Genomic DNA, 144,179 nt, shown 5'->3' on the forward strand with positions numbered 1-144,179 from the left:
CCAAGCAAATTGAATTTTTCCACTGCAAAATGCCTCCCTATCACAAGCATATATCCTCTGTTCTCCTTCACAAATGAGGACAAATACACAAATACTAAAAACCAACCATCCTCCCTGGCATATGCTTAACAAATTTATGCATGAATAATTATCAGAAAAAAATCAGCAATATTGTGACCATCTGTGCAAATAACAAGCTTCTGAATAAACCAATATCTATACACATAAAAAATCCTTTATCTGCAAGTGCTAGTACTGGAAAATGCTACACTTTCTCTGGAGTTGAAGATATACTCAGTATTAATTATTTACAATTTCTTTTTCCAGAAAAATGCAGACTGAACTATCATTACTGTAATATACCAACCACTGCTAAGCCACAAAGACCCTAAGAATCTCCAAATTTGACTAGACAACCAACTTCAGATGGAAAAAAAATACATAACAATTGATCCATTCAAGCGAAGAAATAAGCAATGAAAGGAAAATAACTTCAATATACTCAACACCAAGGAAAAACGTGTATGGTGGAATATTTAACACAGCAATATCAGTAAACATTATCTCAAAATTTCCTGTAGAAATTTTAAACATGTTGTGAACACTTTAATAAATTGAAACTTAAACCCATACTCTGTTATTTTTACGTTCATCAAACCAAACCATTCCCCTGGAGTTAGAAACAGGAAATTCCCAGAGCATCCAAGTCCAGGGCCATATAGCACAGTGCTTCTGCCAATCCACCTGCTGCCTCCTGAGTCACCTGAGAATGTCACCCAAAACCTCCTTCCCCTATCAACTCCAGCCTGAACATTTTGAATTTAATTTTCCACTTGGCATTACGGGTCTCAAAACAAAAGGAACTAGAGAATCACCTGGTTGTTGTTTTTTTTTTTGGTTTGTTTGGTTTTTGTTTTTTTTTTTTTTTCCCTCATTCCCATGATACTCAAAACCAATAAAGGTGACAGAATCTGGATGTATCTTTCTTCTTTTATTTCTCTCCACAAAATTTAGTTTGTTTCACCATACTTAAAGGATCCAGAAGTGGTGGATATAATAAATATCCTGCACATAAATATTGGAGGGGGGGGGGAATGTGAGGTGGGTTACTTAGGGGCTTCTAGGAAACCTCTGATTTTTATTTTTTTTTTAATACTGAAACATCCTCAAGGAAAAAAGCTTATCTTCCCACTGCATTTCACAAAAATTTCCCTTAATTGCACAAATCATGTTTTTCTACATTTTCTCTCAAGTCTCTTTGTGGAACTCCTCCTTTGATTCAGAGTACTGTAAGTAGCCTATTACTTGAACAATACCTTCCTTCAATAACATGTAAAATACAGGCAATTCCATCAATCTGAGGTATTTCTTCCTAATCTTTTAGATAGAAGAAAATGACGCTATTTTAGATGAAAAAACCAAACATGCCAATCCGAGCAGCAACAATCCAATGTTGCAGCAATGCAGTCAGTTTATTTCTGTATTTCTCAATCTTTGAGTATTTCAACAAAAAAGCAACTTGATTTTTTTAACTCACCAGATTCACCATGGAAGGGTTGCTTATAATAGCAGCCATTCTCATGCAGCACATAAGACAGGATACTCCTAAAATCTAGAAGGAAGGCAAACCAGCTCTTCCTAATGATCTGTTTGTGAATGAAATCGACTGTTTTTCTAGTATGTCTGATAGCAGACAGGGGAACAATTTAGGGATCCAAAAAAGACAGTTTTGGTTTAACATGTCTCTGTTTTGTAGAAACACATCCAAAGTTTATTTTCAGGGAGCCAAAACAATTGAAAACAAAATAAAAACGGCATCTTCATAATGCAATTATCCTAATTAATATTGACAATCAAAGTATGATTTTATTAGAAAGCTGCAATTGGAATCAACCACCAACATCCTTTAGAAACTTGTCTTGCTGTTCTTCAGTCTCAATTTTTTCTCTTCTTGTAAATATTTAATGGCTTTCATTTTTGCAAATGAATAGAATTGCATTTGGCTCATAAGAAAATAGTTTTGTAACCCTGTTACAGAGTATGCAATCTCAGCACTTGCCACAAATGTAAATCTTCTCCAGAATATTAATTTATTCAAGAAAAAATAATCTTCGTTTCAGAAGCAACAGAATTTTTAAAAACCCTCTTATTTGGTAATTGAAACTTTTGGAAAAGTTGCATCTTTCAGATAAAGAAATCCTAAAGAGCTATATATTTTCCATCATAAAAGAGCAGAATATTTAGAAGGTTCTAAGAAAAAAAAAATAAACACCCAAACCAGAAATTACAATGTTATTTTACAATGTTGAGTCAGTTTTGAAATAACATTTTGGCACATTTTAACTATCAAGTATAGGAAGTCTCACAGCACAAAATCCTCAGCATTCCTACACAAATCAAGCAAAGGAGTGACTTACATAGGATTACCACTGGATCACTCTAAATGTAAACATACTCTTTCAAACAGAACATTATCTACTGGTGCACAACTAAAGGGTCCTCAAAACTTCTCCTAAATTCTAGTTAATTTTATCATGGGTCTCTATTATAAAACATTTTTTCTCCCTCTTTGGTGTTAAAACTCAAAAACAAATTCTAAGGAACTTTTAGAAGCCCTAAACAGACATAAAATTTCAAATCACCAACAAAATCTCTGAAAGAAAACTCCTTCCATTTTAATTTTTAGAATAGGTAGAATTACAAACATTTCACTGATATGGTCAAGTCCATGACCTTCCTCTTTTTAATTTCAGTTAAAACAGTTTTACCATTGTCAGCCTCAGTCACGAGACAGATGCTCACAGGTAAGAGCCAGAAACGGTGGGAAACAGTGGGAAAAGCCTAATGCAGGATGTTTTCTTTGCTAGCACAAGGAAAACAAGGAGTAAAACCTCTGAAGCTCTTGGTGGAATCAAGGATGAAGGAGAAAAATAAACAAAACCAAATAAAACATGGCCTGCTCAAGGCTTACAGGAAAGAAGGTCACCAGCCAGCACAGCTTGGGATGAGATTCCAATGTCTGCACTTTCTAAATAGTCTTATATTTAGAGATTCTATTCTAAATATTCTATAATTCCTCCCAAAAAAGGAATAAGGAAGCTGTGCAAGAAGAGCAGATGGGGAAAATCTACCAATATGAACATAATGTAGAGCAGAGAGGTCATGTGTTCTAGGAGCAAAGTTGCAGAAGCTTGAAGAGAACTGTTGTATAAACAGCCTCTAAAGAAAGCAAGGATGACCTCACCAAAACACTTCCTAAATGACGTGGTTCCAAGATAAAGCACACTCTCACTGTGATAAAATGTATCAGTAGAATAAAAAAAGTTTCTAAAATTAACAAGCAACACTGAATAATCCTCAGCCATGCTGTCAGTAATAAGTAAAAATCTTAGCCAGTAAAAAAAATTGCATGGGAAAAATTTAATAAATTTTGTAAAATTGAATTCCATAATTAAAGTTATAAATGTAATTGAAAAATGATAATATACCAAAAACTAAACCTTGTTTCAGCATAATAACAAACATTTCCTTTCTTATTTTAGAATTGTCATGCACATGCAATTTATTTTGCCATACAGGACAACATAGACCTGAGTCCCAGGCAAGTATTGTTTTCATGTTTTTACCTTTCCTTTTTATGAAGGAATAAATTCTGCTCCTGGATTACTTATATTAGCTAAATGACACACAGCATCAACACACAGAGGGTTTGGTTCTCCTCCTTCTTTTCAGCAAGTTCTCTCAGTACACTTCTCTCCCTCACATATTTGTAGGGTCTTTGATAGGTTAGATGCAAGTCAGAACATCCTAGGATAACAGCTGACTGAACCCAAGAATCAGAGCATTAAAATGAAAAAGTAAAACAGCATTCTCACGTGAATTAGCAAGGTGTCCAGTCCCATGGCTGTGAAAAAGCTTTGAAGACAAATAAGATTAAGTAGAAAAATACTGCTTGCATTTTAAACATTTGAGATAGTCATAATTAAGCTTCTGGTTTTGTTTGCTTTTACATGCAGTAAGTGAAGACTGTGGAGAAGCAAGGCTTTGTTCTGTAGCATGTTTTTTCATAAACTTTGTGGAAAATCTCATTTGCTGTAGGAAGCAGCAGATGCTCATTTCTGATACAGCCTATGTCCTTTACCCTATGTCCTTGCACAGGGTACAGTCCCTGTATAGAGAGAGATCACATACAAGTTATACATTACCTCCTACATTGCAGGAGCTGAATTATAGATGGAATCACCTCACTATCTCCAAGCTACTTGGTAGACAATTCAAAAAAAAGCAATATATTCTTATAGACCAAATGCTCTTCTCATGGACTCTTCAGTCTGTCACTGCAAGCACCTTAGAATTTTATTTTAATTGCTAACTTCATCAGCAGGAAATTATAGGCTTTAAGAACAGAATGCAGGAAAGCTTCAGCTAGTAATAATCCATGACTAAATACAATCCTAAAAGCTGAAGGAATACATGCTTAAAGAGTTTTGTTTAAATCCATTGCGTGAACAGTTCTAATTCTGTAACCTGCATGATTTACTGCATAATGACTACCAATGTATTTTTAATGTTTATGGCACTATAATTGTTATTCAATATATGGAAAAGAACAAAAAAGAATAAAAAAATGTATTCATTTGATAAAGCGTATTTAGTAGCTTTTCTATAATAAAAGCATTCTGCAGAATTGATTGGAATTTAGAGGTATAGTTCATGAATTACTGAACATACTGGCATTTTTAATATATTTCCAGTGAATATTCACTTCAATTAATTTGAAGATTTCTCATAGTATAAACAAGTCAGCTTGTTTTAAAATACAGAATGCAAACATATCCACTGTGTTTTATATTCTACCTTTCAGCAACATGTGATTAAATCTTTTAGTTGTTAAAATTTCTTCTTCGCTTGCAACACAATCATATTCTATTAAATGCTATAGCTTAGGGCAGTATTCCATGACACATTTATAGGCCTGTAACCATACAAACAGAAATAGCTTGAGGGGTAGGAAGAAAGATGGATATAATCTGTAGTTAATTCTACCTCTTCACCTCTTGTAGTCATGCAGCCTGACTCCTCCTGTAGGTAACAAAACAGCAACATCTGCTGCGTGACTCATTTTGTAGGCTTCGGCCTAAAATAAATCCAGGATTTAGCATAAATTAATAAATATATAATATTACTATTTTTTTCTTATATCATTACTAAAAGAAGAGAACAAATGTTTATTCTTAGCTAAAGGGAAAGCAATGTACAAGGAGTTCTTGAAAGATCACAAGATCACACAAACATATGAACAAACAGCTCTAGATTAAAACCAGAGGTTGACCTCAAATGTGAGAAATATCTCATTTAAAGCAGAACAATCTTCAACATGAATACAATTTGGTCAGCTATAGTAATCTTCCTTCTCCTTGTCTTCTTCCTGGGCACAAGCATGTGTGTAGATGTCAGTGTGTGAAAATGACAAACATGGGGAAAGGCAGTGAGATTTCATGTTATTTTCTGGTATTGCTGCACAGATTACGCACATCAGTACGTGGACCACAGCAGGTTGTGTTTCTTACTGAGCACCTCCTGAGCTGGGCCAACACACAGCAGCAGAATGGGAAAATGCAGGAAATACTGGGATGTCCCATTTGGCAGAGGCTTTAGAGAGTGCGTGTGAAATCCTTCTGGGCAGAACTCTCTCTGGCAGTCAGGGAGGGTGGGTGTATTCCTGGATCTGAGGACCTCTTACCAGACAAGATAAAGGACAAGCTAAGGATGAAGAGGGACATGGGCACAATTGCACTCATTGGCATCTGCTCCTAACCACCAGAGCGACACCGGGGGACACAAATATCCCCTTTGGGATATTGTGCTGAGGTTTCCAGCTATATATCCTAGCTGTAGACCATTGTGTGACAAGTGGGAAATTGATTTTTCACCAGCCTCAGTGGAGGGGTGCACAAACCTTTGTCCTTTTGCTGTGTGAGGGAGCATTCAGCAGGGCCAGGGGTTAACAAGTTCCTGCCTTCAGAGGTGAACACGACTTTCATACAGCACAGCAGGAAGCTCCAAAAACACCCTAACAGTGACACTGAGCTGTGAGGGCCACCAGCTACTTCTCTGATCAACTCCCAGCTTCTAAAAATTCTTCAGACAGAACAAACCATTCTTTATGAGGAAGGTACAGCTTTATATACTACCACAGGACTAGTAACTCACACCCTCCTAAGAAATCAAAAACCTCCTTTCTATGGCTTCTGCTCTCTTGCTCTAATTTGTAGAGCTCCAAAATTCTTTCCTAGAAGGAAGTAGCCATGGGAAGACAGAGTAAGACAATTTTACATCAGCTTTACATTCATTGGTCTGTTGGATGCTGCTGCGAGCATAAAATATTTAAAAAACCAAACCAAAAAACAAACAACCAAAACCAAACTCAAACAGTAGTATTGCTTAATATATACTAATATAGTTTGCTTCAGATGGTCTGTTACTCACTTCAACTGAATAAAAAAGAATACTAGATAAAAGAATTGGTGAATACAGACAAATACCTAAATCCATTTTTCTGATAAGTAAGAGTTTAAGTCATCTACTGTTATTGAATTAATGAGACTGGCTATCCTGAGGATGAGCTTTATATTATTTTAATGTAGAGATTTCTAATATCAATAAAGTGTGTTTTTCTGAAAGAACTATTCAGTGACCATTTAAAAAAAAAAATAACATTTAAAAATACAAAACAGGCATCAAGGAAAATAATTTTTTTTGTGTTTGAAATGTGTTTCAAAACGTATTTTAAATATGTTTCAAAAATATCATTGTATAAATGCAGATCTTAGTTAGAAAAGGGCATGCATTTTAAGTATTTTACCTGCGTTTCATCAGCAGATAATAATGACTTAAATATTTTTTTCCAGTATACCTTCCATCAATTAAAAAATATTCTTTAGTTATTTAGTTTGGAGAATAAGGCATCGTAGGCATCTTAATATAATTATCAGAAAGTAAATTAAAGAAATTAAAGATTACTACGAAATTACATCCTTGTTGAAGGCTGAGAACAGTGGAATCAATATCTGAAAGGTTACAGGTCTTTGGTACCATTAGGCAAAACAAAAGAAAATATATTACACTCTGTTCAGTTATTCCATAATTATGGTAAAATTCTACTTTTTCCTTTTGAAATATTACCTCAACATTCAGCCTAAAAGCCAACTGCATGTTAGCATAAACCTGTACTTAACTTTTATTCTGTAGGCCTCTAATGCAAAAGCCTGACTCAGCACATAAGTTCAGGAAAATAGACTTTGTAAACATTACAACAGGAAACCACAGATTTCAGAAGAATATTACATAATTTTTGTGAAAGTGAAAAACTTTAATTTGCCTAAGTTGAGACCACTAATATAAACACATTCTAAAATATTAGCATGTAATAGCTAAACACATATGAATTGTATACACAGAGAGAATTGTCTACAAAGAAAAATAATAGTTTAGAATTCCTGTGTTTACAGTTCGTTAACATATTTTAGAACCAAAAAGAGAAGCTTTTTTTTTATGCCAGTATAAATCCAGGTGACAGTAGTAGTCTTGATATACCTGATGGCACAACAGTTCTCTGCTGGTTTAACACTGAGAAGATCTTTTCAGTCTAATAAGTTGTCTTTGGCTATCCCAAGCCTAATAATAATGTAATCCCTACCCTAATATTAGAGTCATCAGATGAACTCGTAGGATTGTTAGATGATGGGGAAGAGCTGCATGGAAGGCTACAGGAAAAATCATTTCTCAAATATAGGTGGGTAGAGTGGCAGCAGACATATATTCACAGATGCAAATAGGTCTCTGACAAGCACAGAACACTGGATGTTTAAAAGTTTCTTATTTTGAAGTTTACTCACAAACCATTCTACTGAAGAAGTGGCAGAGAGCTAATTTTTAAAAATCTTTCCCAGCTGTCAGCTTTACTAGAACCTAAACTTTTAGTAAATTTAAGGATTGGATGCAATCAACTTGATTATTGTTCAGGTACTCAGAATCCCCATTGAAGAAAAGAAAAGAAACTTACACCATTGAGAGATTTTTCTTTCAATGTATGCTGAGACAGGGTGAAAGTGAGAGAATTAGAGAAACAGTGATTTAGAATACAGGAATAAAGCCACAAATTACATTGGGCACTGAACTACGGTTTAGATGACAGAGCACTCCCATGGGTCTGGAAACTTTTGATCAGCTGGTGCCTATTCCTAAAGCGGCAGTACCTTTTAAAAGCTGGTGCACCTACACACTGATCCCAGTGACTTGCTCTGTCATAACCAGCATGGTTCAGGCTCATTGTGAATCAATTTCATCTGGATCAGAGACAGAGCTGCCAGGTCTAAGCATGCAAACTCCGTAAACAAAGTCCCTGCCTTTGCCAGGCAATATGCAGAGCTTTAATTTCAGCTTTTGCTCCATTTTGTCACAGTTTCACAGCATATGCAGTTACCAAAGTAATTCAGGCACTTACAGAGCAAAATATCAGCAGAGAACCAAAACTAGTAGATCCAAGCCTACTCCTGAAGGCCAGGCCTTGCTTTTCTTCAAAGTGGACTTGAACAACTTCTTCCCATCAGCTGTAACTCTGAAAGTTGCCCTGATTAAGTAAGAAATTTTTTTACACTTTTTTTCTTCAGGACACCTAAATTTTAGAGCAGAGTTGCAATATACGAATGGAGAAACCCTTCTACATAATCAGAATGAAGGTTTACTTAACCTGTTACCTGACCCCCAACAACAAGTTACTTACAGGAAAAGAGCACAAATGTGACAGGCAATATGTGCCAGGAAAAAGACCCCTCCCTCCTACACCATACAGGCATCTGACAATCCATTTTAGGGAAGATGTATTTTAGTCACTAATGGACACTGGATTTTTCTCTATTTTTTTTCTTATTCTCTTGGACTCCCTACCTCTAAAAAGCCTAAGTTTGAAAGACTAACCTCTCCTCAAGGGGGAAGAGTGATATTATTTTTCCACTTTAGAACTGCCACTTGAATAATGGCATTGGGCACCTTTTAGAACCAGCATTGTCAGAAACAGTGAGCAATCACTCCCCATTCACCTTTTCTATACTCTCATGATTTCTTAAATCTCCATCATATTTCACCTCACCAGTTTTTTGTCATTTGAAGACTCAGTTTCATCTTTCTTTCAAGAACTTCCCCTCTTCCACACCTCTGTTCTTTCCCACTCTGGGCCTTATCTGGTTTTTGAATGTAATTCCAAGCTGTCTTTCCTAACTGCTGGAAACTGAATTAGAGCCCAGCATTGCACATACATCAGTGAAGCTGTTTTAGCTGGTCCTTAAGTGCATTCATTGCTTTGAATTTATGAACAGTGTAGTTCTGCATGACTTTAGTGGCATCATACGAGCGTTCTTCACAAAGTCAAACAAAAGCAGTGTTTGCAGTCACCACCTTTTATTCCCTTGAAATCAGGGCTGATTTAGTGCAAGGTCATGCTACACAACTGTTTGCTCAGTCACTTAATTTCTTAGTTTCCCAAGGACTCTAAGGTAATACTATGCTAACTTGAGATTTGCTACAGTTCATTTTCTTGTTTTATTCTCAAATTCTTGCTGTTGGCACTGCAGTTTGAGACTGTTGCAAGGGCTTCTCAGTGAAAAAGGAAAAGCCTTGCTTTAGTGTGTTTCTAAAACACAAGGACTGCAGCAAACAGTGGCTTTACCTGTTTGCTACTGCCACACCTTCTGTCAGCTGCTTCTTTCACCTCAGTTCTCTCCTGCTCTTGTGTTAGCCAGTCCCACCGTTTTACCAGCATGCTTCACCATCTGACAATTTAATAGAGGCTTCTGATCTACCACACATCATCTGAAATCCAGTTCCACCACTGGTCCCTTCTAATGCTGCGGCAGAGCTCAAAAGGAAAGCACATGTACCTCATTAGGAGAGGATATTAGTTCACTAAACTGTTATTCTCCTCCTTTCAAAATCAAGGACAAAATTCTTCATCATCAGGTTTCTTTAGACAAACAACCCACAGAATTAAGAGTTTCTACAGCTTCCTGAAGTCTTGATGGTGATTTCAGGGGAGTATACCCAGCATCAGGAGTGTGGAAGATCAAGCCGTTCATTTTCATTTGGATATATTCTATTCTTACAAGAAAAAGGGCTGAAGCTTCTAGTCAGGAAACAAAACAAACAAAAAAAAAGTTACATTTTAAATTTCCACCTAAATAACATGAAGTGGCAGGAACTTCAGTTAAGAAGAAAGTCTGGCTTGGGTTTATTTTTCCAAAACTGGAAATAGTTTAGATGCATATCTTTTGAGGTTCAAGATGACTCTTCCCACTCTGTGGGGCAGTAACCACCAGGTTTAAAGTAGAAATACGTGAGGACCCACAAGTTCTCAGTCTCGTCTGTTCCAGCTGGCATGTCTAATACTCAAATGGAGTTCTGAAGTTTATGCAGCAACAACTATTCCCTTTGAAACCATCAGAAACACAGCATGAGTTCAAGGGAAGCTGATGGGATCGCTTTTGGAGCAGGATACTTGACAGCTGAAGCACTGCTGTCACAATCTGGCTTTTGCAAAATACTTTCAAAGCAGAGTCAAGCTACTGCCACATAAAAACACCTGCTTCTCTGATACCATAAAATAAACTTTGCAGATGTTATTTTTAGCCGAATCTACTTTTTGTTTGTTTGTTTAATTAAATACCCATCTCTTCTTCTACTGATTGCAGGGCATCTGTTCATTTGCATGATCCTAACTCATGTCTTCAGTCCTATATTTGCTTCTCTATCCCATAAATTCATTTGTATCTATACTACTGTTACAGCAAAGATTTTCTGATCTGCTCTATGCTTTTCCTCCTTCTGCCAGGGTCCCTTCATCTAAACAGAGCTAAGGTTATGAAATATGAATTAATAATTCTTCCAAGTCAATAGAAACCTTCACCAGTATATAAAAATTGTGTAATTACTGCAATGTGTTGGGCAAATAAAAACCTACAAAAGAGATTAACAAGAGTTTCTGGAGTTTAAATATTTAAATCATATTCCGCTGATGCAAGGACATAGCTCTGATGACTTCAGTGGAATTACCAAAATGTCTTATAACCACTAGCATTAAAAAGCCCAAGTCAAACATAACCGAATTTCCAGACACCTTATTCTAAAGAAATAAAATAATAAAGTCCAAAGAAAGGCTGCTCATCTGTCTAAGGCAGGTGCAGGGAAGTGCTGCCATCTGTCTTATGATTCTCTTTGCAGTATCCCTAAGACTACTTCACACTTCTCTGTGTGGTTCTGTCTGCCCATCCCTCAAAGTACTGAGAGAGGAAGTGCAAGTATTTAGCAGATGTTCTTTTTTAATACTAAATCTACCTCTGCCTTTTTATTTTTTTCCCCCCACATTTCAATGTAGCAGAAAAGTTTCGTTTTTGCTGTTCAACTATTCAACAGTCAATATCATTTTAAGCTAGGAATGTACACCATTCTCTTCTAAACTCACAATGTTTTTAAACTTCATACTTGTACAATATTTAATAGATACTAACTAGATGAGTTAAGTAAAAGGCTGTTTTTCTTTTAAAAACAAATTTTTTTTTTCTTGGTCTTCTCCCAGTGAGTGGAGAAACTTCTCTATTTTAATTTAATTCCTGGTGGTAAAGTAATATCAAATGAATTTCCACTAGTAATTTTACAAGTTAATGTAAAAATACCACTTGAAAATCACATATGATGTCAAAGAATCCATATCATTTAATTTACCCCTTTGTCATCTTGCCAACAAGATGACAGTAAGGGTAGCAAATGACATCTGAACATCAGTTGTAGACATGTATTATACAAACATAACCACGACATATGTACTTCTATTCCAGGAGGAAATAGTCTCAGGTTTTTATAGAACCTCCAGCTGGGAACATAATATCAGAGCTGGGCTTGGGACTTTGAGAGCAAATGGTCCACCAGATTTAAAAAGAAAAAAAAAATAAACCTTTGCAAAAAAATTCCCAGCAACATAAGAAAGCCATAATCAATGCCCAGGATCCCAAGTCACAAATCAATCTTACTTATGTATTTATCTGCTTTGCTTAATCTACATTTTTCTTTTTCTACCCTTATTTCTATTTTTGCTTATTTCACCTTCTCATTTTTAACTGGAAATCTATGTTCTCTCACTGTTGACTTTGCTTAAAAGTAGGGTCTGCAGTTTACTTTCACATAAGCGTGTGGTGAAAGAGCTATCAAAACCATTCACACAGCCTGCCCTCTTCTCAGGGACAAAAGAGAACATCAAAGTGCTTTGTACTTATTGTAAACGTGTGACCCTCCTTCCCAGACTGCCAAGATGCAAATACATAGCTGCATTCAATTTTGATGAAATTCTCACAGCACAGTAATGCAACTTGAGCTTTGTGTTTCAGAAAGGAAAGCAGCACAAATTGAATACAGATGCAATAAACTCTGAAAATAATGTTCTTGCAACACAAACCTTTTTACAGCACTGAAGGAAAACATACATTGTTAACTGTTTTGAATTAACCAGAATTTTTTTTATACCTTTCATTTCCTGTTTTCATCATTCAAATAAGAAAGCATTCAGAATTCTAAACAAAAATCACTCTTGACCTTTTCTGTAAGGGGAAGTACAATGAGACTTGACTTGTACTTACAATACTCCTAAATCATATTACCTGACCCTAACGCCTTCAATTTTCAACTTTATTACTTACGATTTCTTTATGATCTTTCAAGATAATTAAAGATACTGCATCATTCTTTAAAGAAATAGTCCATAAGCTGAAGATAAAACTGCATACAAACTTACCTACCTCTTTTCCTAATGGCTTAAACCTTGTATTTTAGCTTTCAGCAAAGGAGGACCCTTTCCTACAGTATCCCAATGGAGAAAAAAGAGAGAAAAAAAATAAATCATTTTAGCCAGTGAGAAACAAAAAAATATGGGTTTCAATATGTCAAGGTTTTGTTCCGTCTGGGAGTGTGAAAGAATACGTAATTTTAAATTATGCAATTTAAAGTATCCAAAACATGTTCCATGTAGTCGTTTACATCTTGGAGCACTATTTTATTAAACAGTGAAATACTTATATGTTCTGGCTCTAATCAAAATGTTTTCTCAAAATTATCTTGCTTATTTCAAATGAAGACTTAAAATGTGAAAACAGAAAATCCAGTAAATATTTGAAAAGGAATAATCTATGAATATTCACTCATAAATGGCAGAGTGAAAGAACACATGAAAGCTACTCTGAACATAATCTTCTCCATACCATCAAAGTATAACAAGATCTAACCCATGTGGTTACAGTGGCTTGTAACTGTCTTGAAAATGCTTTGATTTTGAATAAAGGACTGGAAAAAAATCCCAAGATAGGGAATTTTAGACAGTAGAATTCAGAATTTTAGAACAGCAGTAACTGTTACAATAGTTATAGACCATTTTCTCCTCCCATTTTCAAAAGCAACGCACTAATGGAACTGTTCAGCTGGTTCTTTAAACAGAAAAACAGCAAAGCTAGATGAAAGTACAAGTTAAAAACTGAACCGCTAGATTCAAACTGGTCCTGCACACATGGGAGAACATTCCTGTCTCCTAAAACAGAGGCACATCTGCCTGCTTGTGCTCAGCCACCGTCAGTCTGCACTTTTCCATAGGTGGAAAGAGTCCTCTCTTATCCTCTCATCACTTTGCACTAGAAAACTCTCTTCCGTTCTGCCTTTTCCCTTCAAGTTGAAAACTTCAATAAATCTTTAGCCAGAAAAATGGCTCCCAGGATTTTCAGTCTCAGGGGAAGGATGCTCACTTATTTTAACCAAAGAGCAGGATACACCAGCATCAGCAGGGCTGTGTTACCTGGCTGCTTTCCTAAACTGGTTTTCCATGGTTTAACTCATCTGCAAACGGACTAGCGCAAGGAGGACTGTGCAAAGAAAGGAAAAGAGAGAGGACCAGAAAACTGCTGTCACGGCATTACTCATGTTCACAGAAGTTTACAGAATTTTTAGGTTGGAAGAGACCTCCAAGCTCATTGAGTCCCACCCATGCCCTAAAACCACCTCAACTAAACCATGGCACTGAGTGCCACATCCAGTCATTTTTTAAAGACATCCAGGGATTGTGAGTCCACCACCTCCCCGGGCAGACCATTACAGTACTTTATCACTCTATCCATTAAAGACTTTTTCCTAATATCCAACCTATATTTCCCTTGGTGCAGCTTGAGACTGTGTCCTCTCTCTGTCCTAACAGCAGCTACAAGAAGACCAAACTCCTCCATGTGGACATCGGCGTTCCATCTGTGGATGCCCAAGATGGAAGTTGGTGATTCCTGTGCCAAGCCCCAGAATGATAGCTTCTAGCATCTCCATAACTGAGTGCTCTTTGCTTTATTTGGAAATGGATTTGTACTAAGATGACTAAATAATTACACACCATTTATCACGTGCATCAAGAGCTCACTGCCTTTGGCTGTCCAACTGATTTCAGATAAAGTCAGCTTGGGTTTGTGTAAGCACAGGGACTAAATATTTACTAGAGGTAATGGCATTCTTCAAAAGAAATTATTACATTGCTAATGCAGGCAATGCAGTAAAAATGACTCCTCTTTAATATTTTATTTATAGTAATTATTTTGAGTCTTGGTGTTTTTCTTTTTTAAAAAAGAAACTGGGGGAAAATGCTAATTTTTAATGTGTTATTTTAACGACTTATTTAAAATGCTGGAGGCATTTTATTTGGCATTTCTAAACAGCACCATTTTCATTTCCTTCTGAAAAAGAAATAGAAGTGATTGCCATCAGTCTTATTACATTCTTTTTTTATATTTTCAGTAGCAGCTTTTTTTGTTTGTTTGGAGTTGTGGGGTTTGTTGCTGATTTTTTAGAAATAGGGTTATAGATGAACCTGTGGTGGGTTAGTTCCTGGCTGTCAGTCAGCCACCCTCACTGCCCTTCTCAGCAGGACAGGGGAACAGTGTAAGGTGAAAACAAAACAAAACAAAACAAAAACACCAAAAAAAACAACAACAACAAAAAAAAAAAACCCCAACAACAACAACAAAAAAAACAACAACAAAAAAACCCAACCAACCAAACAAAAAAAAAACCACCTCCAGGGTGTAGGTAAGGACAATGAGCTCCCTCACCAGTAAGCAAAAACCCCAAAAAGTAAACCCACCTTCCTGCCTTCTTCTGAGGCTCAACTTCACTCCTGAGTCTTCTGCCTCCTACTCCCCCTGGGGAGCTGAGTGCTGCCCTGAGGGTCCCTCAGGGCCCCTGGAAGTGGTGGAACCCCTGGAAGTGGTGGAGCTGGCCCCACCTCACAGAGCAGTGCTGGGGTTCAGCTGGGGACCCAAATGCTGCTGACAGAAATATCCATTAAAAATCCTGCCCAATCCTCCAGTGACAGACAAGGATAAAAGAAAAAAACTTCTGAAAATATACAGGACTGAAAGCAAGTCTTTTAGCCTTGGTCCCTAAGTTTTGGGCTTATTTTCTTCTGTGACAATGACAGGAAAAAAAAAAAAAAAAGATCTCTCTGAAATATTAGGGAATTAGTCAACAATATATTTTAGGCTTTGAAATATTAGAATGAGAACTCCTTGGTATGCATCTTTTCAGATCAAGAGAATGTAAAGGCAAACACCATTAGTGATAGTGAAGGAAGGGGGCTTGGATCTAAGAACACAGTTCAAATGAATTTATGAGATACAAATCACTAAGGGTCATGTAGAATTCATGGGAAAAATCAGAACAGTCAGAAGGTCTGCACTTGGAAATAGGCACAATCAAAAAAAATCAAACTAAACCAGTTTGAATTTGATAATTTTTTACAAAAAGATAGAAGTTCAGTGCACATGATGTAATAAGAGTTCTGAAATTAGCTACACAGAAACTATATTCCTTTTAATACATGTTATGTGAGTATTTGGTTTCAAAATTGCATCATTTTTTTACTCTTTATTCCCTACTAAATACAAATCAATGACTCTTGTGCAATAACAGTAAAACTGGGTCTTTCGCCAGACTTTGTGGCCTCACACAGGGAATTTATGGAAACAACTTATACAAAGCATGGACTTAGCTCAATCTTCAGATTCTGGGTTAAATTATTTTTCAAAAAACATAAGAAAGGAGGAAAAAAATAATAGAATGGAAATGTATAGAACACATTTGATAAACTCAAAGTTACCTTTAATTCTCCAACTTCTACAAAGTTCAGCTAAATACAAAGATCCTCAATTTTGCAAGTGTGTCTTAAATACTGCAAGAATTCTTGCAAGCTAAACACAGTGTTATTCTATTACCATGATTTACACACATTATTACCTTTTCATTCTACTATAAAGGAAAAGAAAATACTTCAGACTACAATGCAGTTCTCTGTCTTCTTTTTAAATGGTTGAGACTGTTCTGGGCTGTTTCAATGCACACTCTGGAAACTCATTCCAGCAGTAAGATAATGGTTACTCTGTGCTAAAGTAAAATGTAAAACCCATCATTACTTGAGGAGATGATCTTTAAATGTATAAATCCTGACTGGCAGCCAGTTAGTTATCACCTTTACCACTTGCCCACACATTTGTTTTGGTTAATGTTTTTGAACTCCTTTTTCCTAAAGACCTAGTAGAACTTTATGAAATACAGTGACACAGAACTCTGACACAGTCCTTGTTACAAAACATGCCTCAGATGGCAATTACTCAAAAGATGCCATGAGCTCAACAAAACCTTCAATAAATACTAGAGAACTGAACATCTGCAGCTATTGTTTCAGCTGTAAATCTTGTGAATGCTTTTTACTGTAGCAACAAACTGCTAATAAATCAAACTTTCATTGCCAGAAACATATAAAGGACAGGATACACTTCATGATGTTTTCTCAGTGTCCTCCCTGAGCCCATGCACTCAGGCATATTGTTTCCAGATATATTTTATAGCTAGCAGTGATACACTGTCCCCTCTACCCTTTCCCTTGACTGATGAGACAGGGAACATTGACTGAATGCCATTACCTGGCACTACCTCCCTCTTGCTCAACAGAAATGGGAGGCTTTATGCTTACAATTCATATTAGATTTAGCAGCAACCATCAGCATTAATTGCACATGTATCATTTAACAAACACACTTCTTAAAAAAAAATCCCCATGAAGCAATTGAAGTGCTGTTCCTGCTACTGTGCAAAAGCAACAGTTTCCTGGCCTGCTTTTAATATGTTTATTAAATACGTAGGACTGACAGGTCAGCAGCAGAGAAGGACACTCAGTAAAGTCTCAGATTTTCAAAGTACTTTAAACGCTAATTCAATAAAATAGCACAAAAGCTAGACACTCTCAACATTAGTTTCCATATGTAAAAAAAAAAAAAACAAACAGAAATTATTCCTACAGTAAGATTTACAGAAGCATTCATATCACATATAGCTTTAATCCCTACTAACTACAAAGGTCACTTGGCTTGTTTTTCCTTTCACCTCCTGTTGCCACACTTTGCTCTGAACAGGGACACAATAGAGCCAAAGAGAAAAAGAGAAAGACCGATATTGCTTGACATCAACAGAAAAGCCGAACTAAACGAAAGATCACCAACCCTTATACATGAAGTCTAAAACTTCTCTGTTGGTGTTAAGTGGGTTTAAATTCAGGCTGAGGGGGGTTGAAGGTGCATGGCTTGTCAGCAAGCATGCAGCAGTGAGGGGCCAAAGCATTTGGGCAAAGCTGCCAGGCAGGTGTTTGCTCTTCACGTGCCCTACTGTGCTCTTGATCTCCTTACTCAACTTTCTCTTTGCTTCCTCATTTCTAGAAGGTTTGAAACCCACCATGCATCTGCAGCCTTCAGAAATGTAAAACTGGTGGACTAATGTGTAAATTATCAAAGGTTTCTTTGTCTCCACATCCTCTTTTTTTTTAACCAACACTGAAAAGGAAAGAGAAAAAAACTGTTCCACAGATAACTAACTTGTTGCCGTCTACCTCAAAGGTAAAGATGACATTATAACAATTTCTGTGATAAAGTTCAGCATAGGCTGTTGAGTCAGGGAAGACTGCAAATTCAAAGTTTATCCAAGAGATGTATAATTTGTTTTCTGGGATCTCAGCCTTTTGCTGGTGTTCCTCCTTAGCAAGTTCTATGTAGCTCTGCTGTTGTGATTTCATAGCTGGCCATCTGCCTTCTAGAAGCAGAGCCATCTAAAACTAAAGGAAAGAAACATCTCAGTAGACTCTCTACTAAAGACAGAGAAAAATATTTCAGTGCTAAAGATAGAGGAAAAGATTTGAGTACCAAAGACAGGAAAAAGATTTCAGTACAGAGAAGGGGGAAGAGGAACTGGAGAAAGAGATGACAATCTCATATAAAATTCTTTTTAAAACATAATTTGTTTTCTCAAAGTTTTAGACAATACATTCTATTGAAACACTTGTCATCACAAAGAGTATGAGATGTTAGAGGTCAACAGGTTTAGGAAACATGAAGGATTGGCCATGGTCACTAAATATAATAATAATAAACAGAAAATACTCATATGTCAGGAAGTGACTTAGTGCATAAAACTATTTTCACAGTTAAGAAGAGCTACATTCCAGAAAATACACTTTTGTGTAAACCATATTTCAGTTGAACATTTATTCCATTAAGTTCAAAAATAGCCAAAAGCACTTTCTATTGCCAGGAGATACATTAGTATCAATACATGACATGGGTTTCCAGACAACTTTTTAGTAGCTTTTCTTTGATTAAAGACACAGGTACAATGTTCTGAAGAAACTGTAAACAGCTGCATTACAGCAATAGATATGACTTCACACGGGGTTGATTATCTTCTACTGAGAGACTGAGTAAGTGACTGTAAGAAGATACCATTTTTAGGGAGTGCTGCCACTGATGTGTTGTTTGTTGGCATTTACTAAACAGACCAAAACAGGTGTATGTCTGGTTCAGGGCAGTTTAAGGGAAAGCTGCTTATTCTTTTACAAACTAATCCCTCTTCCCTTGTGTTCAGTCACATAATAGTCTGCAGTTCACAAGTACCAAATACTAGCTAGCATTGTAAAGATGGAATCAATAGCATAATCCTATTAAATTCCGCAATGCAGGCTACTTTTCAGATATATAGTGGAATCCTCTTAAATCGATTTTTTTTTTTTTTAATAAAAGGTAAGGTTATGTGAGGCTCTAGCTAGAAACCTAAAATATATTGTCTACATAATGCTCTTAAGATAGAAGTTCAGTCTGTTTTCCTCTGTACATTTTCAGTGTGTTGGCTGGATTGTAGCTGCAGTGATTTACTAGATGAACTTCCAAAACAAAACCAACACTTCCTTAGTTATTGCAACCATAGAACAACGAAAGAATTGATAACTTTTCTCACATAAGTCTTCAATGAGAAGTGACACATCCAAGTGCATGTAAGGTATTGTGATTTCATCCCAGCCCAAAACAGCTGCTCGCTTGCTCCCTCACCAGCTGGATCCTGGAGAGAGAATGGGAAGGGTAAAAGCCAGAAAACTTGTGGGTTGAGATAAAGTCAGTTTAACAGGGAAAAGCCACACACACAAGCAAAGCAAAACAAGGCATTAATTCACCACTTCACATGGGCAGACAGCTGTTCCACCATCTCCAGGGCAGCAGGGTCCCATCACAGGTAACTGACTTGGGAAGACAAAACCATCACTTCAAATGTCCCTGCCTTCCTCCACTCTATATTCTGAGCATGGTGTCACATGGTCTGGAATATCCCTTTGGTCAGTTGGGGTCACCTGTCCTGGCTGTGTCCCCTCCCACCCTCTCAGGCACCCCCAGCTTCCTCCACTGTGGCAGCACAAAAAGCAGAAAAGGCCTTGGCTCCATGTGATCCCTGCTCAGCAATGACAAAAACATCTCTGTGTTATCAACCCTGTGTTCAGCACAAATCCTAAACACAGCCTTACACCAGCCACTGGGAAAGAAATCAACTCTACCCCAGCCAAAACCAGCACGTTCCACCCCTATCTCATACTATTTACGTCGTACTAAGATCCCACACTATGCAATACAACTTCATTGCCTATCATCCCCCTTTCACTTCTTTACTATAATACACAAATATCGTTCACTTCATCTATGGAGCACTCCTGCAAAATATCCACAAAATGTCTATTGAATTCATTTAGTCCATGACTTTGGGCTGCTTCTGTAGTGATGGTCACTTGATGCCTTAAGTTTTAGTTTTCATGTTTTCCAGATTCTGTGCTGCCTAGGTGTGTAGTTCTGAGCCTCATATAAAGTGTTAGTAAGCTCTCTTCACAGGGTAGGTAGACAAAACAATCCTTTTCCAGCTTTAGACCAAGGACAATGATTACAATCTTCAGGGCCAAAAAGCATTAACAATGGAGAACTGAAGAGAGCAAACTGGGAAAATGGGACTTAATAATCTGAAGCTGTAATTGGACAATTAAACCCCAATAATGCAAAGGGACCAAAACTTATAAAAGTGTGAAACCTCGTGACCGGTCGTCCATTTTGTGACCGTCTTGGGTGTGGACTTGGCCAGGCTCTTGTCCTGCCCAAGAAGAGTACATCCATTAAGGCATTTTAATAAATACCTACTTTATTCTTCAACTCTGTCTAGTCTCTGTTCTAGGTCAGCCTCTATAGGCATCACACTCAGGACAGGAGAGGTGGTGTGTCACATGGAGATACTGGGCACCAGCTCAGGTCAGGTCACTATTGCACTGCAGCTATATCTTGTAAGGCTTATCCTCCACAGGTTTACTAATTCCTATAACTCACAACTCAAATCATGGCTTGCAACAATGTAAAGGTACATTCATTGCAATCTTCACCCCTGATCCTTGTGGGCCATGTTAATCTGGTTTAATGCAGCCATGAACTCCTCTTTTCCCCAGCCTGGCTGCAACAAAGGGTCCCTGCTATAGTCCCAGTATAGTCCATATCATAGTCTTCCATGGGCTGCAGGGGGACAGCTGCTTCACCATGGTCTTTACCACAGGCTGGAAGGGAATCCTTGCTTCCCCTGCTCCACTGGAGGAGAATCACTCCCAGCCCTTGGCACAGGAACCTCTGGATGCAGGACAATGCAGCTGCAGCTCCTGCAGTGATCTCCTAAAGCTGGAACATGCCAATGCCTACAGACTCTGTGAGTACATTCTCTGACTCTCTCTTGTGTAGAGCAGGCAGGGGTGCCCAGGGCTGCCCTGCAGAGCAAGGTCCTGCAGCCCAGGGTTATGTGCTGGGGCAGGGACTCTGCTGCCTGCCAGGGACAGCTCTCAGGCAGCCCTGGGGGCTTCTCACAGCACTGGGGGACAAGATCTGGGTGGAAGGAGACAGCTGGAAAGGCTTGGAAGTGTTCTCCTTGTGTGGTGAGGATGCTGCATTGCTCAGGTCTGCTCCCAGCATGACATTTAACTGCAGAACATTTCCAAGTAGATTATCCAGGGAGCACAGTGAGGAAGGGGTTGCATAAAAGGGAAAATCCTGTTTTATTAGTCTACTACTCTGTGTTTCCTGGATGGGAAATTGTACATAGATATTCATCTCTCAGTTCAGGTTTAGAAAAATAACCTTAATAAACCAGGCAGTGGCAGAAATCAGCACAGGGTCCCTTGCAGGCAGCTTCAGTGTCACTTTTCCAGCCTCCTCAGGGTTGCTCTGATGTTGCCATCAGAGCCTGCAGAGCCAGAGCGGCCCCTGGGCAGTGCCTGAGCTGGGAGGGGTCTGCAGGGCAGAGCTGAGCCCCCAAGGCTGGGCTGGGCTCTGGCAGCACTGGCAGGGCCCAGCCCTGGGCACAGGGAAGCAGCTGCAGGCAGGGACAGCTCCAGGCAGCAGAGCCCTGGGCAGGCAGTGCGGGGGGAAGTGCCACCAAGCTGTGCTGGGATATTGAAAGTCCTCTCCTAACTGAACTATTCCATGATTTCATTTTTTTACAGGATCTCCATGCCAAGACACCACAAATGTACCCAGCTCCCTCTGCCCTGGGCAGCTCTGGGCAAGGCAAGCTGGAGGCTGGGAATGAGCCGACTCTCCTCTAGCAGTGCCATGGACAGGACCCCTGGTGTGTCCTGGGGATGCCATCCAAGCTGTGAGCTGCCTCCAGGGGACACTGGGGCACAGGAGTGTCCTTGGTCAGGAGTAGGGCTGACACTCTGAGAAAGGCTGAGCCAGTTTGCTCTGCTGTGGCTCCCTCTGCTCTCAGCTGTGTCAGGCTGATTTTCAAGGGATCACAGTGACTGCCCTCGACCTCAGAAAGGGCAGCTGGGGACAGATGGAGTGACAGAGCAGCTCCCCTCACCCTTCACTGAGTTACAGCCAATGCTCTTGCACTGCACAGCTCTCTCTGATCTCCCTGGGCACAGCAGGAAACCCTCTCAAAATGCCTTTGGCCATCACCATTCCTTAGCCCTAGGACAGGAGATACTGCCAAGCTCCTCTGCCTCAGGAGCAGTTTGGGCTGATGAAGTCCAACCCCAGGACTGGCCCCTGTCCCTGTTCCCATGACCACACTGCTGCAGAGCTGAGCTGAGCCCTCAGTGTCCATGGGCAGAGCCCCTGCTTGTCACAGCCACGGGGCCAGATCCCAGCAGAGCTCCAGGCACAGGGCTGAAGGAAGGGCTCTGAGAAAAGGAAAACTGGGGGGCACAGAGCAGCAGGGGCAGGGCTGGAAGAAAGGGCTTGGACATTGCTCAGCAAAGTCTCCCCTGATTTGACACAGTGTCCTCTTTCAACAGGACTCCATGGCCAGAGTAAAGAAATGTCCAACAGCAGTTCCATCAGCCACTTCCTCCTGCTGGCATTGGCAGACAGGCGGCAGCTGCAGCTCCTGCACTTCTGCCTCTTCCTGGGCATCTCCCTGGATGCCCTCCTGGGCCATGGCCTCGTCACCAGCGCCGTAGCCTGCGGCCACCACCTGCACAGCCCCATGTTCTTCATCCTGCTCAACCTGGGCTCCATCTGCACCACTGTCCCAAAGTCATGCACAATTCCCTCTGGGACATCAGGACCATTTTCTACACGGGAGGTGCTGCACAGCTCTTTTTCTTTCTCTTCTTCATCTCAGCAGAGTATTTCCTCCTGACCATCATGTGCTACGACCACTATGTGTTCATCTGCAAACCCCTGCACTACAGGACCTTCCTGGGCAGCAGAGCTTGTGCCCACATGGCAGCACCTGCCTGGGCCAGTGCCTTTCTCTACTCGCTGCTGCACACAGCCAATACATTTTCCCTGCCCCTGTGCCAGGGCAATACCCTTGGCCAGTTCTGTGAAATCCCACACATCCTCAAGCTCCCCTGCTTACACTCCTACTTTAGTGAATTGAGGCTTCTTGCAGTTCGTGCCTATTTAGCACTTTGCTGTTTTGTGTTCATTGTTTTCTCCTATGTGCAGATCTTCAGGGCCATGCTGAGGATCCTCTCTGAGCAGGGACAGCACACAGCCTTTTCCACCTGCCTCCCTCACCTGGCCGTGCTCTCCCTGTTTTTCAGCACTGGCATGTTTTCCTACCTGAAACCCCCCTCCATGTCCTCTCCATTCCTGGATCTGACTGTATCAGTTCTGTACTCGGTGGTGCCTCCAGCCCTGAACCTCCTTATCCACAGTCTGAGAAACCAGGAGCTCAAGGATGCCCTGAGGAAAATGATGCCCAGATCTTTTCAGAAGCAATAAACTCCTCTCCTGCTCCAGATCCTTCAGAATGTAACTCTATACAATTTCAGACTGTTTTTCCTATTTGTCCATTTTCTTGTTGGTACCTTTCCTTATTCTTTTATAATGTGTTACTACTTTGTTATGTCAAAACTGACTTTCTAATGTCACAGACACCTCCTGTGAAGTTACAGCTAGCTCTGTGTTGTCACAACCCATTCAGTGATGTCACACAACCCCCTCAGTAATGTCACACAGTCACCCTGTAATGTCACAGCACACTCTATGACCTCACAGACAACTCTATGATATCATAAAGCCACAGCATGATGTCACAGCCTGCTCTGCAATGTCACACACTCCTCTCTATGATGCTGTAGCTGCTCGATGACCTCACACAACAAACTCTGTGACGACATAGCCCAATCTGTGGCCTCACACAACCTACTCTGTGCTTTCACACAGGCCCTTTCTGACATCACAGCTGCTTTGTGCTGCTGTGACACAGCCCCCTCTGGGACAGCACACAGCCCCTGCCAGTGCTGAGCCCCTGTGAGCTCTGTCTGTGCCCTGCTCGTGCCCCTGAGATGCCCTGGCAGTTCCTCAGTCCTGCTGGGCTGTGCACAGGAGCTGCTTCTGGGCAGAGCTGTCTCTGGGCAGAGCTGTCTCTCTGCAGAGCTGCCCTTTCCAGGAGCTGCCTCTGTGCCAGGAGCCCGGCCCAGCTCAGCAGCACAGACACAGCACAAGGACTTCAATGGCCCTCTTGGGGATTTGGTGCTGTTTGCATCAGACTCAATCTCTCAGAGTGTGCTCAAAAAACTTCTCAGGAATTCAAAGTGAAATTGAAACACTGAAGTTTCTTGTAGTTTAAGTGAGTTTCACTGATGACAGGACTGAAAAAGTGTCCCCGGGTTCCAGTTAGAGCAGAATACTGAAGGCACTAATGACAGGTGAGGACAGACACAGGAAAGGTGTCTCTGGTGCCGAGCAAACCTGGATGTGTTTCATAAATCCAATGGGCCAAGGCCTGAGCCCCAGCCCATGGCAAGGCAGATTCTGTCCCTCCCTCCTTGCTCAGGGCTGTTCCCAGGCAACTGGGATGTGGGGATGGGCAATGCCAAAGGCAGCACCATGGGGCAGCCCCTGCCAGGCTGCTGAGCAGGGACAAGGAGGCAATGAGGCCCCATGCCTGCAAGGGTCATTTGTCCCCTGCTGGCCTCAGGCCCAGGGCCAGCAGCCATGGCCAAAGTGCTGCAGGAGCTGGCTCTGTCAGGGCCTTGCAGCTGCTGCCCATCCCTGTGCCCTGTGCAGCCCAGGCTGGCCCACAGTGTCCCTGCCCTGCACCTCTGTCCCTGAAGGCTGTTGTCACCCCCCAGCCGCCCCAGCTGGCTGGCCCCTTCCTTTGCTGACAGCTCTGCATCCTGCCTGCATCTGCCTGGGCACACAGAGCCTTGGGCTTGATACCAAAAGTGTTAATTAAATTTTTTCGGTGCCTGTGAACGTTCAGCAGAGAAATAAGGAATTTAGGGGCTGCTTTCCGAGCAGGGAACAGTGGCAAGAGAAGAAGACAACATCTGACTCAAGAGTGCAGTGATAAAAAAAGCAAGGACTGAAACTGGGAACTTGGGGTAGGTTTTATGAAAATGGCTAAATTGTAATACACACTTAGCAAAAATATATAAGCAACACACTCTTAGAATCATGCATCTACATAAGGTTTGGTGTTATCCCCTGCTGGATCTCAGCCCTGAAGAATTGATGCCCTCTTTAACACCATTTTAGTATTAAGGAGTCTTAGTCTGATATTATGGAAATTTGGTAACAGCGTGGCCTCATGGACCCAAGGAGTCAACTGTGACACTGTGGAACCTCATGGAACAAAGGATCCATGGTGACACCGCAGAACCAAGGAGGCCGTTGTTGACAACATGGCCGCTCATGGAACCAGAAGTCCATTGTGACACAGCAAGGCCTCAGGGAACCAAGGGTCCATTGTGACACTCTGCAGCCTCATGGAACCATAAGCTGTCTTGGGTTTTGTAACAAAAAAGAAAAAAAAAAAAAAATTCTATTCCATCTGTTGAAATCCACTTGGGGAGGTGTTGTTTTTTTTTTTTTTTTATCTGTTGTAACTCCAGGAGGGAGGGTGCAATCGCCTTTCTGAAAACAAGCCAGCTGTTAAAACCAAGTGGGGTATTGTTTCTTAACTCTGCTCACCCTCCCATTCCCTCTGTGGGGATATCTTTTGTTAATGGGCCATTAAAGCTCACCAATGACATGACACATTACATCATCCCATGGTGAGATGCTCTACCCAGGGAGGGCGAGCCAAAACATTTTCATCTACATGAAAGGGAGCCACAAGTGTCACCAGTCATCCCAGTGTTCCAATGGGACTTCCAAAAGAAGACTGGACCCATCTCTGGACCCTTGGCTCCACAGCACCATCTCTGCTTCCAACAGGACCACATCTGCCACTCCAGGAGGACTTACCTTTGGACTGCTTCCAACACCCTGACCAACAGGGTGTCAGGTTGTATTTCTGACTCTGTCAGGGTTTTCTGGGATTTCTTGTTTGTTTGCTTGCTTCTTGTTGTGTACTAGATTTGTATTTTTAATATCCCTAGTAAAGAACTGCTATACCTATTCCCAAAATCTTTGCTTGACAGCCTTTTAATTGCAAATTTATAATGATCTGGAAAGGGGGAAGGCCCTTACATTCCAAGAGACACTCCAGTCTTCCCTGGCAGATACCTGTCTATCTAAACCAAGACACAAGCCCTTGTGACACAGCAGGGCCACCTGGAGCCAAGGGGCCATGGTGACACTGCAGATCCAAGGAGACCTTTGTGACCCTGAGGAACCTCATGGAACAAAGGGTCCATTGTTACACTAGGGGACCCTGTGGAACCATGGGGACCATTCTGATACTGTGGTGCTCCATGAAAAAAAGGGGCCATTCTGATAGTACCAAGAGGACAATTTTATTACAGTGGGGCTTCATGGAACCAAAGGTCCATTGTGACATTGCAGGGCCTCACAGAACAATGGAGACCATTATGACACTTTGGGACCCACTGGATCCAAGGGGACCACAGTGACACTGCAGAGCTCCATAAGAAGGGTCCTCTCTGACACCGTGAGAAAGGAGTGACATTGTGACACTACAGGGCATCATGGACCTTAGGAGGCCATTTTGAAGCAGTGCAGCCTCATGGAACCATGAAGACCATGATGTCACTTTGAGGCCTCATCTAACCTAAGGACCACTGTGACACAGCAGGGCCTCATGGAGAGTTGTCCCCAGTAGACTGAAGTGTGATCGCACTTGCTCCCTTTCAACACCAGCATGAGCACAGTAACCTCCAGTATGATCCTTGTCACATGCCAGCACTCCCAGAATGGTCCCAGGATAATCCCAGTTACCTCTGAACCCTATCAGTATGGTCCCAGCTGCCTCCAGCTAGATCAACCCCATCAGTCCAAGTATGATGCCATTTGTTTCCCATGTGCTCCCAGTTTCTCCCCGTCACCCCCAGTATGGGGAATGATGTGCAGGGTACGTTCCCAGTCACTCTCAGGTAGCCCCAGTATCAGTCCCATCACTCCCAATATGACCCAAAGATGAGCCCAGTGTGGTCCCAGTCACTACCAGTTTGAACCAGTTGCACCCCACATGGTTCCAGTTGCTCCCTTTCACCCTCACTTTTGTTTCAGTCAGTGCCAGTCTCACCCAGTGTACCCCAGTTCCTCCCAGCATCCTCCCATTTGCTCACAACCACTCTCAATCAACCTCAGTGTAGTCACACTCACTGCCAGTATGATCCCAGTCACCCCCAGCATGCACCTAGTCACTCCCAGTTGCTCCCAACTGGCTCTTGGTCACCCTCAGCATGATCCCAGTCACTCCCAGTATATCCCAATTTCCCCCAACATGGCACAATTGCCCCCTGCAGGCTCCTCACTCCCAGTATGAACACAGTATTGACGCCTTAAGATTTAGTTTTCATATTTGCAGATTTGCATTCTGTACTGCCTATGGATGTAGTTCCAAGCCTCATATTAAGTGCCAGTAAGCTCTTTTCACAGAGTAGGTTGACAAAACAAATCCTTTTTCTGCTGAGACCCAAGGATACCTTTCAGGTCCAAAAGCATGAACAACAGTGGACTGAAGGGAGGAATAAGGAGGATGAGACCTCATATCTTGAAGCTTTAATTGGACAATTAAACCCCAATATGCAATGGATCAAAACTTATAAAAGTGTAAGATCTCATGACTGGGCAGCCACTTTTTGTGACTATTCGTGTTCCACCCGGGGTGCAGCCTTGGTCAGGCCCTGTCCTGCCCAGGGTGGATCCTGGAGGCCTTTCAATAAATACCTACTTTATTCTCCAGCTCTGTCCAGTCTCTGTTTCAGGTCAGCCTTCCAAGGCATCAGTATGATCCCAGTCTCCCTCAGTGTGATCGCAGTACCCCCAGCATGGGCCCAGCTGCTCCCAGCCTGATGTCAGTACAAACCCAGTACAATTCCAGTCACTGTATGATCCCAGTACAAACCAGTAACTCCCAGTGATGCCATTTCTAGAGAACCTCCTCCCGCTGCATTCTGACCTGTCCCAGCTCTATCCCCGCTCCTCTCATGAGTTGTGAGATGTCCAGGGAACAGGGGAAGGAGGATGAGGAGGAGCAGCGAGGGAGGAAGAGGTCAAGAGGCAGCAAGAAGCGGGGGGAAGAAGAGGAGAGGAGGGACCGGGTGGCTCCAGCACTCCCTGAACCCGCAGCCCCCAGGACCATCGGCCCCAATCCCACAGGTTCCCAGGGAGGGAGAGCTCGCCCCAAATATCCCAGGGGGAGTCCCTGGGTTTGAGTTTTTTGGGGGGCATGGTTGGAGCTTGCAGGGCTTCAAAGCTGAGCCGCAGATGCCCCTCGGAGGGACATGGGGGTCCCCAGGAGGTGTTTTTGGGGGTTGCTTGTTCCCACACAAGTGCTTGGAGCATGGGAAGAGCTTCAGCCGGAGCAACACCCTGATCCGTCACCAGATGATCCACACTGGGGAATGGCCCTACAAGTGTGGGCAATGTGGAAAGGTCTTCAGCTGCAGCTCCACCCTCGTCACCCACCAAGGCATCCACACTGGGGAGAAGCCCTACGAGTGTCCAGACTGTAGGAAGAGGTTTCAGACCAGATCAGATCTCCTCGTGCACCAGCAGATTCACAGAGAGGAGAGGCCTTTCTGCTGCCCCGACTGCAGGAAGGCTTTCAAGGACAACTCTACCCTCATCACCCACCGGCACATCCACACTGGGGAGAGGCCCTACGAGTGGGGGGAATGTGGAATGAGCTTCAGCCAGAGCACCCACCTGATCCGCCACCAGAGGATCCAAACCAGGGAATGGCCCAACGAGTTTCCTGCTTGTGGGAAGAGCTTGTCCAGGAGCTCTCACTTTAACAGACACCAATAGAGCCACCGGTAAGGGAAGCCCTTTGAGTGCCCCGATTGTGGGAAGAGTTTCATGCCCTGCTCCAACTTCATCCCCCATCAGAGGACTCAAATTGGGCAGAACCCTGGTGACCCACATTCACTGTGATCTGCACCGGGGAGACTCTGGGCGGCTGGTCTTTTTGTTTGCTGGTCCCTAATATTCTTTTGATTCATCTTAAAACAGAGAAAATTGGAGTAAAAACAATAAATTCATCAAAGGCATCTAAAGCCTCACTTTTTACTAGTTTTTCAAGGGAATATGGAATTTATAGGGATACTTGGAAGGATTTGGGGTTTTGGGGATAGTTGGTGTGGTTCTCTCCATGTCTTAGCAGTCAAGACAAGAGGGTTTGATATATCATCTCAAAACCACTCAATGCCACTGAAAAATCCTCAATCCCACCCCAAAATTACCCAATTCCACAGTCCCTCAGGGTGGGATGGGGTTGGAAGGGGATGGGGCAAAGTGGGATGCAAATCAGGAGGGGTGACATGGGCATTGGGTGAGGCAGAACGGGTGGGATGGAGACTGGGAGGTGTGAAATGGGGGAAATATAGCTTGGAAAACGGCTTTTGATGTCCAGGAGGGGTGGGATGGGTTGCGGTTGGAACTGGGGAGGTGGGGTGGGGTCTGGAATGAGACAGCCAAAGGTTGGGGATGATAAGAGAGGAGGAGCCCATTACTAAGTGAGCTTTTAGATATTCCCTGTTCCTGAAGAAATTTTGGAATATCCCACATTTCGGAGGCAGTTTTGGGGCAGTCCCCAACTCTTGGGGGGTTTCCTGAGAGCAGCTCTATATGCAGCCCCATTGCCAGGGGTGGTTGCCTCGGGCACCAGCTCAGAGCTGTAGCCAGAGTCTGTTGCCTCGGTGCTGGAGAGCAGAGAAATTATGAATGGCCCCAAACATCTCCAGGGTGTGTTTAGGGGCCAGGGAAAATTCTGCCTAGGTGGGGCAGTCACTGCCCCAGCCACTGCAGCATCTGGTCCAGCCCCAAAGTGGCTGCCAAGCCCCTGGCACCCCAAAAACCCCACCTGTGAGAGGGACCAGAGTAGGTGAGGCTGTGACACGGATGTGACACTGACACGTCCCACGGTCCTGGAGCTCCCAGCAGCTGAGATGGTGCTGGATCCAAGGGAGACTATGGATCTCTCTATCCCTCTCTCTCTTCTCCTGTTTTCCTCTTCTCAAAACCTGGAGGACTGGAAGTTGGGCAGGTTAGAGCGTGCTCAGTCAGTGTTTTGTGAAATGATTCACTGTAATTCCATGTTGCTTTAAGATTTCCCTAGTACCTCATTCTCGGAAGTTTGCATACAAAGTTTTTTCTCCACCCTCCTGAGAAGTTGTTTTCTCCCATGTGCTGCCCGAGGGGATCGAGGTACCTTAAGGACCTTTCCAACAGCGGCCGAGCCAGCTTGGGGCACAGCAGCAGGAACTGCAATGCTGAGCAAGGCCTGGCTTGGCTGGAGGGAACAGAAAGCCAGCAGAAAGCCCAGGCCTGGCACAGCAGGGCCTGTCCCTCCCGGCGGGCTCGGGGCTGCTTGTGGGGCAGGGTGATGGCAGGGGCAGCCAGGACAAATGGCATCAACCTGCGAGCCCTGCCAGCCTCCGCAGGGAGGGGCCAGGGAGGAGCAAAGTGCAGGCCCTGAAAGGAAAGTTCCTTCTGTGGGGCCTGTACCGGCGCTGCCAGAGCCCAGGGGACAAAGGGCTGGGTGCCTGTGGCCCTGGCAGCCCTGCCCAGCCCTTGGCCATGCGTCCTGCAGGCTGTGTGTGTGCCCCTGTGCGTGCTGCTGTTGTGCCCTGGCCGGCTGCACATGCCCACCTCGCTGTCCCCCCCAGCATTTCTCAGCCCAGCATTTCTGTGCCCTCCCTGGGCTCCCTGCACCCAGCGCTGCCGGCTCCTGGCACATGGCCCAGCCTCACGCTGGTACACCTCCTGCTCCAACGTGGATCCTTCCCACAGGCTGCAATTCTTCACAAACTGCTCCAGTATGTGGTTCCCTGTGAAGTCACGAGTCCTGCCAGCAAACCTGCTCCATTCACAGTCATCTCATGGGGTCACATCCTCCTTCAAGCACCCACCTTCCCTGGCAGGGAGTTTCCATGGGCTGCAGGTGGATCTCCTCCACTCAATCACAAGTCACAATCTCTTCAACACAAGTTCAGACCTAAGTCCCAGCCTGTCCAGCACAGCAACTCAGACAGCAGCCATGCCCCAGCCACCTGCCAGCCCAGGCACATCCATGGCTGTTATCAAAACACCCCAGCCACAATACAGTGAGGTGATAAGAAGTACAGCACCACAGCAAGGAGTGAAAGCCACTAACAAGCACTGGACTCTAATAGACAGTCGTGGAAAGAAGCCCCATGGCAAGCACAGGAGCCTGCTCATTACTGGCTAAACAGCACTAGCACGCATAAATTCAGTTTGCTACATCCCATCAGACCTGTCATTTCAAACCCTTTGAGCCTATCACTGGGCACCAAATCAGGCTGTTGGGGTTTTGGAGCAATATTCCCCAGTTCAGTGTCCCCACTGTGAATCTCCCCACACCACCGTCCCCCTCCACTGTGACAGGATGGAGAGATCTGGAAGCGCAAAAGCAAAGAAAATGGGTTGAGAAAAGAGCACTTTGCTGGAAATAGCTATGGGATAAGAAAAAGAAAACAGTCACAGTAACACTACTAATGACAGGGTAAAAGACACAATCCACACATAAAAAAACCCTGATAATAGATGTACCAATGGCTCTCTTCATTGCATTTTCTTGACCAGAAGGAACCCTTTCTTCCCAGAAAATAGTCCTTTTTCCCTGCCAAAAATGTAAGGGGTATAGAATGACCTCTGGGTCCTAGCCATGTCCCCTCCCAGCTACTGCAAAAGAATTAACCCTGTCTTGGCCAGAACTAATGCCTTGGGAAGGCTGACCTGAAACAGAGACTGGACAGAGCTAGAGAATAAAGTAAGTATTTATTGAAAGGTCTTTAGGATACACCTTGGGCAGTACAAGAGCCTGGACAGGGCTACATCCAAGGTGGACTTAAAATGGTCACAAAATGGACAATGGGTCACAAGGTCTCACACTTTTATAAGTTTAGATCCATTTGCGTATTGGGGTTTAATTGTCCAATTATAGCTTTGGGTTGTGAGGTTCCATCTTTCTTGTTCCTCGCTTCAGTCCACCCTTGTTTGGGCTTTTGGGCCTGAAAGTTGTCCTTGGTCTTCAGCAGGAAAAGGATTTGTTTCGTCTCCCTACTCTGTGAATAGGGCTGATTAACATTTAACATGAGACTCACAACTATACCCTTACGCAGCACAGAATCTGAAAAACATGAAAGCTAAAACTTATGGCATCAGAATCAGGACAGTTATTGACACCTATTGCCAAAATTCCTTTACTAACATGTTGGGGAAGATGAATCAGGGAAACCTTATAAATATGATTGTTTAGCAAAAGATTCTGAAAATATGAAACCTATAATCGAAATACAAATAGAAGCTTACTTTGAGTTGTAGGATACCGAGTCTTAGTTACTATATAACCTGAAAACAATAGCCTAGCCAGCTGAAGAAGAATCCCTTTTGATTGAACAATACCTTTCTGCTGGCTAAGGAACCAAAGGTCAATGTAGCAAAACAGGAAAGTCTAAAGAGTAGTTTTTAGAGTTTAAAATATAACATAGTATGGTAATGTAGTAGTTCTTATAGGCTATATGTAGATTCTATAGGATTTTGTGTCTTGTATTGGTTGGTCACTGTAAATTAGAATATTCATCACAAAAGAAGATATAATGCATTGTAACAAGGACCTCACTCTCTATTCCCTGCTCTCTTACTTCAACCTCTCTTTTCCTAGCTCTTACTTCTACATCTTTTAGCTCTTGCTTCTTTCCCTGCTCTCTTGCCTCTTTTCCCTGCTCTCTGACCCCTGCCACCTGGCTCCCTTCTCTCTTAACTCATACCCCCCTTGCTCTTCATCTCGCTCTCTCTGGGACTTCCCTTCAGCCGAGGCTGGTGGCTGAAGGCAAGGCCCTTTTCTCCCACGACCCATGCAATAAAACCACATATTCTAGAATATCTCAGGTCAGCAGAATTCCTTCTCCCTGCCATCCGCGGATGTTCCTATACCAACACAATCAGATTGTTACTTCTTTTGAAAATTAGTGCTAGAATATACTTAAACATCTTTCTGGATATCTCTCTTACAGTTTACTCGATTGCAAACTTTGTCTGCTCATATTTGAAGACTGGAGGATCTCTAAATCTCTTTTGAAAAAAAAAAAAAATCATGTTTGAACCAATAGGAAGATTTAGAGCCTTTCCCTGCAGGAATATAGTAGGGGTGTAAATACCACCTGTGACACTAGCTACCTGATTCTTGAACCAACAAAAACAAATATCATCTACTGCCTAGTACCCAGTCCACTGCAGGGTGTGTTATGGTGATAGTTGCTGCTGGGCAGACTGAGATTTCCAGCTGTATCAGCAGAAGATGATTTATCTAGCAAGTCATGTCATAGTTCACACATATTCCAGGAGACCCAGATATTTGTCTTGTGTCTTTCAGGACAAAGAAAGTACACAGAGCAACTTAAGAAATTCTTTCTCTATTTTCAGGGAGAAGATCTGTAAATGTTCTGCTTCCTACCATTCTCTGTACCACAAACACTTCTCAGTTGTGCATCTGTTGCAGATCCTGATGCTATCAGCAGTTGTACCAAAAAATTAGGGCCTTTACAGTACCTTGACTACCTTGAGAATCACAAAAATCTATAGCTACAATTTGCAAGTCAGAAAATCATAGCAAGTCTTATAATCAGGATGATAAACCAACATTGCCAAAGAGATGACAGATTTCTCATTTCTCCAGCCGATAAGTGTACATACTCAATGTTTTCTAGACTAATTTGATGCATTTTGTAGATTCATTTTTATCGCTAACTTTATACAATATCAGAACTCCTGTATTCACAAGTCATCAGCAGCATCCCTCACATGTGCAGTACTATCTAGACATCTTCTCTGAAATGGAATCCTGGGAACAGACAGGAGCTGAGGGTCAGGCAATGCCTCTGCTTGACCTTCTGGTGCAACAGGGCCACAAAGGAGCCGGAGAGAGCACCCAGAACCCTGCCTTTGACCCATCCATCTTCCACTTTTTACACGAACCTCTCAATAGATCCCAACATGTTACAAAGGTTCAGGACTGACAGGAGGAGGGGGAAAAAAAAGCGCAAGTGTAGCAGCCTCATTAGGATTCTGCTCTCAAAGGCTCCACACAGCTTTGTCTTTTGAAGAGAGAAAGCAGCTTAACAAGTCAGCAATAGCTTGGTCCTCCTCAGAACAGCTATGGTAACAGTCTTCAGCGCACAAGCACGTTTCTTGAACTACTTTCCCAAGTCCCTGCTAATGCAAACCTGTGGAGTGAAATAAATGCAAGACAGCTCTTTTGTCTCCCTGGGGTTTTTTAAACACTCCACACGACAAGTATATCACTCCTGCTTCCTGTCTTTTGCCTTTGGTTAAAAATTATTCATTAAAATACACATTTCTGAGATTAGGGATGAATAGTTCATGCAACTAAATCCACAGAATCAGTTGCACAACTGCAGTCAAAGTTAACCAAAGATTTCAGAGACTTTGTTCTCGGGAAGCCAGTTGGCAATGCATTTTGACATGTACTTGTTCAAGCCCTTGAACCAACTTTTTATAGTTAACAGCAATGGCTCTGGGGTGGTTACACAATTATGCTAATCAGGGGCCATAACAAAATCAATTTACCCACCCCCCCAAAAAAAAGAATTGTAGCTCTTCTCATTTTTAGAGACTGGCAGGCAGAAGTGTTGATTTTCCCCTTCACTCCCATTTTCTCTGAAAATCAGGATAGGAACCTCTCCCAGCACTTAGCTGTCCTTACTCCTTACTGAGTAAGGATACCCCTTTTCCTTACTGGAGTACCTGCAGGGAAGTGCTCTCACTGGGACTGGGCAGCCAGTGATGTTGCTTCAGCAACGTCATTGCTACTGCATCAAGGCAAAAAAAAATTAACAGCAAAAAAAGCACAACCAGAGAAACAAAATGACTTAAGCACTGTCATATCCATGTTTCATACTAAAACTGGATGGACTGCTGCTTCTTTTGCCTTGCCTAGCCTGAAGGAAAAGATATGATTCTGTATAAGCAAGGGGCAGGCTACCTCAGGCAGGTCTGACAGGTTATGTAATCCTCCACAGGAATTTGATCCCTTCTGTACAGTTTTCAGCTACTGAGCTTCAGGGTTCTATTACAAAAATCACTAAGACATTAAACATTTGCTTTAAAACCTTTCTGCTGTACTGAGCCCTGGCCATAAAGGGTAGGAATCATAAACTTATTTATAAAATGTCAAAAAAACCAGATGCATTTCTGATTAATAAATCACAATAGAAGTGCTATTCTTGAGAGTAAGTTATTGAAAACCACAAAGAAAACATCAGTTTTTGAGATTTCTGCTGGTAAAACCTGTATGAAATTGTACTAGGATATTGATTTGTCCCAATCCTTATACATACCCAAGTTTCTACAGTGTGGAATCAGGGTTGAAAAGAAAGTACTTACAAATTAATACACATTTGCTTCATACACAATTCTAAACACGAGGCAAATCCAGCCTTTTCTGAAGGGCTGATAATGCCAGTATTGTTTCCCTTCTCCCTGCTCCATCCCTTTGCCCCTGTGAGAGATTTGAAATAAAGAAGCAGAAACCATACTAACCTCCCAAAAGCACACCACTGACCTAGCCAGCATAGCTTCGCATATGTAAAATCACACGTTTTATTTATAAAGCATAGGAAGTCCTAAGCATTTTAGAAAGTCTCAAAATGACAAAAGCCAAATAAATATACATGCTTAGGGTAGCACATGCAGTGTTCATTTGAAAGATGCTCATGGACTCAACACTTCAAGAAATCCATGAATTTCTAAAACACATCATTCTTGCCCTTTGAACAGAGACAGAGAGACAAACTCAGAGCAGAAAGTCTTTCAACACCCCTGGAAGGCAGAGGACCATTTAGAAACAGGGGCTGGAAAGCCCCCAGCGCAGGACACAGCAGTAGCACCAATTTCTCTGAACAGCAAAGAGCTCTTTGGAAAGGAACTAGAGGATTAGCAAGTCTGATTTCTCATGATTTGAACACTATCTACTTAAGTTTAGTAAAAGTAGATAGAGGCCTACACACCCCAGGTATAGGAACAAATTACAGCATAAAAACCTTCACTCTGGATGACTTGAAGGTCAGCATAATTAACAAAAAGTATTTTGATTTCTTTCTTCCCTCATCTTTACTTTATAAGCAGAATAAATTTTAAAAAATCCCTAACCTGGAACAGCGATATGTTTTCTATCAGACACTGACAAATTGATAGGGAAGGGAGAACAGCCACATTTCTGAGATCACTTTGTGTTATTTTTACATGTACAAGAGAAACGTCCATGATCTAAAAGTATTATACAGAATATGACTGATTTAACTGGTGCTACTGAGACAAAGAAAATAAATCACCTTGCATACTCAGTGAGTTGTTCTAGATACAAATCATTGGGAGATGTTAAGAACTAGGTGTGGCAATCAAAGAGAGCTCTCAAGCAGGACACAATTATGTGGGTAAAAAGAACAGGAGGTCCCAGTGTTCCCCCACCGCCTGATGGGACAAGGGCTTTGCAGTGCTTTGGTCAAGTGTCATTACAGAAAGCATTTTCAGTGGAACAGTTCTGATATTTAAAAGGAAAAGGGGGAAGGTGTTCTTGTAAAGACCCATTTTGCAAGTACTGCTGTTTTATGTTGCCCTTTAAGAGTAGGCAGAGAAGGGGAGAAGAAAATTGATGATTCAGATATGAGTCTGAATCATTTTTTTTCCCTGGAACTACACCTAGAGAACAGCATTGAGCCTGCTGTATTAAGGGTTAACATCACAATATAACTCCTACACATAAATATTTCTAATTTGTCACCTAAATTCTCTAATTCAAACATTTATAGTGCCTTTAATCCAAATTATTAATTATCACCATAACAATCTAGTGGGGAATCTGATCTGCAAACCAGCATGGTTCTAGAAATACCCATGAAAGCCTATGTGTGTGTGTGTGTATACATGCACACATATGCAGCTCCACCTGACCCAGCACATTTTGCTTTTTGATGATTCATTAACACAAACCTAATCAAAAGCATATTTTGCTCTCAATTATACACACTTATATTTATTTTTTTAAAATATTTAAACCCAGATTTTTTTCCACACTTACAACATCTAACACATTTTTTTCCTCTTCACTCTATGGAAGAAAAATACTTATATCTATAAAAATGTGTATGTCTTTAGTAATCAGAACATTTTCAGCTAATTGGCAAATACAGAGTCTGTTATTCAGAATTTATTAAGCCCAAATTAATAGGCATGAGAGGGGAGATTTGGCTTTATAGGGACCAGGCTCACATTCCACTGAACAGAAAGTGGTTTGCCTGAGTCATGGACTTCAGAATTTAGCCTTTGAGTAGCACAGTGAAAGAGCTATGAACAACTATTGTGTCAAAATTTTGTTTGGAGAAAGCCCAGAAGGTTCTTTTTGTGTAATTCGTGTAAGTCTTGAACTTCTGACATTCATCAACACAGTGCCTACATACCCTACAAAACAAAATCTTATGTCATGCATCATTAGATGATTTCACACTGCTCCAGTCTGGCTCACTGATGTTAAACACTGTCTTGGAAAATCTCTTTGTACCATTTGGTAGTCTCAATATCACTCACTTGTACAATGAGTCAAAGATAACTTACACTGTAGTCCAAATAATTCTTAAACTATACTTTTTTTTTTCTCCATTTGTTTTCTGTACTTAATTTACAATTATTTTGTAAAGAGTCACAGACTGTCACCTAAGCGTAGGAGAGGTTATGTCCCCTGCTGACTTATTGAACCAAAAAGGTCAAGCAGGCTCAACCAAACTTTATGTAAGTCCAAAAGTCAGGGTATTTGGCTGGTTTCTTCCTCAAGCCATCAGAATCCTAATCCAAAACCAGCTCACACTTAAGGAGGGATATTCTTGATAAACCACTGGCTGCTCAAGACTCCATAAGAGTGAAAGGCAACCTACTGAGGGAAGGGAGACAAAGTTTTCATTCTAAACAATTTGATTTTAAAAAGCATTAATTATTTTCACTAACTCAAAAGTATAGCCATGATTGTTACCTTCTTTGGAGTTTTATTCTGCCTACAGCTGCCATGCTATCAGAGATGGGAGGAAAATCTCTAGAGGAAGGACAGGACAACAGGTGACTCACCCTGACTCCCTGTCAACACAGTGGCCTGTTCCTACTGATAGGAAAATCTTCTATAATACAAATTACTCCAGGAGTTTGCGTTCCTCAACAGATAGTGCAGCAATGCAACTAAAGCTGAGTAGACAGAGAACAGAAGAAGTTATTTTAGAACCACAAGAAATCATGTCATTTTAAATTTTGCTATATTTCTGCAGAAGGCTTTACATCACGTCTAGTGTAACTCACAGCTTGACTCTCCCTATTTCAACTGTCCTACTTTATAAAATATTCAAATTCAGGGAGACAAATTATTTTAAGAGCTTGGCTAGAATGAAGGAATGCTCAGAAAATCACAGAAACAATGAAATTAATAATTTCCTTAATTCAACTTTACTAACACAGAAGGAATGATTTCCTTTTTTTTTTCCTAGGTTTAGTGCACAACATTCCTAGGCTTGAATTGTCGTGGAGTTTTGTTTTTCTCCTTTGTAAGGGAACACAAAGTGACAGCATCTCTCATGGCATATGTGATCAAGTATAAGTTGCTCTCCCATATCCCTACCTGCTCTTCATTATGACCAGAGCACAGATTTTTGACCCTGCTCCAGAGGATTTTTGTCTTCAGTAATGAAACTAGTTAATAAGCAGGTCCCTCATTGGGTAATGTATAATGGGTGAACACAGCTCACTACACTCTCTTAAATTACATATTCAGTTGACTACATTTGGATGCATTCGATTTTTTTCTTGCATCTTTCATTCTTGTTTCAGCTCAGAATTAAAACTGAGTCCATACACATTTCCTAAATGCTTTAATGAGGGTGGGTAGCCAGTGGACTATCAAAAGGTTACAGAAACTGTTCTTGGCTCAGTTTTATCCCTCACACTCACATTTGTGTCCAACCAAAGGCCAAGGTCTCTCTAGTACAAGGATTTGTCACTGATCCACAACCTTCACATCACACATTTGTGCCAAGAGTGTCCCTGCTTCTTCCATCCATGCAAAGAAAAATTAAAAGAAAGAAACACAGTTGCCTACTGGGAGACCAAAAGAACCTTACACATCCTCATTAGGGTTCTCTCTACTTCAAGAATTGACAATAACCCCCATAAGTTCTGGCTCTTCCCTAGTCCTTCTTTAGGAAGCACTGCAGCTAGAAGATCTCTTTTTTTTTTTTTTTACACTGACTAATGATTTGCAGAGGTTCGACTTTTTTTTTTTTTCTTTTTGAGCTAATCTGAGACAATTTAAGATGAATTAACCCAAAGAAGAATTATTTCTTTGACAGCAATTTGAAGAAGCTCTCCAAACACTGAAACATAAATTTGCTGCTGGTCAACTACAACAATTTAAAACAATATATTTTGTTTTGTTGCTCAGTTTAAATTATTCCACAGGGTACAGTTTATCAACCTTAAAATTCTTTAAAGCAAAATCAATATTATCACTACAGCCCAGCAACATATTTTATCATCTGTGGTAGACTCTTCAAAGAAACAACAGTCACTAGACGTTAAGACTGGAGGAGGAGACAGTCCCTCCTGGAACATGTTTTAAATTTTATCTGAAAAGATGCATAGAACTGTTGATGTATTCAAACTGAATTGCTCTGCTGAAAACTAAGGTATTCATATAGTTCACAGTTTGTTATTCTTCTTTCCTTTTTTTAAGCTTCTTTTTTCTTAAGTCTTCTGTCTTTTCTTTAGCTCCTGTCATCTTCCTAGGCCCCTCCAGTTACACACTTGAGAGTTAGCAAGTGTGTAGAAAAGCTTAAACACCCCTTAGCTTCCATGGCATTAATGCATTAGGCACACTAATTTCTCTCTATTGGTTTACTTCTGTACTTCTGACAGAAAGAAAACCTCTCTTGGCTCTTTACAGAGGTCCCTCTGTGTTGTCAGAGTGACTATGCCAACCTAGACTGGCACTTTTCTGCCAGTTCCAACCTATGAAGAGACTGTGCTGCTGGTGAAATGTTATTTTTCACTGACAGTTCAGAGGGCTGTTATATGTCAAATCAAATGCAGCACAGCTAAATTTGAAATTGTTCCACAGGTATTGTTCTCCTGCTATACATGCCATTCATTTCTCTTTACAGAACACATTGCTCAGCAAACAATGAACATTGGTCCATTTTTTGAGAAGTGCAGCATCATTAAGGAAAACTTAATGGTCTCAGGGTGGTGGATATTATGAGGAGGGAAATAAGAGCAGACCACACATACTTGGAACAAATATGTTATTGGGTAGATGTTTATTCCCAAGCCCGAACAAAGTAGAAGAAATATTTTCAGACTTCATCAAGGAAAGGGGAATCAACTTCCACTAAAATCAGGCAAGATACTCAAACATCTTGAGCAATAGCACTAATAATTCATGAAGATGCAGCTTTCAGCAGCATCCGGTGCCCATGAAGCTACAGCATTCTCACAAACTGCTCAAATGTGGCTTCCAATATTTATACAAACATTTTAGACAAATAAATGTATTACTTCATCCAGTAGTCATGACACTCTAGTTTTAAAGGTCAAGTATGGTGTGTCTAAGCAATTCAGGTTTTGAAGCACACTAAGAAGAAATTAAAATTTAGGGAAGAAGCAAGGGTGCATGAACTTCCTTTGAACTCAGTCATGTGGAATTCAGTGATTAGAACCAAGTTAATAAACTGAAGAATAAATTAAACTTATTTGCAAGTAGTTCAAATGATGTGCATCTCCATCCTAAAATAATTTTCAGTTATATTTGCAGGCTTCTTTGCATTAAAGGAAATGTATAGTAAAAATAGAATCCCAAGCAAAAGCACTGCTACTTTTCCAATCCCCAACATGCCTCCATGCTAACATCAAATTATTTTTCCTGCAAATTCTTCATATCTATTCTTTTCCAACATGTACTTCTAGCTAAGATAGAAGAGTGCACTGTTTAAGGACTAGAGGATCAAGGACATACTTCAAGTTGACTAGCAGTTGCTAAAATAGGAACAGTTATAACAGAAAATAATCTTTTTTTCAAGTGTTTCCAGTATAGCACCTGCATTCCAAAACACGTGGTTCATGTATAGATAATTGCTTGATTGCTTGCTTTCATGTCCTTGCCAGGAAACACTGGGAATTTATCTCTAACATGATAGAAAAGTAAAGCTTTGTTGGTATTAGCGATTTTTCTACTTAGTCTTGTTAGAAGACATTCTTAACCTACTAGTGGGGGAAAAAAAAAAACCCTCATCGAAACTCATTAATTAAATTACAAGCAAGGTAAGACTACATTGCATGACTTTATTCCACAATATTTCCAAGTTATTAACACTTCAATGCTGCTACTCAATGTCAAACATCTACTCATTTTTAAGTGAGGTCTCGGGCAAAATTGCCATCTTGTTGTTTTTGGGGAAACATATTGTCCCTTAGAGACTGACTCTCTCTTTCCAAACCTGGCATCCTCAAATTCACAAACCACAGCTACATCTCGTCCCAACCAAGAGCTAGTAGCAATCCCATTCTGTTAATATCATCGAGATGACATCATTTAGAACATCCCTGCATGTTCATCAATGCACTCATGGATACAGGCATTGACTAAAGTGCTAAGTGGGGGTAGGCAGGCCAGAAGATGCTCTTCACTGATTTGACTGCTGGCCGTGGCCTCTGGGCTGCTGTGACAGTGTTTGCATCTCCAAAAGTAGCACACTAGTCTCTCATTTGTCAGGGCTTTGAAGCATCTCTCACTTCCATAAAATCAGCAAGCCCTGGAGGAAGGGAGAATTTAAATTGAACCCAAGGAAGCCTTCAAGTGAGTTTCTGAAGCAGTTTAGAATTTACCAATAGGAAATTTTCTCTAGAAAATGCACTCTGGTCAGAGAGGCAGCTCAGGAGACCAGAGGAATGCAGGTACAGAGATTAGTCTTCCCAATTTTCTGTGTAGAAATATTTTTCTTATTTCTCCACTAAAGTCTAAAACCATTAGCACCCATATTATCTATTTTTAACACTGCGAGTAGTTCTGTTTGTATTTTCACCTAATCCATTTTGAATGAAAGGTAATTTCCAGGTGAAAATCTAATTGCTTACCAAAGGATGAGGTATCTGCCTTTTAGAGATATCCCACATGCAGCATTTCAGTGGACAAATGGATAATAAGATGTGGTTCAACAAAAGTAGTGCTTAATTCTGAGAATTAGCATGACTAAACTTTGAAGAGAAGGAAGCATCTTCCAAGAAAAAATGAAGTCTCTTTCCCTGTTGTCAGGGAAAAGGCCTTGAGGGGTTTTGGTTGGGTTAGATCCAAAGGAGCTGATATCAGCTTCCTTTAAGGAAAAGGCTACTGGGCTCATCTAGTTCCACTTAAAGCAGTTTTGGCCTTCACAGTGCTGGCTGCAGCATGCCCAGTCAAACCTCTGACGAGAAGATGGAAATTGGCTTCAAGCAAATGGACAACACAGAGCTAATCCTCAGATCAATCTCACGCTGCCCAAGTATTACGGTGCATCAAAGGGCAGCCACAAACTTCCAGCATCACACACTGCAACACACAAAGTCAGGCCACCGGCATCCCTTTGATTCATCGCCTGAACAAGGTTCAAGAAGCCACATAAAAAAAAAAAAATCCGTGCAGAAAAATTGAGTTACTTCCAGCCTCCACTGAAATAAATAAAAACTCTTACACAAAATCCCTAATTGGTCTACCTATAGGTATTGTCATAATTTTATGTTTTATGGAATTGATTAAAACTTCAATAGAAGAAAATTACTCTTGTCCTTAGAAATAAGGGCCACTTGAAAATAGTAGGAGAATTTGGAAGTTTAATAGATGCATTTTGTCATGACAACCCTTCAGTAAACAAGCTGTAACGTTAAAATTAAGGGCTTTCATTTTAAAAAAGGTACCAATTTTCGACTAGCAAGATGATTAATTAACAGAACAGACTGAAAGAGTTATCCATATTCAGTAACCAAGGCATATACTTTGATTGAGTCAAACATGTTACTCTGATCAACCCACACACATTCTGCATCTGTAGAGAAATTGATAATATTAAAGATTATTCACTATGGACTTAATTAATGAATTTATGTCTTACTGGATTTAAAGTAATATTTTACTAAAGGTTATGTAAGTGGCTTCACTGCAGAAACAGAAGACAAGATTTGTTTCTTTGGCTGCCTCAGGAGTTCAGGTCACCATCCTGCTCACTGAGGGACAAGGCTCTTTAACATGTTAGCTAAAACGGCAGGAAAAAAAATATATATACTACCACTTCACAGTTCACAGACTGTTCCTGTCACCATTAGTATTTTTACAGTCAGTGAAGCTACTGGTACAGCAGGCTTCATAATTATCCAGCTTATAGTATTAGAAACATGCCCTTCTATTCTCTAGAAAATACTTTAGCCAACAAGAAAGGGGGAATGACCTTGTTCTAGGACAGCAGAAGGCTTAATTTCCTTCATTTATAGGAGGTTTTTCTAAGTTCCAGCCATGGCTGAGGAATGACAGAAATTTTTGAAATGAGAAACTGGGTGTGTCTGGTGGGTCAACATCAGATACATAAAGCATATCAACAGAGGATGCTCTATTCTCTTTCCTTGACCATGTTGATGATCTTCAGAAAAAAGTGCATGTTTATCAGGCACCAGTTTCAACTGGATTAAATCTGATAGAAGACTCAACTACTCTGCCTTACTCATCTACACTTTCTCCAAAGGTAATAGGATTTTTGGTACCATTTGGGTAGTAACTTAATAGTTAATTTTTTTTGTTGTTGTTGTTTTTTTAAAGGTAAGCTACCTGTTAACTGTCTTTTGCAGATAGATTAAACAGGCTCATTTAACACAAATATACTTTGTTAGGCTACTACGAATAATATCACACTAAAAATTACAGGATGATGTAGTTACATCAGAGTTCAAACAAACATTGGCATCTCCTAAGGGAACTGACTGTGATTGCCAGCATGCAAAGAGAATCACAGAATATTCTGAGTTGAAAGGGACCCACAAGAGTCATCGTGTCAGCTCAAGTGAATGGCCCATATGGGGATCAAACCCACCACCTCTACCTTATTAACACCATGCTCCACCCAACTGAGCTTTTGTTTTATCTACTACATGTATTCATCCTCCAGACTTGCAAAGAAATCAGTGTTAATACATGAATCATTAATTCTTCTGGCTACACAACAGTACCTTAATCTTTCATCAGCATTCATGCTGTTGCAATTACATTCAAAACATTTTTGCTCATGACTAATGTCTAAGAATACTCTAATGATCAGAAGATTGTATCCTAAAAATATACCAGATCTCTTCTTTCATTTTGGAGAGATAGATCTCTATAGTCTTTTCAGATAATTATTTAACCATTATGTAACATATTTTCAAAGCAGTTCACCTCTATGAAGAAAACTATTTTGATTTAGTTTTTCTTAATTATGTTTTTTTGGACCAAGACACATCTTAGAACTTAATAAGATTTCAGTCAAGCAAGTGAACTACCTTGAGATCAACCTGAATGTTTTTCTTGCTCAAAAGGAAGTCCATGAATATAATAAGGATTATACATACTCCTAATGGAAAAATATTTATGTGATTTTCTACATTCTCTTTCTGAAGACTGGTAACACTATTGAAAGTTTTCTTCTAAAGCTTATTTTATCTTCTTCAAATACACAAGATTTTTTTAGATAAACTTGACCAGAGGAAGCAATATTTGCACCAATTGTCATGAACTGATGCTTTTAACAGTTATAGACAGTTATGGCCTTTAGCATCAACCCCTGCTGGTTTGCAGAATTGAATGATGCCCTTCAATATTTCCCTGCTCTCTTTTGTGACAGTAAGAAACTTACCAAATAGTAAAAAGCATCTTCCCTCATGTGAACAACCAATGACAACTGCAAAATCATTTTGACATTTGGAGAGTTGTTAACATGCTCACACTCTCTTTAGCATCTTGAACATGCTAATTAAAAATTTCAATACTGAAGGAAAGAAGAAAGCAACAGCAAGTTCAATGCTTGAAATTCTTTTTCCTGCACAATCACATTAGAATGATGAATTTGGGATAAAATAATGTGCTGGCTTATGCCTCTTAAGAGCACAACCCTGTTTAGGAAATTCGATTGTTATGAAAAAATTAAGGCAGTGAGACAAAGTCAGTGATGTTCACATAGGAAATGGCAGGACAGTTCCCTGATGCCAGAGCTGACACACATCCTTCACCAACCACATGCTGAAACCCACCATGCCTCAAGAGAAGCGTGATGAGGACTCCTGTACACCCCAGCCTTCCACTCAAAAAGCCTTTAGGCAGAAGCATAGACCTGAGTCTGGAATTCCCAGTGTGCTCTGGCTCTGCTGCCAAGGATGAATCCTCTGTCTGGAAGAGTGTTGAATTTCACCACATTCTACCAGAAGCTCCTTAAGCAGGGTCCATTTTCCCCTGGACATCTGCCCTTAAAATGGCAAAACTAAGTGACACATGACTAACTCTTCAGTTCAGAGCTCATGACATTTCTTTTTGCAAACCTGTCAAAGGGCACATTACATTACAACATATGAAACTGCCAACCTTACCACATGCTACTAAAATTATCTCCAGGACAGACATTTACGAAAGGTCCCATACAAAATATATTTACCTCCTATGCATGAATATGAGCTGTGTATTTATACAAAGCTGACTTCTGTTCTGGCACATAAACATTTGATGAAAACATCTTTCCTAGACTAAAACCATTTTAGAAAGCTATAATACAATCAAGCTTTTTAAGCAAGAGACAGACATGCACAGAAATGTGCTGCTCCCACCGAGTCATGAATGTCCAGGTGAGGCAGAGTGTAGAGAAAACAGGGCAGAATCAGCTAAAGTTGCTCAATAATCAAGATTTCACGCACAGAAGCTGCTCTTTGGGTCTGAAACTGAAAGATCCTGCTAAAAAAAAGCAATCAAGCTCATCTCCAGGAATAGGAAGTTGGTGTTATTCTTGCTACTCTCGGCCTGAGGAAAAGCTTGCATGGATCTGGTGCACATAACTCCCAAACTCCTTTCATTGAGAGCAGTCCTTTAAAGAACATGTAAACAAATGTCCCTGGATCTTCACTTGGGCAGGTAGCACTGTAACCCCAACAAGGTCAAGCATAAACCAATAATCAGAGCCCTATCAGAAACACAGGTATATATACATATATATATATATATACACACAGATTCAAGGCCTTTTCCTCTCCTTATCTCACCAGTGAGTAAGCTAGAGGTGTTCAAGGAGTATGTAGGTGACATCTGATCCCAGCTGAGCAAAGGAATGTTCCATATGATCATCCAGATGGATAGACTAGAAAACCAGGTCACTATTACATGTAACGAAGCCCTGCTTTCCCAGGATGGCCAGGCCCTTGCCTGGCCCTGTGTTGGGGGTTAGGTTTTTTCCTTCTTTCTCTAAAGAATTTTTTTCCCCATAATTTACCAAGGAGACCAAGCGTTGGATACTTGAGAGTACTTAACCGAAACAAAGAGGTGGACAAAGTTAGAACAAGGAGATAACGCAGGTAAAGGACAGAGCTTGAGGCAGCTGCAGGCTATACTTTTTTCGGCGTTCGGGGAGAGAGAACAGCTGGCCTGTTGCTGGCTAGAGGAGTTTCACTGTGGCCAAAGGGATCCAGTCCTGGGAAATCTACTATCACCAGTTTGGCCTGACTCCTGAGCTTTCTCTGCCACCCGTGGGAGCTGGGCCAGCCCTGCCTCGCCTTCGGCTTCTTCGGCGCTGCTCCTCTTGCTACAGTGTGACCCTGCACTCTCTTTGCTGCCGGGACACCCTGCCATCCCAGCTACCAGCCCGGGACTTTCCAGTGTTTCAGCTTGGTGCTCTGAGGATCCTGCAGGGGCACCGAAACCAAACTGCCCTGGGTTTTGTGAAACAAAGCCCTCAAGGTTCTTGGTACTGTTTTCATTTGTTATTAATGCTGTAGTTGTTTGGTGGTTTTGTTTGTTCGCTTTGTAATACATACTAGTAAAGAACTGCTATTCCTATTTCCCAAATCTTTGTTTGAGAGCCTCTGATTGTAAATTTATAACTGAAAAAAAAAATCGGGGGGGGGAACTCTCCATTTCAAAGGAAACTCCAGCTTTTACCTGGCAGATACCTATCTTCCCAAACCAAGACACCCTGGGAAGGAATGAATTCATTCCTCGTTTTGCTTTCCTTGTATGCACAGATTTTGGTTTACCTGTTAAGTTACTTTCATCTCAAGCCACCAGTTTTCTCCCTTTTACTCTTTCCTCCTCAAAGAGAGTGAGCCAGCAGTAATGGGACTGAGTTATTGTTGGGGTTAAACTACAACATGTCATGAAATTGTGCCCCGCAAATCAGCTTCTCTGCTGCTGCACTCCAACACAGAAGGACTGAATCATGAGCTGCAAGGGGAAATTCTGTGCTCCCTTTGGTTCTAAAATCCAGCTTTACAACATAACTAGTATATAGAGCTGGTTGTTATTTCTTCTCATCTGCTAATTGCCACAGATCGTGATGATCTATTTATATCTTCAAAACTGCTCCTAAAATGCACTGCAAAATAGTTTCCTGAGGATTCCAAGGCCAAAAGTGATCAATCATTTGGCACATATTTTATTTTTCTGTGCAATCAAATTATATTTGTTTCTCATTTTAAAAAATCACTACAGTTCACAGAGAGAAAAAAAAAAAGGAACTATATGAGGAAATTTCTGATTTTAAATCCAATATAAAAGAGAACAGTAACCAGCCTGCAGATTTTTAGTTGTCCCCCCCGAACGTGGGAGGTATGCCCGTTTTTCCTCCTAACCCCTATCCTGGTCACTGTGAGAATGCTTAAGACAAGGAAAGTATTTGTTACACAGATGGGATCACTTCTTGATTGCTACACCGTGCAAGCCTGAGCAAGTTTATAGTTTATGAAAAAGAAGCAAACAAAAAAAACCCACCCAAATTTGCCACTGTGACCATTTCTTTGGGTGTTTTTTTCTTCGTTTCTCCTTTCCAACAACCTGCTTGTTGTCTTATTGTTTCCATCACTTTTAACTGAGGCTGTCAAATTTCTCCACTCAGAGAAATGGCAAACACCTGACTTTGATTAAAAACATCAGGTTTGTAAGTGTAGTAGCACTAGTATCTACTTAACTGACAACAGCAGAATCTGCTCAGCTGTATTACCAAGGAGCAGGCCTGGTGATCTGCTTTATGTATTTTCCTGTTCCCATTTTTAGCAGCTGTAAGGTTACAACAGGCATTTTTGGAGCTTTTCAATGAGAGAAAAAGCAAGGCCTGAAAACAGGTCAGCAGTTCACAAACACAAATTATCTGCATGTTTTGCTTTTGGTGATAGACTGCCATTGTTTCTGAAGTAGTCTGGTTCTTACTCTGGAGAAAACAGGATGTGTAAAAGGCAGAAAATCACAACTCAAATGAGAGTGAAGACAACTGTTTTAAGGATGCAAAAGACACAGAATATTGATGCATTTTTACTGCTGAAGCATTAATTAAAACTCTATTTTCATACCACAGGGCTGAAGAACTACCTGATGACTTTACAGCCTCAAAACCAGTCTTAGAAGCTTAACTGCAAAAAAGTGGACATTGGGACTTTCAAGAAATCTGTGTCTTAACTTCATAATAAAAATGCTAACACAAAATATGCCTCTCTACTAATAGCTGTTCAAAATTTAAGGTTGATTAATGCTGTCACATTTTATGTTAGTGTTGTCAAGATTCTACTGTACAGATTCTGAAAAAACAAATTATATCTAAAAATGTCTGTTATTTATTCTGAAAGCCAAGAGACTTTGCAAGTAACAGGATGAAATCCTTACCCAGGAGCTAGTTTTGATATCAGGAATCAGTCCTCCTCATTTCTTGTTCAGCACTCATTAGCACGGTCAAAAATGGTTGCAGATGAAAAGCCGTATTATTCTGTTCCTCCTTCTTTGGCAGACCAGCAAATCTTAAGGTTTACTGACACAATCCATCCTTCAAATCTAGTAAATTCTCTTGTGCTTAGTAAAACTGGGGGGGATGGAGTCGGGCCTTACAGCTTTATTGTGTCCACTACACTGTAATTCTATTCACCTCTCCTCCACGATTCAGCACTTTCTAGCATGTTCTGACTACATAGGAAGAAAAAGGTGCCTTGTTAAATCTATACAAGATTTGTTTATCTTTAATTAACTTGGACAGAGTTTCCTATCCATACTGGATCTGGCTGGAACAGAATTAACTTTCTTCACAGCAACCCAGTTTGGTGCTTTTTTGAGTTTGTGGCTAAAACTGTGCAGATAACACAACATTATTGTGGCTGTTTATGAAAAATGAAGTGGACACAAAGATGAGGGGAAAAAAAAGGCATTTGATGAAGCACTGAAGCACCAAGTCTTTCTCAGTTTCCCACTCTCTCCCCCTCCTCTCCCCAACAAGTAAGCTGGGAGTAAGAAAGAAGCTGAGCAAGGACACAGAAAGGATGGGTGAGTTGAGTTGGCCAGAGTGATGTTCCACCCCATCCAATGCTATGCTCAGAGCTCACTGCCCTCTCCCACTGCTCCCAGTTAGAAACCACAGAGAGCAAGAGAAAAATCAAGTGTCTTGGATCAAGACCAAGATAGTTTAAGAACTGAAGGAAAATGGGAGAATGGAGGGGAAGGACAGACAAATTGCTCAGCCAATCCCAGAAGCCAAACCCTCTCACCTTCTTAGCTGACAAAAATCAAGAATACAAAATCGTCTCCAGTCAAAACTGAGATGATTGAGAATTATGCAGGTTATTGGTTCTCTGTGGCACAGATTCTGTTTTTGAATGCACATGCTTACTATTTACCAAGCTCTAGTTTTTACATGGTACGAACTTTGTGAAGGACACTACAATGCATCTTACCACACTAGGGATTTTTGAAGGATAAGGTATGAGGGGAAAAAAGCATTTGATTCAGAAAGAAATAAATTTGAATATTCTTGTCCATGTGATGAGATGGCAAAGTCAGCCATCATGTTGTCAGGCTCTTCATAACAACACCAAGGTCATTTGGAAGGAAATAATGCTATTTGAATTTGATCTGAACAATCCCAAACACAATTAAAAACCATTTTAAAACTGCATCAAGACCAACAGCAAAGCTACTAACAGCATAGAAAAACTTGTTCCCAGCCATCTGCCTAGTGTGTAGTTTGATAGATTCTTGGGGATAGTTAAGGAGAAAGCTCCCTAGGTACTACAGCATTGATCTGTTAAGCTCTAAACCAACTTACAGAATTTCTCAAAAATTGAATTGGAAGTCCACACAATATATAAATTCATTCAATTAATTCAACTAAGCAAGCTAATTCGGCCCTCCATTCACATGTTTTTGTTGCTTGTTTCTTTTTTCCTTTATGACCTCAAGCAAACCACAATAATTTGCCTGAAAAAATCATTTATTCAATTCAACTTAAAAACATTAGCTCCCTCCTTCTCATTTGGGCTTTCTCACATCTGGCTGCTGCCAGATGTTACAGGTAGAGGCAGACAGAACATGCCATCTGCACTACTGAATGTCTCAGACACGTCCTAACAAGCTATTGGCTTCATCTGAACATTAATGGCTGATGGCAGCACAGCAGGTGCACTGGAGGACCAGTGGGAAATGTGTTGAGAAGCCCAGAATGGGCTCAGTATTTAAGTGCTAGATGAAAGTTGGGAGTTGTAAAAAAAAACCTCCAGACTATTCAGTACAGATTAAAAGACATTGAGAACACAGTTTCAATTGTGACTTTCATTTCCAAATAATCCTACACTGTGTTTTTAAACCAGAAAGTCTTAGTCTATTGTATTTCACAGATGTAGGAAATCAGAAACATACTTACCAGGATGTTTATAAACTGAAGTGCTTTTTAATAGCTTGCTTGGTGTGCTGGAAAAAGGTCCAACAGCATCAACTGGGACATAGCAGGAGACAAATATGACTATATACAAACTTGTACAAAGATAGACATTCCATAGCTGGTTTTAAAACACAAAGCTACTAGAGATAAAGGGCATTACACTTCTGTGCTATATCTAAGCAAACATTTCAGGTGCAAGTGCATAACACCCAACATAAAACAAACAGCATAACAGCATAAAATCAAAACTTGGGAGGTTTTTAATCACAGTGTATGAACAAATCTCTTCTACAAGGTTGTAACTAAAGTCAATGAGCATGGCAAGAACAACTCACTTTATTATTGATGCATCAATGTAATTTTTTATTACTGCTATCCTTCAGTCCCCTGTGTAACTAGTATCACTTGTTACTTTGGTTTGCAATAATTAACCTCCCCCCCAGGATTCACACCGAATTCTCACCACAATATGTTAGCAAAAGAGTTAAAAACTTCAGTTCTTCTAAAAAATCAAATATATTCCCTAGGTCTCAGGAGAAATATATAGGTGCAAGCTTTTCCCTGAGAGTTTTCCAGTGTAAGTAGTCCAGTACATATAGCAGATCACATCTGAACTGTGCTGACGTATCACCAAAGCCTCTTGTCAGTGTACCTGCATCTACTGTGAATGAAATGTCTTTAGAGAATGAATAAATGAATAAAACTAGTCCCTCTTATTAATCTCTTAAATGTCTGAGATTAACACAGAGACTGTGAACCATGTGGAAAAATCCTGACTGTTATCTGATATGCAATGTTTTCATTCCTTTACCAGCAACTGAACCAAGACCTACTCATTTCACAGAGAAAACGGTTTGTTTTTAAAGATCACTGCAAAGAGTTCCCTTAAAAGGCTGAAGTTGCCATAACTCACTGTTCTCTGACCTTACCAACTACCCAGCACAGCTATAAGAAAATAAGTTCACATCGGACCCATAATTCTAAAGGTCTTTGTATGCCTACAAATCTTATTCAGAGAATGGGAAAAACATAGGTGTAAAAAAAAAAAAAAAAGACCAGACACAAATATGATGAACAAAGTGATGTGGCTGATCATTTCTGCTCATTAAAAATTTAATGACTCTCCACCGTCGCCTCTCACTCCCTAAATTAATTTCAAGTTTCTCTCAAATACACCAGACAAAATCTAACTCAGGCTACAAACTTTGTGCTGCTCTCCCAAAAAAAGGTAAAGTGACAGAGCACCCAGAGATCCCTCTCCACTGCCACCACACAGGGTCAGGGGTCAGCAACAAATGCCACCCCTGGGCACACTGCCAGCAGGGTCTCACCTGATGGACAGCTGCACATACACGCATGCACACACTCCAGCTGCTCCCACTAGCAACTTCAGACCAATGCGATGTGTTACTGGTGGACTAATGAAATTACCTGGTTTGGTTTGCTGAAGATCACGCCGAGCTCCATCTGTTCTGTATCACCCAAGTGCTTTGTCAGCCAACATGGCACCAAAACGCTGGAGGACTTCGTTAAGTCAAATCCAGTACTCTGAACAAGGGGGAAATAGATAATAAGACTTCATCACAACACCTGAAAGGTTTTGAAGCAATTGCTTGCTTTCCCCATTTAGTATTTATTTTATTAAACCTTAACTAATACCTTAAGTTCTGCTCCGTACTCCCTTGAACAGCTAAAGTACATAAGGACTTCCATTAGACAAACAAAGAGGATTAATTTCCCAGTGACAGAACACCCCAGGTGTTCTCCAAGTGCAACAGAAAAAAACTTGTAGTTTGTGTTTTGTGTTGGCTTGTCTTTTTTTTTTTTTAAAGTTTAAATTCCCTAAATCTTCCATCTGCTTTAAAATATCTCGTTCAGTAACCTAAAGCTTTGGCTGCCTGTATGCCTATCCATTTCTCAACTTTTAATTGAGCAGCACACAAACTGAGAGGACAGACTGCTAATTCTTTAAATCACAGTTAGATTTACTAATGCCAATAGCTCCATTAGAGTCAATTGAAAGCGTTTTTTGGAGGGTAGTTCATGGGTTTTGTTTACTTTTCTTTTAGACAGATAAGGGTGAAACAAAGAGAATCATTAAAAATAGCTCCACAGGGTGTCAGGGATATGAAGTAGAGCCATTGTTTAACATTACATTTTCTGACTCTTGCCTCTATTATCCTTTGAATAATTAATAAAACCCTTGAAAGCCTGCCCCATTAAACAACTAACTTTCACATTGTTAGTTGCTTGGATAACTGAAAGGCCAAACATAATATGAGCTACAGGTAGTTTTGAAAAAATGCTAATTTATGTTCACAGTCACAAACCCCGTCAGCAGAGATCTATGCAGCCTGTATTACTGAAATACAGTATTAATAGTTTGAGTTCAGCAGCAAAATACCACTGCTATTAATCGTAACCTGATACTGAATTAAAGGAGATTAATATCTTAAAATTTAAGATTTTTGTGTCAATTATATTTACGGTATTTCTTTCCACAAGTTCAAGTTAGAGGATACTTTTAATTTTGCACAAATACAGATTATATTTCCTTCCAATTGAATCAATCTTAAGGCAGGTATCAGTTATCTTTAGAGAAAGCTTGAGCCAGAATGAACAAAGGCAAAACAGGACCTGATTCCTACCAAGGAACAGGATCAAACAGGAAGAGTATTATTCCTTCTTCCTTAGAAAATCTTACAGTCTATATATCATCATTAGTGAAGTAGAGAAAAAAAAAAGGTACCAAAATATCATCCCACACTTTCTTTAATCATATAAAAAAGTCATCACATAAGCATTATTCATTCAAAAACTGTCTCATTTTTAACAGCCTGGGGCTAAAGGGAGATACAGATGGAAGAAAGTTAACAGAACAATCTACAGAGAGGAACTCATCATGCAAAGTACTGTTTCAAAGGAAATAAAGGATATGGAAGAGCATTCTGCACTTGATCCACTGCTAAATATAGGCTGGAAGATGGCCAGTTAAATGCATTTATTCCTACTTATATGCACATATATGCCAATTACTTCTGTAAATTTGTTTCCAAATCAAGCAGCTTTGTAGGATTGTACTTGCACTAAAAATGTGAGAAGGTTAAAGAAGTTTCCAGTGTGGCATTTTCTTTCCCCTAGTGATTTATTTAAACAGCCCAAGATACTGGATCTCTTTTTAAGTGTTAGTTATGAACATTCTTCAGCATAATTATCTTTATGGCTTCATGAACTGAACTGTTGCAACATCTTTGAATATTTAACCAGGAGCAAAGATCTGGCTTTTGAGAACACAGCTGTGTGACATCTCCACTGTCATAGCAGCAATATGCATAGTACCAAATCATGACACTCTTCCAAGTTCTGTGTGTCCAAACATAGCCTGGGAATAACCTAAACTGAAGAACTCAGTGTTCAAAAGGAATGTTGCTGAGCAAAACATTTCATATGTAATATACATTTCACTATTAGAAGTGAGATATAAATCCCCTATTGCTGTCGAAGACTATCACAAAATCATTGCCAATGCCTATTGAAAAGTCTGTGGTGCTACCAGCTCAGAACTCAACATCCCATATCTTCTTTCATATCAAATGTGACATTGTTGGAATAAAACTCCTATGCTTGAGAGCAAGGTCAGTCTACAAAGCACAAGAACATAGAGGTGGCATAATCTTCAATTATCTAGCCAGTTTCAAAATTCAGCCCTTTCTTTTAGAGAGGGTACTGATCTAACTGGCAAGAACAATGTTTCAGGCAGTACAATTACATATCCTAAAAACTAAAGTTAGACAAGCCCCTGTAAATGAGGAACACTTCATAATGAACACTGTTTAAAGAACAACCATAACCACAGTAGGAGTTCCCTTTTCAAATATTAGTCAATTCCCCTAAAAGCTACACCCAAAAACCAAAGCTGTGATCCTACTGGGGAGATCCTACTTCAGAAATCTTTATCCAAATCAGACATGAACTCATCAGTTGCCATTCTTCTTGGGTTCTGACCTCAAATTGCTAGTTGTTCTCAGAGAGCTCTTCCAATATAATTTCACTGATTCTAATAATTAAGTTAAATAGACTGCAATATAGTCTGAAATAATAGTAAAACAAACTTATGATGTTCATAGTTAGGTGCACAGGAAAAAAACTAAGCCTCTATTGTGGCTTTTTTTACTCCTGCTCTGCATATCACAGAAGGACTGCTGGCATTAGAGGCCTGATGATGAAACCTAAAGCCTCCAGCAGCTTTCACTGTGCTCAACATTTTTGAGTAAACCTATAGCAAGAAGATTCCTCACACAGTTCTCTTCTTTTTTTGACCCCATAAATTAGCTGTGATGTCATTTTCCTAATGCTAATCTGTTCTTACCACATGCTATGTTACAAAAAAATCTCTCTCAGGCCAAACTGCTTCATGAGTGTATCTTTTTAGGTGTGACTGGCTGATTTGAATGCAAATTTGAAACACAAGCATACACCTCAGGAGTCCATACTTTGACACAGACAGCATCCCCCACACACACTTTTCACGTCATCCTCACAGGACAACACTTCCAGCTGCTTGGAAGAGGCTGAGCTGAACAATGTGTGTTAGAGCCAAGCAAAGAGCAGCTCAGCATGGTCTGCCTGAGCTATACCCCAGATTCTGCCAGCTGGAAAAATCAGAAACCTGCTGCCATCTGAATTTAAAGATTATATCTTGCGGCTAAGCTCCCCTTGATTGACCAGGGCAGCTACAGGATACAGAGTGCCTTCAGGGCTAAATTCTTTCAAAAAAATAAGGCTTTTTACTCTTTTTTTTTTTTCCTTTTTGCCAATGGACAATATGGCAACTTCAAGCATATCACCCATTTGAATAGCACAGCACCAAGCAGCACAATATAGCATTCCCTTGCTGTGGCACTAAAATAAATTTGCTGAAGAAGGAAATAGCAGGAGATGAAATGCATGCTCCAGTTTCCAAGGAAAACATGTTAATACCTAATACGGGGCAGGGGGGGAATAGTAAGTAAAATAAGGGGGAAAATTAAAAAAGTATCCATTAGAAAGATCTTGTTCAAGTGGTGTCAGGGGAAGATCAGCAGGACCTGTTGTGATCTGCTGAGTAAATGCAGATCATGCAAGCTGAAACTGCCAAGGAGCAGCTTTCAGTGACATATCCAATTTCAGCGTTTACAATGCATGAACTATTAAAATACAACCAATATGACTCTCTATGGCAGCCTTTTTCAGAGGTATGTGCTGACTAACACTTTAATACAGAGGAGTATTTTGTTCGCTTTTTGGTGTGCATTTCTCAGGCAAAAGCACAAGGATGTAGTACAGATTGATTGATATCCTAATGACAGCAAGAAAATATCCAAACCCAAACTCTGTTTGTATCAGGATTCCTATTCACCAGCTATCTGCCCACCAACATGACTCCTCTTTGTGGTATTTTCTTCAACACACAGGGTATAATTTAAAACTAGTAAATTAAGATTGGCAGGCATTTTTGTCACTTGTGTCAACCATATGAAGTGAATTCCTGTGGAAACAATGGTATAAGCACAACAGATTTCACCAAGGTCCTGGTTTCTCTCTTGGAAGAAATGGAGTGCATGAGCAGAAGCCAAGGGTCTGTAGAAAGTAATTTGTAGTTCTAGACATGCTGTGTTTGAGATGGCTTTTTTTTAGCAGTATTGGTACTGTCATTTATTGGTTAACATATTAAGTGTGGTTTACTCAAAGGGTCAAATTGATTTAAATTTGGGTTCTGAGGGACAGTCTGCCTACTCACTTCTTTGGATGGAATTTTTTTCAATGATATCAGTGCCTTATCCAAGTTACCAGCCAAATATACAAAAAATTTGGGGCACCTTAGGAATGCAAGTATGGGAAAGCACAGTTTTGGGTAGGACTCCATGAGAGAGGGTCCCTTCCAGACTTTAAAGATGTTTCTAATATTCTTACCATCCAAAATTTTATTTCAATGTTGGACACATGTATTTAAGTCCAAATATGGACTAGAAAGGTCATTGTCCTTGAATCTGTTCAGCTGTGGTGCTGAGTACTCCAAAATGCCCATAAAAGTCAGAGTTGTCCCAGTCTCATTCAGACAGCACATCTGTGAAGATGCCCCTTTATGTGGCACTCTATATGAAGAAATGCTTAGCAAAGCAATTTTTTAAATTGACTGTTCAGTGACTGGTGTCAGGCCAAATTAGGTTTTAACTTTTAGAAGGAGGAAAATTAATTGCCATGACCTGTGGATTGGGAAGAGCTATCAGGATCAGTACAAAACCACCTCTTTCCACAGCACTGCTCCAGGCTAATGGAATGCCATGCACCTCTTCCTAATCTTTGCTTTGGGAAATTCAGCAATTCTGCTACAGAATTGTGGGACCAGGTATTTTCCCCAAGCATCTCACACCATACCATTTTGTACTTGTCAATACTGGAAAAGCTTTTTTATATCATCTTCTGACTTAAATAAAACATCATCATGCAGGGAATACCCCAGGTCCTTTCAGAACAGACGTGGTGGGTTTCCCACCTCTGCTTCCCCTCTCCAGTGGGGTCAGGTTATTACCAGCAACAATTTTTTTTTTGCCACTTTGCAGTATGTGACCTATTGAACAAAGTTGTTAAACAATATTGTTTGCTATGACACTAAGTGTGACAGAAGGCCAGCACCTAGAGCCCATCATCATCTAATCTAGCAGATTGATTTCTTTCTACTTCTTATCTAACTATGGAAACCTTTAATTTAAAGACTTTAGAAGCTGTTTCTTTTTCCCAATTAATGTATGAGAAATTCAGATTTTATAGTGTTTACTCTCATTGTGCCTCAGCTTGAATAAATACTCAATTGAATTATTTCGGTTTTTAGGATAAGACCAGAATTTTTTTTTTAATTTCTTCAGAGTCCTAATGCAGAATAAGTTTGAATGAGTTCTATTAAATACAAGCATCAACTGCCACTCTTCCACATGGGGACAGAGTAGAATTTAAGATTCAACCCATGGCCAAAAGGACAGCAAGAAAAAAAACCAGCAATAAGTTATTAAAAAAGACCTATTCCATCAGATTGAAAAATCTCCAGGCAAGCTTGATCAAGAACTTAAGCAGCAGCAGGAGAACCTCCAAAGCTGAGAGGGCAAAATCAGGTGCTTCAATGAAAGCAAATGTTACCAGAGCTTCAAAGGAATCTGAGGCCAGTCTCTAAAAAAAGAGAGCTAACTTGGCAGACTGCTGGATTCCTTCTTCACACTGGAAACATTGAGTGTTCTCTCCAATTCTACACAAGTAGAAAGTCCATCCTTCCCTGTCTCAAGACATGGGTAGCAACAGTTAGATAAAGAAAGTAAAATAATTCTAATCCATCCAAGAAACTGTTCTATGCCACTCATTCTCTGCCATGCAAGCAGAGCAACACCAGCCCTTACTTGAAAGGGTATTTTGGTACATGCTGAGCCCCTTGGAGTAACAACATTAGAACATGGCTACCATATTTAAAGTTGCCCGTTTCAGACCCATTCATAAATGCAAGGCAATTGTTTCACCAGCTGCAATTTTCCTATAAAATATAGGAGAGCACAAACAGGGAATGCCTGGAGAAACTGACGCTCATACAAGTAAGACAACCTAATACATTAAAAAATAGTTAGTATCATTCATACTGTACCGAAAAAAACTAATGTTGCTCAGGTTGGTTGTTTTGGGGTTTTTTTACATTCTCTGAAAACAACTATTTGAACACAGCACCCAGACAATGGTAAAATACATTAGTAGCATGCAGAAATTCTTCTCTTTCACCCCAGTCTGTTAGGCACACAAGCTACACAAAATAAAAATAATTAAAAAAAAAAAGTTGGGCTGTCTCTACTAAGATCTTCACTCTTTAAAACTTTCAGAAAGTGTTACCAGTGAGCAAGCCCTGTCAAACCTGCTGACACTGAGAAAAGTGACATCAGTTTGTACAACAGCAATTTAAAATTCCTTGAAGAGTCTTGTATGACTAAGTAGAATGCTCTAGCACTTTTGGCATTTGTCTGCATAGACTGAAATGTTCATGCAGATGGTCTTGACAGAGAAAGGGCACGCTGAAGTATGTTGGAGATACTTGGACGTTGGTGCAGTGATCAGGCAGCAGACAAAGTCAACTAAAAGTGTTAAAATGATGCCACTTCATCCAGTGGTACAGATGGAGATTCACACCATCACCACTTTAGGTGGGTGTGCACTCACCCTAATGCAAGAACAAACAAATCACTCAGAGCCCGTAATGCCTCTTGCTCAGCGCAGCAACAGTTTGACACTCCCTGCTTCCTTTATGGGTGCAGGATAATCACATTTTGTGCAGAACTGCTGGTGGTGTTGCTAAGGAGGCTGCCTGTACTTAGCTTACAAACGTTGGAATTAGAGAAAAGAGTTGAGAACAGCACCCGCAACAGAACATGGAATTCACCCCACGTTTTTATATTAAATCCATGCATGCAAATAGCTGAATATATTAAAAGAAAAATAGCCTGAGTGCAGTAAAATATTCACATTTTTCCAAGTAAATTTGGTATTAAAAGTTTTTGTTTTATTACAAACGTTTGCTCTACACCTGGAATTTATGGGCTTGAAAAAACTAAACCACAAAATCTATGCTTTTTAGTGCACTTACAATTGGACCGCAACAACAAATTAAACTTTAACCACTTCTGAAAGGTGTTACTTATTTCTCCCATGGGCTGCACATTGGCCTGTCCTCTGATTTGTACAATGAAAACAATAGGATATTTCCTTTGTCCTATTGAAAAATGCTCTCTCTGATCATACTGCTGATGAAATAGGAGAATGAAAATTACAGTGTGGCTTCATTTATACCACCTGCATAAACTCAAGAGACCCTAAAGCTGATTATAATTGCAGAGGGAGAAAGAACTGAGGCTTTTTTCCCATGCTTTTTAATAGGAATATGTCTTGGGTTCAGAGATGAGGGGAGTGGAGTTTTCAGTGCTATCTATTCAATTCTTAATTTACTTCAAATATACATTCACTTAGGACAGCTACAGGACATGCCTACCAAATGAAAAAAGAAATTCTTTACTGTATGTGAAAGGTAAACTTTTTCTTTGATTCACAGCAACAATGAAAACTACCGTGAAATTTCATTAAAAGTGAAACTAACTTGTTTTTAAGAGCTGGAACACACAAGAAGAAATGCTTTCACAGTGGAAGCTAAAGATCAGCCATATAAGTCTTAGAGGAAATTCTAAAGAACCATGATTTTGAACACTCAACTCCACACTAAATCAAAATGCCAACCCACAAAAAGAAGCAAATTCTTGTTTTTCTTCCCTGACATAAACATTTATTTCTCAAAATGCTTCTGATAGGCATATCCCTCCTTTAAAATATTTACCCATGTCTTCAAGCACTGGTAACAGAACAGAACTGTTTTGTTTCTTGAGACTTCTCTGCTGTGTGTTTAGCATATTTTGGCTGAATGAGCTTTTTTGTCTATATTCACTTGTCTTTAATTTAAAAATATACACACCTTTTATGTATTATTTCCCCTAAAAGGATCTCAGCCAGTCTGGATCCAGCTCTGCTCCTGCTGATTCAGAAGCATGGATATTCACACCAAAGGCTAAAACAATTAGAGACGAACCAGACGAAATAACAGCACTTTCCATTTTCCATAAATGATGCTGAAGTGTTTTCATATCTTTGTGTGTTTATAAGTACAGGTGCCCTAAACCTTAGCCCTCATGTTCCCCTCTGCCACTGACTTGTTACCATGAACACAAGGAACAGATTATAACCTCAATAGTCTAAATATCTCGGTTTTGTTTCACTGTGCTACTCTAATCTTACCGGTGATGTCTTTATGCCAACAAAGGGATGCATTTCAGCTAAACTGCCTAAACATTAGTTGTTCTAGAGAGGAGAGAGCTCCCAAGCAGAGTGTAAGGAAGACAAATTATCAGACACTTACCAACACCATGCCACGGGTAATGAAGGAACAGCATGCACACAGACCATACAAAATACACATTATTTACACAGCCATGGGTTAGTTGAACTTCCTCAGTAAGTGTAGCTGTTCTTTCCAACTTTGAGTACAGCTGAAAAAATGGCCCCAAATTCTATTCATGCAAAATTCAGTGATGAGGCAAAAAATACACCAGGTTTGCAAAAGCTACATCAGAAACAGAAAGAAGATACTCTCTGATGACAACAGAAGGCAAATTGAGGATACTGTGTCTAGAAGTTGAGGAACTCTTAGCAAGGTCAGTTGGTTTCCATCACAAACGCATGGAAAGGATTTTAGTTTCTTAAAAGCCCAGGTGAGGGAGATGGATGTGCTCATGTCAAAAGAGTTAAGGATGAGAAGTCAAGTCTGTGTTCAAACACAGAAATTTGGTTTTCACTTGCTAAGCTATTATTTTATGAGCATACCAAGTACTTTACTTCTTCAATGCCATTTGTAAAGGAAGGTTGCTGAGGAGACAAACACACGAAGCAGATGTAAGGCAGAGTACATGCCATGGATCCTTCAGCTTTATCTTGGGAAATTATTTACTTATCCATTTCTCCCTGGAAAAAGATTTATTCATCCATTTCTGTCCTGGAAGCAGTGCATTTTATTTTCTAGTCAAATAGCAGGGGATTGTGTGGTGGGTTTCTTGGTGCATGAAATACCGACTTGAAAAGGAAAATAGTAATACTGCCAAGGAGTACATCAATATCAAGCAGCGTCCAAGAAAAGAAAAAGCTTTAGGAAATTAATTAATCTAGCATTGTTCCTTTTCTTGTCTGCAGCGGTTACAAAGAGGTGACAGAAGAGAAACAGAAACAAATTATTTATAGTTAAATTAAGTATGAAGACACAAATGAAGAGGCATATAAAGATATTCAGAATTATATTTTAAAAGCTGCATCAACCATTTTAAGTATTTTGGAAATGGTGTGTCTACAGAAGGAAATGAAAAGTTACAGAAGGCATACCTGGAGAGCATCCTGGCTGGACAAGCAGGAATATTATCCTAGGGATTCTTAGGAGCAACTCTTACATGCACTTCAATTAGAAGACTAAAAGGTACCATATCTTTTATCAAAGATATGAAGAGCGTAAGACCAAAGGCTACAGAATGGTGCCCAGTCTGCTGAAATAAGAAAAACAGAAGTGAGCTTGCCAGAGTGAGCTGGCAGGTGTCTTATGTTGATATATGGAGGTATCACATAAACCTACAGAGACAAGAGAAGAATTTGGAGACTCTTATTTTGACTTTTTTTCAAATGGGGAAAAAAAAAACGTTTCTTTGAGAAGACACTTAGACCAAGAGAGAAACAGACCAGGAAAACAATGAAAGCAAGTAGTTGAGTACTGGGTGTACAGGTGAAGAATGGGTATATCCATTCGTATTTTTTTAAGTCTAAATTCATTAAAAAAAATAAATCTTCCCTAAAACCACTCAATAATATGTCCAGATGCCAAGTCAAAAGAAAAAGCCACTGTATCTGTCCAAGTTTGAAATAATATATATTTGACATATTGGGCAGTGTAGGTGAGGTAAATCATATGACAACACTATTGAATCATTTGATAATATTTATTATTAAGAGAAGGACTGAGGGAACAGAAGGGAATGAAGAGTGGAATAGATGCTTTGTGAAGCCCAACCTGAAAGAAAGCAGAACTTCATTTTGGATCACTGATGACTCAGGAAAAGGAGCTAAAATAAAAACATCTACAGATCAAGGTATTTTAAATCTAGTGGCATGTTTTGAGAAATGATCACAATCTCAGGTAGGAGACATGATTTATATAATTTACATATATGATTTTTTATTTTAAAATATTTTGAGAGTTGTTATACAAGATAAATTTCATTATTTACAAGGGAATTTTCCAGCTGTACTAGAAAGAAGATGTGCTAGGATATATTAAAAAAAAAAAATTTGGCATTCTTTAGCCCACATCAGATTGGTTACAGCTAGGTCATAAAACCAAAGCTCAGTCCCAGAAAGCAAAAGTCAGCAACATTTCCAGTATCAGCAATTTCTAGGCTGCAGAAAGAAACCATACTGCAAGAGATTCAGATAGCAGCAGAAGAAAACCTTACTCAGAGCCAGCAGGATTCTTTAAGTCACTGAAGGCTCAAACCTCTTCCAAGGGCTAGTTTTGTGTTTTTCTTAACAATTCTTTAACAAAAACATGCATGTTAAATGAAAGTGAGTTCTTGATTTTCTTTTCTGAAAACAAAGAGTCGTGACTTTTTAAACAGCAAAATGAATCAAAGCATAAACTTGAATATTTAAATTTGCATATGAAAAAATTATATTAAAGAAAAATACAGTAATTAATCTTCATATCTTGTAATGAAAAAAAGAAGTAGGGGCTTTAGAATGAGGTCAGCAGTTTGTTATTTATAGAGCAGGAGGAGGACACAAGGATGCAACATTGGTGGGCACACAGAAGTGAAAATAAATCCAAGCTCTCCTGAACTCCTGATGGAACTCTTGTAGGTGCCCCACCATGCTCTGAAAAACAAGAAAAATCAGAAAGTCTGAAGGAGGAAGAAGCTTCCAAACCTCATTAAAAAATAAAATCCTTTTATGCAGCCTTTTTTCTTAAGCTCAGACACCAGAGAAGGAAGCAAGAAATTAAAGAAATCCCACATTTCCTAGCTCTTCCTACAAAACAATCTCTGCCCACAGGCAGAGTGACAAACTGAGATATTAATTCAAGAAGAAAATCTTCCAAGTACCTGAATCACTAGTGTAATACAAGAGGAATTCATCTGAGCTTGGTTACTCTTCAGTCTCCTGGAAGAGCAACCAGCACTTCACTCACAACATTTTTGACTGGCAGGAAAAGTTCTCGTGCAACTGGAACACTAAAACGCTATTAAAACATTCAAGACAGCTTTGCATGAGACATGCAAAGCTTATAGCATATAGCAGTGATTTATTTGAAAAAAAAAAAAAATCAAACCCCCATTGCTGTGAAAAGTTCTAACTTCATCCGAACTAAGGCAACTTTCTTAGGTAGCACCACCTTGATCAGCTATCCACATGGAAAAAATACACTCTGACTCAGTCTCAAGAGAAACCGACTGCATTTGGTTCTCTGAGAAACTGAATCAAACATGTAAAAGATATGCTAATCTGAAGTATTAACATTTTTCAGCAATAACCTATTTCTATGCTTCTGGAGCTTACATACCACTTCCTAATTCCCCCTCCCCCTGCTTCTGCACTTCACTATTTTCCTTACAGCCACTAATTAACACACCAAAGTGCAGCAAAATTGACAGGTAAATTATCCTTTAAGAGCATTAAAATATTTTCCAGATAAACAGTCATATCAAAACATGTTTAAGTGATAGTTTTTTTTCTGTATTAAGTCATGAAAAGTATTGCTAAACATCTACATTGCAAATTTGCATCCCACCCTGAGTTTTGTTTTTTCTTGTTTGTTTTTTTTTTTTTTTTTACTTTCCTTCACATAATGTATCTTTTAGAGTAACAGAAAGCTTCTTTTCCTTCTTCGTGTACTGCCTTTAAACCCAACAGGACCAAATACCAGCCCCTGCCCATACCTGACAGGAACAGCTGAACCTCTATCAGCTGATTCTCTCTCATGTTCTTTTTGGTGATTATTCATCCCTCTCTCCTCCTTATCTGGCACCAAAGGGAAACCCGCATGAAGTGCGAAGAGCCTTCTTTTCATAGTCAGGCTTTCACCTCTGTCCAACTCATTTATGTTTGTGCTAAATAGCATACTTGTAGAGAATGCACACCAGTTTTTGTTTTGAATACAAGATAAAAATAGTAAACGCATATTTTTATGTTGTTAGATCTCCCAAGCTAAAAACCATCATATTTCCACAAGAAGGTGGTAACAGTGGACCAGTTTTTCTTTTAAACCTCTAAAATATGACAGTCTGCACAGAATTTTTTTCCAATACTAAACTGTTTAAAGTATAGCATGTTTAAAGCCAGTTTTGTTATTTCTATATTGCACTATACCTCAAAAAGGCAAGTAAGGCCAAGTTTTACCAAGATCTAAACAAAGCATGCTGGTTAGAAGAATTACTGAATAAAGTTGCTATTAAATTGAGAGAGCAATTCCAAGTGCCTTTGACTTCAGACATCCAATTTAAAATTAAATCTGAAAATAAATAGGAAAAAAAAGGTAACTTCCACACATCATGGGCCCCTAAATTCCCTCAAAACAGGACAGAAAAAATGCTTATATCTAAAAACCAGAAGAACATCATTAAGCCATAGCCTCAGAGGCACTCTCTTAATCTTCATAGCTGGAACTGCTATGTCAGACAAACCTAAAATCGTAATAAACACACATTTGCCCATTGAGGGACATTCATAAACCCTGCTGGACAATAAGACACGTCACACAGCCTTGCCAAGCACATCTCAAGGGAATTCTAGTAACCAAACATCTGTTAAGATCATGTCTTTCCAGTATTATTTTGTATGCTGCCTCTGATCTGCCCACAAAAGAGCACACAAACCAGTCAGTAGAAAGCCTGCAACACAGTAAGAGGCCTTTTTTTTTTTTTTGGTTTTGTTACACCACACAAAAAGCAAGTTTAATTGAAAAGATTTGTTAAAGTGGTATAATTAATTATAGGACCATTACAGAGAACAGTAATTGTTACTGATAATAAAAGATTGCTACATGTACTGAGCTAGGAGCCAAGCCACATACCAAGGAGAAAATACCAAATGTGAGTCTCAAACTTGGCTTTTGAAGCTTCTTCCCTTTCTAAATATTGAAACAAAGAATAATGTGGAAAAAAAAATGGACTTCCAGGTTTAACAGTCAAAGCCCACAGACAAAACCACCTCACAATGAAAAGTGCTTTAGGATGTGTCCAATAATATTCCAAGAGAAGCCTCAAACCATTCTCACCTCTGCCATCTCAAAGGAATCCAGATTTCATTTGGAGCACAATAGCTCCAGAGCATGAACCTCACAGCAGTCACAGGCAAAATTCTCCTGAGAGGTGGTGGTTTGACTGGCCTCAGGTAAAGAGAGCTGAGCCCAACATTGCCACAGCTCCAGTATGTGCTTTAACAAACCAGTTACTGAGTGAAAAAAAGAACTGCTGCAGTTATGACTCCAGGCTGCTACACTTACATCTTGCAATGTGCAAAAAGAGTTATTAAAAATTTCAATTCCTCCCCTTCGAGGGTTTATTTGCATGCAAGTATTTCCCCACAGCATAAGTTAGTGCCTTGCCATCTAGAGCACTGGGTTGCACTGCAGACCATTGGCTGGGGTAAAAAGCCTTCAGCAGGCTTCTCCACTGGCACAGCAAACATACAGGTGCCTCACTTAGAGGACTGAGAAATCTCAGCTATTTAAACACAAGGTTGTGTTTAAAGAAAGGCAATATCCCGTGTCACAATATCCATGTCACCCTCTCCAGATCTGATTCCTGACATTTACACTGAGTCCCATCTTCTTTGGGAAAGAATTTAGAACACACAAGGATTAATCATTTCTGCTGTTCTCAAATCCCTCTCTGTGATCCAATACACACAACAGCTTTGCTGCTCTGGCATGTATAACTGAGAGCAACTAAAAACCCTCTGGCTCATAAATACACTGGACAACTGACCAAAACCTGTTCCCAGCTCCCTTCTTTCACAGTCTATTCCACACAACCATACTCAAAAATTGCTCTGTGTTGGGCCCCGACATGAGAACAGCATTTTGCAATTCAGGCTGCAGCAACTCATGGCACCTGGCCCGCCTCTCAGCAAGGTGAAAGACATCACAACCTATCTCTTGGGTTAAAACATGCCTTAGCCTAGCTCTCTTAATAGGAGAGAAAACAAACCAGCCCCAAAAAGTTACCCAAAGCCTTGACATGACTTTTCCTCCCCTAGGAAGCATGCCATACATCAAACTGCCGTTCTGCTCTGGACAGAAGTATTCTCCGTTGTTACGTTCTCTTTGTTCAAGACTTGTTACTCTTCAAAATCTTGTTCAATTATTAAAATTCCAACTGCAAATATGGAGTAATCAGTGCAGACACTTACCTTGGTAAAGCAGCAATTGAAGAATAAAGGATATAAGACATGCCATGCAGATCTAGTTATAAAATTATTTCCAGCATAAGCAAACACACAATTTAATGTATACAGATTGTAGGTTTAATCAACATTGTGCTTTTGTCTTTCAGAGCCTGAAGCAGTCTCAGATGGATAAGATTATATTGAGATTGGGCCCTGAATAATGCCTAGGAAGGCTGGAGAAGATATTGCCAGAAGCAGTCTACGTTTCAGTAAGTATTTTTTATACTTTTCCATGCCCTCCACCACCAGAAGAGGTAATTTCAGTCTAAGGGTTAGAAAAGAAAGTAACATGCAATAACAAGAGGTTCCAAAGTTAAAAAAAAAAACTTATTTAATAAATGAACCAATAGTCTTTGAAAGCATAAAAACCACCCAGAGTACTATTAAATCACAAGAAATTCACGACTAGAAAATGTTTGAATTATGCTGTTTTCAAACTATAAAGATGCTTTAAAACAAATGTTTAGAAAATTCTAAACATGGAGAGTTGTGCTGTTTTATACCATCCAGACAAGCTCTCTGGAAGACCAGAGTGCCCATAGAGTTACTGCTTCATTTTTTTGGCATTCTACACTTATGGTATATTAGAGACCAAATATGGACTACCTCCATAGTGAAAAACAATCACTTGCATTTGTTGCTAACATCTTTTGCTAGCATCACTGTTCGGAGAGCCATAAAATAAAACCAGTTTCAAAGTAAGTTGTTAACAGGACAACCAGATTTTTTCTTTTCCATCTGCACATAGGCCAGGTGGTGTGTGTGTGTGTGTCAGGAACTATTATCAGGTCCCCAAAATCCTGACTGTATCCAGCATTCATTCGTGCTTAGATACAAGTTTGGATTAGATGCCAGTTTGCATATATTAAAGCCCTTAATGAACTATAAGAACCCTGCCTCAGCTATTTATTTTTTTCAGATAAATTGCTTTAGTAATGGAAAATATGTTGCAAGATTGTAACAACTTATATAAAAACAACACACAGCCTCCCCAGCTACTGACCCAGCCAGGAGGGCACCGCGGTACCCCCACATCTTGGTAGAAACACAACTCTTGTATTTACTCATTAAAAAAAAAAAAAAATCACCCACAATCACTTCAGTTTTACTGAGAAATGGAAAGGGGGGACATAAATCACTGTCATAAGTAATACACTGAGAAGCCAGGTGAGATAAAAGCTTTTGCCCACACACTCATCCAGTTCTGACCACTAGGCATTTGGGGGTCACACCTCCAATTGTGCTACAGGCATGGGGAAAACCCACACACTACCCAGGATTTTCACTTGCTTCCTACAAGCACTGTTTGGGATTCTGCAAGGGTGTTAGGTATGGAAAATTAACTCAGTTTTCAGTAAATCCTAACACAGATTTTAAAGAGGCAACAACTTTTAACATCTGCATGAAGCTTATATCCATCTCATCACAGAGTTCTTACATCAAATAAGCATATTTTTACATGCAGCAGTACACAGCGACTTTAAACCCCCTCAGGAATTTGGGTTCATTCCTTCAGGTAATCTCTCTTGCGCAAGCCCTCACAGCCACATGAGTTTGCTGATTGTTGCCCCAGCAGCTCAGGCACCAGCAGGAACAAGCATGCCATGTGCCAGCACGTTCAGCAGTCATCCCACAAGACCACAGGGAGCTCAGAGGCAAACCCTGATCTTAGTCCCCTATCTTACCATTACCAAACTGGAATTCCCACATACTCCCCCCCCCGCTGCCTATCTACCAGATAGGGGAGAAAAATGAAAATCATCACTCCAGATTGCAGCATTCTCACACGAAGCCACTTTAATTGATAATTTAAGATAAACCTCCGTCGTTTGCAATGCAGTACATACATTTCTCCATTATGCCTTGGAGAGTAGGTTATCAACAGGAATAAAGTGGGAATAAGAATGTTAACCACTCATGCAGGATTCTCCAGGGCTCATCAGTTAGCAACTATGGACAGAATTACTTATTTTAGTCAAAAGGAAAAATACTGTTGTGATTAATGGGGCATTTTAACATCCAAGATAGATTTTCTTTTAGTTTAAAATAAAAACAAAACCAAGAATAGGATTAGTGCATGCAAAAAAGTAAGCCACATCTCCAGAGACCTGAGTGTAGATAAGCATTCCTATAAAGGAGACACAGGAAAGGCTTTGGTAAGCATACTTCCCAACCTGGTAAAATAATATCCTTCCTCTTGATGTCCTTAAATTAAGCAAAGGATATTTTCTCTACCTTCCCCAGATCATGGCAAAGCAAATCAGGATTTAAATGACTAAAGAAAGTTATATAAATTTGTGGTTTCAACATTCAGTCCTGCTCATCACTGGAACAACCTGAAACGCAAAAAGTAAGTTTAATGCAGTCAAATTCCAATTCAGTTGCATGTGGCTTCTTTTCCCCATGGGTTCAGAATACCTGGGTCATGCATTTTGCCACAAAGAAATCTGACCTGGAAACATGGCATCCAAGGCCTCAAAACTTTTATCTACAACAGAGCCAAACCTGTGCAATCTCAGACTTATTCACTAGACATAGCCCAGACATGGGCCTCAGGAACTCAAGTGCAGCATCATGCTACACTGATATATCCTGTTGTCTTATAAGATGATCTTGGAGATCAGAAAAAAGCTAACAAGATCTTAACAAAAGATATTTTTAGCTCCTTCATGGACTGCCCATTCCAAAACCAAAGAATCAAACTTTCAGAAGCCCTGGGATTGACTTCAGATGAGCCATGTGTAAAGTACGATTTAGGAGGGAATGTGTTTCACCTTGGATTAACTTTTAACAACCCAGACTTTGATTTAATACCTGCAAAAACATGATACAGGTCTACCTTGTCGCATCTGCAATACTTCATAGGGAGTAAGGGAGCGTTTGAAGACATGACAAGTGTGACACTAAGTTACTGGCAGCAGCTCTTGTTCAAGGATGAAAACTATGAAGTCACTGACAAAAACTTTGGGTAAAGCAGTTAAACTGTGTGTGTCCACCTCTGGGTTTGTGGGTGGACTTGAGTTTGCGATTTTTGTTAAAACTTCACAATGCTTGAAAAGTCTGAATGGCTCTCTACATCTTTAGAACTCATCTTGATTAACACTGTTAGAATTGACCACAAATAATTTCTACCAGCTCAAGAAGAGGCACCTGCCAGCTGAGCTGTAGTATCCTACTGTTAAAAGCATTTGCTCCCTTTCCCATTGGACACCCCCACCTCAAGTCCAAAGGAAGCTTCAAGCATCAGAAGCTCATTCCTGCAGAGAGATCCTCACAGACATGTGGATCCAGCAATGGAGGCTGACAAATTTATTTATGTACTTGCTCTTCCATGGAGCTCTTGCCAGTCATCACAGCTGTGCACATCAGGACTTGGCAAGCTTTAGGCCCACAAAACCTAAATTCTGACTGCTGTTCCTACCTGAAAAGTGCAAAGTCGCTTACCAAGGCCCTGTGCAAGGGAGAATTTTAAATTAAGTTTTGCCTATGCAAATCACATCCTTCATAGTCAGAATCTGACACTGAGCAAACACCGTAGGATGTAATAGCACTGAGTGAAGTACTTCATGGGGAGACTTGAATCAGGAGCCAGATAATGAAACAACTGCTGTCATAAGGCAGCTGATGATCTCTTTTGCAGTATTCCATGTATCTCTCAGCATGCAGAAAAATGTTTAAGGCAAGCTTATCCTTGTAGCAATAAATTAAAACATTTAGGGAATCTTGTTTTCCAAGCAATTTCAATAAACGATGACAGTTCTTTGATAGAAGTCAGTTTAACCTGAATCCCACCTGCTATTTTGCAAATAGTGACAATTAAAGAGGTTAAGCTTAGTAATAGATTTGACAGCCTTGATTCAAAACTAATTTTAGTCAAACTAAATTTCAGGAAAACAACTATTCCTTGCTCCTGCCAAGTCCAGCTGTGAGAGATTGGAGGAGATTTCTGTCTCAAAACATTTCAGGTGCATTTGTGGGGAAAAGGGCCAAGTCAGGTGTTGCTCTATATCCCAGCCCTGCAGTGGCTGTCCATCCCTGGCACAGCACAGGCAGTGCTCCACACCCACCTCTGGAACCCAAATTCACCCCAACAGCAGCCAGTGACTCAAAATCCCACTGGGGGAAAGGGCCCAGCAAGGCCAAAGAGTACTTTACCCAGGACACAAGGCAAGCACATGTCTTGACCCTACCTTCCCTTGGATTTTATATCAGCTGAACACTGCTGGAACTCAGAAGTGGGAGCTATATTTGTTCTTTTCCATATATTTCCTGTCTTTCTTCTTCTAATTCCCTCTTCTCAGAGTTTTGAGCAACTCAAAATTGGAAAGGCTTGGAATTTGCTAAATTGAATGGGCTAAAGTTAACGCTTCCTGAAGTGTTTCATGTTGATTAAATACTGCTCTAAACCTTTGTCAAGCTCTCTGATTTTCTCAAGTTTGCCAGCAAAGTTTTTTGTTGCTTTTGTTTAGTCAGTATTTCTCTTGTGTGCCTAACACAGTACATGGAAAGCTGTAAGCCCTTTTAAGAGTCTTGTCAAGTGAGTTTTTGAGGGCCTTACACCAACATAATTAAAGTAATTTCCAACAAATGTAATAAGAACTGTTTCATTAGCCTACTTTTCCATTATTCTCCATAATATCTCCTCTTTTGGCAAGATCAGACTGTCTTTTATTAATAAAGTGTTAAACTGATAATGATGTGAGAAGTCAGGAAGAGGGGAGGAGCTGTCTACACAGGAAAAATTGTATCATACATTATTTACCCTATTTCACTCAAACTCCAAAGAAAAGGGAAAGACAGAATAAGTGACTTAATGTGAATTTCTGGATTAGACATGCAGATGAGTTATAAGGATTAAGGTCAAAGGATAGATAAAGGGCATAAATCTGCTCAACATTCATTAAGATGCAGATGTTTTATTTAAAGACATTCCTAATTCAGACCAACATTAATAGAAAAAAAAAAAAAAACTGTTAAGACCAGCACTGTCAGATATCTACTAAAACAAGTTATTTCTGAATCTTTGCATGTGACTTAAGCTAATGACATAAAAATGCAATTAGATAATTAGATAGACTTCCTTTTTGATGAAGGGCCTAAATCCCATTTCAAGGTACCATGGAAGTGTGGAAAACACTGCATACTATTACGAGTACTATGTCAATCCTTTGTAGCTAAAATTGCTTTTTTCCAAGAAAATCTCCTTTCCTGATATAACTTGACAGCTAATTAGTAAATATCCACATCCACATATCCAATTAAAGGTCTGAGTGCACTGCACAAGCAATATTGTGTACTGTTCTGAGGCTGACTGTGTTTGGAAAACAACAACACCACATGGAACTCAACCACTTTTTCCAGTGGTTATAAGAACTGGTTATGCCAAGAGGCCTTTGTGGCAATTAGGTATTAAAAGGCGCTTTTTTTTAAAATCTTGCACAAAAAACTCTGCTTGCATTTCTGCTATTTAAAATGCTGCACATGTCTCTAGAAGCCATGAAGTACAGTGTATTTTATTTTATAAAATCTTTTCACATATTGACTTGTGCAGGGTTTTAATGCGCAATGATCAGCATGCATTCTTTTGGAGTTTTTTTTGGTTTTGTTCTGTTTATTTCATGTAATCTTCTACATCAGCACTTCTGAATGCACCCCATTCCTTTTTATTGCCATTCCAAAAAAAGTCACCATCAACTTACCTAAATTTGTGCTGGACCTCTAGTTTTGAAGAGGTCAATCTCATTTTATGGGTCGGACATGTTTAGCAATATTTTATTTTTACTGTGTCATCAAATAAATACAGAACAGAGAATTAAGAAAGCATAAAGACCTCTAAAGGCAGGAATTGGGACAAAACGGTGAGAAATTTTCACACTCTGTACTTGTTTAAACAAGAAACACTCAAAGATAAAACAATATGTATGAGTGGCACCTCAAACACATGCTATAGATTTAAATGCCTGTTCAAATTTCCATAGTAAATCCTGCTTTGTGCAACTAAAGGCTTGTCAAAGTTAATTTCCATCAATATGAAGTTTGGCACAACAGTCTGTAATTTATGTGCAATCTCCTCTTTTCTAATTTTGAAGAACAGTTGATGTAAATTGTTCCAGACCTTTTCATTATGATGAGAAATTCATAACTTTACCAAAGAAGAAACCCCAAGTAACAAAGAACTAATGTAACCAGTTGAATTGTTCTCTTTTTATTTTTTAGGAGTAAAAAGAGTCTCTTAGAGCTACACTACAAAAACTTCTTTACAAAGGCCTACAGAGGTTATATTCCAAAACTACAGTATCAAATATGTAGAACCAAAAGGACACAGCATTTAACACAACTTATAAATAAAATCATATACATGTCCACTATGACATTTCTTGCTTGGGCAAATCTGCTTTTAATTTCAGCCTAGACAGTTGCAATATTAAGTCCATGATCACTTCATATTAATAGCAGCTTTGTAGAGGACAATTCCTCTTACAGGGAGCCAGTTTTTATTGGTCTTTAGGTAAGGTCTTTAACAAGACTTCAGTCTCAGCTTTGTGAAAAAATCCTCACCTCACTCTGGGTGCTTGTAACAGGGGAAAGCAGAGAGTCTGAGTCATCCTTTGACACACACCAGAAGAACAGGTCCATGAAGAAACACAGTTACTGAAAAATTCCTCAAAGCTCCTCCACAGTCACAGAACACTTGGAGTTGGAAGGGACCCAGAGGGCTCCTTTAACTCTCAAGTGAATGTCCTAGACAGGGATCAATCCCAAAATCTCAGCATCATTAGCACCATTCTCTAACCAACTGAGCTAACCTCAGGGTCAATCTGTCCTGCCTTGCCAAAGACTGAGGCAGACATTAAACAGTATCTGTCAGAACACCTGGTGCTTCAACATTTAGGGATTTAGCAGATTGGAAACCTGCTTTAAAAAGCTTTCAAACATACATATTTACTGTGCTTCAGTTTGCAGAGTGGGGCAGACACTAGGTTCCTTTTGGGGTAAGCTAAATCCACGCACTCCTTATAACTCCTGTCAAGAAGTATAAGTAAGCCAGCCCATAGAATCAGATTAAAATCAAACCAAAATAAACAAAAAAGGACAAAAGGTGCATCGTTATGCTTCAAGCATGCACATAAAGTCCTCAGCTCTTCCCAGTCCTCTCTGTACATCTATCCCTGTTGGTTCACATCACTTCACACAGTCAGAGCAGACAGTGACAGTTCAGCCAAACAGCCAAGAGGAGAAAACCCTGCCCTGTGTAGCAAACCTCATTCATTTTCTGTACAGTCCCCATTTAAATCTAGCCAAAGCTTTACAAGACTGTCTGTATTTTATTATACACGCAGGAAGAGACTCTGTGAACCACAGCAACCATGCTGTTGCAGCACAGCCCTCAGAACCATTCATGCCCAGCCTCGCTACATTGCCAACACTGTTACTTCACAGCTGAATCTGAACACCTGACCCAGTTATCAGCAGAAAACATCTTAGAACAAATTCACAAAACATACATAAAAGACAAATGACAGACAGCCACTCAGCTGTTCATTCAAATGGTCCTAAGGGGATCTGAATACAGCGATGCTGAATGACTGCATCCTGTAACTTGTCACCTGCAGAGCACATACAGAAGAGGAGTTGTGTCTGTTTGCCATGTAACAATCTTTAAAACTGGTTTCAAGAGAACAGTAAATTTTAATCCATGCCTTGGGTGCAAAGCAAAAAGAAAAACCCATTAAAAAAAGAATATTAGCAGACATGAACACAAACTAAGGAAAGAAAACTGATTTGTTTAGGATGAGAAATCACTTCTCAGTTTGAGCTGAAGCCCTTCAAAGGGGTCATGGAACACAGGGATAATCTTGTCAATAAAGTACACTCATGTTTCTTAGAAGCTTTTGTCACAAAACTTCATTAAAGGCTCCTAAAGAAACTTAGTTATAATTAGATGAGAGAAGATCCCACCCTTCGTTTCCTTTTTACTTTTGTTCATTAATAAGTGATCTTTTGATCACTTATTAATGAACAAAAGTAAATTGCCCTTTCAAAGCAGTTGCTAAGTTAGTCCTTGAAGTATATATGGTTCTTCACTGCTCAATGCAGTCAAGTGATCAAGGAGGGGCAGAGAGAAGATGATGCACAAGGAGAAAGGACAATAGGTATAGAGTTTATAGTTTAAGAGCTGAGGATTACTGTGACAGGTTGGAGAGTTCCTTAAGCAGATGAATGAAGATGAAAATGAATGCAAAGATGTACATTGAGGGGGGGGGGAATGATTTCTGCCTCATAAAATCAAATTAAGGAGGAACTTACCACTAAAGAAAAATACTAGAATTAACTCACTATTCAAAAGCAGACAAATGGAAGGTTTGAGATTATTAGCAAAGGAGCAAGAAACCAAGAAAGCATCAAGCTATTTCTCCTAAAGACCATACAGACATTTATGATCCCATACTGCATACAATTCTATTAATCCCATTTCAGAAAGACCAAAAAAGTAGAAAATATGCAGAATGTTGCAAGGATAATCAAAGATATGGGAAAATCTTCTTTGGAAGAGGTTTAAGTAGATTAGTTTTCTATCTGAAAACTAGGGAGGAGAGAGAGTGAGTGGCAACCTACAAAACTGCACATAGCATAAAGGAGCTGAAAGGGAGATTTACTCTGTTCTAGCAGGGTAAGAACTAGGCATCCCCCAGCAGAGCCATCATGAGCCAGGTGTGGCCACATGGCCAAGGAAGTCCTGTTTTGTATCAAAAATGGTCTGGCCAGCAGAACCAAGGCAGTGACTGTCCCTCTGTACCCAGTTCTGGAGGTGTGGTCTCACCAGCGACATGTCCAGTTCTGGGCTCCTCACATCAAGGCAGGCTTTGAGGGGCTGGAGCTAGTCCGGAAGAGAGCAACAGAGCTGGTGAAGGATGAGGAGGGTGATTCCTGAGAGGAGCAGCTGAGTTTAATGAGTGGTTTAGCCCGGAGAAAAGGAGGTTCAGGGGAGAGCTTAGTGCTCCCTACAGCTCCCTGAGAGGAGGTTGTTGTAAAGTGGGGTCAGCCTCTTCTCCTTGACAACAAGGAACAGGACAAGAGGAAATGGCCTCCAGCTGCACCAGGGGAGGTTCAGGTTGGACATCAGGAGGAATTTCTTCCTGGAAAGGGTGCTTAAGCCCTGGAACGGGCTGCTCAGAGAGTAAAGTCACCATCCCTGGAAGAGTTCAAGAAACAGCTGGATGTCACATTTAATGCTGTGGTTCAGCTGACAAGGTGGTGTTTGATCAAAGTCTGGAGGTCTTTTGATCAATGATCTTGGAGGTCTTTTCCTACCCTAATGGTTCTAAAAGCTGGCCTAGAAACACTTTCACTTGGCCAGTTTTATGTAACATGGAATTCCTTACCCTGCATACTGTCCCAAGAGGGTTGGTGGAAGAGTTATTTTTCCTACTCAATTCAAACTTTCCATAAAACATTCACTAAAACTAATGTTAGCATAAGACTTATTTGATTACTGCAAATGTTAAAGTTTCAGAAAAAAACCCCAAAACTGGTCATTGCAAGATATTTCATTATCTGCACTTAGAAAATAGTTTTGTATTTTCTACACATTGTAGACTTTGTGTTCAAAACTACTGTCAGTCCCTGTCTGCTGCTCTCATGAGAGGCAGAAGGAAAGGCAGAAGTGTCAACTTTAGTATCTCTCACCCACAGTTCCCCATCCCTGTGTATCAAGTCCACTCTCCAGAGAGCTACTCAACTTCCATAGAAGCCACCAAAACAAATACTTTGATATCTAGATGTATATGCATCTTCTTCCTGTGCAATGAAAAATTTCACCTCCTTTTAATCCTATGCCAGATAAAAAGGGTAGATGAAAATAGCCTAACAAAATTCAGAAAGTGCTCTGCCCACCTCTATCATCAACCTCAATGCTGAAACTAGTTAAAGCCACCTGAAGTAAGCCTGAAATTTAATATAAATTCTGGACTATGGCATGCAAATAAAAAAAAAATGTAATAATAGAAACAACCAAGATAAAAAAAAAAAAAACCCAAACAAAAAGCCCACCTCCAAATAAAACCACAAAAACCATCACAAGCAAAAAAAAGGCAAAAAACCCCACATGACACCAAACCAATAACCTGTCAGAGAATCAGCAACTGCTAGACAGCCTTCCTAGTAAAGGCCTAGACATGGACTTCCTTGGAGTAGCTAGAAATCAGTGTGCCACAAACAGTTGGCTAATCAGGAGGCTGTACACCCATTAATCTGTAGATTACTATAGTAAAATTGCTGAGGTTTATTCCGGAATTCATGGGCACAGTAGTTTGTCTTTCTTCCCATCAAAAACCAAAGATTAGTTGGTGCAACTTTGAGCAATTACTTTGAAGTAATGCATCAATTTATATAAAACATTGATCTCTTTCACAATTTTTTTTCCACACTAACAGGAAGATACTGAAAAGATCAAGGACCATCCATTTAGTACAAAAGGACTCCCTCTTCAAAATCATTTTGACAAGGATTAAGAAAACATGAAAGCATTCCACACACTATTCTTCTTAAACTGAACTCCTCCTACAGCTCCATAAGAAAGCAGAATAGAGAGGCATACCTTTCATCACAGGAAAAGATAATATATGAAGTCCAAGCTCCAGCTTGACCTTTATCTTCCTAAGTGATAACTCTCAAAAGTGACCAAAAGGTTAACTAAACTCTAAAAAGGTCATCTGTCTTTAATCTGGCTATATAGATCCTTTTCTGATGTTCAATAATACACAGCTACTGTTCATTAAATATCACCCGTCCATTCTGTGTTTTCACCTTCTGTTTTCAGCAGCAGCTACAGTTTTGTTCTGTCATATTAAATAACTGGAAACATTTTTAATTCCAGCACATTTACTGGGATAGGGAGTGGTTTGTAGTTATGTAAATAAATTCCCAGCAGTTCTCCTTCTATAACAATTCTGTAGTGTCAGATATATACATATTTGTTCTGAGCACATTAGTGCCTTCTTTGTGCCACTACGCCTCTTTCATACTTTTGAGATATAAGTCATCTGTTTTTTTCCTCACAAGTGATGCAGCTCAAATCATGATCAACTAAGTCTTATTTCAAAGCAATTAGATAATCCAAAGTTATACCAGAAATTAAACATTGACTTTCAAACTCAATATACAAAATAACATTATACAGGATCAGGTTCTTCAGATGTCTAGAGAGTTCAGAATGAACTGTGAATAAGACTCTTTTTCTTAAAAAATTGTTTTGTTAAATACAATATCTTATTGAATAGCATGGGTTATTCTTGTTGCCTTCTTTCTTGTTTGCTATTTTGCAAGTACTGCTTAGTTACAGTCTAGGGTCAAAACTGCAGGGAATGAAGATCCCCATTTTTTTCATCCTTTCAAGAACAGCAGCATTCTGAAGGTCTAGTCCCATCCACCCTCCATTAATCATAAGCTAGTTGATAAAATATCAGAAAAAGTAGTGTTATTTCCTAATTTTTCATCAGGTGTCTAATGAAACCCATGAGAAAGACTCTAGCACCCCTCTGGTTAGCTTTCATGTTTTCTGCACATTTCCCTTAAATCTGGAACATTCACAGTGAGGAATTTTCTCTTTTAAAAAGTTTTATATATTTCATCTTTGTAAACAGAATTTAGGAAAAAATACCCCAAACAACCACCTATTTTAAAAACTAACTCTTCAAACCACCACCATTAACCTAAGCAGAAGCAATGAATGCATCAAGTCACTCAAAAACATGTTGTTGCTGAATGGGCTTCTCCAGTCCTCCTTGCTCCTGGAATTAAACAATGTAAGTGACTGACAGGCAGATACTATTTACTCTCCTCACTCACAGCAATAAAGGCAAAAGCAGAATATACTTCCCCATCTACACTAAATATTTTCTTCCAGCTCTCTCCTAGCTATAATATAATAAATATCATATCAATCATATCATTGTTATAGTTAACACTAATATATTGATATAATATTAATATATTAATGTAAGCAATATAATCAGTCCTGTTTTTATTATCCTCTCCTGGCTGGCAGTGCTAAGGTTGACAAGAAGGGCACCAGGGTAATTTAAAAAGTCCTTCAAGGCTCTGGGTCAATTGGTTGCTGGAGCAGGAGCACAGGTGGTGTTCTGCTCAGTCCCTTCAGTAGCAGGGATGAGTGATGAAAGGACCAGGAGAACCCACACTATCAATGATTAGCTGGTGTCAGAGGAATTTTCATCAGTGGAACGTTTTGGTTTTTGATCACTGGGCAATTTTTTTGGGACCAGGCCTGTTAGAAACAAATGGGCTCCATCTGCCTAACAAGGGAAAAATATCCTAGTTGGTTGAGAGGGCTTAAAAAGAGGTTTGAAGGCAGAAGAGAATGCAGGGAGGCTCTCCAGACAAGGCCCAAGGGTGGTAAGCCTGAGTCAGGGGTGAAATCAGCAGCTTAGCTGAGGTTCATGTACACTAATTCACACAGCATGCGTAACAAACAAGAAGAGCTGGAGCCCTTGGTGCAGCAGCAAAGTTATGATGTATTCACCATCACAGAACACTTGGTGGGACTACTCAAACAGCTGCAGCACTGCACTGAATGGTTACAAGCTCTTCAGGAGAGACAGGAAAGAGAGAAGAGGTGGAGGGGTGGCTCTGTATGTTAGGGAGGCTCTTGACAGAACTTGAGGTCAGTGACAAGAAGGTCAAGGGCCCACAGGTAGGAATCAGGGTGAAGGCCAACAAGGCCACAGAGTATAGACCATGATTTAACCCCCAGCAGCCACAGAGCAGCAGGCAGGGCTGCCTGTCCCAGGGACTGACAAAAGAGGCACATGTAAGCCCATATTTCCTGGATGAAAAGCAAGTAGTAGTTCTGAGGCTCCAAGGAAATTGAGGTTCAATGTGATGAGGAATGCTCACAACAGCACCTGGAATTCTGTCCTTTCTACTTTTCTGAGTGCTGTACAACCCTGAGCACGGAACCTAATTTATCAAGCAGCATTTTAGTCTGATTTCTTCAGAGAACAGTTGAAAAAACATGCTAAATCATGTAACTCTCACATGCAAAGGGATGTAAATTCTTTCACGTGACTATTGCCCAGGATCTGAATCCCTAAGTACCACAGTTGATCTCCTGAGACAGCAAAATCAACAAAAATTATTGATCCCAGTACAGAAAAGGGTACAGCTAAGCAAGCCGTAGGCATTCCACAACCTTGTATGCTTCTGGGCAAGTCTGCAGAGGGTACCTGGTTAATTTATACAGCTGCATTTCAAGAGAAACCTTGGTTTATGAATCAGTAGGTGCAGGAACCTGCCTCACCCCTCTTGCCTCTCACTGGAGTGACAGCTCTCATGTCAAAGGTAATTCAGTCTTACAAGTCAAGGTGAAAGGCAGAATGGTTTGTCAAAAGCAAATGAGAATAGGAGAGATGAAAGGGATTCCAGACCTCAGATCTAAGTTTAATGTTGCTAAAAAACAGTAAGAAAGGATCAGAATGGATAGGGAGAGCTTGAAAGTTTTATATCTGTTTCTTCTGCCTAAAAAAAAGAAAAAAAACAAACCACAGTATAACAGAAAAAATACCAGGGTTTCACTTCAGTCATCCAAATCCAACCTTTGCCCATTTTTCCTGCAGCATTTGTAAGAAATGGGAAGGGGTTCTAGGGATGAACAGCATACCACGTGCTACAGGTCAGCATCTTAAGCCTTGGGTGCATTTGAGGTAAATCACCATCAGAAAATTTCTTCATAATGTGTTATGAAATTAATTATCTGCAAGCTCTGGGACTGAGCCCACTGGAGACATTACCCTGCAAGTGGGACCTGCCAGCCCACCTGCTCACATTTTGTTGTAAGAGGGCAAGGAGTGAAGAGCTTCAGTCTTGACAACTACCTTCAACTCTACACAGTCAGCTCCCAAGCAGTGATTTTTCAAAGAAATAAATCACTGGTGAGTGAGATCCAACATACCAGCCCACACAGCCATCAGCATGGCATCCCCAAAATATAAATACAAAGTAGTCTCAACAATGAAAAGGGTGGATAAGGGCTGTAATCATTAAATCACTTCTTGAACCTTCCAATGGCATGCTTGTTTACCCATATCTGAGCTCAGAAATGTAGTGAGGAAGACAGGTATTAAGCAAGAAGTGGGCACTAGGGAAAATAATTTCCTCCCCAGCAAGATTAAAGGCATTTTCACAGAACAAGACTTATAATAAGCAGTTTTATTGTATGCAACAACAATAACCAGGTGCTTTATAGACAGCAGTATGAAATGCAATTTCTTTCAAATTAAGTGAAGTTATTTCCATCAGAAATGTTCAGACCTTACCCCATATGAATAAAAAAGATACCTGTAAGCAATTTAAAAGTAGTCTTTTTCTTAAATAAAGAAAAACAAGGTTTTTATGCATCAAAAGACACAAAACCGCCTACATAACAAAAAGTAAATGGTTAAGTATCTGTGACTTCCAAGAAAGCACCTTTGCTATTGAAAGAGAATCTCCCATTCCTTGAATCAAATTGCTTCTCCACATCAAAAGAAAGACCAGGTTGAAACAAAATCCATGATCATACCAAGATCTGAGCTCAACAAAACTTGGAGGGGTGGCTGCCTAATCCTTTTATGCCTCTTTCAAGAGAACAAGCTCACAGACTCAAACAGTATTGTATCAGTAAGCATCCAGATATCCTTTTGCAAGGCAATATATAAGCAGAAAAAAAAAAATCCAGTGTGTTATCAGAATAATAGAATTCTGAAGTAGGAGAAACATTTTTTGCCTGTACTCACATCTCTGAAATAAAGGTAGGGGTCCCTCAGAGTCCCGATTACTAGCCCAACGGCTTTCAGCATATTCTCAAGTTGAGCAGCCATCAGACAAACCTCTCTTCGGCTTCTCAAGTCTGTATCCCCCTCCTGCAGCTGGGCTTGGTCAGCAGCTCCCTGCTGCAAGCAGAATCTCCACTTGCTGCCTTTCTCATTAGCTGACCAGTTTGTCCTCCAGAGCCTTCCTCAGTCTGAGAGCACCAGGAAAGGAACAACTTCTCCCTCTTTCTTTGCCACAGAAAGTAAGATGTGCCTAAGAGTGCAGCAGCTCCCAGGACATCAGATACAATTTCCCTTCCCTGTGCAGCCACGACTTAATACTAAATACATTTAATATTATTTTCAGCCTGTGTTTAGCTCAAATATATTTATTTGTCAGGCACCCTGACTGCACTACTTCCAAATACTAAGCAACAAACCTATTCCCTGAAATTCCAACTGAACTCAAAGCCAGTTTGCATGATAATTGTCTAAATCAGAACCTTGCTTTCCTGTTCAACAAAGAAATCAAAAAATAAACACTGGTATCCTCTTTTCAGTCAGCATTCCCTGCCAGTTGACCAGAGAGGTCTGCTGTTCAGGATTCCATTCTGGAATCCAATTTTTTACAAGCTCTACATACAGACTTTACAGAGGTTATTCCACTAAGCAGAACCCGTCAGGAGCCATACAGTCTGTAGACATCAGTTTGTACATATCAGTTGAAAGATCCCAAAGAGGTCAATGAAAAGAGTCAGCAAAGTGTACTGCGCTGCAAAAACACCAGTTCAGGTCCCAGAAGTATAACAGCAACCATGAATGCATCTATTTTGGGGAGGAAGGAGGAAAACTTCCCAGTGAGGGGAGGATTTTGTGCTGGAGACACCTGAGCTACACTGAAGGATCCCTGAACCATGTCAGAGCGGGCATGCACTGCCTTCCCTTTTGATTTCAGCCCTCTAGAGCATGCCTTTACCACAACAGCTGGGCTTTATGAGGTTGTAGGACCAACGAGCTGCTGAACATGGAAAGACTCCTTTTTAATTACTCTTCTTTCATTTGATACAGTGAGCAAAGCTACCACACATCTGCTGGGAGCAAGGATTCACTTTCAGAATTAAGTCATACAACCTATTTCCTTCTCATTTCCACGAGTTTTCTAAGGTGCTAATCCAAGGAAAACTTCCTTTTAAAATAATTTCCTTGACTAAAAGTAAAAGACAAACCAAATAATCCCAAGACATAAAATTTTACCAGAAAAATTAAACTTCTCACTAAACTCCCTCTCCCCAGTGCCAGAAATTTGTTGGTTACAGGGAAGAAAATGTATTGCTCATACTGGTGTTCTTGTAACTTTTTTAACTGCAGAAGAACAGCTAGCAGCAGAGAAAAGAAATAGCATCTAAAAATGGAAGTAGAACTTAAGCCTGAACTTCAATATACCAACTTGTGTCCAGTTTCCCAGAAATAGGTCTTGATCTCAAGATCCCTTCAAAAAACTTCAAATATCCAGGATTTTAGCAATTGCTGCAATCTAAAAACTTCATTAAAACTTCTCTTGCCTTTCACAACTTGAACTCTAGAAGCAGTTGCAAGATAATGATCATAGCATAGGTTGGAACTAAGTTCATTACGTATTTCCAAGACAAATTCAGTTCTCACTGCCAGTGAATTGGAATTAAGGTATATGACCTCATGAAGGTGATAATCGAGTGAAGAATTTGAACACAGAGAAAGAGGGCAAGGAAATGAGGATCAGAAATAGGACAATAAACTGTACAGTCATAAAAGCACCATCACTTGTTTCTGCCACATAAAGCTGGTTGCTTTAGCTAATCAAATATAAAGATGCTCCAAGTCAGTGGCCCCCAAAGTGGGGTGGATGCACCCCATGGACTGTGCAAGACAATCCACAGGTGTGCAGAAAAAAAAATTTGCACACTGAATAAATAAAATAAAGATTTTTTGAAAAGCATTGTTTCTTTTTTACCTTATCTTTCTCCCTTTCTATATTTGTATATATTTTGTATGATGTCCATAATAAGACAGTAGTGGGTATGAATAGTTTATAATATTTTCTTCCTTTTACAGACATGCAGTCAAAAAAGTTTGGGGAGCTGGTCTAAATGGTTCATCCACCCAAGAGTAACAATCTTAATATCTGTAAAGTATTTACGCTATTCTCAAACATCCAGAACGACCACAGTTTTCTATTCCAACTCCAAGCCATTCTAAACTACAAACAATTCAATATCAGTACCATTTAAACACATCTAGCTACAGCACAACCAAATCCTAGTTCAGTCTCCTCACTGTTTCTTCATAACCTCTGAACTGAGATAATCCATTTTCAAGTACTTGAGGAAAATGAAGCTTTCTGTTATAGTGTCAAACTGGCTAGATCAAGGCAGTGGCTTTCTGGGGATATTGAACCAAAAAGGGGGTTATGTCTAAAGCTTGTATGCAACCATCACCACTCAACCACAGCAGAGCAAGTTTCTTAAAACCTTAGATTTCAGCCTGTCTTCAGCTGAAGCAAATCCCCTACTGCTTCACCCTTTAAAAAAATAAAATAGCTTTTATCAATACGCATAGAGAACTTCAAGATTCTGAAAATACTACCACTAGAGCGGTTATTTTCTGCTCAGCTTTATTTCATCATTATTATGATTTTATTTATTTTTTTTTTTAGTATTTTTAGAGCCATACCAATAAGCAGAGAACAGAAGTCGGCTTTTGGCAACCAAAAAAAGTATCCCAGTGCTGAGGTTCAATATTTGGTGCTGCTTTGAAGGGAAATGCAAACACAGTAATACTCCAAAACACCAACTTACACCACACGCTTGACTGAGGCATCTTGGCAGGGAGCCCCTGCAGTGTATGAGCACAATGCCCTGGCTGTGCCACACACAGCTGACCCAGCTTCCTCAGCAGGGGAATTTCTGCCCAGGTGTCACCTAAATAGCCCAGATTTCCTATTGACATTCTCTAAACAGCTTTTGTTGTCTTTGAGCACCAACACACCACAAAAGAGCTCAAACTTTCATCCATGGCAGCTCGGCACAGTTGCCCAGGGGTTCCAGGGATCTCCCAAGCCCAGGCCACAGCCACAAACTCCCTGACTCACCACCAACTTCACTCAGCTCTGCCAGACCCACCTGATCCTGGCTGCAGCTCACTCCTCACCAGGGCTTTCCTTCTCCCCCTGCTTTCAAAGCCCTCCCCTCGCCCACCACACTGACCCTGCACAGGTGTGCCATCAACCCTGCCCTACCTGGGGCAGCTCCCCCCACACACTCCCATTAACCCAAGGGCTGGCCTGAAGACTTTGGGTGCTAATCTAAATAGAGTCACTTCAGGTTAAGTTTTTAAAAGCCCCCAACAGAAGAATTCACTAGACCAAGTTGTTCGAAGCCCCATCCAGCCTGGTGCTGAAACTTCACATCTTCTCTGAGCAACCTGTTCCAGTGTCTCATCATCCTCACAGTGAAGAATTTCTTCATAATAGCTAGCCTAAATCTACCCTCTTTCAGTTTAAAGCCATTCCCCCTCGTCCTGTCACATACCCTTGTAAAAAGTATCCATCTCCACATCACTTACAGCTCCCTTAGGTCTCCCCAGAACCTTCTCTTCTCCAGGCTGAAAAGTTCCACCTCTCTCAGCCCATCACAAACGGAGGAAAAAACCTCCACCTTAACAAGGGCTTATAGGACAAGAGGAAATGGCCTCCAGTTTCTCCAGGAGAGGTTTAGACTGGGTATTAGGAAAAAGTCCTTCACTGAAATGGTGGTCAGGCATTTGAACAGTCTACCCAGGGAAGTGGTGGAATCACTATTCCCAGAAGTGCTTAAAAATTTGGAACATGTGGATTAATAGTGCATTGCAGCTTTCCTGGAGATCTCCTTTGTTGCAGCAGCCGTCTCATTAGAGGGCAGAAATGAGCCAAGACACAGACTCCTTGTTTATCACAGCATGAAAAGGGTCCTGATTTATTCCTCTTCACAGCTCAGCCATCCTGACTCCAACCATTCACTGACTGTGGCTGCAGCAGCTCCTGCTGCAGGTTTCCCTTGCAGCCTCTGACTGCTGGTTATTTCCTGCTGAACTCTGACTTCAGGCTTTTACCCAGCTAGACTGTGACTACAGGTTCCAACAACAGGCTCTGATTGCACCCCCAGACTGACCTCACAGCAGGGATTCTCTCACCTTAAAATCCTCCTTCTTCACAGTCCTCTCATTCCCTCTTCCTCAAGGCTGCTCCTCCTTCATGATTCCCCCACCAGCTCACCCACTCCCTTTTATCACACTTATCTTTATTGGATGCAGCTGTGACTCATTAGGGGCAAGGCTGTAGTGGGTAATTAACACAGCTGTTACTTATAAGGGGTGAGGTCAGCTGTGTTCCCTTCTCCTACACCCCTTCCACCTTACTCTGCACCAGCTCACCTTTTGGTATTAAAAAAGGAAGATATAAGTTGATGAACTGACCCCAGGCAGTGTTCCTGCGCCACCCAAGTTTTCCTCTGTGGCTGCAAAGATCCTTCAATAATTTGTCGAGAGATGGTGTGGATGTGTAAAGAGCTGTTCATCCCTACATCTAATTTTAAATGGACATACGTGCCACTTTCATTTCTTTCAGTTTAGCCTACCATTTGCCCTTTCATGTTCTCCTTTAAGCCACTGGGAATTCAAAGCTATTTCAAAGCATTATTATAGCAATCTGCATATAAAAGGCTGTATGTCCTACAGAGGGTTCAGCTGCATTGAAAAGAGCCCCAACCTCTTCCATTGAAGAAAAAATTAGAAGTTAATCCCACAACTAAGATTCAGTAAAGTTACTGTATTTTTCACCTGATGTGAACAGTCTGTGGATTCATAAAGCCACCAGAAAATTGTCTAAGCTGCTGCACTAAGTCAGCCTGAGTACATTAAAAAAAAAAAAAAAAAATAAAATTGTAGCTGCTACAAGGAAACCCTGGCTTTAAAGCTTGCTGCAGGACTGGGTGCTCAGCCAGGGCTCCTTGTAAAACCCCATAATGAATGGTGTAACAAAGCTTGGATTTGACAGTATCATATCACACTACTATTTAACAAAATTGAGATACAGGAATTATAGTGACAAATGCTGCATCACAGAAATTCTTTTTTAATAATATGCCTTATGCTGAACATGCAGAGTTAACCTCATGAAACTTATAAAAATGCTAAAAGTCAAGTGTTTTTATTTACCTTACTTGGTTTACATACTTATCTTAAAATCTCTCTCATAGGTAGAAATATCTATTATTTTTGGTTTGAAGTTGAGGTGCAAAGGGTCACAGGACTTGAGGAACATGACCATCAATTAAAATTGAAATATTTTCAACATAACCATGAGTGCTGGTAGTTGCAATTTTCTGGGATTATTTTCTAGAGGTGGTTTACCTACCACACAACTTGTCCTTCTCCAAGTCTAACTTTCCTGGGGTTATGTTTTTGGGAATTATGTTTCTGGGATTATGTTTCAGAGGTGGTTTCCTTACCACATAGCTTTTCCTTCTCTCTAATTTTCCAGTCTCCTTCCCCACCTCCCCCTACCGACCTGTCATCAAACTCTCCTTCACACCAGTCACTTTTCAGTTCTCCTTAGGATCACACTCCTTCATCACCTTCCTTCTTCTTCATGAGTTTGGACAGTCTGTAGAGATTATTTGCAAAGGAGAGTCGAGGTGCTGGGAAAGCAGCTCCAGCAGGCTCTGCCTTTTGCCTCTCCCACTGCCTTTTGCAAAAGCAGCCAGCCTGTCCACACTCCCTGAGTGACAGACAAGCCCATGCCTTTCTGTTTTTTCTAGGAAGAGCCTTGGTAATTGATGTTTGGCTGAAAAAAGCATCACAAAAAGTTAAAGCCGATATTATGGACAATACCAAAGATTCAAGAACTTGCATCCTGGATATTTAGAAGTGCAGAGATTTATGACTTTTCTGTAGAGCTATACTGTGAAGAGACTGGAACACAAGATTTCATTTTAAAACTGGAAAAGATACCATAACAGCTTAGTGAAATCAGTTAGAAAAAGCAGGAACAGTACAACATTTCTGTATTAATATCTTAGAAATAAAAGGCATGTCTGTTAATGTTAATCAATTTTCATTTTTCTTTTCTTTGAGAAAGATCTTGCATTGATTTCTAAATTTTAGGAAAGATTTTTCAATAGAGGTTCAGCTCTGATTAATTTTCCTAGGCCAAACAGGAGTAGTGAAATTAATAACAATGCAGCTTTATTTATAAACATAATTTAAAAGATTATAGGCAGTTCCAGTGTGAGCACGTACTGGCAAATATGTGTAGCAGGCTGACCCTGGCTGGATGCCAGGCACCCACCAGAGCCACTCCATCACTCCTCTCTGCAACTGGACAGGGAGAAAAAGTATATGAAGGGTTCATGGTCTGAGACAAGACTGGGAGAGATCACACACCAAATACTGTTGCAGGCAAAACAGACTCGAACTGGGAATATTAATTGAATTTATTAATAACAACATCAGAGCAGCATAAGGAAAAGTAAAATCTTAAAAACACCTTCCCACTAATGCTCCCTCCTTCCCAACTCTACCTCCTCCCCTGCAGCTGAGCAGAGACAAGGAGGAGGGAATTTAAAGTCAGTTCACACGTTGTTTCTGCTGCTGCTGCTCAAGAAGTGGAATCTTTCCCGTGCTCCAGAATGGGGTCTCTCCCACAGGAGACAATTCTCCACCAACTTCTCCAGCATGAGTCCATCCCATAGGCAACAGGTCTCTGCAAACTGCTGCAATCCGAGTCACTCCTCCACAGGGTGCAGTCCTTCAGGCACAGCCTTCTGCAGTTTGAATCCCCCACAAGGTCACAAGTCCTACAAGAAACCTGCTCTAGCAGTGGCTCCTCTCTCCAGGAGTCTGGAGGTCCTTGCCAGGAGCCTGCTCCAGCATGGGTCATCATGGGTCTCCAGAGGCTGCGGGTGGATCTCTGCTTCCCTGTGGATCTCCATGGGCTGCAGGGACACAGTTGCCTCACCGTAGTCACCACCACAGGCTGCAGGGGAATCTCAGCTGTGGTGCCTGGAGTATCTCCTGCACCTCCTTCTGCATTGACCTCGGGGTCTGCAGGGCTGTTCCTCTCACATCTTCTCATCCTGCTTCTCATCCTGCTCTTCTCTGGCCACAATTACAGCTGTGCAACATTTTTTTTTTTTCTCCTGTCTTCTTAAATCTGTTATCACAGAGATCTTACCACCATTTCTAATATGCCCAGCCTTGGCCAGTGGCACATCCATTTGGAGCCAGCAGGCATTGGCTCTGCTGGTCATGGAGGAAGCTTCCAGCAGGTTCCTTCCAGCGGGTTCCCACAGAAGCCACACTTGTAGACCCTGCTCCTTCCCCCACCTTACTACCAAAACCTGACCATACTAACCCAACATGACATGTATTACAAAAAATAAAATGATGGTAAAATGATTACAAGTAGGAGGAAGGGATTTCTCAGAAGATTATGACAGGCAGCATTCAGTCCTGATTAAAAGTGTTTTCTTGCTTGTTATTTGCAAATGCCATAATTTCCCTTTATTTTAGAATCCCGTATATTAAAAAAAAAAAAAAAAAGTAACTTCAGGCTTTTAGCATGGAGACATTGAAGCATATGGTAATCCCAGTCCCAAACACTAAAATGTGTCTGTCTGTGCCAACTCTTAATTACCAGCTCATTAACACTCAGGTGTCAATTGCTGATGGCAAAGGCAGTACTCAGTTGGCCTGGTTTCTGTCATGCACAATGTAATTAAATTGACCTCTGCAAAAGGAGCCCTGTAGTTGCCTGATACCACTTGGACACCCATTGCCGCGCTAATCACAATCGTGTAATTTAGTGAATCACAGAGTGTAATGAGGGAAAGGCTCTGGAGAGCACCAAATTGTACTTGCATATGTAATAATGACTTTAAGGACAATTAGGGAAATGGTCGCTGTTCTGTTTTCTTCCAAGCTAATAATGAACTGCAGTAACTACTTGAGTTTCTATTGTTGATTTAAAACCTTAGCTGCTATTTTTGTGTTTTAAAATAATGGTTAGAAGTAACTAAAATGTTAAAAAAAATTAAAAAAATTTATGCTGCTGTTGGTTGGCGTAGAGTTAATTTTCTTCGTAGTAGCTGGTATAGGGCTGTGTTATTGGATTTCTGCTGTGAACAGTGTTGATAATTCAGGGATGGTTTTGTTAATTCTGAGCAATGCTTACAGAGATGGATGTGTCACTTCCCTGGTAAGGGCTCCAACTTTGGCACCAGCCTCTGTGTGTGACTTCACCTTGAGTATTGTGTCCTGTTTTAGGCACCACAGCGTAAGAAATATAAAAACTTTGTCCTGGTTCTGGTCAGGACAGGGTTAATTTTTGCAGTAGCCAGGAGGGGCCACGGCTAGAACCCTGAGTTTATTCTATACCACCCCACATCCTACACAGGGGGTGGGGAGGAGGAGAAGAGTCCCTTTCAGCTGAGTCAGTGCTGAAACGAGCGGTGAGGGCAGCGCCAGGCTCTGCGTGGTGAAAAATCACATGGGAATCATTCACCTCTCCTCTACACCCTGGTATCATTGTTGTGTCTGTTATATTTGGTTTTTTTTCATTGCTGTTTCCAGCAACTGTTCTTGTTTCAATCCATGGTCTTTACCTGTTGTGTCTCCTCTCCATCTCTCCACAGGAGAAGGGAAGGAGCATGGGGAGCTAGCGAGCAGCATGTGGTTGGGAGTGTTTCAGTGGGAACGCTGCACTGGGGAATACCACTGCTAAGCCATGATAAGCTATGAGAAAATGTCCAAAGCAGGGCTATGAAGATGGTGAAGAGTCTCAAGGGGAAGCTATATGAGGAACCGCTGAAGCCACTGGGTTTACTCAACCTGGAGGAGAGGAGGCTGAGGAGACTGCAGAAGAGGGGCCTCAAAACTGTCTACAGCCTCCTGACAAGGGAAAGAGGAGGGGCAGACACATGTCTCTTCTCTCCGGTGACCAGTGGCAGCACTGTTGCAGCCCACCTCTGAGGCAGGGCAACCAGGTTCATTGTTAAAGAATCCCCTGGGATGGACTAAAGCGAAATGATGCTAAATAACCAAGCTACAAATTTTACGAACAACTGCTTTGAAACGGTAACTGGGGGGAAAAAAAAAAAGCAAAGGATTGGAAAAGGGGTGTATAGCCATCCTGGGATGTGTAGTCACCCTAAGAGAGGAAATTGTAAAGGGAGAAGTAGGGAAAGAGGGGTAGAAGAAGAGTTAGAGGAAATATCCCCACTACTGTGGTACCAGTAGTGTGTGGGTGATTGTTGTCTGGGGTTGCAACACACAGTCCAGGTCCATTTGAGGTGGGGGCCAATGTACGCATCAAAAATTGGGGTTTTATAGCCCTGGTGGTTTTTTTTTCCAGTAAACACCCCAATATCTACCCTGGAAGCAGTTCTGGACATGCATCCTCTTGGGAGCTTCTGGAAGTCTGGTGGCATTGAGGAGATGGCGGGGTTGTGTGCATGTCTGTGTGTCCAGGTGTGCCTGGACAAAGCTTCTGAACAAAGTTCCTGAGTAAACTTCCTGAGTTTTGAGGCTGCACAGTGCTGGCTCGTGGTGTAGGAAAGAGACTGACATGTAAATACTGCTACTCTTCAGGATCTATTTCTCAATGACAGTGCCAAAACCAGCTTGTTTAAAGCCAAGTTTAGCCACAAGCTCCAAGTGGTTTATTGCAAGGACACAAGGGAATGGCATGAAACTGTCAGGGGAGGTTTAAGCTGTTTTTTCACCCAGAGTGGTGGGGGCCTGGAAGAGATTCCCCTGGGCAGTGATCACAGCACCAAGCCTGACAGAGTTCAAGTGTTTGGAAAGTACTCTCAGGTGCATGGTGTGATTCTTGGGGGGTCCTGTGCAGGGCCAAGAACTGGATTTAGATGATCACTTGTATGTCACTCCCAACTCAGGATATTCTGATTCCATGATCTGATCGATCTGTATGAATTACTCGGTTTAGCCAAGATTTAAATAATGAGGCTTTCTCTGGCCAATACAGAGCTTCTGAACTCTTCAGAGAACTCTCTGCCTTAGGACTTAGGAAGATGAGGCTTTAAAGACTGAGTTTATTGTATTGAAGTTTTTCTCATTTGATGGCCTAAATGAAGCCATCGGCATTTGAAGTCTATGTAATTCTGACCTGCTTCTTGGCCAGGCAAGAAGCACTACCAGTCATTTCAGTGCTGCTTCAATTTCAGCTTTCCCTGATACAATTTTCTCTTTCCCTGTATTATATAGCAGCTTGCTGCCATATCCTAATGGGGTCATCTAATGTTGATGTCTCAACTTGAATGGGATCAATCTAGGCTAGGACATGCAACAATTCAAACTTGCAAAGTTCCAGAAGGTCAGACACACCTAAGCTTGAGTATTTTGTCTTCATTAGTTCTGAAGGCTAAGAGTACCCAGACTGATCTCTGTTCTTACACAAGAGTCCTCAGACTAATCTCTGTTCTTACACAAGTAGTGAAATTTCAGAATTGATATTTTGGTGAAGAAAAGCTCAAATTTTCAAACCTTTTTTCATCCCTGCTTACCCTCTGTCACCAGGCCATCTTTCCCACACATCTTTTATGAAGTACAACTGAATTTCAGTACCACATAGACTGGCTTTCCACTTCTCATTGTTTAGTATTTTCCCCTGTGGTCCTTTTCTTGGTCGTCTAAATCCTGCAACTGACTTTAATAATTAAACTGCTACGTGTGTCCTATGTGCTGGTTTTTTTACAAATATTGATAAATAAAAATATGATGTCCACACCCAAGTATGGGTTAGAAAGGATATTTTGTTTTTATACTGATTCATTTCATGCATTTCATTAATCAGGAAATCAAACAATATGAAGCAGAATTTTTATGATACATGTGAGTAACCTTTTTTATATATACTACAGAATGCCAAATGTATTTTTATGGGGAAATTGGTTGGGGTCAATTTGAGACACATGCTGAAATGTAAAAATTCAAGACTCTGCTGCAAGTATTTTGCATATAATAAAAATCTGCATCTTAGATCTTTCTTTTACACTGATATCAGTAGGATATCTGAGCCCTGGGCTTGTGTATGATTGATTCAGTTGCCACGGTGAATGGTTAAAAAGCCACCACCAAAGAGTGCCAAGCCATCTGATGAAGGGTTACTCAACTGGGAGAAGAACAAAGGGAAAATAAAAACTTTAGTTCTCGGAGAGTGAAGTAAATAGATTTGCTGACAACTTTATGCAAAACACGTAGAAGGAACAAAATAATTCTGGAGATGTTACAGAATCTAAAGAATAGATGAAAGCATTTTGTGTGATGATGTGTTTATTAAAGATTGTGAATTCTGGAGAAGTGATCCAGCTAACAAAGAGAATGCAACGCTGTGAGAGATTAGGAACAAAAGGGAAGGATCCTTCTTGAAGAGTGGCAGGCCATCAAGGAAAGATACTTCCCAGTGAAGTGCTAACAGATGTAACAGATGAGACTCTATCAGTTGAAAGTTACACAATCTACAAACAAGTGGAATTCGACGTTGTTTCATGCATAAGTTCCTACCTGCAAAACAGTGCTCAGCATGGATTGCATAAATATGCAGCTAAGGGAGACAGAAAAATTCATGGAACCCTCCCAGCAGACATCTGTAAATGTGTCTTGTCTTTGTTGAACAGAGAAAGCTTAATGTTGAAATAAAGATGATGGAAATGCTGCATCGGTAATTGTGGGAGAAAGGAAGCCAGACTCTTATTAATGTAGTAACTTGCTTTTGAGAAACATTGAATATTGTCAGCACCCTTGGACCTGTGAATGCTCAGAAATTTTTTAAATCATTGTTCGAAGACAATTCCCTGGTTCCACTCAGGACAGGGTTAATTTTTGCAGTATCCAGGAGTGGGGCATGGCCGGGACACAGAGAGTGTTCTGGTATCATTTTCCAGGAGCAGGGGAAGAGCTCTCTTTCAGTTTGGGTTGAGGGCTGAGGTTAGGTACTGTTAGGCTCCACGTGGTGCAGTGCTGAGCCTGAGAGTGTGATTCTCTCACCACCACTGCCCCCCACCCCTGCACACTTCTGTTACTGATGTTGTTGCTGTTACCGTTTTTTTTTTTCTTCTTTCATTGCTGTTTCCAGTAACTCGGTCTTGTCTCAACTCATGATATTCTCCTTTTGTTCCTCCAGTTCTCCTGTCCATCCCCAAGTGAGAGGGAGAGGGAGTGAGCAGCGCATTGTTTGGAGTGTTAAATGGGAGAATACCACCCTTAAACCTCGACAGAGATGAAGCACTGTTAGATAAAGATTACTTTTAACAGCTGATTTATTTTTGGCTGTTAGTTGTGAGGGATCCACTCTTCAGCCTGAGCACAGGCCAAGGGACAGCTCCACAGGAATGGCCTGCTCCCCAGTTCACTCAGGCAAAGGGAGGCTCCATGCTGAAGTCCCAGCAAAGTGAGCTCACTGTGCAAAGAAGTGCATGGTGTACTCCTCAAACAGGAGAGTTAGCTGAAACCTTCTGAATCTCCAAACTTCTGCTTATTCTCGTAGCTATTGTGTGACATAAGCACACATAAACAAACCTAATAAAAATGCCTGATGTTTAAAAGCATTTTCCATTCAGGTTTTGAGAGGCAATACAGTATGCCAATGCAGACAGAAGTACTGAGATGTGTACACAGAATATGCCCCATGTTCCTCAAACAACATTGTTAGTTACTCATCCACCACCTGTACTGTCCATATCACTCCATTTCGATTTTGTTGTGCCTTTCCTTAAGGAAGCAAGCCCTAATTTTTGTCTGTGCATGTTTATCCCCTCCAACAAGGACTCCTACACTTTCTGATCATGACAGCTGCTGGTGATTTAACATACAAATGGGAGCCAGAAATCAGAAGGCCATGGGGTGTCATTTTTTATGCTGTTTTATCTTTGATTCTGCCCATTCTGAGGGCAATAAAGAGAAGGATGGTACTGATATAATTCAAGGTGATAAGCAGATCGTTCTGGCTTGAATGGGCTTCTTGTGATCTTCCATATTATTTAAAGGTTCAAAGCCTACTGAGGTTTTGATCTTTTAAGAAAGACATTTTCTCCCAATTTAGCTCCTGTGTGTTGAAAGAGTACGGGGGGAATACAACAGGGTGTTAAAATACAAGATCAGTCCAGAGAGGTATTCTCACCAGCATCAAGACAGAACAGTCTCTTCTTTCTTCTTTGAAAGCCCTAAGGGAACACAAATCCTGGGAATAGGATATGAGCAGAGAGAGATCTTTACTTTTAATAATGTAGTCTGGAAGCACTGTAGTTTGGATGGCTGATGACAAATTGACAAACTTCTGGTATAATCAGCCTATCTCAAGAATGCAGAGCTATTAATTCAGATACCTTTTCATATTAGCTCATTTCTTCTTACCTAGGTTGTGAGCTTTGTGCTACATCTTTGAGAGGACAACCCCATACCTCACATTTTAATTCAGTTTGCATTCACTGATTATTTATATTTATTTGTTCAACTATAAAATTGTAGTTCTACATAGACATTTGGTATTTTGATTAATGTGTCAGTTTGCCCTCTGTACAATGGACCTGTCAGGGTAAGATATTGACCTGTAGTAGGCAAAGAATCTATGTTTATGCTCCTTGGTTGATTTAGATGAAACTGGAATTGAAGTAGAATTTCACCTGTGTGCCAACAAGTGCACAAAATTCTTGAAATTAATTTCTTTTCATATGTGTCTCATTATATTACGAGTTCAAGGTACTTGGTCAGGCCAATTTAAGTCTCTTGGAGGGGTGTGAAATCAAGGAAAGAGGGAGAGAGAGACCTGACATAGATCTGCAATGTTTTTCCTTTGTAAGAGCAAGCCAAGACCAAGAAATAAAATAAAAATAAAAAATAAAAAATAAAATAAAACCAAACCAAAATAAAATATAATAATAGAATAAAATAAAGACCTTATTAAAATTAGTGTCACTAATTAACATTAGTGACATATGCACAGGTAATGTTCTTGTTTGATTTATTTGAAACAACTAGTGTTTTGCAATCTAAACACCCTAAATATTACAAATAATATTTGTATTTCACAATAACAGAACATCAAGGAAATAAAATTACCAAAACAAAACTGCATCTCAAAACGAAATATACTTTTTCTACTACATTTGGAATCTCCCTTTTACAATGGAGGCATATCATGGCTGCTTCATTCCAGTCTCTAAGAATATTTTAGGTCAACCTGTATTAGTAATGGCATTCAGAGTGGTGATCCTGCAGCAAGGCAAGAGAGTTGGGAAAAATGACTGCCTGACATCATCAGGGTGCTTTGGGGATTGGGTGGCAGGACAAGGTCTGTCCCTCTCTCTCCAGCAGAGAGTAGGTGGGGACAGCTCCAGCTCTGGGCACTGAGCACCTCCCTGGGGACAGGGCTGGGCCAAGGAAGGGCTGAAACATTGGCCCATGGTAGATTTCAGCATCAGGGGACCCAGGGTGACATGCAGCCTTGGGAAATCTCAGGCCATCAAAATATTCCATGGGAATCTGAGGGGTGAGAAAATCCTCTTTTCCTACCAGCAATTCTGTAAGCCATATTCTTACTTTATGTCTTCTCTTTATGATGCTGGTGTGCAGGCACTTGTTCCAGGGAAGCAACTCAACTGGTGTAGTAATTCTGTTGTCATCAACAGGATGCTCAGGAAAGGCCTTACAGAAAATTTATTCAATTGTCCAGAATCTCTGAACTTTTCCACATTTGCCAAGTAAACACCGGGTAAGTCCCTCCCAGCAATGCCTTCTCTTAGTGTAGGATTTTTAGACCGCCCTTGCCACTGTTATGGCCAAATATTTTCTGGTAAGACATTCACCTATATGACCTGCATGTCAGGGGTGGTTTGTGCTTGATCTCTCCCTTTGGAAGAAGAGTAAGCTCTCCGTTATACGCCTATTGCCACTCTCTGTGTCACCTACAGATACCTACTGAGCAAAACTTTGTGCACAGTACTAAACACTCACACGAGAGCAAGCAAATGAGCCTGTATTTAATCAGTGGTAAGCCACGGGAGGTGGCAAGTGTGCCTAGTTCCTGAACCAAGAGATGTTTAAATGCTCTTGCAGACTGCAACAGTAGAAAAGGAGATAATCCTCCAACTCGCTGTTTAGAAATTCTTCCAAGCTGGGTGTGGATGCAGAAATTGCATGAGGTGGAAAGAACTGAACACAGATTTCTCACATCATGATAAAATATTCCAGAAGTCATACCATCTGCCCAGGAAATCTTAGGTATCCAGTCTTCAACATCTTAAAAAACATCTTCACAAAACAGGATCCTATTTTTAGGTGTTTGCAGAAAACATGTATTGAGCAGAACACTATCAAAGAAATGCTGATAGAGACCCTTTTTATGCCATATGATCATAGTATTTGCTCATAATCTTGGCTGCTGAGGACAAATGCTTCTTTAATATGATGGGATCTAAACCAAATTTCCTTTTCCCAGCCCTCCCTAATCATCAAATCCAAAAGGATTTAGGCTCTGAGTGGAAAGATGAAGAGCTCTTCATTTTTCTCTTTGAAGCTGTCCCATTTTGAAAAGAATAATTATATATTCTTTTGACAGAGAGACCAAGGGCACCAAATTGCATATTGCTCTCTAGACTGCTAGTTAGCTCATTAACCTGGATGTGGGGAGAGCTCAGTATGGTAGCACCCATGTGATTTTACATTATTTTATTGCATAATGACTGCTGTGGTGGTATTTTCTCTTACTATTTTGATTTAGGAACTAGGTTCTGTTCCCACCTCTGCAGTATGAAATTTCTCAGTTATGCCTCAGGAAAATAAGGATAGTGAATCAGGCATCTGTCATAACAGTGGAGTATATTTTGGTTACTAACAAAGGATATAAAAGCTCACAGAACAGCAGTTAATAGATCTACCTTTAAAAATCTATCTTAAAAAATCTATCAATAAAAAATATCTGTCTATAAAATAAATACTTTTTCAATTTCCATATATTTTCCAGTGCTGACAGTTATATCTGGGATGAGAACATAAGATCTTTTGGGTTTGGTGTTCTTTTTCCCTCTGAAGCTTTAGATCTCTGAATATTAGCAACATGTTCAGTAAAGTGGTAGATTTAAATCTGTGAATGAAGAATTAAACACCTAAGAAGTTTGCATGCAAATAGTGGTTTCCAGTTTACTCCAGGAAGAAAGGAAACAGGAAAGCAATTTCCCCAGTCCAGTGAATTAGTGTGCAGACTTCAAATATCTTCTGTTACTACATTTCATGTCCTTCCTCCTCAGCAGTGGTAGGTCTGGAAATTATTTATATTAAAAAAAAAGAAAAACAGTAAGCTACTTGATTCTGCCTCAATCTGTTCCTAATTAAGGGGTACCTCTTAGATTAGACTTACTAAATAGAACAAGGGTTTATTTCTTTAAAAATAAAATAAATTAATTCCCCGTGTTAAGGCATCAATAACAGGAATCAAAGTAGCAAAATTAAACCCAGGAGCCTTAATCACAGTTTCTATATGATAAGGGCTACTTGAAATCCATCTCTTAATTATAAAGGAAATTTTAAATTAGGCTGGTAAATCTATTACTTAACTATTCATAGTGACAGGAAGCCCTCAAAAATAGCTGACATAAATGGTCAAAAGCACAGGGAAGTATCATCGTTTAAAAAGTAGTATTTGAAGCAGAATATATAGTAACACATCTGGAAGTCTGTAAATTCTTAGATGTTTACAATAGGGTGAGGAATGCTCCAGAATGTTCCTGTCCCTGAGGAGATGCTGGATGCCAGGACTGACCCCCTTCCCATCCCCTGGAAACAGGTGTAAGAAAAAATATGATACCTCACGTATCTACCTCAGACAATTTATTTCAACTTAGCTGTGATAGGTCTAATGTAAATGTGTACCTGGAGTGCCAAGAAGCAGATTTATTTTTTGTTTAGGGGGTTTTGTCTCCTTGTTTGTTTAATTTTTAACAGATTGTTCCAAGCAGCTCAGTGAGGTTTAACGATATTATTACAAGGTATATTGCATTTTCCCCCTAGATTATATTAATTACCTATCTTTAACTTCCAGCACACTGTCTCTCTTCTTTTTCTTTGTTGACAGCCAAAATATAAATCAAACAGAGCCTCTCAAAAACTGAATGGCTGTGAGCTCCTCATCTTCAGGGGGTTGAGCAGGAGAATGTTTGCTTGCATTCTTTTGTTTTGTTGTTGTTTTTAATATAGCACAAGCCACAACAAATATATTGCTCTCATGGTGAAATCTTTCTCCTTCAGTGATATTTATGTTCCTGAACAAAACACTATTTAAGTACCAATTAATGCTGTCTGCGAGACTAGGAAGAGCAGAGAATGTTTTCTCCCTTTCTCTCTTCCTTTCTTTTTCTTCTTCACATAGGAACAGTGCCACACCACTGCTTTTCCATCAGCACCCCGCAACGTTTCAGCCCTAAATTATTCTGATCCCTGGCCAGAAAATCTGCAGCGATGGGGATGGAATTACTAGGCAATTTTGACATCAGGCTTCATCTAGGTCTTTTTTCCAGATTATTCTCAACAAATGAGAATACCCTCCCCTCCACTGAGGTGAACAGAGGACTGCTTTTACACTCCAAGTATGTTAGACCAGCAAAGATGAGAGATAGAAAACATCTTTCAGCCAAGTCTGAAAGGCGATAATGTTCTTAGGATTGGTTTGCTACCTTCCAGAGCAAAGCTTTTTGAAGCATCCATGAGATTGAGGTTGATATTTTCTTTGCTTGTTCTGCTCACATTTTCAGCCAATAACTAGGGCAGTGTAAGAATACTCTGTTCCAATGGATTTTTAGTTGTCTGAATTTCTGCATAATAAAAACATGAATCTGTCTGTTCAGGACTGCATTTCTGTCTTTCTCTTAATAGAAAACCTAAAAATTTGTATCACTTAACAGCTTGTGTTATTTCGCTTTGAGATAAAATTATAAAAAATGCCTGTTTTACACTGACACATAGCCATGTCCTAACTTTCAAATTTCCAAACTGGATTGTGCAGCTTTTTTTAAAGCAAAGCCAGTGAAGTTTCCCTTTTCTGATGTCAAATAATTTTATTGCAGGCTGCTCTTGCTTAAAAATTCATAAAGAAAGAAACGGAAACTTCCTTTTGCTCTCCTTCAGATCGCTGCAGCTTGGGCCACTGCCTTTAATGGAATTAGGCTCTGATGCATATAAAATACAGCTCAGTTTTGCAACCTGAATGTTTGGATGCAACACTTCTAAAACTTAAGGTTGGTTTGGTTACATTTCCTTTATCATGTAGTGGTAAGGCTTTGTCATACAATACATTGCTTTCCAGGGTTAGTGCAAATCAAAGATGAGTTACCCAAAATATGCTTCTAAGTCGAGCATCAGATGAACTTTAATCTTTGAGGTGCATGTATTTGAAAGCATTTTCTTTCCTTAAATGTTTGACTTAACTGGTTTTTCCACATTGTATGATATAGATGAGTATTTCAGTATACATTCACCTATTTGTCTCAGCCTCTCTTCTGCAGGGATGGTAAACATTATCTGTATACGGTTTGCAATTTTTGATATCTTTTGCTTGCCTAAAGTGGTTACCATCCAGAGGACACTTTAATCAGTGCTGACACAGAGAACAAGAAAGCTTTAGCACAGCATCTTTCGTCTTGACTCAGCAAGATTTCCAGCAGTTGCATTTATACAGTTTTTTGACAGGATGCTTCCTAAGTGAAGCGTTTGCCTTCTGGAGAGCTACACCCACAGAGATTTCATTTTTCTTGATGTCTGTCAATATCATGAACTTTATTAACAAATTCAAATTCAAAAACAATTTCAGTTCAAGAAATCTGTCCAAGTTAGTTCTTGCTTATTTCTTACATACGAAGATATCTACAAAAACACAGATGCTCAACAATGGATTGTAATGGCCGTGTATATTTGTTTATATATATATATATGTATCCATTTCTTAGAGACAAAATAAAATGAAGGAGCTCTTTAAGAAGAATTTGATCTCTGTTTGTAGGGATCAGTGCAAAGGATTTGACTCACCGTTTCAGAACTTGTCATAGCACAACATTATAATAAAGTCCTACTGGCTGTCTTTAACATTACTGCAAACAGAACAAACAATTTTCTACCCTTTATGGAAATCTGATGCCAAGTTTTTGCAATCAAATTGCAATAACTAAATGTATATCAAATATGCTTATTTTGGCCCCTACACCTTTGTAAAGGTTTTATTTCACAAGTCCAAATGCCATAAAACTTGAGACTAGAACACGGAACAGTGGAAGGATATGATCGGCTTTCTCCAGGTAAGACACACAAATATTTAACAGCCTTGCAAAATTGCAATTGCAATTTATCAGCCTAGGAAGACTATCTATTTATCCACCCTTTACCCTGAGGAATGATACTACTTTAAAAAAGAATGAAAAAAAAAAAACAAACCCCCAAAAAAACCCCTTTCTATGAGCAGGTAACATTTTGGAAGATTAAAAAAAAAAAAAAAAGAAAAAAAAAAAGAGTTGTGTGCTTGATTGTGGGTATAACACATGAAGAAGTGGCTGACTTTAATTCTTGAATGCAAAACTCTGTTCTATACTAAGAAACAAGTCTAGTTTTGTAGTACCCTAACATGTGTTTCTACCCTTTTGTTTACATCTACTGATAGCTGTAGGAAAAAAAATCCCATGGCAACTTTCCAGAATTTGATCTACAGTTATACACACACACACACACACACACACACACACACACACACACACATATGTATCTCCCCCACAACTATATAAAAGCTATAGTGCAGGAATCTTTACAAATTGTATTTATCTGTGTATTTTCATGTCACCTAATTTCGCAACAACACTAATGAAAAAATTACTACACCTTGTCCCAGTAACTTAAGAATATGGAAATACCTTCCCTTAATAGGCATGTTAGCAAAAACTTGCTTTAAAAAAAATGGAATTTTATTTCAAGTGGTGAAATGTTTCAGTATTTCTAAGTTGTAAAAGGATCCATCTGGAAGAAACTAAAAGTCTGATTTTGAATAATTTTATTAGGCAAGCTGCTTAGGAATCTATTGCTACATATCTAAATCAGGAATTGAAAAAAAAAAAAACCCAAAAAACTCACAGACCTGATTCCACATTGTTATCTTTTGTAAGACCCTGTCTTCTCTGTGTGAACTCTAATTTACTCCAAAGACAGTTATTCTCACGGGCAGCTTGTTCTATTATGCTCATAAATTGTAAAATTAAACATTAAATATTGCTACAAAGAAATAATTGAAGGACAGAACATTCTTCTCCTTAGACCTGTGCACAGATTAACTCTTCCAAAGCCTGGCATGCCCCACTAGGAACATTGCAGAGCAACAGGACTGAGAGCCTTCCCTGTGCTTTTTCTCTGAGGCAAGTTTAAGTACACTTATATCATCCCTTACAGGTGTTTGTTGAGCTGTCCTTGAAAACCTGCAGTGAAGGAGATCCCAAAACCTTCCTTATCTCAGTTTTATGGGTATCAATCTTCCCCCTTAATAGCCAACCTAAATATTTCCTGATCACTTTCAGTTCAATGTTGGGTTCAGTATACAAACGAGAGTCCTTCAATGTTCGCACCATATGTGCTTTGCAGAGGAAGAGGCACAGACACAAGGCTGATGTTTTGAAGGCATTTACAGACCTGTCCCTGCAAACAGGGCACCGAGCAGCAGGATGGAATACACTGGAGAGGCTGAACAAGGCAATTTCAGTGGGAGGTGGCCAGATGTCCACTAAAACAAAGAGACAGGACAAATTGAGCCTCTGCACTGCCCAATTTGCCCTTCTGGTGGGAGAGCAGCTGTGTACTGGGATTTAATATGCTCAAGGCTTGTGCCAGCAAAGGTTAGAGCACCAAAACTCACAGTGAGCAAGGGAAATCAGAAAAAGCTACAGGTTTAGCTCAAAAGCTCAGGCTGCAGTACTTCAATTCTTCTCTTCAGTTCTGCATCCTACCATGACTCCCTCTAGGACTGTCCCAGTGAACTCAGAAGGATTTCTGTGTATACATGGACCAATGCCAATGGCATTTAACATATAACAAAAATAAAGAAGATTAATAAATTTGTACATATATCACACTTGATGGAAAGAGTTTGGTTTTGGAAATGAGTGGCAGGACATGATATGGTCAATATTTTTTTCAGAAAAATATTGGCATGCAAATGTGAAGAGAGTTTCATCAAATAGAAACACTTTGACTGTTTGTGAAATAGAAGGTAAAACCATTTCCTTTTCCTCCCAAAGATCGAAAACAACCATAAATTACAATATATGTCTGTATTAAAAAGTTACTTAGAAACAGGTTTAAGAATGGCAAGGACTTTCTTGCTTAAAAACCAGAAACAAGAATCTAACAATCTCCTTGAAATGAAATATTTGTTGCAAATTCCATTACTTTTCTTCATAAAATAAATTAAGCCTGTAGGCCACTAAAAGGTCTGCTACCTAGAGCAGGAGGAAAATTTTACTGTTGTTATTTGCTCAAATCAATAGCTATTGAAATTGTTTGGGGGATTTTTGGATTGGGTTTTTTATAAAACACATTTTTAAAAGGATCTCATGAAACAATTTTTCGTTATACAAACCTGCTAGATGTGCACATTAAAGTGTTTAATGAGCATTTGTTTGTTTGTCTGTTTGTTTGGAGTAATAAATTAAAAACTTCAGGGCCTAGTCCACCAGGTGTACAAAGAACCTGTGGGACTTGATCAGGAATGTTGGATTCTCTGTAAATATTTGGATCCACAGCAGGATGGTTTTCATACAGGTGATTTACATACTGCTATCTAATAGAAACTGCCATTACAAAGAAAAAAAAAAAAAAAAAAAACAAAAAAAAAACCAAAAACAAACAAACAAACAAACAAACAAAAAACCACCCCAGAATCAACAAACAAAAACCAGAAACCCAAATTCTATTATGACATAGCAGTGACCTCTCACACATACATCTCATGGCAGCATTGGTAATGACAACAGAATTCCGATATAACGTCATGATCCAAATCCCACTGCAATCAATGAAACATTTTCCCTTGTTTTACTTAATATTGAAACATCAGTAGGAACTGGTCTGAATTTGTCTAGGCATTGGCTGACAGCAAAGTGTGCTCTCATTTGTTCTTATTATTTGATGTATTAAGGTACAGCAGAGGGAAAAAATCACAGCACCAAAAAAAAAAAAAAAGAAAAAATTTTACTAGATTTTTACATTTAGTAAATGGACATGAAAGTAGTTTTAAACTTTACCTTTGAAATTTTACTTTTTTCAATATTTCATAGAAAAGAAACGCTCTAAGATACTGTTTCAGACCACAGAATTATTACAGAACATAAAGATTATATGCAAGGGCTTAATCCTTTTCTCAACAAAGATGGTGGCCAACACCATTTTAACTCCAATGGGACAGGGGTCAGCTGAGAATGTGTCATGTTCCTAATTGGAAATCTCCTTTGTGATAAAAGAGTCTGGCATATACTTTGCCTTTGTAATTTGAATTCTATCAACAACTATTCCTAGCCACAAGAGAAATATTTTTAGGCAATATATTTGTATAGTTTCACAAAACTATGTTAAAGAGAGATGTGTGGGTGTTTGTGTGTGTGTATGTATTTATGTATGCATGTATACATATTTATGAGCTTGGGATGATTTTCTTAAAATACGTAACTTCACTTACATTATATCTTACATTGCAAAATGTACAGACACCCAGTGTTCTTTTTTAACAACATATACAGGTGAATTTATAGAGCCTTATAAAAGATTTCGTGATTCCAAATTAAAAACCATAGAAACATAATCAAAATAATGGAGAGTGATTTATACCTCTGATAGTACATAGCGCTCATTCGGGTAATATTGACAGCTGCATCTTTGGCATTGAAAATTCCTTACAACTTTTCAGACAAAATGTTGTTGCTTACAGCTTTTTTTTTTTTTTTTCTTTTAAACAAGAAAAACAGGATTGACCAAAATACAAATTTTTGGGGAAGTACTACTAAAGTTTATTTTATTTTTAGTTTTTTAGCAAGGATAGCTTAGGAACCCTGAATTATCTTCTCACTTTAGTGTATGGTGTAGACTGTATGAATCCATTTAAAAATCAACTAAGTTGTACCACGTTTTTCGGAAAATTATATATAATATAATATATATATATTTTATATTTATTTAGAAGCTTTGAAATAGTACAGTAAACACTTTGCAACACGGTGTATAAACTACAGAAATGTCTTTGATAATTTTGTGGGTCTTCAGATTAACAACATTTTTATGACCCACAGGTGAAAAGAACATGATCACAATCTCTCTTGTAAAGTTGGAATAGTTTGGGGAACACTTGATCACACAAAAATAATATAAAACAGTCAAGTTTAAAACAGTGATATTGCATTTATAATGCACATCTCTTTTATCTGTACGATTGGCTTTTTGTGGTGAATATAAACATCTAAAGGGCTCAGTGACATTTTGGAGAGAGAAAGATATATAGTGCTGTAAACAGGCACACACTGATCAGAGAGGCAAGATCAGTTGCCTCTGAAGTTTCTACAGTTCTACACATTTCAACTCATTTCTCAGGCCTGCTGAGAGCAATTAGGTCCTATTGTTGGCCAGGATGTCTCCAACAGCACACAAATCCTTCAGTTACACAGAACTGGATGGCCAAGATAATGAAGTTGAAAGCTGATGCTTTTTGTTGGTCGACTTTCTTTTGTGCAAATCATGCTGCTTCAGGTAAGTCCTGTAGAAGTGACTAGCATATCCTTTTCCGTGCTGCAGGAGAGAAAGAGAGACACTTCTGAGAGGAACAAAAATAAAAAATCAGTCTCCAACAGTTCTTAGGTTTAGGATTTCTTAGGGTGTAGAGAAACAATCAAAACTTGTCACAAACTGACACTGGAAATTCTCATTACAAACAGTTTAATGTCGATTCACTTTTCAGAGAAAGCCTCTTTTTGAGGCTCGATAGCCTGAACACCAAATTTCGTAGGGTGTTTTATTATTCTGTCTAATTTGTCACGGCAAATATTCCAATGTGCCTGTTACAGAATCAGTATAAGGATAAAGCAAATACTCAGATTACAGGTGAAGTGTTACTGGAATTTTACAGGCTAATTTTTCCTTAGTTCAGCTTTTTTTCTTGAAGCAAGATCTAGAATTTCCCCTAAAATTCAGAAGCAGGTTTTCCTTCTCTTTCAAAGTGAACCATTATCCCCATCACTAAATGACCCTTCAGTCTGGTTTGACAGATGAAAAAATGGTGCATTAGCGCTACAATTCAAATTTCAGCATTTACTGTCAGGCTGAAAATTAACTCACGTTACACAGATGAAGAAGGTCAATGCATTAGCAAAGCCATATCCCAATCCACCAGCTGCAGCAGCTATATTACCTCAAGACACTGGCTACTTTAAGTGTAATTGGGAGCAAAAGTAACAAATGATTTGTACTAGCATTCAGGAAAACCGCAGGTTAAATTCTGATCTCAGTCACACGTTAAAACAACGAACTCACTCACTTGGCTCAATTATCATAATTAGCATCAGCACTATGATTACCTGGAGAAGCTTGCAGTGATAAAATCACGTGTTACCTTAGCTCCAAATCAACTGAATCCCTACCTGAAATTCAGTCTGCTTCTCTGCATGCAGTTTTACAACTGAAACAAAATAGGAAGCTTAACTTTTGCATGGATCTTTGAATCACGTACAAGTTGATGCTTGCATGGTGACACAAAAACACATCCAGTCTCCGTTCCATTTAACATAAATATGCACATTAGCCATACTTATTTCCTACATATAATCACCACTAAAGGCATGAAATCTGGGTACTGTATCACAGGGAGGTTAGATTACTTACAGGAAAATGTTACTGTGGGTGTTGTGTGTTGGTGTAATCTAGCCTGCCGATGCTACAGGATGCACACAAATGAAATGTGAAAAACATTTCTGTAAAAGCTATCTGTTCAACATAGAGAAAATTTCCAGATGTGTTGTTAAAACACCTAATAGATGAGGTTTTCAATGCTTCAGTTATGTAGCAAATTAGTAGCAGAATTAGAAAGAATTTTTAACAGCTTCTGCAAGATGTTTTTTAAACAATGTTTTTAAGAATAATGAGATCAGAACCTTCATGATGTTTTGATGCAGTACATGATCAGATTAATCAATTATGTAAGCATCTTTTAAAGTATCTTTCTAATATTACAAGAAGCAATAATTCCAATAATAGTAGTACAAATAACAAGACTTATCTTGGATCTTAAATTTTTTTTTTCCCCAAAGTTCAGTCGTAATTTCAGTTCTCTTATAAATATTTAGGCATAGTTGTCTAGATTGGTGTCTGCCACCGAGGAACTTGTGCTGCACTACAGACCCAGCAGGAGAAAGATAAACAGAGATGCAGCTGGGGCAATGCCTGTCTTTTATGCAGCACAACTGCCCCAGTCCTGTTTGACACGGTGCCTTGGTGGTGCTGATGTCTTTCAGATAATGCAGAGATTGATATACTGGCTGTGTCTGGCCTTTTGCCATATAAATTGATGCATTCTGAAAAATTTAATCTCCAGTTAACATGCTTATATTGCAAAACGATCAAGCCTTTTTATAGTGATCACTAAATACTATGCATTAAGTTGCAGAACTACTGCAACTCTCCCCACCTACAAAAATTTTTGTACCAAGTCTTAAAAATATCCTCTGCCAACACATAAAAAGCATTGGATTTTAAAGGCAACTTTTGTGCTCCGTGTTCGTCTGGCTTTTTTTCTGACTCTGCACAGAAATTTATGTGCAAGCAAATCTCTCCATGTCTATACCAATTTCCGTCTTTTTACAGATGGGGAATATAAATCAGAGAGGTTAAATGGAAAGGAGGATGGACTCAACAAAGAGAGCAATGAAAGTTCTGATATCTGCTTCTGTGTGTGTGCATGCATGTGTGTTCGTAAATAAACTTTTAAATAACAAACACTAAGCCTCTCTGTATCACAATTTCTCCATCTGTAAAATGGGAATAATATTGCTTACCTATCTCCTAGAGGTGCAGGAAGGTTTAAATCACTATTCTTTATAATCCACTTTGAGATCCAGAGATGGCAAGTGCTATAGAAATGGAAGTATCACAGTCAGTGTAAGAGCTGGAACAAGAACACCATAATTTCTGGTGCCTAATATCTCCTCTGAGATCACAGCTCTCTCTTTCATCCCTATTTTATCACCTGTTCTGAACTCTCAAACTAGTACACAGGGAAGCTTCAAGTCTGTGTGAGAATGGGTAGTCAGTAAAAAGGCTTTAATAATAAGCAGTTTCATCATTCTGATAATGTAATGATACTAGTTGTACATATATTCTAATAAACAAGATGCTTGAAGTTCACAAGCATTACAATTAAAATTCTTAAAATTCTTAGACTACAGGATTTGTGCTGCACTGATCCTTCCCAGAAAAACCATGATTTTGAGTGTTACAGTAGGAGTACCTAATGGATAAAATTTATATGGAATAAAATAAAACAAAATTAAAATAAAATAAAATAAAATAAAATAAAATAAAAATTAAAATAATAAAATAAGACCTGGCAACAATATAATAAGATTCATTTGTCGCTCAATACTCCCTAATAAGCCTCCCATCTACAGTGAGCTAATTCTTTGTAGACTGGTAAGAGAAGACATGTAAAGACATGGGTGGTAGCTGAACAGAAAAAGAAATGAAAAACACTAACATAATAAACAGGAAGAGAAAGTATAGTATGCAGTAATTATTCCCAGCTCATGGATCAGAAATGAATAGAAAATAATGTAAAGTCTTTATCTCTTTAATAAATCTTCCTTTCCCACTGTTGCAAATAATTTCTTTCCTATTGCATCCAAACTTGATTTTGGATTACTTCTTTATAACTGTGAGTACAGGCAGGAGCAGTTCCTCTTATGGAAAAGCCTAGAAATGATTGCCTGTGCTTGGAACATCTTCAAACTCTGAATCAGATTTTGCTCCTGCTTAGCAGTTGTAGCTGATCTAAAGGGGACAGAGACAGGGCCCAGTGCTTCCCTCCACAGCTCGCAACCCAAGCAGCCAAAGAAAACACATCCTATGCCTTTTATAACTATTGTCACTTTCCTTCTGGACTATATTTAAGGGCTCCATAAGCTCCCGCAGCATTACTTCTGCTCTTGACGGAACAACTGCTGAGTCCCCCCAGAAGCACCAACAGCCTAAAGATCCAAAGGAACTGCTAGACAGTAACACTTCCAAAAAATATCAAATACCAGCCATGCTGTTGCTGCTACCTAGGAGAAAGATGACCTAACCCCCTTTCTTTTAAATCAAAAACCTCTGCAACAGCAGAGCAGGGGTAAAGCCACTATGTAAACTCTCTTCTTGTTTCACATCTACATTCTTTAAGTTGAGACGATATCCAAGCAATATTTGTCTTCACACAGGCTTGCACATGCAGAGTTTTGTGCAAACACTCAACCCACTGTCTTCTCTTGTGAAGAATAAACTGTGTGCCTCACCACACCACCCAGATCTCCCTTCCCCACAGAGCACAGCAAAAGCTGAAGGGACACAGGGATGCTGCAACTTCCCGCATTTCCCTCAGTAACAGGCCAACTATCCTGGCTTCACCCGCAGCAAGCAATAATTTAAAAAGGAGTTAATTAACCCCACATGCATTACAGCAAGGTTGGTTTTAAATTTGCATTGTTAATTTTATAACAATTCCTGTTTTTTGTATTTTTTTGATGGTTGGCCTTACAGTCTACCTGTTAACTGCAGCACTTGAAACATGGCTCTTCACTAAGCCCCATTAGCTTCACCAGAGCCAGAAATGGATAATTCTAGTGAATTTCTGGTGAAACCAACCAGCCAGACTGCAAGTTCAGCACTCCTGCTCCAATTCAGCCCAAGGGAATAGAGACCTCAACACAAGCAATGGTAGAATGTATTCTGTCAGAAATAACCTGGCTGTTCCAGCTAGCCGGGAGCTCAAGTTCAGATTATCAGCAACTGTGATTTTTGGAGAGAGGTCAACAAGTGAATGGGAATGCAGAGTAAACTACCATAGCTCCCTCACCCTTCGTAGTGGTGCATCCAGGTAAAGGGTGAGACACACGGCTGGGGCTGGGGCTGGGGGATGTAGGATGGGGATTACTCTGCTGCCACCCATGTTCTGTGGATAAAAAAGCATTCCAGTCACTGCAAGTGTCAATTCAATATAGTTTGCAATCCATAAAGTCTTTTTTTTTTCTTTAAAAAATGATCTATTACTTAAAGAAGTTTGCTAAAGCATTGCACTGCTAGTAATCTTCTATGAATACTCCATTAATGGCATTACAAAAAGAGAGTGTCTTTATCCAGGCCAATAAACTTTGGTACACAAATATAAAAATGGCATTTTAACTCATATATCTTTTCCTCATGAATTAGTTTCAGGGGAACTTTTTCCTTTTCTTACAAGGCTTTCGTGAAGAGATTTTGTTCTTCAAATCTATATATTCCATAGAGAACTCTTGGATAAAACACTTTGTATTCCAGATGCCCATGTTTCATCTTACACAATTAATTTGGGTTTTTAACTCTGCATTATATCAAAGAATTGGGGGGGGGGGGGGGGGGAAGGCAAATGGAACATACTTACTTTTGTACTTGAAAATATAGATAAATAATTAAATAAGATCACATCTCCCCCAATGTGAGTCTGTTGGCTTTGGTGATCACTGTGTGCTTTAGGAGTGTGTCTGAAGGGTCCTAAAGGTGTTAGGTGAGAATGAGACCACACTCTGCCTGTCCAATTCTGGCAGGTTAAAAGACAGGAGAGGCAGGAGCAGCTCCTGCATGTGAACCTGGCACCTGCCCCAGGGTATAATCTGCCCCTAATAACAACATGGCATTCAGTATGGCTGAAATGTTCCCTCTGGCATCTGCAAGATCCAAGATATAAATATTGTGTCTAAAAAAAACCCAAGAGCATCTGGACTGATGGGTACAATTACCCAGATTTCATGTGAAACAAGAAACCAATTGTGAGCATCGGGTCTTCAGGCTGCGAATAAATTAGAGCAGGACAAAATGCAAAAGTTTTTGTTGCTGCACTGAAACTTCTCTGGAAACAGGCTTGGTTTTAGCTAAAAAAAAAAAAAACAAGTCCTCCACAGGCCATTAAAGTCTTTCCTTCCTTTGAGAGTGTATCTTTACTCCTGGAACAAATGTGATTATGCAAAAAACCCTGTCTTTTGTATAAAAAAAACCTATGTAAACACATATATTGTGCTTTTGTTTCTCCTTTCATTAAGTGCATAAATTCCCGTGTCTATTTTCATTTTAATCAGTTCAAGAAAGGAGGATTCCCAACCATGCCAAAATTTGACAGTGCTGGATACTGCACTGACCATAATGCAGTAAACCTGACAGTGTTACCTACTGCAGAAAAAGGGGGTGAGAGCTTTGTCCTTTGCACTGAAGTACAAAATTGCCACTTTTCAAATCTGAACATCATATTCTAGACCAACAACAGATTATCGCTATTTTTTGAAAATTTTTTTGACTTATTTAGCTTTATTTTGAGACTGGAAAATACATACTTAAAAAGTATTTAGGTATTTTCAATGTTTGGAACGCGAAACTTTTTTCATGTGGCAAGTGAGATGCCTGATAAAAATGCTGACACATCATGACAGCCACTGAAATAATGTTTCTCTGGTGGTAATGGGTGCTCTGAGATTTATATGCTACCTGGACTTAGCTAATCCTCTGTTAAAAAAAAAAAAAAAAAGAAAAAAAAAAAAAGAGAAAAAAAAAGCTTTTCAGTTCTTAAGAACAACTACCCAATTCCCAGTTCATTTAAGCAGTGACCTTAATCAACATGTGCTTTACATCAAGCACATGACTAAGAAGGATTGACTTTTGAATCAAGCCCTCGATTTTGTCATGAATGTTCTGCTGCTCACAAGATACTTTTATGAGCATTTGATTTTCTGTTCTAAATGTAGGGAATTTTCTTTTCCACCCCCAGCAACAGCCCAGCAGCATAATTGATGTCAGATTTGATTTATCTCTGGTTCTGATTATTTACTACCGAAACAATGCTTTTTAGTTACTACAACTCAGCAGACAAAAGTACTAAGCTGTATTCTGTAAAGTACCATAAAAACACAAAAGACCATTTTTCCACAAGATACAGTGGGAATAAAGCTTCTTTGTCTTCCTGTACTATTATAACCATATTATCTACCTGAAAACACTAAAGATAATACATGACATCACCATTAAAGTCAGAGAATCACAGACTTTGCAAAATTTATTTCGCCAAGAGTTCTTATAATTATGTACTGTGTTAAGGCCTATTAAGTAACTCCCAAATTATTCCTGATGTATGTCAAACTTACAGCACAGAGCATATTCTCTAAGAGTATTTCCAAATTCTCTGTCAACAACTTATTCTAACTGCATGCATGTTGTAGTACTGAATTCACATTCTATGAACTTCACTATAAGCTAATAATTTAGGTATCAGCCTTAGTAAAACTCCTATTTGATTCCTTTAATTATTTTTTAACAAAAATTGCTTATGTGTTTGTATGCAACAGTAATTTCTTCTCCTCAATCTTCTTTTCCTCTCTATTTGTTTTTGCTCACCGTTTTTCAAAATTCACCCTTTTTATTGCGTTCTTACAAAATGTGCAGTACTCATTTCTTTCAGCTGACAAGCCTGAAAATGAACATTTCAGTTCGAGGATTAAGCAATGCAGAACAGACTAAAGGCCAGCTACAATGTGACTTAAAATTTTCAGAGCCCTGGGGAGGAGAGCTAGGAACCATTCCTCCTAAATTGCTCCCAAGTGCCCCAGTTCCCTATAGATTCAAGGGAGAAGCAGACATGTAGATCACCATTTGGTGGCCTTCAGAGGTGTCTAAATTATTCATGCAGGATTTTGCCTGAAATAATTAAATTTAGTTGTTCTTACATGAGGTAACATGCATTGCAGCATTACATCAGCATCACACTATGAATTCCTATCCAATGTACCTTTGCCATGATGTTTTTTCCAATGATCCCCTCTCCTAGCAGGGATTAGCTGGCATTAGGACCTGGCAGGTATGTTCCCACTCTTCTTCTGAATGTTTTATTCTCTGTTTTAAAGCACACTGCTTGACATGAGCAGCAAACACTGATTTCAAGGAGTCTTTCCCAGTTTACCAAGATAACACACTTAATGTATCAAAGGCTTCTCACAAGCCTTTCAAAACTTCTCTTTTCCAAAATCACATATTGGCTTGTTTCTATCATAAAGGTTTCTATCCATAAGTGAAGTTTGCCCATCACCATTCTTTGTCACTTAAGACTACCAGAATGGAATGATTTATACCCACATTATTAACATTACTCAGCCACATCAAGCAATCTATGTGGGCCACAGCATGTGAACATATTCAATCTTCTTTCAGGAGCAGTCCCTGGCACCATGTCCCAGACTTTTCAGGGATAAAAGCTGGTTGACACAGGCTAAAAGCAGGCCAGAAAGTGTGAGAGTGCAGACCATGACACCCCAGTGGTGGAAAGGATCCCATTCAGTTCATTAGAGGAGCCACAAGGAAGCGTAGAAGTACAAAGCACACAGTCCTTTATCTCAAGTGGAGCAGAAAAAAACTTATTACTGCATCTCATTTGTAAAGGTAGAACCTTTTCAGATCTCAGCTCCTATCAATACACGCAGCTGTGTGCAGCTCCATTCAATTGTCATCTAAATTCCAATTGAGCACAGATGGATGTTAAATTAAAGACCAAACAGTCAACTAAAGAAAGTCACAAAGTGACAGGATTTTACTCTGACAAAAGATGAATTCACAGTATCAGCATCTATAAAGTTCCTTATGAATAAAGAAAGGTTGAGTTAGTGCAGTTTCATAATGGATCTTTCTCCAGGGCTGAATGCAGCCATGATGCTGAAGGTGAAAAGATAAAGTCAGAAGACTCAGCTCACTTGCAAAAACAGGAGTCTGCCATCCCTGTACTTCTTTGGGGGATCTACTCTGCATCCTTGATTTTTACTTTCTAATCCACATTACTTCTCATGACCTGTAAAAATGTCAGGTAAAATAACACCCTTACACATATGAAATAGGTTCGTGTGTATGCAAAAAAAGCAGATTTACTCTTGCAACTCATACAAGCATGTGATTTTGAGGCAGAAATCAGGAACCAAGTTCTGAAAATTTGCTTCTCCATGTCCACTGTATTTTCTTCAACCAATAAAGTCCATTATCCTAACAAAGAAATAAATCAAATTACCTCAGAAGAGTTTGGATTTTCTGTGAATCCGCATCACAATTAGTTCTTCCAAGATTTCATTAAGCATTCAAGTTAACAATTATATTCTTGTATCTCCTACTAATTGTATCTCCTACTTCCTCTCCAAAAAGGTACCCAATACCTAATTTTTCACTTTTCTGAGCTCGCCATACTATGTCTCTATAACAAATATATTCACAGCTACTTCCCAGCAGCAGTCATCAGACTACTAGCATGGAGATGTGGATTCTCAGTGGTTAATGCACAAATAAAGCTGTTTACAGGCTTGCCAGACAAACAGCAACACCGATCCCTACAGCGTCCATGTCTAAACGTGATGAACAGATGCACTTCCCTCTCCTACTGGCTATTTGGTGCATCCTTTAAATGGTTTTCTCTTCTTTCCCCACTTAGGTCAAGGCAAGAAAAAGTAAGGAAAAAGGAAAGGAAACCTTCTAAAATCAAAGCAATGGAAATGACCATGGAAAATCACGGTTACTGTGTAACGGAAAAAGACCCAAAGCAAGTATAATTGCCTCTGCTCTGCAGGCCAAGGAGTTCCTTGGACAGAGGCATAGAGAGAGGAAAAGATTTGCTGTGCAAGGACCCAGGATCAGGCACACATTGAATCCTCCAGCTCCTGACTGTCACAGTAAGGAGGTTTGTACATTGAAGAGCATTTATTTATAATGAATAGAATTTTGCCTATCAAAAATAAATAACTTCAGTGCCTTTGAAAATTTCAACTGCAAACATGCTCCATGCTTCCCAGAGAGACTCGTGTCCCTAAGTGGCAAAATTACTTTTGTCATAGGATTTAAATTTATGGGACAAGAAGCATTTTGGAATTTTAAAGCAGCATAGCACAGTAATCTTGCAAATTGCTCTGAAGTTTCAAGCAATCTTTCTGCTGGGTTTTTCAGTCTTCTTCATAGTCCGCTATGAACACAGAAAATGGTATCTCATAATTTAAAAAAAAAAATCTCCCCAGATGGTATATGCACAGCACACATAAGCACTGTCAAAACTGACCTAAATGAATAAATATAGCACCAGTCTGAGTTAGCTAAGATACACGAGGCTTCGATGCATTCCAGTCAGAACTGGTAAATACGGATTTTACAGCCATTAGAGGAGAAGAAGCAGTGGAAATTCTGTATTTTTAAGACTAACTAAGAGTATAATTATCTTTCAAATAAAAATTTGTTTATTTTTTTCCTGCACTGTAGCTGGGAAGAGCTCTAGAGTCATGTAAGATAAAAGGTATTATGTAAACCTAAAGATAGGCACAATTTTTAATCAGTACTTTGTACTGGGTACTGTTAATTCTGTCGAAGACCAGAGGTACACAAACAGATTGAGGCAAATAGTATTTAAGAGCTATCACCTGGACTTTAAAATTAAAAGAAGAATGCTTATTTCACTGTCTTATATTCATTATTTCCATAAAATTGATTAAAATAATATAATTTATAGGCTCTACTTGGCTACAGCCAAGTTATCTTTGCATATTTATATATTCCTTTCTAATTTGGCTTTCTGGACTATCCATTCCCTTCCTGTTGCTGCAATAATGCTCTGTAAGTGTTCTTCCCCTTGAGCAGGGGCTGCAAGAGGAATACAGTAAGAAGAATGCAAACCAGTCATGAATATAAGATAAAAATACCGTTCAGAAGTTATGCAATAGACACTGGACAGTTGAATCATCAGAAGTGATTTATTCAGGATCATGAAGAACATACCATTATGAGTAAAAATATATCAGTCTTGCTCTCCCTCAATTCTATTTTAATTAGCACACGTTTAAGTTTTGTTTCAGGTGTGGGAGGTATTTTGTAAGATTTATTTACCTAACAGAGATGATGTATCAGAAGTGGCAAATTTGAGGTATGAGCAAATGAATCTCAGCACTGCAAATACAGCTGTAGCTGTCCCAGCTACAGCTCTGATTTCTGCACAGGATTATTCTCAGGATTACAAAGCCCTAAACAATAAGTGAGGAGTTTCCCTGTGGCAGGATATGCAGGATGTCCACATAGTTTACATGTTCTTTTTGACCACAAAACTGTGCTGCTCCCAAAGGAACAACTCTTTGACTGTGCACATATAACTTCATTATTCATACCAATAAGAATTTTGTTTCAGTACTTTTTTTTTTTAATCCAGCATTATAATTTTTTTTTTTTACTTCTTAGACCAAGAACTGTAATATGTACATGCAATTTATTGGTGCTAATTTCTTTGGTTTTTCTTAGGTGCCTATTTACTTCAAGTGTGTGTGAAAATCACAAATTGAATTAAAAAACTATTAATGAAGGGATCAGACAGCTCTCAAATTTATACCTGATTAGTATTAGAAATCATGTAGGCTAATTTTAAAAGCAAAAATGCAGGCAGGCCTCATTTTTAAAAATTAATGAAGTGTCCCATTAAAAAAAGCTGTTATTGATGTTTATGTAAATGGAATACTATTATGTCCATCACAGCTGTGATAAAATTACCCAAGTAATTTCCAGAAATGAGATGTAGCTAAACAAATAAAAAATGAAAGAAAATTTTTCTCCCATCGTATTGACTGTACCAAAGTGTAATTTCTTGCTCTTTTTTTTTTTTTTTGAAAGTTGTTTCAAGACAGTGAAGACTTCTTGCTTAAAACATCTTTTCAAATATTTATGTTAAACATCAGCAGAAAATGTTGTGTTACAAATCCTGGCATACAGAATTGGGCCTTTATGATCCTAACTAGATCAAAATACACAATAAATATTTACATGCACTTTTTTATTCCTTTGAAAAATAATCAAAGGATTATGGAGGCACTTCTTGTCCTGGTATAAATACATAAACATTTTCCTCCTCTAGGTCATTTATTCTAATCTAATTCAGGGATATGGATAATGACTCTTAGTTAAACTGTGCTTTGTGTCAGCTCTGTGGTAGATTATTTTAAAGAAATTAATGGTCAATTTCTTAAACACTAAACTGTTAAGAGGCTTTTGAAAACTTAAATTTCATTTGTAAACCAACTTGACTTGGAGAGATCAAGCTGAGCAGGTGACAAATATTTTGTGGAATGAAACCATCAGATTTCACGTGTACTTTTACAGCAACACAGGGACTTGTGCTGGGACAAAATCATGTTCAGACCTTCCTGACATCTCTGCTGCAAAGGGAGCCCGTGGCAACCCAGGCAAAGAAGCACAGGCATGGGATTAGGCCAAAGTTATATTTAATTTCCTTGGGTGACACTGATAGGTCTCATCCAAACCCTCTGATTCTGCAAGCCCAGAACTATGAGCATCTATCAAAGGCATTGCTGATGTTTAGAAACCGTGCCACACAATTCAGAATGTCCAAAAAAAGGGATTTTTCCCCCTTTTCAAATACATCTTGCTTAGACACCAGCTCTTTGGGTGAGAGACCAGCTTTATTTATCCTCCATGTCCTACCTAACATGATAAAAATCTGATTCATACATAAAATATGTTGATGGTGGTGGCAATACTTTCCATGATAATGATATTATTTCATCAGTGAGGATAAAAATGCTTGAGTGTGTGTAGAAGATGTTGCAGAGCTAACTACTTTAGAACACAATTATTATTCCAGAATGTCTCCCTGTATAAACACTGTTATTTCATGCAGGAAATTGTGCCCTTGTGTAGTTTATTTCAACCTGCTTTGAAAGTAGATTAAGCATTGCCAATGTAATTTTTTTTTTTTGAGCAAAATAAGCATTTCTACATAGAAAGTTCAGGTGTTATGGCAATTTTTGACTAGTTTTGTATATTGAAGAAATCCTAGCCTTTTATAGGAAGAAAAAATATTCTATCACTAACATCAGTATGAAACTTCAAGGAAGCTCTAAAACATATAAAATTATTGCCCATCTGGAATGAACCAAAATTATATTTTAAAAAATGAAAGCTATTTCTTATTAATTATAGACCAAAATACTCCTAAGGTAGATTTAATGGTGATTCCACTGTTACCATCTTAGGACCTGGCTCAAAGTATTAGAAATAGAGCAGAATCAGACTGATCAGGTATTCATTGTAAAGACAGTCTCTGTTATATATCCTACAGAATCTGGTCCAACAGAGTTTGAATCTTGGATTAGGGGTTTTGGTAACTAAAGTAATACTATTTATAAAAATAATGGCTAATATAACCACCACTGAAAGAAAAAAAATTAGCTAGAAATGATTAGAATTGAAAACATAGGAATCCTTTAAAAGCTACATTTTATTTTTCTCACCAGTGTTATTCACTTTTTTTCTCCAACCAACTTCCGAATTTTTTAATGTTTTATGAACATTTAAGTTATTAAGAAAATTTCTTAACTGTCTGCAGAAATGCAGCGTTCAAACCATGTGGATAAATAAGAAGTATGAAGTGTCAGTTACACAGTGAAAAGAATATGTAAGTAAGGAGAATCCTGGAGTCACTCTACAAGAAAACTATTTACAAAAATCCTACAATTTACTGATCCCATCACAACTTTACAATTTGTACTCATAGTAATTACATAAAACTTATATAAATAAATATATTCTTCAAGATATATTATTTAAGTATGTAGAAGTCTACTTGTATTTTATTTTGTTCAGAATAATACATAGAGTATTTAAGTTTATGTAGAAATTGGTGTATGAGTAAGTCCACCGGCTTAGACCAGCAAGGTAAAACTTTGATGATAGAACAAAAAGAAACTCTGTCAGGTATGAGATTTGCATACTTTTCTACACAACAATTTGTAATATAGCTGCTGTTTTCACTTGACCAAGCAGTGATATAAACCTCCAGCCACAAAGACCCAAATACTCAAATGCCCACACTATATTAACCCTTCCGTTTCAGTCATGCTGCACAAGTTCAACAGGTTACTGCAATTAATGTCAAATTGGTATAATTTTATCAAATGTTTATGATCTGATCAGTCTGTGACCCTGTTGCCCTCCTTGCTGCTGTCTTGCTATTGAGCCCAGCAAACAAAAGCACACAGTTTATTTTCTCACTTCTGATGCAGCCTCCCTCACTTCCCATCCCCATCACAGCTTGCCTACATTAATTAGTACTAAGCTTTTGATATGACTTTGCACAGAGTTATTTTCAGTATTGTTGCTGCTATGCCATGTGTTTCTATGGAATGAATAGACTGTCTGGAGAAACACAGTGACATGATCTTTGTAGGGGTTTTGTCGCACTTTTTAAAGTGAATTTTCAGTTCAACTCCTTTTTACAACCTGGTATTTTATTTCCTTCTTGCTGGCTTTGTGCATTGTGGGAAACTGCTCAGGGAATTATTCCACAGTCTTTTTTTTTTTTTTTCCCCTCAGGATTAATCCAAATTTCTCATGCTAATATGCATCACCTTCTCCATTTATCTTTTCCAAGGTTCTGCACTGAGTGCACGCATCAGAAGGCAGTGCAGGAATCCCAGAGCCGACACACTGCTGTGGCACTATGAAGGCTCCACTTAGAGCTACCAGTGAACCTCTGGAGACACTGACTAAGGGCACAGCTCCAGGGAGTGAGCTCCTCAGCTATCCCAGAGTGCTGACACGGCTCTGCAGCTTGCCATTCCAGAGCCAGGTACCTGGGAAGCAGGTGAGGTTTGCCCACGCTTCACCGCACATCAGAGTTACGTGCTACTTGAGACTCAGTGGACCCAAACCCCACCATGACATCTGCAAACACTGCCCCCGGTTTTCTGATCACTCTCCCTAGATAACATTTTTTTTTTTTTTTTTAAACTCCATGGACTTCCACATAAACAGCCGGGGAGCTCTGCTTCCGCTGAAATGTCCCATTTGTCCTTATGATTTTTTTTTCTCTTAGGGGCAGAGTCTGGTAATGTTTTTCCCTATGACAACATGTGATTACTTTGGGAGCTTCTTCTATGACACAGAAGCTGTGCTAAAGGGGTTTTTTGACAGTTCAAATACACTCTATTGATTAATTCTCTCTCTATCAAAATTCTAACAGATTGACAATCTTTCTATATTACTTTCCTGGTCAGATGCCAGCTACCTTGTTCCTAAAACCCCTAAATTACAAACATACGTCCTATGTTGAGGCTTCTCATTGATCTCTAATTTACAATGTTTTCCAGTACATTTTTAAGTGATAAACACAACTTCTGACATTCTTTGGTTACTAGCTCTAGTTAGAAGCCAAAATATAAAGAAATACTTAATCCACTGACTCCTTTCTCTTTGTTTTAATCCATTTTTTCAACAACATCCACTTAAATTTTTCATAGTTTATTTAAAATGGTTACCTGGGGTGGGTGCCTTCCTAGATATGCCTGCCTTTCTCTGTCCCTCCTTGAGTAAATACAAATGCAAAGAAACGGTTCAAAATCTCTGCCAGATCCTTGTCCTCACTCTCTGCTGCTCAAGAGACTCACGAATTCTCTCCTAGCTTACTACACCTGATGCCTTGAAGTTGTCTATTTTGTTTGAATGCCTTTGGCTATTTGCTCTAAGGTATTTATGTTCACTAATTACTACCCTAAAAGTCACTACCTAGAATTTCTGTTCTTTTCTAATCATTTGGTTTAGAATCTTTATTTTTTTTAAGACACCTATCAAATTCAAATATTTTTTGCATTCTGCAATGCACTTTTTACTCTTTGCTACTCATTTTTCGTGTGGGCATTTTCATACATTCTTCAACTTTTTATACAGTGTTTTTCCTTAATACAACAGTTCTGTTTCATAAATTTTAATTATTTCTTTTAAAAAGTCATTCTGCTAACAATTTGGCTATGACATGGTCTTCTGTGTTAAGAAGTTGAATTTATTTTTTTAACTGCAATTACCCAGTGAATCAACTGAAGTTCCTTCCTAAATCAACTTCCTCTTATACATTTTTTCCTTATTCGTTTAATACATTATTAATATAAATTATTTACTCATTTCTAATACTAGGGCTCACTTCCTTTTTTGTTGTTCCTGTTCTTTGCTATACAATTATTATCTAAAATGCCCCCTCAAAAAAACAAACCCAGGAAAAAAAAAAAAAAAAGGGGAAAATAAACCAGAGGAGGAGCATTACTCTTGTTTTTGTAGAAATTTTAGCTTTGAGGTTCAAGGAAAAAAAGCAAAACTAAATCTGGATTCTCAAATGTGGATTACGTAATAACAGTCATTTATATTGGTTACTTCTGATATTTTCCATCCAATCATTTACATCCTTATACCAGAAAAGTGCAAAATGTACAGAAGACCATCAATGTCTCTATTTTAAGCCATTGTTCAACAAAACTACTTATGTTAGTGTACCAATAATAAAAACTCCTAAACTATCAGTAAAATAAGCATGTCATTGCTATTTGAAATTAAACTCCCAGGCCTAGAACAAACCAGAACAGAAGTATCACTGTGGTGTCACCACGTAACAACCACCATTGCAACATCCATACAGCACCAGAACCCTGCTCCGATTAGACCATCTAAAGATGCTACCAAACTTGTTAAACTAAAGTTAAATTTTTAACTGAGGTGACAGTGATAAAATCAATACTGCCAGATTGTGCCTTAGTGCTGAAGAATTTTTCGTAGAACTAAGTGATGGAAGACTACTCCAGGAAAGACTCAAAGTGTACTGAAATTTCACACTGGTCTTTAGAATATGACTGGATGATAGGCACATGACATTTTAGCCCACACAAAATAAGTTGATTGTCTCAGGACAGGTTTTTAGGGATGGCTTTCACATATCAGCACTGGTAGGCAAATTTAAAGTTGTCAGTAAAGTGAATCTAAAGAGTAAAGTGGTAAAAAAGACCTCTCCTAAATGAATGAAAATACCAGGACAGCCAATTAAGGATGGAGAACTGAGCTGTCTGTGCTGAGAATGACCTGTATCAAAGATCTTCACATATCAGGACTGCCAGCACATCACCCCTCAGAACAACTAAAAGCTTAAGGAAAATAAGTAAATTAATACCATTCAGAGAGATTCTTTTCTTTTTACCCTCAATCTGATGTCCTAAAAGACCTCTGTTTCTCTAAAAAAGGGTTGATATTGCAGTGTTAATGTCTTTGGCTTATTTGGATGAGATAAACATCATAAATTCTTCAAGTCAAGGAAATTACAGCCTCTAATAAAACACAGAACACAGCAAATAGAATGAAAAGACATATTAGATCAAAGTGCTATTCAAGGGTTCTACAGCTGGCTCAGACTCCAAAAGGAATTATGAAAATCTTTTTGAGATCTATCACACACTTTCATGCCACATAACCACAGTCAAAAGGTGACTAAAGAAAGAGGCAAGATTTTGGAATGAGACAGAAGGCACAGAGGAGCACTGACAACAGTCAATACTGTGCAGGCTGAAAGGTGATCAGACTGAAGGCTCTTCTTCCTTCCAAACTATGTAAACAGCTACTTCAAAATAATATACATAGGGTTTATTCACAAGATAGTTCTCAATTGTAAAAAGAAGCTCCTATGACTGTCCTCTCAATTTAACTCTAGGCTTAGAAAACATTAGCCTGAAAACATCAATGTTTAAACCATCAACCCAAGAAAATTTTGAAAATAATCCAGCATCAGAAAATAAAACTGAGCAACTCCCCCATTAATAATGGCTGACACTTTTGTCGTTGACAATGATGTCACACTAGAAACAATCACAATTTTGTCTTTTTTAAAAAAGCACTGAACAATGCCTTCTTCACTGGTACCTGAATCCAAGAGAAGCCATTCACACACCCTCCCCCCCTCCCCCCGTGCCTAAAATTGTGGCTGTATTATTCCTAGCATGAAAAGCAGAAAGAGCTAATTTTTCATTCCCACAAAGGGAACACTTTCATACTTTTTTTTTTTGAACAGTACTTACTCAAATATGGTGGTTTGTAAGGCGCTCGTGTATTAGACAGCAGTCCATCGAACTCCTTCCTTTCCAGACTGTTATGAAGGGCCTTCTCTTTGCCAAAGGTGGAGAAGGACCTTTCTGCTCCGGGCTGGGCTTCTGGTGTTTCAAACACTTCAGTGTCTGGAACGGAGTCCATGCCAGGTACGTGCAGATTGCTGCGGTAATCTGCAGCTTGGCGTCCATCGGATGGAACAAAGGAAGGCATCCAGCACCGATCTGAGTGGCCCAGTGCTTTACATTCCTCTGTGCAATTGGAGAAGAGATCCATGCCTGCAAGCATGAAAGGGAAAAAAAAGAAAAAAAAAAAAAAAACTACAGATAAAAGCTTCAGCATCATGAACAGCTGCTGACAGAGAAGAAAGATTATGCCAAGGAAAGAGAAGTGGAAAGGGAAATGCCGTAAGAACTTCTTCCACGAGTTTCATCTCCTCAACAACAACACGAGAAAAGATCTAGTTGTCCAGTCTTCAGAAGCCAAAGATACCCTGTAACAAGTGTAACTAAATGCCAGGATGTCACACACATACGCACAAAAATAGCACAAGAAGAAGAGCATCAGTGGCTCCATCTCACAAAATCACTTGCAGATCTCAGCATTTAGAACCCACTCATGCAAGGTTCCATCCTGCATGTAGTTTGATGTCTGTGGTTCACCTTTTAAAAATACCTGTTTTAGAACAATTCCTACTTAGGAATTATTTCTCTACATAAATGTGTCTCTGACCAAAGGAATTAAAATTCTGGATTCAGATATCACAGATTTCACTTGATGAAGTGAAACATTAGTGAGTCCTACAAAGGAACTATCTGTGCATACATCGGTATACAGATGGAGCCTATTGATATTAAAAGCAGATGTTTCAAAGTAGGAATTGAGCTTTCAAGTGATCAGGAGAGCTTATTCAGTCGCTACATCACTCTTTCAGAGACAGTCCTCACTGCTGCTGCAGCAGTCCTTGCTATCATCAAGCCATCCAAGAAATGGGGCAGAAGCCTATATTAAAAACCTGCAATTAGCAGTACAAAGGTACCTGTAGTTCAGTGCAATGTGGCTGTGGATATTATCGAAAAAATTTTAAATTCTTCCCCTATATATGCAAACAATTATCCATGCCAACACGAAAATGTTTGCTTACAAATCCTTTAATGCTATTAAGATCTCGAATGACAAGCTATGCTGCTTTTGACTACTTTCAGATCAGCCTTCCAAAGGAATATTTCTTGGCTATGAGTCAGTAAGTCGTTGGATTACACTGGTCTTGAGAAGAATGGTGTATGAAATCACAGGGACAGAGTAAAATAAATACCAGCATCTCCAAGTTGCTTTGTCCTGCTTTTGGGTGGGATAGAGTTCACTTTCTTCCTAGTAGCTGATACAGTGCTGTGGTTTGGACTTAATATGGGAATAATGTTGGTAACACATTAATGTTTTGGTACGTGCTCAGTAGTGTTTACACTAAATCAGGGGCATTTCAGTGTCCCATGCTCTGCCAACGAGGAAATGCACAAGAACATGAGAGGAAGCATTGCCAGGACAGCTGATATTATTCCGTATCAGAGAGCATCATGCCCACTATATAAACTGGGAAAGCTGGCAGGGAAGGGTCAACCACTGCTCAGGGCTGGGCTGAGCATCAATCAGTGGCTGGTGAGCAAGTGTAGTGTGCATCACTTCTCTGTCTTCAATTTCATTCCTCTTGCTTTCTCCATTTTGTTATTATTGTTATTATCACGTTTATTTCAATAATTCAACTATTCTTATCTCAGCCCACAAGTTTTACTTGTTTCTGATTCTCCTTCCTAACCCAGTAGGACTAGGAGAACGAGCAAGGAACTCTGTGGTACTCAGCTGCTGTTTGGGTTAAACTAATACAATCTTCAACATCATACAGAAAAGCAGAATGGTAAAAAAAAAAAACAACAACCCTCCTTTTCTTGTATTTATGAAGAGAACTGAGCAGCATAGGTGTGTGTCAAAACTGAACTAAATCTGTTATAAACACTGCATTTGCAAGCATTTCATTAGAATAACAAAAACAAGACACAACTTATAACAGAAATAGGAAAAAAAGATTGAACAGCTGTTACACAGGACAAGAGGACACAGTTTTAAGCTGTGCCAGGGGAGGTTTGGGTTGGACATTAGGAGGAATTTCCTCACAGAAAGGGTGATCAGGCATGGGAACAGGCTGCCCAAGGAGGTGGTGGAGTCACTGTCCCTTGGAGGTGTTTCAGGAAAGGCTGGATGTGGCACTCAGTGCCATGGTCAGGCTCACAAGGTGGTGTCAGGGCACAGGTTGGACTCAATGATTTCAAAGGTCTTTTCCAACCTAGTTGATTGTGTGATTCTGTAATAAGATTCATGTAATGTAGCTCATTTACCAGGCAACATTGTAAAGAACTGGATTAGCTTGATCTTCAGTGTGTGGATTAGTATTAAGAATTCTACCATAGTTTTGAACTACAATTTGAATTATATTAATAATATTTATGTAATATTTCACACTACAAAAAAAAAAAGTCTCTTCAGAAAGGAACAATGATTATGAGCTATCAACAAGTTCTTGAGTAAGAAAGGCAATCATTTAGACAGAAAAAAAATCAAGAGGAAATGAGAAATGAAAGCTTTTTATCTCTGATTAATCTCACTCTATAATGACTTTTTAATTTTAAATTAGGCAATATACAATGCCAGGTCCAGTTTCGATTAGAAGCTTGCCGTGATAATTGGCATGCAGAAGCCTGAAAATAAATTTCTGATCAGTGAACTGTCGAAGAATGCAAATGTGAACTGCAGATATGCTTAAGGAATCAGATGAAGATCATCAGGCAAGGAGAAAAAATAGTGCAAATATAAATTCTGTAGTGGTAGTAGCTATCAAAGACTGAAAAGAAATATTAAGATGCAGGCTTCCCAGAAAGAAATTAGTATCTAACAAAGTCTATAAAACCGTGTGCGTGTGTATCTTATGTATCAAAATGTCTGAAGAAAAATATTTTTTTGCCTTTCCAAAGATTTAAGGGATGATAAACGCAAAATGGTTATTTCAAATTGCAGACTTCTTGGCAAAGCTACATGTAAAAAACCCAAACAGCCCCACATTTCATAAGAAAATGATTACAGTTCCATTTTGCTGATAATGTATCAGTGACCATATTCATTTTAACCTTTCCTGAAAGACAGCAGAAAAAAACACTTGAGGGTAAATATTAAATATATATTCTTTAGTCTATGGGGAGGAAAAGATTTGAAAAATATTGTTTTTAGTATATGCATTCAAATATGTACCCTTTCATTCCCTTCATGGATCTTTATTTCACCTGGAAAATTACCCTCCATTTTACTATTTTGCTCTCAGATCAGCTGCTAAACTGCAAAATGTCTCTATCCAACTTTTTTTTTTGTTCCCTTTTGAATACTGCTTGTCTACTGCAGTGCACTGAATAGTATTATATAACAGGTTATTACAGAAGAGATGTTATAGCCACTATAAATCAGGATTTTGAATAAACAAAGTAATGAATGCAGGGGATATAAAATGTGAGCTTGTATTGCAAACTTTTTCCCTATTTGAGAGGAGAACTTGTAAAAAGAAAAAAAAATTATATACATTGGAATTTAAATATACACTGCCAGAACACATAGCTAAATGTAAATGCTTGTTTAGAATGGGAACAAAATGTTCAGAGAGACAAGGGTTAGGAATTGTTCCAGCTTGAATCAGTCACAACAGTCCCTGTGAGTTTAACAGGTGCAGAACCAAGCCCTTGGGTTTAGTATTCTGACAGAAAAGAAATTCAAATTAGCAGCTTATTTTCAAAATCCCTGGGCAGCCATGCAATTTACACTGCCTGTGGTATGAATACTGGCTATTCTTCCTCCACCTTTTTCCTGTGGATCATAGTATAGAATTTTCTGGTTCTAATTGAAAAAAATTTAACACAGGGTTGGGGAAGGCTAAGGGCTATTTGCTGTTTTCCAGGAAGGAAGGACATATCATGGTAAAGAAGACACTCAGCACAGAACTCCTTCATACCCCAAGAATCGTGTTCTTGAGTATATATATAAAAATAATGAAATCATCTTTACAACAAAATGTTCAGCAGTTTTACACTTCCATCTCATCTCCCTCATAAATCTGATTATATAGATATATATGTATGATCCTTCTGAACTAAACTATCCATCACAAGCTCACATAAAAGAAAAAATGCTTTGTATTTTCCCCTTAATTATGATGTTAGAGCTTGCATGTAGATAAACTGAGATTCTTAAAGGTGACTCTGAATTACAAATTTCCAATGCCCTTTGTGGATAAAAAACAGACAGTACAGTGCACCAAAGTTCTGACACAGATAAGCATTGCACTATTCCAAGTGCAGCACACATATAACAAACAACTCATGGTAAAGGCCACTAACTCACTCCTATTTGTTCAAGTCTCATTACCAGGGGGCCAGTAAACAATATGAGTTCTCCCCACAACCTTGACTTCGCAGATTTTGAAGGAAAAAAAACCCCTGCCCTTCCCTCAAAAGCTGCCAAAAACTAGGAAAAGTGTTAATTAAGTTTGATATCTGAATTACCTGAACTCAGGTGCTTTGAATCAGATACTTGGCAGCGCTGCATTTTGGAAGCATATTCCCAATTTGCTTCTTTTTCATATTTCAAAGGGAGAAAATCAAAATTTCTCAGTGAGTTTTAATTGGATTGAAAGACTGTTTTGTCAAGGCAAAAAAACAGGCCTAAACCCATTTTTAAATAATGGGTCCTTCTCAGATTAATTAAGGGAGAAGAACCATACACCAAGAGCAAATGAACACTTTCATATGTATTACTGAGTAAAAGATGTAATAAAAACTGAAAATACAAATTGAATGCTGACAAAGTATTTTTGCAATACCCTTACTGGGAGGAGGTTTTCTCCAATATGTGCCTTTTTTTTTCAGAACCTGGACTTTTACTTGGAAAAAAAAATGACATTTCTGTTTCTCCTGTGCTAGTTAGATGTGAGATAGGGGTGATGTAGGAAACCAGACCTCCTTTTCAGAGCTTCCTTCCCAGAACAACTATCCATTTGGTTAGATTATCAATGAGCAAGTTACTCATTTCCCCATGATTCATGTTTTGTATTGGTAAATAAGGATAATGATGTTAACCTACTTTGTAGCTATCTACTGAAGAACTGGACTTTATGAAACAGAGTTATTATCACTCTTTCTTGCTAAGTAATTGGTGTGCTGCCTTGGATAAAACTGACTTCATCTTCACCGGAACATGAATAAATACTCAAATATCTTCAATATTCAGCTCTTCCAAATCTCAGCTTCAAAAGCCTGTCTGGACCACTGAGATGTGAACATTATTAAACATGCAGACCATGGAATAAGAGGAGGAAAAAAACCCTACCCCCCCCCCCCAAAAAAAAAAAAAAAAATAGCACTTAGCTTCAGTCAAAGCACTTCTTTTCTAAGCCATTTTCATGTTCACTCTCACTTTATCTGAGATAGACTTTTTGCCCAAGTGATCTTCAAAACAGGATTTAGCTGTCAGTCTGCCTAGGCTCAGAGGAAATACTGGTTTTCTCTGTCCCTTTATCACTAAAATTCTTCTTCCCTCATTCTTCTCCTTATGGACACTGAAATATTGCAGCTCTTCTACCATAATGAATCCTCTTGGCATTCAGCTAATCTGTAGTGAAGAGGTGTGAGCCAGTGTTTCACCCTGTGCCTTTTTATTAGGCCCTTATCAGTTCCCTTCATAAAATCTGCCAGGAGAAGCCTCATTTCAGGTTTCAGCCAGTCACCAATGCAAACTGTCCAAAAACAGATCAAAAAAAGCTGATGCATTTTACAGGATATACACAGCACTGTGGCTTCTCATCTTGGGCATTCCTCCCTGAAGTGTCTATGAGACATCGTGCCAATTCCATGAAAGGAAGGGTAATAATACTGTGAATGACTCTGCTTGGGAAAGCCAAGTAGCTAGTGAGCAACCATATGAAATAAGTTGATGGCACGAGTCCAAATTTTACAGGACAGGTGTCTAATCATACCATTTAAATGTACACACATGCAGAGCATTAATTGGCACCCAAGCTGGCAGTTTCACAAGGGAGGCCAAGAATTTAATCAACCATGGGAAATAAACTAACCTCATGCTCCAGAATTACTCCTACAGAACAGGGCTGAAATACAGTGTGTTAGTAAGAGGTGGAAGTGTTGTGTGAGTTGTGTTTGTTCTATAACAAGCAGCAGCTTTTCTCTCAACAATTTTCAAAGAAGGGCACAGGTCATTAGAACCTAGGGTTTGGGAAACCCCTCCTCTGTTTGCCAAAAACCTCCTGCACCTCTTCACCTTTGTAAAGGCTCGAATTACTAACCCAGTCAGTGAAACTAAAAAAAATAGGATCCACAAAAAAAAATTGGATCCTGAACATCTCACTCTTTGATATTTCCGGCCAAAAGCAGATGACAGTACTTAAGTAGTTCATCAGTGTTAAGGTAGGTAAGAATGTGGGTAATTATGAGGCATTCTTGTGGTACTTTAATGGAAAAAGTATGAATCCCTTACATGCATTTCAGCACATTTAAAACACGATGAAATCACTTCTAAGAAAACATATTTTGTGAAAAGGTGAACTATGATCTAATTTCAAAACCCAAGAGAACATTTTATGATACGTAGAACAGCATAGTTCAGAATTTTCACTAAATAATTGTGCAAGATAAAGCTGTGGAGTGTGACAGATTTTCATCCTACATGTTTTCCTTCCCAAGGAATAACTGACCAAGTGACCCAGTTAGGATAGCAATGGACTACTACAGAATAGCTACTTGTGTGCCACAGGATCGCTCATTAGTGACAGAAGTCCCATGGCTGAACAATAAAAAAGCTGTTTTGCCAGCAGAACATGCTGCTGGCTAAAACTGGTGGGGAATGAGTTTTGTCTGCCAGTGTCAATTACCTTCTAAATATTTTTAGATGCTTTTGAAAACAAGTAAGATGTTGCACAGATCAGGTAACATCTTGGAAAAAAGCCAGCCCAAACTGCTGCCATGTCATCAATCAGTATGTTTTCCTTCAGTAATTTAGAAATAATTGATTTCAGAGCATCAGAATGACCAAAACAATCGAGAAGGCATTCCCTCTATATTTCCTCTAGCCTTCGAAATCAAACAAGATTTATGCTCCCTTTTTTCCCCATAAAACTCACCACCAAAAGCTAATAGAAAGAGGGAAGTTTTTATGTCAAAATACCTTCTCATCACTGAGGTAAAAGGGCACATTCTTTGCATCAAGACAGCATGATTTAGCCCAAATCCTACAGGCAAAGTATATAATATTTGTGTAGAAGATTAAAGCAGTTTCCACAGAGATTTGTATTGAAATATTTATTTGGGACTTGCATTAAAAAAAAAAATGGTGCATGCAAATTATTCTCAAATCTCAGCACCAATAAATGTAATTCATGTATCCTGAGTTTTCAGTTCTAACTACTAATTGTGAGTAGACCAAGCCTAATTGTCAGCTTTCATTACTTACTATGTGATCACCACTCAAGCTACAGAAGTTCCCAAATCATATCATATTCTTCAATAATTTCAAATCATTTAAGAATCTGGTATGATTTGTAAAATTTTGAGTATTCTGAGTTTCATTTCAAACGATTAATTGTGAATAGACCAAGCCTAATTGTCAGCTTTCATTACTTACTATGTGACCACCACTGGAGACACAGAAGTTCACAAATCACATCAGATTCTTAAATGATTTGAAATTGTTTAAAAGTCCAGAATAGATTTTCTCCACTATTTGTTAAAATAGAAATGAAGAAGAATTTAACCCACTAAGGATCAATGCCAAATATGACAAGTATTCATAGTCTACTTTTAAAATGGAGGGAAAGGATAAAGAACAGAGGCACAACAATAACAGCACAGAATGCATCTAAAAGAAAATAGCTTTCAGTTGATGTGCAACTACATGATTATATTCCCACCATCAGTCAAATCCAGCCCCTTCTGCAGATGTTTATTTTTTTCTCTCCTGTTTGGTTATTATGGTTCATTATGCTGAGGGACTAAGCTGATTGAAATGTTCATGGAGATGACTGCTGCAGTAAAATGCGTAAAAGACGGGGAAAAAAAAGCAGGAATGTAGGGAGGGCAGGAGGAGAGAGAGCTTTTTATAACTCAGTAGCCCTGACTGCTGCATCAGAAACAGTGCAAAAGAAAGGGTGGGGGAGGCTAAATACATGGCTTTTTTGAACAATAATAAATCATACGCCATATATAGGCCAAAAAATGAAAGAGGCTCTGTGTTCAGATGTAAACTTCTGGCAAGACCTGGTTTGTTGTCAGGTTCTCAGACACAAAATAGACACTCTGTTCACTTAGCATGAAGCCCTGCAAGAAGCAGGGAGCTCCAGAGACTCTTGGCTCTTCTCAAGTCTCATTAGGTCTGCATATTAATGACTTGCAGCAATAGAAAGAGGCCCTGTGGCAGCCTCCTCTTCCCCTGGTGCCTGGGTTTCCCATCGTTAAGGGCACAGTGACTACAGCAGCAGGCAAATAGGGGACATTAACAGAGCAGGCGGGTGAGGTAGCACTGCTGTGACAGCACTGGGTCCCCCGCCCTGGTGTCTTCTAAGGTGGGGGTCGGGGCGGGGGGAAATAAAAGAAGTGACAGTATTTTGTATGACACGGTTTTAGCAAATCTTTATACGTGACAGAGCACAATGGAAACAAGAGGGAAGACAGCAGTGTACTGCACAAAGATGTACCAGACCTGTGGAGGCTGTGGTAGGAAAGAAAGCACAGCATTTGTAGCTAAAATGCAGTAGGAGGGTGAGGGTGAATTCTAATGCACAGGCTCTGAACAAATGTTCCTTTCAGAAGCAAACTGACAGTATGAGAACTAAGACAGCAAGCCCTACATATGGGCATAATACTGCAATGTGTGTATTTCCTAAGTGATTCATAGTCTTTTAAAGCCTTTCTTTCCTCTGTCAAGAAAATGTATTTAATAATACCCTATTAACATGGAGACCACTGGCACTATACGATGCCTCAATTCGAATTAACAGACAATCCTCCAAAATTTCTAAAGTATTACACATTCAGAGCACCCAGTGTGTCTCCACTGATCCCCAGGGGGAAAAAAAAAAAAGCACAAAACAAAACAAAAAAAAAAACCAAAACAAACAAACAAACAAACAACAACAACAAAAAAACTCCCTCACAGTCTGGCTGTCATTCAACCATTGGGTTCATTCTTTCCCTTGGGAACTCCTCCTTCACTTCTCACTGCTGTGCCAGCTGAAGTGCCTACTAAACAGAATTGCTTAATGCTTTGAAACTCTCTAAATCTGCCATAGGAGAAAATGTACTATAAAATGTACCAATAACTTCGTTTTAATGTGCAGGAAGTTTTGCTATGGTGAATGATGCAGTATAAGACACTAATTCCCACCCCCAACTAAATGAATAAAATAAACTCTGCCCTGTGACCAAAGGAGGTTTGAAATTGCCTCATTGTCCAGGCAATCGTAGCAGCAAGCTGAGGTAAACCCAGCCTCTCATACAATAAATACGCTCACCTTATTTGTGCCTCTCTTGTATTATATTCCTTTAAGTAACTGTTCCTTCTAGTCTCCCTACTTAAAAGATCCAATATTTCCATTCTCTTATCAGACTTACCAGAGGATTGACCTCGATTAGTGGCATCATGATCACTGTCTCCTTGCTCACTGTCTCCATGACCACTGTCCTTAGAGCTTACTATGTCTGCTTCCTGGAATGCAGAACTGGACACAGAAACATCTTCACATTAGAATAAACATGAAAGAGGAACTCATAAAACATTCTTCCGCCATCACATGGCCAAACACGGCGCTGCATTCCCGCCCCTCCCACTCCTGCCTGCTGCACGGCTTCCACGGAGGTTCCCTGCCCACCCTAAACAAAATGAGGAATTTTCAGACCCCAGGAGCCTGGCTTGAAGGGACAGCAAGAGTTCTTACTCCTCCTGGGTTTCATGTAGTCGGTAAAAGTAATTTGGTAGCATTTACTTAAGCTGGTTAGCTGAACTTTAACTCAGTGAGAAAATGTTTTCTGGGAGACCCTACAGAAGGATATTCATAAGTATTCAAACCACGTTTTAGACTAATACAAACCGAGATTTTGTTCTCTTTTCTGTCATTTTGAACCAGTTTAGAAAAGGCGTAATTCAAGTTTATTTAGTCCATCTACATACATTCGACTTCCCACTGCTTCACTACTCTGTTAAATTTGCAGTAAACACATTTCTGCACCCCATTCAGACTTGCTAAAGCATGCGGGAGGAAACCAAGGCTGCGGAGCTCCTACCTGTTTACTCGTCGGGGTCTGTCAACTAGATAACTGAGCTCAGCACGCTGGTGTTTTGTCTAGGAGAAAAAAAATATTGGGAGATATTGTAACTCTTGATATTTCTGTAATCAGCGGCAGAAAATATACAAGGGAGCAGCTCACCAAATTCACTATAAATGGTAATGCTTAGCTGCAAGTAGGCCAGCAAAATCTGTTTCTAGAATGTAAGGGGGAAAAAACAGCTCTTAGTCACACAGATGGGAAGGCACGAGGGATTTTTTCTGGAGTTTTTTGAGGCAAGGTTCTGACGTTTCCTCACAGTGCACACTGTTGAGCATCACAAGGACTCCCACAAAAAATTAGCATAACTATTTCTAGAGTTGTGGTCTACTTACATGGTACTGGTATTGCACCATGAGGAAAAAAAGAAAAATACATTGAGATACCCTCAAGTCATCAAAAGGCAGCAGAAGCCATGAGTTTTATAGACAGTTTGAGGCAAGGTCAGTATTACAAATCAATATTAGAAATTTCACTGCAAAACCTAATGCCCTAGAACACACCATTCAAACTATCTTTGTGAGACTGACAACATTCAGGTTTCAGTATGTGAAGAGAGAATGTGAGGTTTTCACTAGTGCACAGGCAAAGAGGTGCTGACAATATATATGAGCTAACATAGCACAAAATGATTAATGGAGGAGTAATCTAGCACGGTATACACTTTGATAAAAATTCTCCACACACCAGGTAACACAACATAGGCAAGACTGCAGGGGACATTAAATCTCAGCACACAATTTTACAGAAACTCTTGCTGCTTTTCTTTGCAAACTTTGGGTTATAAAAAGCTGTTGAGACAGAGTAAAGAAAAGTCAATGATTAAACCCTAATTCATAAATTAATTAAAGCTCCTGATAACTACAGCGATTGTCACAGTCCCAAAAGGGGTTTCCCCCAAAGCCTCACTTGTTCATGCAAAGATTTCAGGAAGAAGACACAGGTTTTAAGCGTTGCTTCAGAACATCCCGTGATTACACCCCACGTCACTTCAGCCTTGTCAAGTGCAGAGATTCTGCCAAGAGCCGTAACCCCCTCCCCACATCTCCCAACCCACAGGCGATTCACTCACAGCTACCGCTGCCTCGGGGGGCATCTCTCCGCCCCGATGCTGCCCAGCCGGGGCCAGATTCCTTTAGAGGCATGGGGTCGGGGCGGGGGGGCTCAGGGGGAACACGCTTGGCTGCAACAGATGCAAAGCCCGAGCGGGAGGGAGCCTAGTGTGTGTGCGTGCGTGCGTGTGTGTGTGTCTACCCCGCAATCGCCTCTGAGACCCCCGCCTGTCGTCAAAGGGCAAAGAGGGGACAGACAGCGGACGGATTAAAGGGGAAAGAAGAAGGACTGGGAATGCAAAACGCCCTTCACGACGGGAGAGGAGGAGCGGGAGCCTTGGGGAAGGATGCTTGGGGATGAAGTCTGCGGCGACTGGGGGATGCCGGGGGGTGCCGGTCCCTTACCTCGCTGGACAAAATGCTGCCATTGGAGATGATGTCGGGCTGCTGGTCGGCGTAGCCGGTGACGATGGCCCCGCAGGGGTTGTGCTCGGCGTCGGTGCTGCGAGAGGGGCTACAGGGCTTGAGGAACATCAGGTCGGTCTTGGCGGACTCAGGGGTGAGGCAGACTTGGTAGCAGTAGTTCTGATTGTGGTGGTGGGAGCCGAAGCTGCCCGACTCCTCCACAGGCACCTGCGCCGGGTTGCTCGGCACGTTGGAGCTCTGCACCAGCATGATGTCCGACTTGCTGAGCTTCTTCTTGCGGGCCCGCGCCTGCCGGCTGCAGCAGGGGCAGCAGCAGCAGCAGCCCAGGCAGCAGTCGCTAGCCAGGCAGGTGTAGATATTGAGCTTCTTCTCCTTCTGGCAGCGCACCGCCAGGACGATCATGGCCAGCAGGAAGATGAAGGAGACGGAGCCCAGGGCGATGATGAGGATGAGAGTGAGGTCAAGCGAGTTATCCCCCCCGGAGCGGCTGGGGCGATGCTCGCCGGAGCCGCCGCCGCCGCCCCCCGCGCCCGTGCCCGCAGCCGGGCCGCCGCCGCCGCCGGAGCGCTCGCCCGCGCCGTCCACCAGCACCACCTGCACGGCGGCGGTGGAGGAGAGCGGCGGCTGCCCGTGGTCGCGCACCTCGATGACCAGCTCGTAGGGGCGCTGCGGGTCGCGCTTGGCCGGCACCCTGCGAGCCGTCCGCAGCTCCCCGGAGCGCCAGTCCATGCGGAAGAGCCCGGCCTCGTTGCCTCGCGCGATGCTGTAGGTGAGGCGGGCGTTCTCCCCGTCGTCGGCGTCCACCGCCGCCACCCGGCTGACCAGGTACCCCGGCTCGGCGCCGCGGGGCAGCGCCTCCCGAGCCGGAGTGCCGTTCCTGCCGGGCAGGGGGCTGACGATGGCGGGGGCGTTGTCGTTCTGGTCCACCACGATGATGTGGACGGTGGCGTTGCCGGCCAGCGGCTGCGGCTCCTCGCCCGCGTCGCGGGCCTCTACCTGGAAGCTGAACTCTTTGAGCTGCTCGTAGTCGAAGGAGCGGAGGGCGTAGAGAAACCCGTTCTCGGAGTTGATGGAGACGTAGGTGAAGACGGACATGCCCTGAATCTGGCTCTCCAGGATGGAGTAGGCGAGGCGGGCGTTGGCGCCCTGGTCGCGGTCGGTGGCGCTGACGGCGTAGATGTAGGCGCCGGGCACGTTGTTCTCGCTCACGTACACCTGGTACACGGGCTGGCTGAAGCGCGGCGCGTTGTCGTTCACGTCGCTCACCCGCACCTGGATGGACTTGCTGGTGCTGAGCGGCGGCTCGCCGTGGTCCCGGGCCACCACGGTCAGCGTGTAGGCGTCGCCGCCCGGCTGCTCGCGGTCCAGCGGCCCCTCGGTGACGATGGTGTAGTAGTTCTTGAAGGAGCTCTTGAGGCGGAAGGGAGCGTCACCCTGGAGCAGCTCGCACTGCACCTGCCCGTTCTCCTCCGAGTCGCGGTCCGAGACGCTGAAAAGGGCCACCACGGTGCCCGGCGCCGCCGCCTCGCTCACCGCCTCCTTAACGGTGGAGAAGCTGATCTCGGGCGCGTTGTCGTTGGCGTCCAGCACCCGCACCAGCACTTTGCAGTGGGCGGGCACGGCATTGGGCCCCAGGTCCTTGGCTTGGACGTACACCTGGTACACGTTGCTCTCCTCGTAGTCCAGCTCGCCGCTCACCTCTAGGCGCCCGGTGCGCGGCGCGATGCCGAAGAGCTCCCGGGCGCGGGCCGAGATGTGGCTGCTGAAGGAGTAGATGATCTCGCCGTTCTGCCCCTCGTCGGGGTCCGTGGCGTTGAGCTGCAGCACCAGGGTGCCCGGCGGCGAGTTCTCCGGCAGCGACACGGTGTAGACGGGCTGCTCGAAGGCGGGGACGTTGTCGTTGGAGTCCAGCACCCTGACGGTGAGCAGGGCGGTGCCGGTGCGCTGCTGGGGCTGCCCGCCGTCCACCGCCGTCAGCACGTAGCGGTGCACCGCCTGCTGCTCCCGGTCCAGCGGCTGGTCCAGCACCAGCTCGGCGAAGCGGTTCCCGTCGCCCTGCGTCTGCACGTCCAAGGAGAAGTAGCTGTTGGGGGTGATCTCGTAGGTGCGCAGGGAGTTGGTGCCCACGTCGGGGTCGAAGGCGCTCTCCAGCGGGAAGCGGGTGCCCGGCGTGGCGCTCTCCGAGATCTCCACAGTGAGGTCGGGCTCCGGGAAGGAGGGCGGGTTGTCGTTGATGTCCAGCACCTCGATCTCCACCCGGAACAGCTCGAGGGGGTTCTCCAGGAAGACCTCCAGGTGCAGCAGGCAGGAGGGGCTCTGCTTACAGATCTGCTCCCGGTCGATCTTCTCGTTCACGTAGAGTACCCCGGTTTCTAGGTTAAGCTCCAGGTAAGGGCTGCGGGAGTTGGGCGCCGTCTGGAAGCGCCGAGCCGAAAGTTTTGTAATGTCCAAGCCCAGGTCCTCGGCGATATTCCCCACGAACGTGCCATGCTCCTGCTCTTCCTGTACCGTGTAATGGAGCTGGCAAAAAGCCCCCTTCACCATCCAGAGCAAGGCAAAGAGGAATAGCACAACCATCTCCAGACGGGGAAAGAGATTCCCCCCTCCCCGACACCACCGCTGCCTCCTCTTCCAAAAGCCACCGCCACCTCCTCCTCCTTCTCCGAAAATACACACTACAGTGTGTGTGTGTGTGTGTGTGTCTGTGTGTGTGTGTGCGTGTGTGTGTGTGTGCGCGCGTCTGTGTGCGCGGGCGCGCGTGCCCGCGCCTGCAAGCGTGTGGAGAGAGAGAGAGAGAGAGAGGGATCGGGGGAGGGAGGGGGGAGAGGTTGGTTTTGGGGGCTGGGGGGGTGCTAGATACTATTTCTTCTGATTCATGTTTGGATTTTTTTTCTCCCCCATCTCCCTCCTTTTTGTTACGGGTATTACTGTTTCACACGCTGACCAAATGAAAAAGACAGGCGTCCCCACTTCATCTGTGATCTTCGAAATATACGGCCAACTAAAATAGCTATTAGCCGGCTGTAGCTAGAGACACACAGTAGCCCTCTTTTATTTATTCCGAGAGTCTTGGCACTGCACCGCGGCAGCAGCAGTGGCGGCGGAGACAGCAGCAGCAGCAAATCCCAAGGAGGAAATTTTTGTATTTCAAGATTGTCCTCCGTTTCTCTTCCTGGTGGGAGTTGGAGGGTAGATGCTGCTGAAACAGCCGGTGGACATGCCCTCTTTGGATGCAAGGAAAAGGCAGAAAACTGCGAAATTAAAAAAAAAAAAAAAAAATACCCGCAAAAAGGTTTCAAATATAAAAAAGAAAGGCAGAGAGCAGCTTAGCTACCCAAAACTTTCATTCCCTGATGTCCCTGGGATTTCCTTTTTTTTTTTTCTTTTAATTCAAGAATTTTAGATTTTTCTCTCTTCTGTTAAAGGTCTTTCATTTTCTTCCCTTATTGCTACGAGTACGATCATCATCATCATCACTCTGCTTTTACGGCGGTGCCGATCCAGGTGGGGATTTTCTTTCCTCTCTTGCTGCTTTCGCGTCTAGCCCCTGTGTCTGTGTGTGCTGCTGCCGTCGCCGTCGCTGCTGCTGCTGCTGGGCTCCCGTCCCGGCTCCGCTCCCGGCCCGGCTCCTCTGATCTCTGCCAGCAGTTTCTGAGCGGGCAGCGCTCGGCTGCGCTGTTTTTGCGCAGCGCCTGGCTCCTGCCAACCAATCGGAGCCCAGCACCGCCCCCGAGGGGCGGTGTCCCATTGGCCGCGTCGCGTGTGGAGTGCGCTGCGTCACAGCCGAGCCGAGCCGCGCGCGGGCTGGGCGGGCGAGGCGGGCAGAGCGCGCGCCGGGCGTCTCGGCGCCTCAGCGCTTCAGCGCTCCGTTCCCGCGGAGCGCCCGGGGATTCCTGCCTCGTTCCCTGCCTCGTTCCCTGCCTCGCTCCCTCAGTCCCTGCCTCGCTCCCCTCGGGGCCGCTGGATCGGGAGATCGCCGCTCGCCCCTGGCGCGCGCGCACAGCACCCGCACCCGGGTGAACGTCAACAAGCCCCGCTCCTTGGAGAGGGAGTTTCCACCCAGCCGCCGCCAACTTTTCCTTTCCATTAATGCTTTCTGGAAAGGAGCGTAAACAAAGGGAAACTTGGGGCTATTGTTGTTGTTCCTTTCCCCCTTCCCCGCCCCTTCGTGTGTTCCACAGTGGAGAGAGCGCAACTTTCCGTCATTCATCCGTGCAGTGTTTGCAGCTCCGGCAAATTTAAAGTATCGAGAGTCTGCGTCAGTATTTTCCTATTTCCATTTTGGAATTTCCACTAGTATAACAGTGGACCGTCGGGCACGGTGGAAGAGGGAAAACGAGGAATACTGTCTGTCATTGGGTACTCAGGGTGGTGGGGTGGATATCCTTGGAGTCTGTCAGGGAGAAAGAACCAGGGGAATCCAAGGGAAACGCTCCGGTACCGGCTGGCGGTGATGCCTGAGGGATCCACGTCCGTAAGTCTACCAAATTAATAAAGCAAGAGCAAAACAGTAAAATACTTTTAATTCTTTGGGAAGGGCGGAGGGGGGGTTTCTCCTCCTGAATGTTACTGTTTTTTGAAGAGCAGCACAAAGCAGGGACGTGCAGCTGCTGCTCTAACCCCATCTCTAATCCATCACTCAGCAGCGGCTCCGTCCACACATCTCATAGATGTAATTCATCTACAAGTGCGTTTTTCCTGCGGAAACGCAGGAATCCACATTGGGATGGCGAGGCCCTGGCACAGGTTGCCCCGAGAAGCTGCGGATGCCCCATCCTTGGAAGCGTTCACAGCCGAGCTGGACGGGGCTCGCAGCAAGCCGTCCCTGCCCACGGCAGGAGGGCTCGGAACCAGACGGCCTTCGCTCTGCCTTGCAATCCCGACTATTCCGCGATGTCCAAAGCCGGGTCCCCCCGGCGGGCTCCAGCGCCCGGAGCCGCGGGCGCGCCCCCGCCCCGCCCCTCCCCCGGCCCGGCGCTGCCGCGGGCGGCGGGCGCCCCCCAGCGCCCACAGCGCCGCACTGCGCCCGGCAGCGCCTCGGCCCCGCGGGGGACGCAGCGCGGTCCGCACCGCGCCGGGACCCGCGCCCTCCTCCCGGCCCTCCGCCGCCGACCCTGCCGCCCCTCTCCGCCCAGCCCCGCGCTCCCCTGGCCGGCGGCACTGCCTCGCCGCGGGAGGGGGGCGCAGGGAAGCGGCAGCCGGCGCGGCGGGAAGGGAGATGCCCCCTCTCCCCCAAATTGCATTCTGTTCTCCCCTTCAGGGTGGCTCGCTACACACCCCGAGGCTTTGTGGCAGCGCGGGGCACTGTCGGCGGGGCGATTCCGGTGGGTGCTTTCCAGAAAAACTGAGAAAAATCGTCAGAATCTCCCGGCTGCTCGCGGTGCTCGTTGGATGCGGACGGGGACCCCGCTGCCTTCCCTTTCCGTGCAGAAGCGCCGCCGCTCACCTGCCCGTCCGCTGCCGCCAGCTCCAGGCGCGGGCAGCGGAAATCGTGCCTCTCCTGCCTGGCTCACCGGTGGATGCCCATGGGGAAGCGGCCGCTGCCCGGCACTGAAGGGGACCCGGGGCAGCCCGGCTCTAGCCCTTCTCTCCCTTCGAGGAACGCGGGCAGCCCGGGCGCAGCGGGCGAAACCCGGGAGACCGAGCCCGCCCGTGTCCGTGTCCGTGTCCGTGTCCGTGTCCGTGTCCGTGTCCGTGTCCGTGTCCGTGTCCGCCTCTGCGGGCCGGAGGAAGCCCCGGAGGCGGGGAGGGGGGGACACATCCCCGGGCTCAGGGCGCTCCCCACGCGCGCTGGAGGCGCGGCACCCACGCGAGGCTTCTGCAGAGACGGCGTGATGCGGGGGGCAGCAGCCACGCGGGAACATACACATAGTTATATCCACACACGTGTATAGGCGCGGGGGGAGTCGCCTCCCGCCCTCCTCCGGGGATCCGCGGCCCGGGGATCCGATCTGCCCCCGCGATTCCAAGCGCAGCCGGGTCTCCATTTTGGGTCTCCGAGCGGCGCCTGGGAAGCAGCAGGGATCCGCGGCCGCCCTCCCGCTAATGCCGAGTGACAAATTGCACTTAGGCGATACATGAACGAGAAAATGATTTATGGATTTTCACGACGGTCGGGGCCGATGAAGGCGACATGAATTATCCATCCTAATGTGCAATATATCATTTTCTAATAACACTGGGCTGGCCCTAACGCTGTGCGCTGCTCCCTTTGATAGCAGGTATCGATTCGGCACAGTCCGAGCGCTGCTTTGCCACCGGACACGTACCTCCTGCAACACCAGCTGCGATCTCTGTGTTTACCTCTTCCTAAAGCCCAGGGCTATGGACAGACCCCTGACACCGTGGCCTTTAGTTTTTCCATCTGTCATCATTTAATTTGGCAATCTAGCCGAATGAAGACGAATCTTTCGTAGCACTGCGTTTCACTCTGTGCTGTGATTTGGAGATGGAAAGAGAGGATGCCAGTTTTGTAAATCCTCCGTGCTGACAGGGATGGCACCTGGGTGAGTCAAACCTTTCCCCCCTGCCAAAATCCTCCTTGGCACCCCGAGTACAACAGGGCACTTTCTAACAAGGAGAACAGATGCTAAATCATACTTCTGCTCACACAGACCTTCCCTGGCACCTCCACTTACCAACTCTCAAGGATGCTTTTAAAGACAAATTTTTTTGCATTTAACTCATACACGGTAGGAGAGTGAATCATCCACACACAAAACTGAATTCATGTGCATAAGAGGGGGAAGAACTGCCAGATCTAGAAGGTGCTCAGCCCCAGGTCCAGCCTGTGCTAGTGCCCCAAGGCCAGGGCATCCCCTCTGCCCCAGCCGATTTATTTTGCCCTTCATCACAGAGTTGCAGTGAAGTCATAGTGACATAAGCTATGAACAATCCCGAATATTTATCTAAATGGTTCCAGGTCTAAAATATCACTTTCACATTAAGAAGGACAAGCAAGTCCTGGCCTTCCATGAAACAATATAAAACAGAGATGGAGAAGATGGAGGTAAAGGATTAATTTGAGGTCGGGGGTTAGATAAGTGATTACTGGGGAAGAAGTGAGGAAATGCTTCATCTCTCATTAGCCAAGTATAGTTTTTCCATTGTTCAGACTCAACAGGAGTCACACGAGTAAGGAAACATCCAAATGCCATGTTCTGGAATAAACAATCACTATCCTAACCCGCACAATCATATTTTAAGTTGCAAAAAGCTAATCCCCAGAGTTTAGTTGAGTCACCAAAATGATCTTCGGGTTCCATTTTAGGTTCAGTTTTAGCTTCAGGCTGGGGAACATTGTGGCCTCTTCACTGTCTGGATGTTAAAAACACATTGAGAATTGGCCTCCCCTGTCCCTCAAAGACCCTACATTGTTACTCCTTGTTTCAAAATTAATTATCGTGGTTAAAAAACTAAACCAAAACAAAACAAAAAAACACCCACCCAACAACAATAACAACAACACCCTACTCTGGATCTTCCTCAAAAAAATGACAGCTCATGGTGCAGGAAAGATTACTGAAACCAATGATAGGATTAGGATTGTAAATAACAAACAGAAGATATTATGGTTAGAAAAAGCCCGCTTCCTAAGAAGAAGATGTGTATGTATTACTGATGGGGCCATAGGATGAAATCCTGGTTTATAGTGAAGTCGATACAGAACAATTTTGCAAATTAACTAAGAGGCCTGATAAAGGTTATTTGTATCAGAAGGGAAGGTTCACTGCCACCACTCTCTCAATGGATTTCTCTCTTAATTGCCAACAAGGAGACAAAACAGGAAGGCTAGACAATTTGGCTAATCAATAAGAAAAGCCTGTCTTCATGTTTGCCTGAGGAGCATTCCGTATGTCAGATCGATGTAGAAGCCACCAAAGTTCTTGCAGAGGTTACCAGTGATTAAGACATTTTCTGATGGCTTTTAAACAACCCCAGAGACAAGCATCTGCCACAAGGTTGAAGATGTAAGCAGAATTAGAGATGCGACGACAATCATCACCTTCACAATTATGGGAGTGCTAGTGGTGATGGAAACAACTTGTTGTATTTATGACCTTAGACAGCTGTTTTATAGGCAGTGATCAAGTATGACTTCATTATATGCTCTGTACTCCACCAGTGATCAGATGTTATGGAGCCTCTTCAGAAGGTGCCAGGAGTCTAGAACAGAATTACAGTGGATGTATCCTGCAGGAGTTTCTTAAGGCCAGCTTCTGCCTCCTTTTCTTTGCCCACACCCAAATATTTGATACACATTTCAGGGAGACTACTCAAGCAGCAAGAAGCTGTTCAGTGCAGAAGAGTAGATTGGTACAGTCTACTGCTATTATCCTGCCTTCTCCAGCTTTCAGAGTCTATCATAATGTTTATCACAAAAAGAAGAAAAAAAAATCCCAACCTGTTTCAATGGCTTGTGATTTTAGCTGATTCAAGTCTGCACTGAAATAAATAGAAGAAAACTATTTTTTCCACAGTTAAGCTCTGAACATTTTCTATCAGTCAGGCCTTTTACAGTGTCCAGGTCAGAGCAGCCAAGGTCCTGATCATATCAAAACAGTAGTTTCTGTATGCATGACTTTACGCTAACATTTGGCCTGATTCCTATAAGCTTGTCTCATGTCCCTTTAATATTAATGTAATAATTAGTCACAAATGTGACATTTTTTAACTCCACTTTTATTGCTGTGCTGCAGATACATCATAAACAAATGAAAATGACTTTATACAAGGTGATCAGTCAAAAATACCGATT

General features: G+C 40.6%; 1 protein-coding gene, 1 long non-coding RNA gene and 1 pseudogene across 7 annotated transcripts; 1 reads left to right on the forward strand and 2 right to left on the reverse strand.

The window, feature by feature from the left end:
* Positions 1–18,412: 18,412 nt before the first annotated feature.
* LOC136290725 (uncharacterized) lies at positions 18,413–86,500 on the reverse strand. 4 transcript variants are annotated; one of them, XR_010721339.1, is made up of 4 exons: positions 86,440–86,500; positions 52,772–52,888; positions 51,323–51,394; positions 41,651–42,208 (listed from the first exon to the last, which is right to left on the reverse strand). It is a non-coding gene; the product is annotated as an uncharacterized lncRNA (long non-coding RNA). The 4 variants fall into 4 exon arrangements; XR_010721340.1 differs by lacking the exons at positions 41,651–42,208; positions 51,323–51,394 and adding an exon at positions 18,413–19,503; XR_010721341.1 differs by lacking the exons at positions 41,651–42,208; positions 51,323–51,394 and adding an exon at positions 30,154–30,357.
* On the forward strand, positions 22,780–23,693 carry LOC136290469 (olfactory receptor 14J1-like; annotated as a pseudogene).
* Positions 86,501–101,002: 14,502 nt separating the features above from the next.
* Positions 101,003–139,119, reverse strand: PCDH10 (protocadherin 10). 3 transcript variants are annotated; one of them, XM_066186647.1, is made up of 6 exons: positions 135,401–139,119; positions 133,902–133,960; positions 133,233–133,339; positions 123,495–123,800; positions 108,375–108,449; positions 101,003–106,116 (listed from the first exon to the last, which is right to left on the reverse strand). In XM_066186647.1, exons 1-5 carry the CDS (start codon positions 137,996–137,998, stop codon positions 108,415–108,417), a joined length of 3,105 nt encoding a protein of 1,034 aa, XP_066042744.1. In that variant the 5' UTR covers positions 137,999–139,119; the 3' UTR covers positions 101,003–106,116; positions 108,375–108,414. The 3 variants fall into 3 exon arrangements, with proteins under 3 accessions (XP_066042744.1, XP_066042745.1, XP_066042743.1); XM_066186648.1 differs by lacking the exon at positions 108,375–108,449; XM_066186646.1 differs by lacking the exons at positions 101,003–106,116; positions 108,375–108,449 and adding an exon at positions 110,249–110,521.
* Between the last annotated feature and the right edge of the window lie 5,060 nt (positions 139,120–144,179).

Source organism: Chamaea fasciata, unplaced genomic scaffold (assembly GCF_029207755.1).
Source record: "Chamaea fasciata isolate MVZ Bird 193981 ecotype frontalis unplaced genomic scaffold, bChaFas1.0.hap1 SCAF_6, whole genome shotgun sequence".
NCBI lineage: Eukaryota > Metazoa > Chordata > Aves > Passeriformes > Sylviidae > Chamaea > Chamaea fasciata.

What these genes read in the sequence shown, in the direction of transcription:
- PCDH10 (XM_066186646.1), bottom strand. Translation starts at nt 137,998, where the DNA reads ATGGTTGTGCTATTCCTCTTTGCCTTGCTCTGGATGGTGAAGGGGGCT. An exon ending in TAATCGAGGTCAATCCTCTG is followed by an intron (nt 123,801 to 133,232) that starts GTAAGTCTGATA and finishes TCATGCTTGCAG; the next exon opens with GCATGGATCTCTTCTCCAAT. An exon ending in TTACAAACCACCATATTTGA is followed by an intron (nt 110,522 to 123,494) that starts GTAAGTACTGTT and finishes TTTTATCCACAG; the next exon opens with AACATGGGTGGCAGCAGAGT.